Source organism: Sphaerodactylus townsendi, linkage group LG04, assembly GCF_021028975.2.
Source record: "Sphaerodactylus townsendi isolate TG3544 linkage group LG04, MPM_Stown_v2.3, whole genome shotgun sequence".
Lineage (NCBI taxonomy): Eukaryota > Metazoa > Chordata > Lepidosauria > Squamata > Sphaerodactylidae > Sphaerodactylus > Sphaerodactylus townsendi.
Window position 1 is genome coordinate 2,088,880 of NC_059428.1, and position 127,478 is coordinate 2,216,357.

General features: G+C 49.5%; 3 protein-coding genes and 1 long non-coding RNA gene across 4 annotated transcripts; 1 reads left to right on the forward strand and 3 right to left on the reverse strand.

Annotated features, from left to right (window-relative positions):
• Positions 1-7,827: 7,827 nt before the first annotated feature.
• On the reverse strand, positions 7,828-29,458 carry SPCS2 (signal peptidase complex subunit 2). The gene is made up of 5 exons (XM_048495316.1): positions 29,303-29,458; positions 17,996-18,079; positions 15,841-16,001; positions 14,460-14,594; positions 7,828-8,739 (listed from the first exon to the last, which is right to left on the reverse strand). Exons 1-5 carry the CDS (start codon positions 29,372-29,374, stop codon positions 8,553-8,555), a joined length of 639 nt encoding a protein of 212 aa, XP_048351273.1. The 5' UTR covers positions 29,375-29,458; the 3' UTR covers positions 7,828-8,552.
• Positions 29,459-29,515: 57 nt separating this feature from the next.
• On the forward strand, positions 29,516-79,652 carry XRRA1 (X-ray radiation resistance associated 1). The gene is made up of 18 exons (XM_048492966.1): positions 29,516-29,642; positions 33,353-33,456; positions 40,338-40,454; positions 43,954-44,025; positions 45,640-45,718; positions 48,901-49,040; positions 50,626-50,759; positions 51,555-51,659; positions 53,742-53,971; positions 60,480-60,649; positions 63,792-63,902; positions 66,009-66,102; positions 66,573-66,691; positions 66,892-68,523; positions 71,793-71,958; positions 75,266-75,381; positions 77,082-77,187; positions 79,360-79,652. The coding sequence occupies exons 1-18, from the start codon at positions 29,516-29,518 to the stop codon at positions 79,593-79,595; spliced, it is 3,858 nt and encodes a 1,285-aa protein (XP_048348923.1). The 3' UTR covers positions 79,596-79,652.
• An 8,367-nt stretch (positions 79,653-88,019) lies between these two features.
• LOC125430459 lies at positions 88,020-90,435 on the reverse strand. Its single transcript, XR_007244170.1, has 2 exons — positions 89,543-90,435; positions 88,020-89,394 (listed from the first exon to the last, which is right to left on the reverse strand). It is a non-coding gene; the product is annotated as an uncharacterized LOC125430459 (long non-coding RNA).
• A 2,694-nt stretch (positions 90,436-93,129) lies between these two features.
• Positions 93,130-120,143, reverse strand: RNF169 (ring finger protein 169). The gene is given in 7 exon segments (XM_048495472.1): positions 93,130-94,257; positions 94,260-94,905; positions 98,020-98,116; positions 101,174-101,286; positions 104,173-104,316; positions 109,865-109,941; positions 119,909-120,143. Coding segments are annotated over 7 exon segments (1,857 nt in total). The 5' UTR covers positions 120,123-120,143; the 3' UTR covers positions 93,130-93,691.
• Between the last annotated feature and the right edge of the window lie 7,335 nt (positions 120,144-127,478).

The window sequence follows — 127,478 nt, forward strand, 5'->3', positions numbered from 1 at the left end:
TGCTTATGCTTATGCAATTGGCCATGCTGACAGGGGCTGATGGGAATTGTAGTTCATGAACATCTGGAGAGCCGCAGGTTGCAGACCCCTGCTAGGATGCCTGCCCAGCTGGAAGGGATCCAGGTCTTCGTGAAGAATCCGAGCATTGATTCCGGTCGCTCGTGACAACGGGCCACAGAACAGCATTGATAGCTAAGAGCCGGGAGCTTCGTTTCAGCCCCGCAGGAACAACCTCGGGACGCTTGCAGCCACGCAGGCTTTCTGCCGCCACAGCGATGCTGTTTTGCATTCAGAGAGGCTCTTGGGGGACATTCAGGCATGCTCATAACACCTCCTTTGTAAGAAAAACAGGAGGAGGCTGGCCCATTCTGAGCCACCCTGGTAGAAAGGAGGACCAAGAAAGGGCAGACAGGGGCTGCCAGCTGCTGCCCCCGAGGGATGGGGGGATGCAGGGCTGCTGTTCTGGATTTCAGCAAGATAATGTGTGTGAGAAGCTCTGAACAACTGAAACACAAATGATACCAGTCAAGACTGACAGAATGAGAATGATCTGAAGATTTCTTTCGAAAACGGCTACAATAGCGCAATCCGTTCATTTCAAGCATTCGGATTGGATATTCACCAGGCCGCCTATCGTTCCGACGCAGAGTTGGGATCCAGCCAGTTCTCACCAGTTCCCGAGAGGGGGTTACTAATTATTTTTGTGTGCCGAGAGGGGGTTACTAATCGGGTCTGCTTTTCCGTTAGAAATCCCATTAGAAAGTCCAAAAATCATAAAGTCCTGTTGCATTTCCTATATGGTGGCTGGTTAGCGAGAAGGTAAGAAAGCAGGGATAATTCTCCCTGTCGGGCTGTTTTAAAAACATGTTTTAGAAATATGGTAAAGTTCCTTGTTTAAGGAAAGTCTCCTTTTGATTTATAGCAACAAAATTAAGTATTTGAAAGTATTAAGTATTTGACAGGCAGTCAATTAGAGAAGTCGTTGTTTCTGTTGGCAGTAGATGATAGGACTTGCTAGAATGAGTTTAAATTATGGACAGAATGATACCAGCTGGAAAATAGGAACTTTTGTTTACAGTAAGAGTTTTTTTACAGTAGCAGAGAAATGATTAATGCCCGCCCGGAGATGCCCGGTACGCGCCCGATCATGCCACGCGCCAGCCCCATTGGCGCTACGCCACTGTTTGAATCCCACCACCATGGGAACCTGTTACTAAAATTTTTGGATCCCACCACTGCTCAGACGTTAAGTATTTCAGCATCATTAAAGAATGAGTTGGATGAATCGCTGATGCAGCACGCTGCAGTCTGTGTGAAGTCTCTGAGAACACTACGTTTTGTCCCTTTGAGATATATGGATACGGAGTTTCGTTAAGATATAAGAGGACATTACTGAGACGTGCCAAAGACGTTACAAGCGAATGCTGCAATTGAAACCATCATAAGTTGTATTGTTGTAAGAACTGCACAGTTTGTTATGTTTTGCACTGAATTTCACTGTTTATGCACTTTATTGTTGTTTGTTATGCGCATATACAAAAGCGGTTGATGCAACACATTTGTGTATTGCAGTGAGGTGCTGTTCTGTTCCCCAAGCAAACTAATATCGGGTGCCTCGCACTCGGCCAGAACAGAGTGTGAGACCCATAGACAAATCAGCAACAGTTCAAAAAAGGGTTTAATAGTGTTGAAAGTTTAGGACTCTGACTCCTCCCAGGAAGTCTAACCAGAGGTGGGATCCAGCAGGTTCTCACAGGTTCCCGAGAGCAGGTTACTAATTATTGGTGTGTGCCGAGAGGGGGTTACTCATGGGTGATTTTGCCACGTGATTTTTGCCTTAGTTACGCCCCTCCTCTCAGCAGCAGCACGCAGAACTGGAAGCAGTCTAGCAGGAGGTGCACCGGCAGGCGATGCGTGGCAGCCTGCGCCTCGCGTTGCATTCGTTTCCGCCCCACGTACCGATGCAGCGGCTGCGTCCCTTTCCACAGCGCCCCAGCCCAGGAGATGCTCCCTTGTGACCGGAACGTCCGCGCCACGCCTGTCAGTGCCTGCCCAGCCCCATTGGCGCTACGCCACGGTTTGAATCCCACCACCATGGGAACCTGTTACTAAAATTTTTGGATCCCACCACTGAGTCTAACTAATAAAGAACACTTGCGATGCTGGAAACAGTTGGAGTGTACTTGAAGAGCTTGCAGGCACCAGTTCTTTCTTAAGGAGAGGCTGCAGCGTTTGGGACTCTTTAGTTTGGAGAGGAGACGTCTGAGGGGGGGATATGATCGAAGTCTATAAAATGATGCACGGGGTAGAAAATGTTGACAGAGAGACATTTTTCTCTCTTTCTCACAATACTAGAACCAGGGGGCACCCATTGAAAATGCTGGGGGGGAGAATCAGGACTAATCAAAGGAAACACTTCTTCACGCCACGTGGGATTGGTGTTTGGAATCTGCTGCCACAGGAGGGGGTGATGGCCACTCACCTGGATAGCTTTAAAAGGGGCTTGGACAGATTGATGGAGGAGAAGTCGATCTCTGGCTCCCAATCTTGATCCTCTTTGATCTGAGGTTGCAAATGCCTTAACAGTCCAGGTGATCGGGAGCAGCAGTAGCAGAAGGCCATTGCTTTCACCTCCTGCAGGTGAGCTCCCAAAGGCACCTGGTGGGCCACTGCAAGTAGCAGAGAGCTGGACCAGATGGACTCAGCTGGCTTGTTCTTATGTTCTTAAAACCCATCAAAGAGCGCTCTCGCACAGGGTACGGGAGTCTGAAATCCCGTTTGTCACGTGGCAATCCCGCACGCACAGACGTGCTCTGTTTTAGGTGGGAGTATTCAAATTGTGTGTAGCTTCTCTATGCGAGCGCCACAAAGACGTGCTGTTACGGGGTCCTGGGAAGCTACGCGGCCCCTCCGGGACGGCTTCGGCCTTACAGTATTCTTTGTTTTCCGCTGACAAGACAACCAATCTGCACCAGTCCCCTGGATTGATTTCATATTCTCAGTTCCAGACCCCGAAGCCGGACGGAGCATTTAGAATGGTTCTGCTCAGAGCCAAGCTATTCCAGACACCCGTCTCTCCATTTAACCCCGGACAGTAGGGTGACAGACTGGGGTGATAGCTTTGCAGCAACGTTCGACTTCCCTTGACTGTATCGCTTGTGGGAGCAAATTGGGGGGTGGGGGGGGGATGATCCCTATTGAACAGAGTTCATAGAATCGTAGAGTTGGAACTGACCTCCAAGGGCCATTCAGTCCCACCCCCTGCCATGCAGGAACACACAATCAAAGCACTCCTGACAAGTGGCCATCCAGCCTCTTGAAAAAACCGCCAAAGAGGGAGACTCCCCTACTCTCCGAGGCAGCATATTCTACTGTCGACAGTCAGGAAGTTCTTCCTAAAGTTGAGGTGGAATCTCTTTCACTGCACCTTTCACTCAAGAAGGATATCGAAGAGATAGAAAAAGTGCAGAGAAGGGCAACGAGGAGAGGCTGCAACCTTCCCTATGAGGAGAGGCTTCAGCGTTTGGGACTCTTTAGTTTGGAGAGGAGATGGCTGAGGGGGATAGGACTGAAGGCTATAAAATTACGCATGGGGTAGAAAATGTTGACAGAGAGAAATTTTTCCCTCTTTCTCACAATACGAGAACCAGGGGGAATTCATTGGAAATGCTGGGGGGAAGAGTTAGGACTAATAAAAGGAAACACTTCTTCACACAACAAGTGATTGGTGTTTGGAATATGCTGCCACAGGAGGTGGTGATGGCCACTCACCAGGATAGCTTTAAAAGGGGCTTGGATAGATTTATGGGGGAGAAGTCGTTCTATGGCTACCAATCTTGATCCTCTTTGATCTGAGATTGCAAATGCCTTAGCAGACCAGGTGCTCGGGAGCAGCAGCCGCGGAAGGCCATTGCTTTCACCTCCTGCATGTGAGCTCCCAAAGGCACCTGGGGGGCCACTGCGAGTAGCAGAGAGCTGGACTAGATGGACTCTGGTCTGATCCAGCAGGCTAGTTCTTACGTTCTTATTCCACAGTCATGTAAAGGTCCAACTGCTCCTGTGGTTTCCTGCTGTGCATATATTTAAAATAATCTATATTGTTTGGGCTGATGTTTTTAGCAGCCTGCTCTTCAAATTCTCTTTTCGCTTGCCTAATCACTAATTATTTATTTATTTATTATCATATTTATATACCACCCTATCCCCTAAGGGCTCTCAAATTCTCTTTTCGCTTGCCTAATCACTATCTATCTATCTATCTATCTATCTATCTATCTATCTATCTATCTATCTATCTATCTATCTATCTATCTATCTATCTATCTATCTATCTATCTATCTATCTATCTACCTACCTATCTATTTATTAATTACCTATCCTAAAGGAACCACCAGGTGAACAACAGGATGTTACATAACAACAGTAGCAATAATAAATAATACATCATTAAACATCATCAAAACATAAAACATAAAATTACAGCGTTCTACATAAACTACTTGGCATCCAGCATTAAAACTATCAATAAAACTCTGCGAAGGGCGGGGTTTGCCGCCAATGCCTGTGAGGTAGGTGGGGTGAGAGGGAAAATCAAGAACTGTATTAGCCCAAGGTCATCCAGCTGGCATATGTTGAATTACTGGCTGTCAGGGTTACTTGGACAGGCCTCCCCTGGCATGGCGTAGAGCAGGGACTCAAACCTGGTTCTCCAGGTTAGAGTGCACCTGCTGTTAACCATGACACCAAGAGGTTGGGACAGTGGGTTAGTTTCTCCTTTGGTTGCTTGCCAAGGAACATTCACGTGACCGTGGCTTTCTGTTGAAGTTCAAAAGGTTTCTCTGTAACTTCAACAAACTGAAGATGAAGGAAATGGGGTGTCCCGCGCACTACCTAAGGAGAGCTCCCAAAAGTCACCTGAGAGAATTTGGGCCACTGCGGTAGCGGCGGCTGGGCTAGATGGATACGGTCTCATCCATCATTTCTTAATCAAACATAGGTATAAACCATAGCTCTTCCAGTGCCAAGGTCAGGTGAATCATGGTCAGACAAAAGGCAAAATAAAATGGTGCGCAGGACGACGTGAAGGGCCGAAGATGTCCCCATTTTTGAAATCAGGACAGCCAACTGTTTTCCTTTTGAATGAAGGGGTGGAGTTTGGTTGTTTCTGCGAGAGCGAAGAAGGGTTTGGATTTATATCCCCTTTCTCTCCTGCAGGAGGCACCAAAGGGCTGACAATCTCCTTGCCCTTCCTCACAACAAACACCCTGTGAGGTGGAACAGAGCTGAAACTCGAGGCTGTGACTGGCACCCAGGTCACCCAGCTGGTATTGGAGGTGCTTTGGGCCAGCTGAATTCCCCAGATAGCCTCCACAGCTCAGGCTGGGAATCCCGGGCAGGGTTTCTCCGGTTGGTGCGCTCCTGCGCGCATGGCCTGCTCCACTTTGCAGCAGGCTGGTGGGATGGGGCTCAGAGCGTGACTGGCGTGTTGGTGCACCGAAGCGGCAGGGTTTGGGCCGGCGCCACCCAGCTCCAGAGTGGCAGGCGGGGGAATCAAACCTGGTTCCGGGCGGGGTGCCCCTGCTCTTTAACCCTAAGCACTGCTTCGAAGCTCGCGTGGTAGCCAGCTTTCCAGTTCCATTCCCCTGATAATCTCCGAGAACTTTCTTGTGGCTCCACAGCCCTCTAATTTTTTGGCTGATCTCTTCTGCCACCCACACCGGTGGATCCCGGTCATTATCCGTTGCTTCCGATCTATGGACCTGTTCTGTGAAGGAGGGATCATTATTTTGGGGTGTGGGGTTTCCCTCCCTCAAAATCCATTTTACGTACACATTGCCATTGATTCCGCGTCCAAAAAAAAGAGATTTCTAAGTATATTCCTTTTTGTGCTCTAACTTATAACAGAAGCATTTTGTGTCATTGTGCCACGCTGCTTGAGAGTTACAGCAGCATTCCTCGATGCACTGGTCCAGACTCATCCCCATCCTCACTTTCCTTCCTCCACCCGTCCTACACAGCCCAAACACATCAACCACGAAGCCGCCCAGAGTTCAGCATCATACGCTCTAAGTGAAGCTGTCTCTAAGCCTCTTTGTCTAGTTTTGTGGAGCCTGTATCGTCTGCGAGGATGGACACAGTTCAAAAAAGAAGAGTGTGCGGGATGAAGGCGGGTCTCTCAATATTTATTAATTCAGGCTTCGGGAATGATAGAGTTCTTCCAAGGAGGGGAGAGGGCAGCCGATAATCCTCTGTGCAGTAGCGACCATCCTTTGGAGCGCCTTCCTATCTGCCACTGTGCAACTGGAGAACCATACACAGATGCAGTTCGACTACTGTTCTGTGGACTCATTTCCGCCCTGGCCAGCTTTTTTGTTGGGGCTACACACCACAGGACAGAGCCCCAGCAAGACAACTGGAAGACCTCACCTGACTTTGACTACCTGAAGAAATTCTGTAGGATCCGTCTCTCTCCCTCCTCTCTTAATATTTCTCTTTAAACAAAACAGAATTGATTAGAATATTACTCCAAATTCCTAAAAAGAAAAGGAAGAGATTATTGGATTTCAGGGAGAAATTAGAAGAATGAGGGAAAAAATATCTTAACAGGGCTAGGTGGAAGCATTTTCATCCTATCATAGCCTTTGCTGAACACAAGAGGAGTATTTTTATCAGAGATTTTAAGTTTCCTCAGATTTGTCTGACTTTGCTCTTACAATATACAGAGGCCCAGTCTCTTCCATCTTTCAGGACTATATGAAGGAGGAGTCTGGATTTATATCCCCCCACCTTCTCTCCTATAAGGAGACTCAAGGTGGCTGACGAGCTCCTTTCCCTTCCTCTCCCCACAACAGACTCCTTGTGAGGTAGGTGGGGCTGAGAGAGTTCAGAGAGAACTGTGACTGGCCCACGGTCATCCAGAAGGAATGTAGGAGTGCAGAAACACATCTGGTTCACCAGAGAAGCCTCTGCCACTCAGGTGGAAGAGTGGGGAATCATACCCGGTTCTCCAGATTAGAATCCACCTGCTCTTAACCACCACACCACGCTGGCTCTCTATGAGCATTCATATATATCATAGTATTTCCCCATTAGCATGTATGGGTATGAAAGCCAGACAAAGACTCCATTTTCTTATTTTCTCAATAAAACCCTTAAGAAATTTATTTTCTCTGCTGGTTTCTTATGGTGAGCGGAAACTCACGCACACAGAAATATCTATCTATCTATCTATCTATCTATCTATCTATCTATCTATCTATCTATCTATCCATCCATCCATCCATCCATCCATCCTCCCTCATCATCCATCCATCCATCCATCCATCCATCCATCCATCCATCCATCCATCCATCCATCCATCCATCCATCCATCCATCCATCCATCCATCCATCCATCCATCCATCCATCCATCCATCCATCCATCCATCCATCCATCCATCCAGATATAGATAGATATAGAGATATAGATATATAATACACACACACACACACACATATATATATATGCGCATATATCGATCATGTTACCCAACACTCATTAAGCCACGCTATTATTATTATTATTATTATTGGGTTTATAAACCGCCCTCCCCCGAAGGGCTATGCGACCTTGTGCTCTACAGCTAATTTCCCCAACCAAGGAGGGTCATGGTGTCCCACCATTTGGGGTAACGCGGCGTCAATCAGAAGCGATCTGGCAGAACCCGACGCGCGCGCGCAACACGGAAGACACACGACCCATTCTTAGGCAGAGATGACGCTAGTAAAAAAACCCTCCCAAATGATGCATTGTGGGATGTCGCCCCCATTAACACATTGACGCTGTTTTCACAGTTTTTCCTTTTATTGGAAAAAAAATAATTTTAAGAAAATGGCAGTCGTAGAATGGATAGGAGGGAGAGATACTTCAGTGTGTGTGTTTGTGAGGGGGGGATTGCACCATATGAGAGCAACACAAAATGGAGTGAATTTTAAATCAGCCTCCTTCTTACCCATGAAGACACCCCCCCAACAGGCTTATCTTCCTTCATAGCCGGCTTCTACCTCCTTCCCAAGCCCCACTCCCAACCAATAAAATCCTTTCTATTTAAGAAAACAAAAACCCGCTCCCTTTCCTGATAAAAAATAAAGAACAAACAGAACCAGGCTGGGAACACCTTCTGCCAGGGATTCCTAATGTAAAAGGTAACTGACCTCCCGCATCAGCTATGCTTATGCGCTGAATCTGACGCAGCTCTTAGAAAACACATTGTTTTTAAAAAGGGTAGCTCATCCCTAGGATCAAGCCCACGTGGTCCCTCTCTGTCCCCAAAAGTCCTTGGCAATGCTACATTAACAAGTCAGGTAAAACGTTAAGACCCGTCACAAGGCAAAGCAGGCAAGATGTTTTTGCTCCTGTTGTTCTACAGGGAGGGGAAAGGGAAGAGAGAGAGAGAGAGAGATGACAGACAGGTTCAGGACAAAAACAGAGGCTAACATTTGTTGCTATTTTGTTTTATTGGCTTAATCTCGGCCCGCGTCCAGCAGGAAGGCAGAAACTCCAGCGCGGCCTACTTGGTCTTCCTTTCCGTGAGCAAGCTGTCGTGCAGCTTCGAAACCTCCGGCTCGTAGGTATCCATGACTAAGGTGCCGCTGCCGTCCAAGAATTTGGCGATGGACCGGGTGAACTCCGCCTCCCTCTGCTGCTTGGTCCGGCCACTGATGAACGTCATCTTCAGGGTGTATTTATCGTCAAACCTGACGGGGAAAGAGGTCAGAGTGAGAGAGCGCAGGAGGCAAATCGCGGATCACGGCCAAGCAGGCCGGCTGGGGAATCATTGTGAGGTTTGTTCCGACCTCCAGACGTTAATTATTTTAGCTGTTATGCCCGTGTGTGCTCTTTGCCCTTCCTTAAGAACATAAGAACAAGCCAGCTGGATCAGACCAGAGTCCATCTAGTCCAGCACTCTGCTACTCGCAGTGGCCCACCAGGTGCCTTTGGGAGCTCACGTGCAGGAGGTGAAAGCAATGGCCTTCACTTGCTGCCAAGCTGCCTGCCGGAGCACCTGGACTGTTAAGGCATTTGCAATCTCAGATCAAAGAGGATCAAGATTGGTAGCCAGAGATCGACTTCTCCTCCATCAATCTGTCCAAGCCCCTTTTAAAGCTATCCAGGTGAGTGGCCATCACCACCTCCTGTGGCAGCATATTCCAAACACCAATCACACGTTGCGTGAAGAAGTGTTTCCTTCTATTAGTCCTAATTCTTCCCCCCAGCATTTTCAATGGATGCCCCCTGGTTCTAGTATTGTGAGAAAGAGAGAAACATGTCTCTCTGTCAACATTTTCTACCCCATGCATAATTTTATAGACTTCAATCATATCCCCCCTCAGACGTCTCACCTGAAGATAGAAGTCTTTATTTAAAGCCATATTAGTTGTGCCGTCCAAATGGGGACTTGTGAAGAAAGTGTAATTTCTGCCCTTAAGTTTACTGGGAGGTAACTCACCAACATGACAACTATTTGGTCTTTTTCTTGACCGGGTCTGGCTAGGTCATAAACAACGAAACCCCTTGCCCCTTATTAAGGCTATAAAAAACTGTGTTTATGTTTCCACAGAGGAAATTAGATTTTCCAGGACAACGTTCTAAGAACCCGACCTGCCAGATCAGCAAGATTGAGTGGGACAAAAGGATAGAAAGGCCATGTAACTCAGGTCACAGGGATTGGAGACACATTCTGATTTCAGACTTCTGACCAGAAAGAGACTTAAAGTGCATAATATATATAAAGTGTCAGTGTCAATAAATCATATCAATGTACTACTAGTTCCATTTTGAAACCATACAAAATATGGACATATCAAGAAATTTTTGGAACTCATTAGTTTGAAGTCTCATATGGACCTTGTCATTATATCTTGAACGAAATTATGAAATTGTACATTGATATGATTTATTGACACTGGCACTTTAGATATATTATGCACTTTAATTTTTTCATTATAGTAGATTAGAATAGGGTTAGCATTAGTGTAAGGGGATTTGCATGTGTGCAATAACAATGAAAAAATAACTTGAGTAAATGTTGCTTTGAATTATTGTAAATGATGTCTACATACAAATCCAGGTCAGTCTGCCAATTTTGAATTTTTGAGTTGTTCGGTTCTATTGCATTGTGCTTGGCACACTGTTTTCTATCTTGTGGGCCAGAAAGAGACTTACCCAGTCTGATGCCTACCACTGCCTAGCTCTATTTAAACTGGAACTAGTTTTATTTTCTTTATTTTCACTGAAATCTTTTAAAAACTCAGCGGTTTCAGAGTATCTCGATTAAAGAACCCTGTTCTCTTGGCACGTTGCAGGAAAAAAACAGGCTCGACACACCCCTTTTTCCTTCACAGGGACGCAGTCTCCAATTGCTTCTTCCAACCAGGCTGACCTCAGTTTAAGATGTCCGGTCAGCAGGAAGGAAGAAAAGAAACCCCAACTCACCCAGAGGGCCCCCTCCATATCTGGATGCTAGGGCGTTTTTCTGCATTTTCGGTTTCCTTGTTTGAAAGTTCCTGTTCCTTTGGGGGTTTGAACCTGGGAACTTCTGCATGGTCCTCTGCCACTAAGCTGCAACCCCTTTCCTCCCAACCTCTTTGCTGATAAAAAATAAGAGTTTGGATTTATACCCCACCTTTCTCTCCTGCAAGGAGACTCAAGGTGGCTGACAAGCTCCTTTCCGGGGTGCTGTCTGGTTTCCGGGTTGTCTGGCCGTGTTCTAGCAGCATTCTCTCCTGAGGTTCCGCCTGCATCTGTGGCCCATCAGATCCTCTGAAGAGGCCAGCCACAGATGCAGGCGAAACGTCAGGAGAGAATGCTGCTAGGAAAACACGGAAACTGGATGAGCTAACTCCAGGAAAACACTCGCCCCAAACAGGAAAGTACAACAAACTGATTTATAGCTTGAATGACAAGTCTAAACGCAATAACAGTATCATAAATACATTCTTATACATGAATAGAATGGCACTGGAATCAAGTTCGTTCATAAATCCCACAGATAGGAGACCATTCGTGAGCAGAGGCAAGGTTTCAAAAGTCAGTTTGTGATGGTGTGGATCAGGGGTAGGGAACCTGTGGCTCGAGAGCCGCATGCGGCTCTTCTGCCCTTGCACTGTGGCTCCACGAGCCGAGCCGCTGGCCCCATCCTTGCCCGCCCTGCAGGCAGCAGGGCGGGCGCACCAACTGCCCACGGTCAGCTGGGCCACACCGCGGGCTTCCCCTCTCGCCCACCCCGCTGCTTTCCCAGCGGCCGGTGAGGCCGAGCCGCCGGCTTCATCCTTGCCTGCCCTGCAGGCAGCAGGGCAGGCGCATCCATGCGCTTCTCAGAATGAGCGGAGTAAAAGGTAAAAAAACCCCTATATATATAGTGTTATCTTTATTTTAAATGTCAAAAATTATTTGCGGCTCCAAGTGTTTTCTTTTCCCGTGGAAAATGGGTCCAAATGGCTCTTTGAGTGTTAAAGGTTCCCTACCCCTGGTGTGGATAAATCATGTAGGCATGTGGGAGCCGGTCGCTTACCAACCGCCAGAAGAAGATCGTAAATTAGACGTGTTGGAGAAGACAAGCCCTTTCCAAAACGCTGGAAGAATGTTGGATTCAATAGCAAGGCGCACCTCTCCCAGAACGCTGCTAGGCCATGGCCATATAGCCCGGAAACCACACAGCACCCCAGTGATTCCGGCCGTGAAAGCCTTCGACAATACAAGCTCCTTTCCCTTCCTCTCCCCACAACAGACACCTTCTGAGGCAGGTGGGGCCGGGAGAGTTCTGAGAGAACTGGGACTAGCCGAAGGTCACCCAGCAGGCATGCAGGAGTGAATCTGGTTCACCAGATAAGCCTCTGCCACTCAGGTGGAGGAGTGGGGAATCCAACCCGGTTCTCCAGATTAGAATCCACCTGCTCTTTAACCACTACGCCACGCTGGCACTCCCCTCGGACCACTCACAAAGGTGATTCTGGGAAGCATCAGACCTGTGTGGAAAAAGACACGCAAAACAGCGGCTCGCCCACAAAAGCGGACGCTTCACCTCCCTGCTTTGAGGGATTTGCTGTTATGTGTAGGATGAGTTCCTTCGCGTGGGTTCCCCTCCATGGCCTGATCAGCCACTGCCCCAGCAAGACTCTGTCTTCCACTGCAGGGCCCTACCCGAAAACTGTGCCCAAGATAAGAACATAAGAAACAAGCCAGCTGGATCAGACCAGAGTCCATCTAGTCCAGCTCTCTGCTACTCGCAGTGGCCCACCAGGTGCCTTTGGGAGCTCACCGGCAGGAGGTGAAAGCAATGGCCTTCTGCTGCTGCTGCTGCTGCTCCCGAGCACCTGGTCTGCTAAGGCATTTGCAATCTGAGATCAAGGAGGATCAAGATTGGTAGCCAGAGATCGACTTCTCCTCCATAAATGTGTCCAAGCCCTTTTTAAAGCTATCCAGGTTAGTGGCCATCACCACCGCCTGTGGCAGCATATTCCAAACACCAATCCCACGTTGCGTGGAGGAGGAGTAGTAGTTTGGATTTATATCCCCCCTTTCTCTCCTGCAGGAGACTCAAAGGGGCTGACAATCTCCTTGCCCTTCCCCCCTCACAGCAAACACCCTGTGAGGTAGGTGGGGCTGAGAGAGCGCTGAGAAGCTGTGACTAGCCCAAGGTCACCCAGCTGGCGTGTGTGGGAGTGCACAGGCTAATCTGGATTCCCCAGATAAGCCTCCACAGCTCAGGTGGCAGAGCTGGGAATCAAACCCGGTTCCTCCAGATTAGATACACGAGCTCTTAACCTCCTACGCCACTGCTGCTCCTTGGAAGTGTTTCCTTTGATTAGTCCTAATTCTTCCCCCCAGCATTTTCAATGGATGCCCCCTGGTTCTAGTATTGTGAGAAAGAGAGAAACATTTCTCTCTGTCGACATTTTCTACCCCATGCACAATTTTATAGCCTTCAATCCTATCCCCCCTCAGCCGTCTCCTCTCCAAACTAAAGAGTCCCAAACGCTGCAGCCTCTCCTCATAAGGAAGGTGCTGCAGTCCCTCAATCATCCTCGTTGCCCTTCTCTGCACTTTTTCTATCTCTTCGATATCCTTTTTGAGATGTGACGACCAGATGCATGACTCTCATGCCGCACCGCATGACTGTGCGCCGTTTCAGGACCCCTGCGCTCAGAGGCCCCATATCCGCTTCCTGAATTAGGAGCAATGCAATTTGAACTCTTGCAGTGCCGACATATGAGAAACCCACACACGTTGCAAGCTGGGGTGGGTGTATGTGAGAGATACTCCTGGGAGGGGCCATGGTTCAGCCGAAGAGTGTCTGCTTTGCGCGCAGAGAGTCCCAGGTTCGATCCCTGACATCTCTGGCTAAAGGGCTCAGATAGGAACCGATGCGAAAAACTTTGGCCAGAAGGATATTGACAGGCTGGGGCAAGTCCCGAGGAGGAGGGCAACCAAAATGGTCAAAGGTCTGGAGTCAATGCCCTAAGACCGTGGTGGCGAACCTTTGGCACTCCAGATGTTATGGACTACAATTCCTATCAGCCCCTGCCAGCATGGACAATTGGCAGGGGCTGATGGGAATTGTAGTCCATAACATCTGGAGCGCCAAAGGTTCGCCACCACTGCCCTAAGAGGAGAGACTTAGGGAGCTGGGGATGTTTAGTCTGGAGAAGCGAAGGTTACGAGGGGACGTGATAGCCGTGATGAGATATGTGAAGGGATGTCTTGTTGGTGAGGGAGCAAGCTTGTTTCCTGCGGCTCCAGAGACCAGGACCAGGAGTCATGGGTTCAAGGCGCAGGAAAAGAGATCCCACCTAAACATCAGGAAGAACTTCCTGACACTAAAGGGCTGTTGGACAGTGGGATGCACTGCCTCGGAGCGTGGTGGAGTCTCCTTCTTTGGAGGTTTTTAAAGAGAGGCTGGGTGGCCATCTTTCAGGAGTGCTTTGACTGTGCGTTCCTGCATGGCAGGGGGTTGGACTGGATGGCCCTTGGTCTCGTCACCAAATTAAACATCCCCAGCCCCCTAAGTCTCCCCTCGTAGGGCATGGATTCCAGACCTTTGACCATTTTGGTTGCCCTCCTCTGGACCCATTCCAGCTTGCCAATATCCTCCTTGAATTGCGGTGCCCAGAACTAAACACAATATTCCAGATGAGGTCTAGCCAACGCAGCATACAGAGGTACAATTACATCCCCCGATCTGGACACTATACTATTGATACAGCCCAAAATCGCAGTGGCTTTCTTGGCCGCTGCATCACACTGCTGACTCAATTCTGGTCCTTCTAGTGCAGTTCTGGTCCTTCTAGTGCAGTCAGAAAGAGGGATGGACGTTGCAAAGAAGGAATTTAGGATGCAGAGGTATAATGCCCATAGGAACCAGCTTGGTTAGAGCAGAAGGGAAATTCGCAGGGGCAGAAAACGGAGACAGCTGTACCTCTTCAAGCTGGAGGAGAGCTGCCAGATGTCATCGGGATCCATCCCCGCCGGATCTTTCCTGTGAGCTACCAGGAAGATGCTCTTCTCCTTATACGAGGTATAGACAGTCAGAATGCCCATCATCACAAAATAGGTGGGGCGGCGTTAAAGAAAGATACTGAGCAGCAGCAGACGGCAGAGAGTCGGGTCTAATACAGGGGTCTGAAACCTGCGGCTCTCCAGATGTTCATGGACTACAATACCCATCAGTCAATTGGCCACACTGGCAGGGGCTTATGGGTATTGTAGTCCATGAATATCTGGAGAGCCGCAGGTTGCAGACCCCTGGTATAATACCTGAATTTTTTGTCCCACCCCGGGGACGGCGACCTGGAGATGGCTGAAAGGACTAGGGGGCTTTAAGTTTTATTCCTGACTCAGCCCTGCAGAATCCATACGGGCGGAGGGTGTAGTTGGTTTGTTGTTTCCACAACAGACACCTTGTGAGGCAGGTGGGGCTGAGAGAATTCTGAACGAACTGTGACTAGCCCAAGATCACCCAGCAGGCATCATAAGAACATAAGAACTAGCCTGCTGGATCAGACCAGAGTCCATTTAGTCCAGCACTCTGCTCCTCGCAGTGGCCTACCAGGTGCCTTTGGAAGCTCACCTGCAGGAGGTGAAAGAAATGGCCTTAAGAACGTAAGAAAGAGCCTGCTGGGTCAGACCAGAGTCCATCTAGCCCAGCCCTCTGCTACTCGCAGTGGCCCACCAGGTGTCTTTGGGAGCTCACATGCAGGATGTGAAAGCAATGGCCTTCTCCTGCTGCTGCTGCTCCCGAGCACCTGGTCTGCTAAGGCATTTGCAATCTGAGATCAAGGAGGATCAAGATTGGTAGCCAGAGATCGACTTCTCCTCCATCAATCTGTCCAATCCCCTTTAATTAATTAATTAATTAATTAATTAATTAATTAATAACTAACTAACTAATTAATTAATTATTAAATTTGTAGGCCGCCTCATCCCCGAAGGGCTCGAGGCGGCTCCCAACATGGCTGTTCCCAACAGCAAATAATACAACATAAAAGTAAGCCATTAAAACTCAGCAGCAATTAATAAATAAATTAAAACAACCAGATTATGTAAACACATATATACACAGGCACCCAATCTAAGGCCACAGAAAGCTATCCCATCATATGGGGGAGTGGGGAATCGAACCTGGTCCTCCAGATTAGAGCCCACCGCTCTTAACATTCATGGCAACGTTGTGCAGCAAGAACTGGATGCTGAGAAGCAGAGCCATTCCGATGGCGTCCCCCCGAGCACTAGCCAGGCCTAGCTTGGACGGCAGAGCTGGCCAACGTACAGGCCAGGCAGACCCCAACGGCAAAGGATATGATATGACACAGACCGCAAGGACAGGCTTCGATTCGGGGAAAGGGTGAAGGTAGTCCCATATTAAAGCCACTATGGCAAACAGGCAAGAGATGGTGCAAATGATGAGGCGGCCGTCGATCAGGCAGAAGTTCTCCACGTACTTATACTTTTCTAGGAGGACCTGGAAGAGAGAGAGAAAACAACAAAACACAAACACACTCAGAGGAACAGGTGGGCCAGTGACACAACAGAGGCCGTGGCTTTGTTCTACGTCAGGCGCCTGCTGGGCTGCTGTCCTTGGCTGATGCCAAACTGGACAAGCTGGAATGGGCACAGAGGAGGGCAACCAAAATGGTAAAAGGTCTGGAATCCATGTCCTACGAGGAGAGACTTAGGGAGCTGGGGATGTTTAGTCTGGAGAAGCAAAGGTTAAGGGGGGACATGATAGCCATGTTTAGATATTGGAAGGGATGTCATGTCGAAGAGGGAGCAAGCTTGTTTTCTGCTGCTCTTGGGAGCTCACGTGCAGGATGTGAAAGCAATGGCCTTCTGCTGCTGCTGCTGCTCCTGAGCACCTGGTCTGCTAAGGCATTTGCAATCTCAGATCAAAGAGGATCAAGATTGATACCCATAGATCGACTTCTCCTCCATCAATCTGTCCAAGCCCTTTTTAAAGCTATCCAGATTAGTGGCCATCACCACCTCCTGTGGCAACATATTCCAAACACCAATCACACGTTGCGTGAAGTAGTGTTTCCTTTTATTAGTCCTAATTCTTCCACGCAGCATTTTCAATGGAGGCCCCCTGGTTCTAGTATTGTGAGAAAGAGAGAAACATGTCTCTCTGTCAACATTTTCTACCCCATGCATAATTTTATAGACTTCAATCATATCCCCCCTCAGACGTCTCCTCTCCAAACTAAAGAGCCCCAAACGCTGCAGCCTCTCCTCATAAGGAAGGTGCTCCAATCCTTCAATCATCCTCGCTGCCCTTCTCTGCACTTTTTCTATCTCTTCGATATCCTTTTTGAGATGCATTTGCCATTTCTTAGCCCACTCACCTAATTTATCAAGGTCCGCTTGGAGCTCTTCGCAATCCTTTGTGGTTCTCACCACCCTACATAATTTGGTAACATCTGCAAACTTGGCCACCATGCTACCCACCCCTACTTCCAGGTCATTTATGAATAGGTTAAAGAGCACTGGTCCCAAAACGGATCCTTGGGGGACACCACTCCCTACATCTCTCCATTGTGAGAACTTCCCATTTATACCCACCCTTTGTTTCCTGGTCCTCAACCAGTTTTTAATCCATAGGAGGACTTCCCCTCTTATTTCTTCATTGCTGAGTTTTCTCAACAGTCTCTGGTGAGGAACTTTGTGGATATTGTATTTTGTTCTTTAGATTAGCCACTAGGCTAGGCCTTTTGTACTACCGCTGTGGTAGATCGCTTTGAGGGTTAGTCTGAGGTCACTGGGTTTTCTGTAGTCTTAAGCTACAAAAGGGAAAAGTCACCATTCTTATTCATTTTTATCTATGTTGAATATCATGATGTTTATTGATGTTTTATGGTTTATGATTATCGAGGTTTTGCTGTTTATGATGCTATATTTATTGATGTTTTGTAGTTTTGTGTTATGATTATTGACGTTTGCTTTTATTGATCCAGTGGTGGGATCCAAAAATTTTAGTAACAGGTTCCCATGGTGGTGGGATTCAAACTGTGGCGTAGCACCAATGGGGCTGGGCAGGGCACGACGGGGGCGTGGCCGGGCATTCCTGGGCGGGGCTGTGGCAAGGACGCAGCCGCTGCGCCGGTCCTTGGGCGGGAAACAAATGCACGCAGGCGCAGGCTGCCACGCACGCCGGTGCACCTCTTGCTAGACTGCTTCAAGTTCTGCGCGCTACTGTTGAGAGGAGGGGCGTAACTAAGGCAGAAATCATGTGGCAAAATCACCAATTAGTAACCTCCTCTCGGCACACACAAAATAATTGGTAATCTACTCTCGGGAACCTGTGAGAACCTGCTGGATCCCACCTCTGCCCTGATCCCTTTGGGGGAGGGCCGCATACAAATTGAATAATACAACACAATACAACAAACTGGAGAAGCAGCCAGAACACACACAAACCAGAGATGGGTGGGTGTTAGCGGGGGGAGGGGGGGAAGGTACCTTTTTGGCAGAATCGTCCAAAGAATTCTTCACTGCCGACCCGTCCCACTTGTCTACTTTCACGGGTTTGTCGTCGATCTTCCACTGCAAGACACAGCAAGGAGAGGAGTTACTTCTAAGCACGCTGCTGCCGGCGCACCAACCATTTCAGCGGCAGAGTAACTGTACCTTGTACACCGAGATGTGGCTCCTCCTCTGACAAGGAGAGGTTTACATCCCAGGTGACACCTCCATCCCAGCTACCGCCTCCCCACGGTGTTTTTAAGCCGCTGCCAAGAACACACACAGCTAGGAATAGCATTTATAAAAATAAGACCTGGGTAGGTACCGAGCACCTTTGACACATCCACTTAGCATAAGCGGTGGAAACAGAAGCAGTCAAGAGAGTAGCGCTGAGAAGCAGACCTCTGCAATCGACCTCCAAGAGCACGCAAGGTTCAGAGGCCTGACAGGTAGCGAGGAAGAGAAAGTTTGCTTTCTGATGGCAGACGTGTATGCTGAGGTTACATTCAAAGTAGCGATATTCATGTTTTTAGCAGCGAAAATCATAAGAACATAAGAACAAGCCAGCTGGATCAGACCAGAGTCCATCTAGTCCAGCTCTCTGCTACTCGCAGTGGCCCACCAGGGGCCTTTGGGAGCTCACCTGCAGGAGGTGAAAGCAATGGCCTTCTGCGGCTGTTGCTCCCGAGCACCTGGTCTGCTAAGGCATTTGAAATCTCAGATCAAGGAGGATCAAGATTGGTAGCCATAAATCGACTTCTCCTCCATAAACCTGTCCAAGCCCTTTTTTAAAGCTATCCAGGTTAGTGGCCATCACCACCTCCTGTGGGAGCATATTCCAAACACCAATCCCACGTTGCGTGAAGAAGTGTTTCCTTTGATTAGTCCCAATTCTTCCCCCCAGCATTTTCAATGAATGCCCCCTGGTTCTGGTATTGTGAGAGAGAGAAAAAATTCTCTCTGTCAACATTTTCTACCCCATGCATAATTTTATAGACTTCAATCCTATCCCCCCCTCAGACGTCTCCTCTCCAAACTAAAGAGTCCCAAACGCTGCAGCCTCTCCTCATAGGGAAGGTGCTCCAGTCCCTCAATCATCCCTCGCCAGTGCCCTTCAGTAATCTGCCACTTTTTCTATCTCTTCGATATCCTTTTTTGAGATGTGTGACCAGAACTGGACACAGTACTCAAAGTGCGGATTTACAAAATTCACTGTTTTATATAAGGGCATGACAATCCTTGCAGTTTTATGATCAACTCCTTTCCTAATGATCCCCAGCATAGAGTTTGCCTTTTTCACAGCTGCCATGCATTGAGTTGACATTCCCATGGAACCATCAACGAAGACGCCCAAATCCCTTTCCTGGTCTGTGACTGACAGCACTGACCCCTGTAGCGTGTATGTGAAGTTTGGATTTTTTGCCCCTATGTGCATCACTTTACATTTTAGATTTTACACTTTACATTTTACATACAATCAGAGAACGTTTAACTGATGTTCAAAACGTACAAGCTAAGTTGTGATAAAGGTGGTTAGAAAACCTTTATAATTACAATCAGACCCTGATATGAGTAAATATATGATACCTGCTTCGGTAACTTAACACTATTCGAACTGTAATGCTTCCACACTCTAAAGCTTGGAAAAATCCTCACAATGTGTTTTATATTTTTGTAAACTGTGGGGAGTAGGGCTTTGGTTGAAGTATCTGTTTATATGTGTATGGCCTTTGGCTAATAAACATTGAATTGAGCACAAGGTTCAGATGCACAGGTGTCAAACTCGCGCCCCTCCAGATGTTATGGACTACAGTTCCCATCATCCCCTGCCAGCATGATGCTGGCAGGGGATGATGGGAACTGTAGTCCATAACATCTGGAGGGGCGCGAGTTTGATACCTACGGCAGAGAGTCTGGCTTCTCCAAGGCCTTGTCAGCTATTCTCTGCTCAACTACTGTTAGAAATTACCCCTTACTGTGAGGTTCAGTTCGCTTATGTAAGATCTCGTGTGTGACTCAGCCTTTGGAAACAACATCTTGACTGGTGCTTTTTTTACGTTTCCTACGATTAAATCGAGGCATGCGTGTGATCGCTGTCACCTGCTGAGGAAGCCTATTTGTGAAAACGTGTGAATTAATACTGAATGCGTTTTGGTCTGAATTATGAGAACCGCTGCTGGATTGATTCCAGACATTGCTACGGTCCAATGTGCTGTCGAAGGCTTTCACGGCCGGATTCAATGGTGGCCGTGGTCTGGTAGAAACGTAATAATAATAATAATAATAATAATAATAATAATAATAAGAAGAAGAAGAAGAAGAAGAAGAAGAAGAAGGAGGAGGAGGAGGAGGAGGAGGAGGAGGAGGAGGAGGAGGAGGAAGAGGAGTTTGGATTTATATCCCCCCTTTCTCTCCTGCAGGAGACTCAAAGGGGCTGACAATCTCCTTGCCCTTCCGCCCTCACAACAAACATCCTGTGAGGTGGGTGGGGCTGAGAGGGCTCCAAGAAGCTGTGACTAGCCCAAGGTCACCCAGCTGGCGTGTGTGGGAGAGCACAGGCTAATCTGAATTCCCCAGATAAGCCTCCACAGCTCAGGCGGCAGAGCTGGGAATCGAACCCGGTTCCTCCAGATTAGATATATGAGCGCTTAACCTCCACGCCACTGCTGCTTCTTAGGAACAAGATCTACCAGACCACAGCCACACAGCCCGGAAAACCCACCACAACCAATTGCTACGGTCCGTTTTTCTCCAGCTCTTATTGTGGGTCTTCGCTGGATTTCCTTGGGGACCTACAAGTTGCAATAATATCACCTTGAGCTACATTACACAGGTCTCTTTACTAGTTGAATTAGAGTCCAAAAGATCAGACAGAGGATGTAAAGCATTATATCTTGTATTGTCCCATGTATAAATGGAGATCAAGTAGAGCGGGTGGCTAGTTTTACATTTCTGGGCGTCATGATTAAAGAGGACTTGACCTGGGGCGTTCAGACTGCCGCAGCGGTTAAGAAGGCCCAGCAAAGACTGTACTTTGCCAGCCACAGATGCAGGCGAAACGTCAGGAGAGAATGCTGCTAGAACACGGCCATACAGCCCGGAAACCACACAGCACCCAAAGACTGTACTATCTGAGACTGTTAAGGAAACAACAACTGAATGGAAAACTCCTGGTGTCCTTTTACCGCTGTGCTATAGAGAGTGTCTTAACCTACTGCATCTTGTGTATGGTTTCCCTCCAGTTGCACCCACATGGCAGATAGTGGAAGGCGCCTCCAAAGAGGGTGACTCACCTCTGACCCAGAAGAGGATTATCGGCTGCCCTCTCCCCTCCTCGGAAGAACTCTATCATTCCCGAAGCCTAAAGAAAGCCCAAAATATTCTGAGAGACCCGTCTCATCCAGCACCCTCTCTTTTTGAACTGTCACCATCCAGCAGATGATACAGGTCGATCAAAACTAGGACAAAGAGGCTTAGAGACAGCTTCTACTCTAGAGCTGTGGCTATGCTGAACTCCGTGGCTTCGTGTTGATGTGTTTGGGGCTGTGTAGGGATGGGTGGAGGAAGGGGAAAGTGAGGATGGGGCATGAGTCTGAAATAGTGTGCATCGAGGAACGCTGCTGTAAATTTCGTTGTGCGTGCACAATGACAATAAAATGCTTATGCTTATGTATTCTCATATCTGCAATTTATACCTTAAAAATACTTTAGAAAAAATTATCAGGTACTGAGGGGAATAAAGTGTGTTTCATAATGGCTGGTGTCTTCGAGGATGCCACGCCCAAGGAAGCCACATTTATGTTTCTCTCATCTAAACTTAGATTGCAGAAAGGTTGTAGCATAAAGGCTAAGTTATCATCTGCAATAATTGTACACATTTCTTAAGCTTTTAAGGTTCTGTTCTCTCGTTTGTTTATAAGATTTGGCTTTAAAATGTTTGCGTTTTAATTTGTTGATTTATTATTGCCTTAACTGGAATGGCCTAGGGCCGTGGTGGCAGGGGCTGATGGGAATTGTAGTCCATAACATCTGGAGTGCCAAAGGTTCGCCAACACTGGCCTAGGGCTATCAAATAAAGATTGACTACCTGGTTGAATTAGAGACTTATTACACAGGGCTCGTTACCCCTTGAATTAGAGACGTATTAGCAGCCAACCGGGAACTTTGGGATATTGCTCACGGTTACAGACCCTGACTTGGCTTATGAGTGGTATTTTGATTTTTTTTTGGGTTCGTGGCACTTTTACATGCTTTATCAAACCACGCATGTTATTGTCTATGTGCCTCTATCAGCAGCCCAAGCAGTGGCAATTGTCCTATTTTCTGTTGTGCTTTTCGCACCACACTTCAATGTGGTTTTAATTTTTGTTTTCACTTAATAGTCTACGACCATCATACTTATGGGAACACCTCTCCCGTTACAACCCCCCCCCCCCCGCTCCTTTCAGCCTTCATCTAGGGCAGTGGTGGCGAACCTATGGCACGGGTGCCAGAGGTGGCACTCAGAGCCCTCTCTGTGGGCACACGCAAACAGAGTCCCACCCCCCCACATCTAGGCTGGCCTGGGCCGCTGGGCTCGATTATTAGCATTAAACCTAAGACCTAGTTTTGAGGAGGCAGTGTAGGTAACCCTGTTAAGCGCTGTTAAACCCCACTGATTTTCATGCGAAGAACTAAAGCGCGATCCTTTACCTGGGAGTAAGCTCGGTTGCTGGCAGTGGGGCTTGCTTCTGAGTAAACCCTCCTAGGGTCGTGATTTCCCCGTTGGAAGAGTTGCACGGTTGCTTCAAAGCAAAGCCACCGACGACCACCAAGCTTACTCCCGAGTAACGCACGCCTCGGAACCAACCGTTTTTTCTAAACTAAAATCTCAGCATTCTGGTTAAATTGCCGTGTTGGCACTTTGCGATAAATGAGTGGGTTTTGGGTTGCAATTTGGGCACTCGGCCTCGAAAAGGTTCACCACCACTGATCTAGGGGTCTCTCACAGGTGCCTTGATCCAGGATGGCTTGGTTAGCTGTCACCAGGGGGAGGGCATTCTCAGTTGTGGCCCCCACACTGTGGAATACACCCATGTCCTATTGGACTGGTTCAGTTTCCACAGCGCATGCAAGGCCAAACTGTTCAGGCCGGTCTCTGAAGTTGAATCCGCATGCTTGGGGTGTTTTATTAGTGGGATGCTGCTAGCCACATATTTAATAGTTTAAAGTTAATATTTATTTTGTTGTTTGTTTCAGACAAAAGAAGATTAGTTTGGATTTACATCCCACCTTTCTCTCTCGTCAGGAGTCTCAAAGCGGCTCACAAATTACTTCCCTTCTCCCCACAACAGACCCCTTGTGAGGTAGGTGGGGCTGAGAGAGTTCTGAGAGAACTGTGACTAGTCCAAGGTCACCCAGCAGGGATGCAGGAGCAGGAAAACACATCCCATTCACCAGATAAGCCTCTGCCGCTCAGGTGGAGGAGCGGGGAATCAAACCTGGTTCTCTAGATTAGAGTCCACCTGTTCGTAACCACTACACCGTTGTTTTAAACTTATTTATAGTCTTTTTAATGGTGTAAATCGCCGAGAGACCCTTTGGATGAGCGGAGACTACAAAATCTAGATCAGCGGTTCTCAACCTGTGGATTGCGACCCCTTTGGGGGTTGAACGACCCTTTCCCAGGGGTCGCCGAAGACTCTCTGCATCAGTGTTCTCCATCTGTAAAATGGATAAATGTTAGGGTTGGGGGTCACCACAACATGAGGAACTGTATTAAAGGGTCGTGGCATTAGGAAGGTTGAGAACCACTGATCTAGATAAATAAATAATCATCATCCAATAGATAAATAAACAAACATCAGGAGAAAATGCTACTGGAACACAGCCGCACAGCCTGGAAACCCCACAACACCCCAGTAATACCAGTTGTTGAAAGCCTTCGACAATACATTAAATAAATAATCTTTGCCCAAATTTTGGCAATTGTATTCCTCTCCTCTGGAGAGAAAAGAGGGGCATAAATGAAGTAAAACAAGAGACACACAGATGTCCCCAAAGCTGAGTGCCTGTTCAGCCACAGAGCGTCGAATGTGGAAACCACGATTCTTATCCTTGGGGATGGAGCCCGCGGCCTCCACCTCCTGCAGACGCTTCTCATCATCGGATGGTTCGGAACAGTGTTTTCTTTGTCGGCTTTTAGGCAACACTTACTCTTTACTTTGCTCACTGTGTTCCCAACAAGGGGGCTTCCACGGGATTCCTAGACAGGCCCCTCTACCTCACCCAGACATTGGCCAGGCTTAAATCAGCATTTTTTGCCTTCCAGCCATACTATAGAAGAAGAAGAGAAGAAGAAAAGTTTGGATTTATATCCCCCCTTTCTCTCCTGCAGGAGACTCAAAGGGGCTGACAATCTCCTTGCCCTTCCCCCCTCACAACAAACACCCTGTGAGGTAGGTGGGGCTGAGAGAGCTCCGAGAAGCTGTGACTAGCCCAAGGTCATCCAGCTGGCGTGTGTGGGAGAGCACAGGCTAATCTGAATTCCCCAGATAAGCCTCCACAGCTCAGGCGGCAGAGCTGAGAATCAAACCCGGTTCCTCCAGATTAGATACACAAGCTCTTAACCTCCTACGCCACTGCTGTTCTCCTATAGTACAGTGATATAGTACAGTGATAGCAAACCTTTTTGAGACCAAGTGCCCAAATTGCAACCCAAAACCCACTTATTTATCGCAAAGTGCCAACACGGCAATTTAACCTGAATACTGAGGTTTTCGTTTCGAAAAAACGGTTGGCTCAGAGGCGTGCGTTACTCGGGAGTAAGCTTGGTGGTAGTCAGTGGCTTTGCTTTGAAGCAACCGTGCAACTCTTCCAACGGGTGAATCACGACCCTAGGAGGGTTTACTCAGAAGCAAGCCCCATTGCCAAAAGCTTAACAACCGAGCTTACTCCCAGGGTAAAGGATTGATGCTTTTTAGTTTTTCGGATGAAAATCAAGTGGGGTTTAACAAGCGCTTAACAGGGTTACCTACACTGCTTCCCCACAGAAAACTAGGTCTTAGGGTTTAATGCTGTAATCAATCAAAGCCCAGCTGACCCAGGCCAGCCTATAGATGATGTTGGGGAGGCGAATTTCTATTTGGCTTGCTGATGCCCACAGAAGAGAGAAGGAGCTCTGAGTGCCACCTCTGGCAGCCGTGCCATAGGTTCGCCACCACTGCTAAAGTAGGACGTGGAAATCCCAGCTGACAATTCCACATCCTGGCTTCCCACAATCCTCCTCATTAATGCATTCCACTTCCCAGACTAAAAGCAAAGACACGGGAGCATAACTAAGACAGGAGGCGGAAAAGGCTGCCTCCGGGGCCGGTTTTTAGGCACCTCGCCTCGCTAGTCCTTAATTTATTTATGGTATTCCTAGCGAGGCAGGTTCCTGAGTTTCCAACGGTGTTTGATTTTTGCAAAGGCCCCAAAAACAATCTCAAACCTTGGGGGAAGGGAGGCAGAACTGGTGGCAAGCCCCACGAGAGTAGAAACCGCGTGGCGGAAACCTCGGTCGCAAAGCTGAAGTCGGAAAAGCACAACCAGTCGAGCAGGAAACTCTTGAGCTCAACTCTCGGGAAGCTGAACGGTCTCTTCAGTTTCAACTTCAGCTATGTGCATGGGTGAAAGGAACAGGATATCGTACCAAGGAGGGGTGTTGGATTCTCTAATAAGGTGTTTGTGTGTGGGACAGATCTGGAGAACGGAGAACGGAGAACAGATCTGGATTAAGTTATATTTTTGTATTTATTTGCTGTCACTGAGAACAGCCACCGTGTTTCCCCGAAAATAAGACAGTGTCTTATATTAATTTTTGCTCCCAAAGATGCGCTATGTCTTATTTTCAGGGGGTGTCTTATTCTTCTGTGTTCTGTTCGTCGGGCACGCTTCCAAACAAAAACTTGGCTATGTCTTGCTTTCGGGGGATGCCTTATATATTTCGCACTTCATCAAAACCTCTACTACGTCTTATTTTCAGGGGATGTCTTATATTCGGGGAAACAGGGTATATTGTGAGCCGCCTCGAGCCCTTCGGGGGTGAGGCGGCCTATAAATCTAACAAATAAATAAATAAATAAATAAATAAAAACAGATCTTTTTCAGAAAAGCAGGGGTGCAATGAATAGATGGGCAATCTTTTTCTGACCAAGTCTAGACCGATCTGAGGTGCCTGAAAGCTGGGAGCTAAAAGTTAGATGCAAACAATCACCGAACCTTGTCCTGCTTCATTATGGGGTGACGAGCGCCACTGGAAAAGACAATAATGCTAGGAAAGGTCAAAGGCAACGGGAAAATAGGAAGGGCCAATATGAAATGGACTGACTCTACAAAGGAAGCTGCAAGCCACGGTTTGCAAGAAGAGTTTGGATTTATACCCCACCTTCCTCTCCTGTAAGTAGGCTTACGAGCTCCTTTCCCTTCCTCTGCTCCTAACAGACACCCTGTGAGGTGGGTGGTGTTGAGAGAGTTCGGAGAGGACTGTGACTATCCCAAGGTCACCCGGCAGGAATGTAGGAGTGCGGAAACACATCTGGTTCAACAGATAAGCCTGTGCCACTCAGGTGGAAGGGTGAGGAATCAAACCCGGTTCTCCAGATTAGAATCCACCTGCTCTTAACCACACCACCACGCTGGCTCTCAAAAATTGAGCAAGGGAATGAATAAGAGAATGTTTTGGATTCATAGGGTCACCAAGCTGCACGATGATGTGCATTTTGTTAGCTCAGGTGGGCACAGGTATCCCAATGCAAACACTTGCAGTGCACATTCACGTTATACAACACAAACCCGCCCGACACACAAAACATCAGTTTAATCCACAGCTGGTCTTGACCAGTGAGGAGGGATCGCAAAATAACTTTGTTAAACAACTTCTGTTGTTTTCATCTATAATTGCCATGAGTAACTGCTGCTTCATGTTTTCATGAGTTTAAGTTTTATGTTGTTTTGATTTGCTGTCCTGGAGTACGGCCATATTGTGAGCCGCCTCGAGCCCTTCGGGGATGAGGCGCCCTATAAGTTTAATTAATTAGTAATTGATAATTAAATAGCACCGAATAAACAGGAACGTGCTGAAACCAAGGACAGCGGCTGCCCGTGGACAATACGCAATTGCCCACAGAGAATAACGGAAGGCATGACTGCCCATGGGAAATGGGGCAAGTTGTGCTTTCCATTATTCCCTAAGGGGTAAATGGGCCTTCAATTTTTTTTCCCGATGGGAAATCGTGCCGTCTTACTTTCCCACAGACCAGTGCGGTTTCCATTGCAGGTTGTGCGGCTTCCGGGCTGCATGGCCGTATTCCAGTAGCATTTTCTTCTGACGTTTCTCGATCCTCTGAACATGCCAGCCACAGATGCAGGCGAAACATCAGGAGAAAATGCTACTGGAACGCGGCCATGCAGCCCGGAAGCCCCACAGCACCCCAGTGATTCCAGCTGTAAAAGCCTTCGACAATACGTGGTTCCCATTATTTCCTACATTATTTCCATACATTAAGAACATAAGAACATGCCTGCTGGATCAGACCAGAGTCCATCTAGTCCAGCTCTCTGCTCCTCGCAGTGGCCCACCAGGTGCCTTTGGGAGCTCACCTGCAGGATGTGAAAGCAATGGCCTTCTGCGGCTGCTGCTGCTCCTGAGCACCTGGACTGTTAAGGCCTTTGCAATCTCAGATCAAGGAGGATCCAGATTGGTAGCCAGAGATCGACTTCTCCTCCATAAATCTGTCCAAGCCCCTTTTAAAGCGATCCAGGTGAGTGGCCATCACCACCTCCTGTGGCAGCATATTCCAAACACTAATCACACGTTGCGTGAAGAAGTGTTTCCTTTGATTAGTCCTAATTCTTCCCCCCAGCATTTTCAATGGATGCCCCCTGGTTCTGGTATTGTGAGAAAGAGAGAAAAATGTCTCTCTGTCAACATTTTCTACCCTGTGCATAATTTTATAGACTTCCATCATATCCCCCCTCAGACGTCTCCTCTCTGAACTAAAGAGTCCCATATTCTGTATGGGCAGCCATGCATTCTGTACGGCAGCTGCCGTCCTGAGGTTTAGCAAGACCCAGAAAAACAGGATGCCGCCAGTTTTCCTTCCCTGAAAAAGGCCAACAAGATCTCAGCCGGAGGGAAAGAAAGGGCAACCACACGCAGCTGGGAGTGGTGTCCAGCACCCTTTAGGATCAGGGCCCGGGTCCAACGGCAGCCCAACAGTTGCCCACTGAATCCCTCCCCCCCTTAGCAAGTTCACAATGAAAGTGTGACGCCAGCACCCTCTAACGTGGCTTGGTCCCAACAGCAGGGACTCTGGACCAGTTTGGTCCCTGCTATGCACCTTGAGTCCTGGTGTAAATGAGTCCCCAAGGGGAAGGGCAGCCTAGGAAGGTAGTATGCAAATTGTGCATGCATCTGTGCATGTCACTGCTTTCACACCCTGCAGGTGAGCTCCCAAAGGCACCTGGTGGGCCACTGCGAGTAGCAGAGAGCTGGACTAGATGGACTCTGGTCTGATCCAGCTGGCTTGTTCTTATGTCTTTTTATCTGTAATTTTTGGAATTGCTGCCATAATGTATTTTAATGTTTTATCGCTCTGTTGTATTTCTGAGATCTTCTATTGTAGTTGTTTTATGTCTCACTGTACGCCGCCCAGAGCCCTTCTATCAAGACTAATAAAATAAATAAACAAATAAATTGTATATACATGCAAATAAAGGGCCACGAATGGTTCTTTCTTCCACGTTCAACCCATCTGCTATTTGCTACTCAGGGAAAACAAAATGTGCGCCCCTCTCACCAGACAGCTGCTCGAATCAGAAGCAGAAACAATAAAACAAAAGCATTTTTAATGTTTTAAAAAAATCCAGAGCAGCCCTGCAGCCACACGTGCAATGATTTCCACCTTGTTCCGCATCGCGCCTCTCCGGGGAGCCCCCCTAAAAGGCCACCGAGACAGCCTCTGGCCGCTGCCCTGCGCAGGGGAGCCCCACGGATAGACTGCCCCTGGACATGGAGCCTCCATTTTGCAGCTCTGAGCCCTCCTGACCCCCCCTTTCGTTTTAGGCTCTCATAATTTCGGCTCTCCAAGACACAGAACGGCCTTCCACGAAGAACCTCGCCCTTGGGCAATTGCACACCCCGCATCTGGTGGCAGCGCGTTCCGCAGGCTCAGCCCGCGCCGGGCGCAGGGTCAGAGCCGGAGGAGACCCAGCCTTCCCCGCCCTCAGGCAGCGTCGTCCTCCCAGGGCCGCGCCGGCCTCCCCCGCCCGAAGCCGGACTACCTTGTCCAGGATCCCATTCCTATGAGCGCCGCCGCCGCCTCCTCCGCTGCCGCCACCACCTTTCGCCGCCATTTTGTCCCTTCCTTTCCCACTTGGCGACCTGTTCGCTCCTGATTGGCTGCGAGGAATTGGCCGCGCGAGGGACGACGGGACTTGTAGTCCCGAGGGATTCTGGGTGGGCAGCGTTCTATGGGCGTAGAATGGCATTGCGGGATGAACGGTGAGGGGGGAAAGGCCTCCGCGCCGCGGGGGCGTTCGGGAAATGTAGTTTCCATGGCACCCCTGGAGAGTCGCGTCCTCGTTGTCATGGCGACCGAGGGGGAGGCCGAGATGGCGGCGCGTGTGTAAGGTGGGAGAGATGGGGGAGGGGGGGAAGGGGGGGGGAAGGCGGGAGAATCTCCCCCAAAGTGGGGGGAAAGAGGGGTCCCTACCAATTGGGGCGGGGCGGCCCCTCTAGCCATTGGAGGACCTAGAACTCTATGGTTTGCCGTGACTTTCTCGATACCCTCCTTCCCCCCTTGCTCAGACCCCCATTCAATATATGCATTTCCCTAGACCTGGATTTAGACCCCCCAACCCCACCCCATCAATCTTACTTGGGCCACTCCGTCTCACCCTGGCCTACCTTACAGGGTTGTTGTAAATATAAAATTGGGCCACTCCGTCTCAGCCTAGCCTACCTTACAGGGTTGTTGTAAATATAAAATTGGGCCACTCCGTCTCAGCCTAGCCTACCTTGCAGGGTTGTTGTAAATATAAAATTGGGCCACTCCGTCTCAGCCTAGCCTACCTTGCAGCGTTGTTGTAAATATAAAATTGGGCCCACTCCGTCTCAGCCTAGCCCAGTAATCCTTACCAGGGGTTGTTGTAAATATAAAATTGGGCCACTCCGGTCTCAGCCCTAGCCTACCTTACAGGGTTGTTGTAAAATATAAAATTGGGCCACTCCGCTCTCAGCCTAGCCTACCCTTGCAGGGTTGTTTAGCCAAATATATAAAATTGGGCCACTCCGTCTCAGCCTCAGCCTACCTTACAGGGGTTGTTGTAAATATAAAAGTGGGCCACTCCGTCTCAGCCTAGCCTACCTTGCAGGGTTGTTGTAAATATAAGAAATTGGGCCACTCTGTCTCAGCCTAGCCCACCCTTGGCAGGGGTTGTTGTGAAAATATAAGAAGTAGGGCCACTCCGTCTCAGCCTAGCCTACCTTGCAGGGTTGTTGTAAATATAAAATTGGGCCACTCCGTCTCAGCCTAGCCTACCTTACAGGGTTGTTGTAAATATAAAATTGGGCCACTCCGTCTCAGCCTAGCCTACCTTACAGGGTTGTTGTAAATATAAAATTGGGCCACTCCGTCTCAGCCTAGCCTACCTTACAGGGTTGTTGTAAATATAAAATTGGAGCCCACTCCGTCTCAGCCTAGCCCAACCTACCTTGCAGGGTTGTTGTAGAAATATAAAATTGGGCCACCATTCCCAGTCTCAAGCCTAGCCTACCTTACAGGGTTGTTGTAAATATAAGAATTGGGCCACTCCGTCTCAGCCCAGCAGCCTGCCTTGCAGGGTTGTTGTAAAATATAAAATTGGCCCACTCCGCTCCAGCCTAGCCTACCTTACAGGGTTGTTGTAAATATAAAATTGGGCCACTCCGTCTCAGCCTAGCCTACCTTGCAGGGTTGTTGTAAATATAAAATTGGGCCACTCCGTCTCAGCCTAGCCTACCTTACAGGGTTGTTATAAATATAAAATTGGGCCACTCTGTCTCAGCCTAGCCTACCTTACAGGGTTGTTGTAAATATAAAATTGGGCCACTCCGTCTCAGCCTAGCCTACCTTGCAGGGTTGTTGTAAATATAAAATTGGGCCACTCCGTCTCAGCCTAGCCTACCTTGCAGGGTTGTTGTAAATATAAAATTGGGCCACTCCGTCTCAGCCTAGCCTACCTTACAGGGTTGTTGTAAATATAAAATTGGGCCACTCCGTCTCAGCCTAGCCTACCTTACAGGGTTGTTGTAAATATAAAATTGGGCCACTCCGTCTCAGCCTAGCCTACCTTGCAGGGTTGTTGTAAATATAAAATTTGGCCACTCCGTCTCAGCCCAGCCTACCTTACAGGGTTGTTGTAAATATAAAATTGGGCCACTCCGTCTCAGCCCAGCCTACCTTGCAGGGTTGTTGTAAATATAAAATTGGGCCACTCCGTCTCAGCTCAGCCTACCTTGCAGGGTTGTTGTAAATATAAAATTGGGCCACTCCGTCTCAGCCTAGCCTACCTTACAGGGTTGTTGTAAATACAAAATTGGGCCACTCCGTCTCAGCCTAGCCTACCTTACAGGGTTGTTGTAAATATAAAATTGGGCCACTCTGTCTCAGCCTAGCCTACCTTGCAGGGTTGTTGTAAATATAAAATTGGGCCACTCCGTCTCAGCCTAGCCTACCTTACAGGGTTGTTGTAAATATAAAATTGGGCCACTCCGTCTCAGCCCAGCCTACCTTACAGGGTTGTTGTAAATATAAAATTGGGCCACTCCGTCTCAGCCCAGCCTACCTTGCAGGGTTGTTGTAAATATAAAATTGGGCCACTCCGTCTCAGCCTAGCCTACCTTGCAGGGTTGTTGTAAATATAAAATTGGGCCACTCCGTCTCAGCCCAGCCTACCTTGCAGGGTTGTTGTAAATATAAAATTGGGCCACTCCGTCTCAGCCTAGCCTACCGTACAGGGTTGTTGTAAATATAAAATTGGGACATGCCGACTTATGGTGCCTTGGGTTCAGTGGTGGGATCCAAAAGTTTTAGTAACAAGTTCCCTCGCCAGCCCCCCCCCCTCAGCAAAGGGGGCAGAGGCGTACCTAGGCAAACCTGAGCCCTGGGCAAAACCCATGGGCAGCCACCCCACCACGACCCCCCAAATTTTTGCACCAGGTCATTTCTAAATCATCATCACATTATAGAAAATGCCATAACTCACAAATCTGAACACAGCAATGGTGAAACACGCAGGTTCTTTGATAGAGACAGGTGAGATAAAAGGTACGAAAGGCTGAGAATCAATGAATTGCAGGACCTGGAAGGGATTAACCCAGTTCAGGGAGTGACATTATTAGTCGCAATTGCTATATGGGATCTTCACGTTCAAAGGCAGGATGCCTCTCGGGGAGGCGAGGGCGTGGAGACGGAAAAGCGGACCCCATTAGTCACCCCCCCTCGGCACACACAAATAATGAGTAACCCCCTCTCGGGAACTGGTGAGAACCTGCTGGATCCCACCTCTGCTTGGGTTCCTTGAGGGGAAAAAAGCAGGACAAAATTGTAATTGGTACGAATAAAATGGGCAGAGGGAGCAAACTATCAACCTCCAGGTGAGGCGTGCAGTTCTGGAATGGTGGCTGATCTCCAGACCGTACCCTGGGGAAAATGGCAGCTGCAGAGAAACTCTCACGGTCCAGATTTGGCAACCATGGACCCAGGGGGGGGCTGGCGTAATTCACTGAATGGCCTCTCTGGTTCCCATTGCAGGAGGAATAGGTAGGTGAAATGGACCGGGCCACTTGAGACTGCAAAGGGGAAGCTACGTTTTGAAAAGGCTCCCTGCAAAGAGAAAGCCAGCAGCCTCAACCAAAGAGAAACAGGGAGACCCTTTCTCCCTGTAGAGCTAGATTTCTGCCTGCCTGGAGGTTTTTATATGAAGGGACATTCAAAACTGGAATCCATCCCTGCCAACATCTGTTTTGAAGGCACAATAACACCTAGTCTTGGGATTGTTTATCAATTTCTTCCCTTTATAGCCACCTTTCTCATTGCAATTGGAGCACGCGAAAGGGTGCAGAGATAGGCTGCGTCCCTCGTCCCTCACACGATTGTTGCTAGTAAGAACCTGGGAACTGAATGTTAGGTTCTTCTCTCATTGCAAATAAATCCTACAACTTTTTACCTCCTAGGAATCAATGGTACCAAACAGGGAAAATAAGAGACTGGGACGGGGGCAGATAAAACTGGTTTCTGTCTATCGTGATCAACTAATTTCTGGTTTGATTCTGCCATATCTCTTGGCCAGGAGGTGGGATCCTTTTTGCTGTTGTAGCTCTGTCAGTAGTGTGGAATGTAGACTGTTTTGACCCCAAGGGGGGAGTTTTCTTCGTCTCCGGACTGTGGAACAAGGTGTGGTGCCATCCCCCATTGCGAACTGGTAGTCAGGGGACGTGTTGTGTGACTTGGGGTATAATGGAGGGCGCTTTGCTGCTTATGGCAACAGAAATACCAATAGAAATGGTTCTGGCAATAGAAATATCAACACTTATTGCTGATGATGTTTCGTAATAAGGAAATAATCTGAACACCCTCTCATTATTGAACATTTTCTATCCCATGCATAATTTTATAGTCCTCAATCATATTCCCCGTCAGACGTCTTCTCTCCAAACTCTTTAGTTTGGAGAGGAGACGTCTGAGGGGGGATATGATTGAAGTCTATAAAATAATGCATGGGATAGAAAATGTTAACAGAGAGACATTTTTCTCTCTTTCTCACAATACTAGAACCAGGGGGCACCCATTGAAAATGCTGGGGGGAAGAATTAGGACTAATAAAAGGAAACATTTCTTCATGCGACGCATGATTGCTGTTGGGAATATGCTGCCACAGGAGGTGGTGATGGCCACTAACCTGGATAGCTTTAAAAAGGGCTTGGACAGATTTATGGAGGAGAAGTCGATTTATGGCTACCAATCTTGATGCTCCTTGATCTCAGATTGCAAATGCCTTAGCAGACCAGGTGCTCGGAAGCAACAGCTGCAGAAGGCCATTGCTTTCACCTCCTGCAGGTGAGCTCCCAAAGGCACCTGGTGGGCCACTGCGAGAAACAGAGAGCTGGACTAGATAGACTCTGGTCTGATCCAGCTGTCTTGTTCTGATGTTCTTATGAACAGTCCAGGGCCTGGTAATTCTGGTTAGGAATCATTTGTGCTTCTTCCTGCCACCTTGCCCTGTCCGTCCATCCATCTTTTAAAGATTTCAGCACCAATTCTCAGAGTACAAAATGGCTGCTTTGGACAGTGGACTCGGGCATGATATCCCACTGAAATCCCACCCCTCCCCAAGCCCCCACCCCCAAATTTCCCAACCTGGATCTGACCACCCTAGCCAAGCTCCTCTCCTTCCCGACCCCCAATTTCCCCAGGCTCCGTCCCCAAACCTACAGGAAATTTGCGACTGATCTGGAAGTTGAAGCTGGTCCAGAATGCGGCAGCCCGGCTTTTGACAGGTGGTGGTTACTCAGATCATATCACCCCTGTGCTGCGCTGCCTGCACTGGCTCCCAGTGGAGTTCCGGATCGTTTTCAAGGTGTTGGTGATGACCTTTAAGGCCTTACGCGGCATGGGGCCCTCATACCTACGGGACCGCATCACCCCTTATGTCCCAAATAGGCTGCTGCATTCAGCGGCGGCAGAGCTGCTGGAGATCCCTGGCCCTGCGATGGTGCGGCTGGCCTTGATCCGGGCCAGGACCTTTACGGCCCTGGCCCCTGCCTGGTGGAATGCTCTACCTCCAGCTGTCCGGGCCCTGCGGGACCTTGGTGAGTTCCGCAGGGCCTGTAAGACTGAGCTGTTCCACCGGGCCTTTGTGGGGCTGGCCGCGGTTTTATCACCCCCCACTGAAGCCGCTGCTCTCCATCTGGTCGGGCCCTGGTCTCCATCTTGGGTCCTACCTATCCCCTCCCTCCGCTGGCCTTTAGATCGGGCGCCTTGTTGTTTTAACTGGTATGTAACTGTAATTGCTATTTAAGTTTTTAAAGCTTTTAAGTTTTTAATGAATTAAGCTGCATTCTTGTATTGAAATGTTTTGCTGATTGTTGCTTAAAGTGCAGCCATTTTGTGAGCCGCCTCGAGCCCTTCGGGGGTGAGGCGGCTTATAAATCCCATAATAAAATAAATAAATAAATCCCCAGCCTCAGAGTTGGCCATCATCCGCTTTCAGAGGAAACTGAACCTCGGGTGGCCGACTGGAGCCCTGGTTATTTGCTGGGTGACCTTTTAGCCCACCCCTGCTGTCGCCTCTGCTTACTTTCATCCTGGTCGTGGGGCCCTTCGAGCCGTCTGAGGGTCTGGTTTGCCGTGGCTGGCTCTGCGGGGGGCTGCTGGAACATGGCCGGACCTGGACTTGAACCCTCACTTTGCCATGCGTTACTCTCATTGCTGATCTTCCCCCATAGTGCTTTGAGCTCTGCAAGGGCTGGTCGCGCTGGGAAAGCAGCCCTGTGTTATGTCACAAAAACCTGTGCTGCTTTGCTGAGCAAAGACATCACGGGGGCACATCAAGGCGCAGCAGCAGCAGCAGCAGCCGGAATTGAAATAGCTTTGCCTTTTTCTCCCCAAACATAAGGACCGTTCAAACCAGCAGCGTTGAAGGTGTTTAACGCTAAGGCTGCCCACTACCTTTTGTATGGTACCCCCATCTGGATCCAAGCATGGCACCGGAAATTGGAACGCTTTCAATCCAATTTCCTATATAACAGACCTGGGCATTATACGGCCTGCGGGCCACCTCCGGCCCGCCGGATGACCCTGACTGGCCCCCCTGCCGTGCTGGGGAGCGAGGCGCCTTTGAAAGCCCCACAGAAGCCGGTTGCCTTGGCTGCCGGCTTCTGCGGGGCTTTCAAAAGCGCCTCACCCCCCTGCCTTTTGGCCCGGCCCTCCGCAATATTTTCTGTTTCTTATGCGGCCCCATGGAAAAAATAATTGCCCACCCCTGCTATATAAGATCTTTGGCACCCCGCATTGTGTCCCCTATGGTGTTCTTTGTTTGGAATCAGGGCAGCATTTATTAGAAACAAGGGCATGGGTTGTAACTTTTAAGTTTTGGCTGCGTCTTTGTTTCTGCACTGACCCCAACAGTTTGTCCCAGTTAGAAATGAGAGAGCTTCAGCTTTCGAAATGGTGGCTACATATTGAAAAAAAGATCTTTTCCTTGGGCTTCTCTTGGGAGGCCCTACAAATGCTCACCGCTCCGGAGATTTACCATTTCTTAAAGACTAGATTATTTGGTCGAGAATATCAATTTCTCCTGAGCAAAGCGCAAAGCTCTTGCTCTCCAATATTCTTTGGGATTATCCCTCAGCAATCTAGCCCTGCTATATGCCTGGAACAACATGTTAATTACAATTGCAGATGGGTCATGACTAGAGCAAGGTGTAACTCTTTTCCGTCAGTACATCTTCAAGGTCGCTTCTCTAATATTCCACAAAATGAGCGTTGCTGTCAATTTTGTCCTGATAAAACTGATTCACTTTCTCATATTCTGCTTCACTGTTCAAAATACAACATTAGAACTGATTTGAGAACTGTATGACCAACAGGATTTATGCTCCTTTCTGATAAGGTAAAAATGGCTGAGCTCCTAAATAACTCTAATGTTGAAATCTCTGAAGCTGTTGCTATATTTTTACTCTGTGTACTGCAAGTTGTGCAATAATGACCTTCTTGTTGTATTTGGAATTCTTGACACACACCGGTTTTATGCCTAATAAAGGTTTTGGATTTGGCATAAGGACTGTTTCAATTTCAGCCACCGCCGCCACTTAAAGCAAAGCAGTAAAGGTTTCTGTGATACAACACAGGACTGCGGAAATAATAATAGCTAGATTTGAATCCAGTAGCGCTGTGCTGCCCAACATTTCTTTACCAAATATCAGGCCAGCAGAAGAGAGTTTTAAGTAGCTTTCTTTGCAAAGAAAGGCCCCCCCCCCCCCGTATGAACAGACTCCGCCGAAAAGTACATCTACTGCACATTTATTTCCTTCTCCCAAATTTGCCACGCCCTCTTTGTCCCCCCATTGGCTAAGGGTACTTAGAGCCACAGCTTTCCGGTCCACCTATTTACATATTCCTCCTTAATATGTTACATATACATGTTCTTCCTGTATGTTCATTATAATACAGTTTGTCGGCAGAGCAGGAGGAGAAGTTAATACGCATTAGCCTATTAAGCATGCTCAATACGTACAGTCTGATACAAACCTTGCCCTTCAGCCTAAACATTCAGCCTAAATATCCAGCAGGGGCAGCAGGGGGGTAATGGTTAAGAGCAGGTGCATTCTAATCTGGAGGAACCGGGTTTGATTCCCCGCTCTGCCACTTCAGCTGTGGAGGCTTATCTGGGTGACCTTGGACGAGTCACAGTTCTTCTGAGCTCTCTCAGCCTCACCCACCTCACAGGGTGTTTGTTGGGGGGGGGAAGGAGATTGTAAGCCCCTTTGAGTCTCCTACAGGAGAGAAAGGGGGGATATAAATCCAAATTCTTCTTCTTCTCCTCCTCCTCCTCCTCTTCCTCCTCCTCTTGTCCTGACATAAGCATCCTCCCTTATGACTCATCCCCTCATTCACAGTAGAAAACTCCCGGTTGTACCTGACAAAGGGAGATTTTGACTCTCGAAAGCTTCAGCCCCCCAAAATCCAGTTAATCTGTATGGCTGGGATGTCAAACTCATTTGTGATGGAAGTCTATAAAATGATGCACGGGGTAGAAAATGTTGGCAGAGGGAAATTTTTCTCTATTTCTCACCATACTAGAACCAGGGGGCATCCATTGAAAATGCTGGGGGGGAAGAATTAGGACTAATCAAAAGAAACGCTTCTTCACGCAACGTGGGATTGGTGTTTGGAATATGCTGCCCCAGGAGGTGGTGATGGCCACTCACCTGGATAGCTTTAAAAGGGGCTTGGACAGATTGATAGAGGAGAAGTCAGTGTATGGCTACCAATCTTGATCTTCCTGGATCTGAGATTGCAAATGCCTTAGCAGACCAGGTGCTCGGGAGCAGCAGCAGCAGCAGCAGAAGGCCATTGCTTTCACCTCCTGCAGGTGAGCTCCCAAAGGCACCTGGTGGGCCACTGGGAGTAGCAGAGAGCTGGACTAGATGGACTCTGGTCTGATCCAGCTGGCTTGTTCTTATGTTCTTATGTGACATAAATGTTACTTGGTCAGGGCAGACCTGGGGGTGGTACTGGTGGGAGTGGTGGCGAATGCCCAGATAGGCGAACCCTCAGCCGAGTGGGGTGTCTACCTTGAGGGGCCTTATCAGGCCAGAGAGCCCAGCTGAGTCGAAACAGTCCGCCCCCCCCCCTTGCTAGGCCATATCAGGAGCAATAGGTGGTTGTCATCTGGCTTGCGGGGCTGATAAGGGGCTGGATCTCGCCCCCAAGCCACACATTTGACACCCCTGTTCTAAGGCGCAGCTGAATTTGAACCTTGCTCTTGGCCTGTAGACAAGTACAGCTACTCTCCTGAAATAATCTTCACAGAAATACATAAGCAATAGGAGAGGTTTAGTGTTTTGGTGCGGAGTGTTAGGTTTGCTCCACAGTATAGCCCGATCTTGTCAGATCTCTGAAGCGAAGCCGCTTCAGTAAGCAACTGACTCGCGGCAACCCTAGCAAAGGGCTTTCGAGGCCTGCCAGGGCGGCGTAGGGGTGGACGTTAACCTGGAGAACCGGATTTGATTCCCTGCTCCTCCTTGTGAGTGGTGGACTCTAATCTGGTTCTCCAGATTAGATTCCCCACTCCTCCTGCTAGGTGACCTTGGGCCAGTCCCAGTACTCTCTGGACTCTCTCAGCCCCACCTTTATGGAGGAGAAGTCGATCTATGGCAGCGATGGCGAACCTTTTCGAGACCGAGTGCCCAAACTGCCACCCAAAAAACCCACTTATTTATCGCAAAGTGCCAACACGGCAATTTAACCTGAATACTGAGGTTTTAGTTTTTAAAAAAACGGTTGGATCAGAGGCATGCGTTACTCGGGAGCAAGCTTGGTGGTTGTCGGTGGCTTTGCTTTGAAGAAACCGTTCAACTCTCCCAACTGGTGAATCACGACCCTAGGAGGGTTTGCTCAGAAGCAAGCCCCATTGCCAGCAACTGAGCTTACTCCCAGGTAAAGGATCGAACTTTAGTTCTTCACATGAAAATCAGTGGGGTTTAACAGCGCTTAACAGGGTTACCTACACTGCTTCCCCAAAACTAGGTCTTACGTTTAATGCTAATAATCGAGCCCAGTGGCCCAGGCCAGCCTAGATGTGTATGTGGGGGATGGGGGTGACTCTGTTTGTGCGTGCCCACAGAGAGGGCTCTGAGTGCCACCTCTGGCACCTGTGCCATAGGTTTGCCACCACTGATCTATTGCTCCCAATCTTGATCCTCCTTGATCTGAGATTGCAAATGCCTTAGCAGACCAGGTGCTCAGGAGCAGCAGCAGCAGCAGAAGGCCATTGCTTTAAGCATAAGCATAAGCATTTTTATTGTCATTGTGCATGCACAACAAAATTTACAGCAGCATTCCTCGATGCACACAATTCCAGACTCATACCCCATCCTCACTTTCCCCTTCCTCCACCTATCCCTACACAGCCCCAAACACATCAACATGAAGCCGCAGAGTTCAGCATCGCCACAGCTCTAGAGTAGAAGCTGTCTCTAAGCCTCTTTGTCCTAGTTTTGATAGACCTGTATCATCTGCCGGATGGACACAGTTCAAAAAGAGAGTGTGCTGGATGAGACGGGTCTCTCAGAATATTTTGGGCTTTCTTCAGGCTTCGGGAATTATAGAGTTCTTCCCAGGAGGGGAGAGGGCAGACGATAATCCTCTGTGCAGTAGTGATCACTTTTTGGAGCGCCTTCCTATCTGCCACTGTGCAACGGGAGAACCATACACAGATACCGTAGGTTAAGACACTCTCTATAGCACAGCGGTAAAAGGACACCAGGAGTTTTCCATTCAGTTGTTGTTTCCTTAAAAGTCTCAGATAGTACAGTCTTTCACCTCCTGCAGGTGAGCTCCCAAAGGCCTGGTGGGCCACTGCGAGTAGCAGAGCGCTGGACGAGATGGACTCTGGTCTGTTCCAGCTGGCTTGTTCTTATGTTCTTGTGCCTCACAAAGTGTCTGTTGTGGGGTGAGGAAAGGAAGGAGTTTGCAAGCCACCTTGGGTCTCCTTTGTGGGAAAATACTGACAGGTGAATCACATGGCCTTGTTTCTCCATTTTGTCCCTTAGGGCTGGAACGACGCCATGGGCACCAGGGGAATCTATAAACTGGACGATGGGAACTGCCACCCCACCAACTGCTTCCCAGCCAGAAACCTTTTACGACCCCAGTATGAAGAAGGTGATGTATCCTCGTATCTGCTCAGGGTCGATTCTCCAGCCAAACTGCCCTAGTGACTTCTGGGAAGGACGGAAGAAAGAGGAGGAGGATACACAGTGGTGGGATCAAAGAGCCCACAGTAACGAGTTTCCCATGAGGTGGTGGCGATTTCAAACTGTGGCGTAGCGCATGTGGGGCTGGGTGAGGAGGGTACGGCGAGGCGTGGCTGGGCATGGCCGGGGCAGGGAGCATTCCTGGGCGGAGCAGTGGCAGGGCCGCAGCCGCTGCACCGGCCCTTGGGCGGGAAGCGAATGCCGCGCCCAGGCCCGAAAACGCCCGCATGCAGTGCACCTCCTGCTAGACTGCTTCAAGCTCTGCGCGCTACTGCTGAGAGGAGGGGCGTAACTAAGGCAAAAATCCCGTGGCCAAATCACCCATTAGTAGCTTCTCCGGCACACACAAATCATTAGTAACCTACTCTCGGGAACCTGTGAGAACCTGCCGGATCCCACCTCTGATGATACCCCAGGAGCTCAGCTTTCTCTCTCACATGTCAATAGAGCAGAGGCGTACCACCCATGGGGACATAGCGGGTCCTTATCTCGAGGCGGCCCACCATTTTCCAGTCCCGCGTGGGGCGGGGAAAATAACCCCATACCCTGAACTGGGCTCAGGAACAGCTGCTGCCTACCCGGTTGAGGGTCTGATATGAGGCCTCACGTGCCGAAGCCCTCCATCAGCAGCTGCTGCAGGCAAGGGGCACCCGACGGGCAGGACGGCTGGCCGGCTGAAAGGCGCACTCCGAAGATGAGCCTGTGCAATGCAGATGCCTTGTGAGCAGCAGTGGCATAGGAGGTTAAGAGCTCGTGTATCTAATCTGGAGGAACCGGGTTTGATTCCCAGCTCTGCCGCCTGAGCTGTGGAGGCTGATCTGGGGAATTCAGATGAGCCTGTACACTCCCACACCGCCAGCTGGGTGACCTTGGGCTGAGTCACAGCTTCTCGAGAGCTCTCTCAGGCCGCCACCTCACAGGAGTTGCTTGTTGTGAGGAGGAAGAGGCAAAGTTATCCCAGCCTTTTGAGTCTCCTGCGGGAAAGGGGGGATATGAATCAAGCTCCTCCTCCTCCTCCTCCTCCTCCTCCTCCTCCCCCCCCTTCTTCTTCTTCTTCTTCTTCTTCTTCTTCTTCTTCTTCTTCTTCTTCTTCTTCTTCTTCTTCTTCTTCTTCTTCTTCTTCTTCTTCTTCTTCACAAACAAGCTATTGTTTGTGGTGTCAGACACTAACCCAAGACTGTTTTGAACCAGTTTTGCTGATGCTGCCTCTGTTTTTTTTGCGGGTGCAATACCAGGGGGTGGCCATTGGGAAGTGGCCCGACAGGCGGCTGAACAAATGAAGATCGAATGGCTGTTTGGCTCCAAATCTACCCGGATCAAATGGAAGGGGCCAGAGAGAGATCCTGTGTGGGCCACACGGGCATCGAAACGAGAAAACCCTCACTGGGGCTCTTCTGGTGAGCGTTTCTATTACTATGCTGTTGATTATGTGTGAGAGCCAGCGTGGGGTAGTGGTTCAGAGCAGGTGCACTTGTAACCCCCCATGCTCAGAATGGGTTGACCCAAAAAGGGGTGGAGACTAAAAGCTTGTAAGGATTGCAGAGCTCATCTAATAGTTCCAGGAGGGAGACAAGGCACAGACTTCGGACCTTGGTTTGTATAAGCCCTTAACACCTTGTTAAGGGTTTCTTTTTGTGGTTGTAATGGGTGAGAGTTCTCCTGGAAACCTTCATCATCGGCGAAGATCCTGCAATGCACCAAGCCCTTGGAGTCTTCAGGAGCCAACCCACTTGCAAAGGAGAATTGGACTTGGCATTACAAGGCTGTAACTAGAAGGACTTGAAATGAAACCTGAACAGGACCTTGAAGTGTGATGTTAAATGTTGATGTTTGATGTTATATGTTAAGAAAGTAAACCCGTTTTGTTTTTTAAAATTTGTCGTTGCAAACTCATTCCAAGTTCTGCCCCACAGAACCCACAGATAGAGGTTACACACTCTAATCTGGAGGAACCAGGTTTGATTCCCTGCTCTGCCACTTGAGCCATGGAGGCTTATCTGGTAAACCAGATTACCTTGTGCACTCATGACCCCTCTTAACCTTCTCTTCGCCAAATTAAACATCCCCAGCTCCCTGAGTCCCTCCTCGTAGGGCATGGATCCCAGAATAGCGGCCCGTTTGAAATTAGCACTTGTTGGGAAATTAGTCAAATGTAAGGTTGACCAACCGAGGAATTTAAATGAAAGAGAGCGAATGGCAGAGTCCCATCTAGAGGGCTTGGACTTACGGAGCGGAAGGTGTGGGCTCTCAGGTGTCTACGTGCCAATAGTACCCAATGCTTGCCAATAAGAAGGAAGAGTTTGAGGCTTGAGCTCCTAATGCAGACAGAGGCAGTGGTGGGATCCAAAAATTTTAGTAACAGGTTCCCATGGTGGTGGGATTCAAACTGTGGCGTAGCGCCAATGGGACTGAATGGGAGACACGACGGGAGGCGTGGCAGGTCATTGCAGGCAGAGGCATTCCTGGGCAGGGCTGTGGCCAGGACGCAGCCGCTGTGCCAGTCCATGGGCGGGAAACGAATGCACGCAGGCGCAGGCTGCCATGCCCGCCGGGGCACCTCCTGCTAGACTGCTTCAAGTTCTGCGTGCTGCTGCTGAGAGGAGGGGCGTAACTAAGGCAGAAATCACGTGGCAAAATCACCCATTAGTAACCCCCTCTCGGCACACACAAATAATTAGTAACCTACTCTTGGGAACCTGTGAGAACCTGCTGGAGCCCACCTCTGGACAGGGGGATATGATTTTATAGGCATTACAGAGACCTGGTGGGATGATTAAGGCGTGACATGGTAGCCATCTTTAAATATTTAAATGGGTGTCATGTTGAAGAGGGAGCGAGTTTATTTTCTGCTGCTCCAGAGACTGGGACCAGGAATAATGGATACAAACTATGAGAAAAGAGATTCCACCACCATTCCCTTAACATTGGGAAGAACTTCCTGACAGTCAGGGCTGTTGGACAGGGGAAACTGCTCCCTTGGAGTGTGGTGGAGTCTCCTTCTTTGGAGGTTTTTCAACAAAGGCTGGATGGCCATCTGTCAATCAATATCAATCTCTATTTGATAGCCATAGGCCTTTCAAATTTGAGCAATAATCAACAGATTAGAACACGAACATCCGTCAGAAATGCTTGGATCGTGTGTGTTCCTTCAGGGCTGGGGGTTGGACTTGATGGCCCTTCTGGTCTCTTCCAACTCTATGATTCTAGGATTTTAGGATTTCCATAATGGTTGAGGTCTCCTGACCTGTCCAGTGGGAGGCCTGAATATCTGATGGGAAGGGGGGAGATGGTGAGCCCTTGATGCCGTGATTCGTATTGCTCCTCCAAAGGGTAAGCATGTCACCGTTGCCTCTCTAGTTCAGAAATGCTTCTTCGCACATGACCCATTCCTTGTCTTGTTTCAATTTCCCAGATGAAGCTGCACTGTGTGAAAAGCCCTTCGCATCTCTGCTCAGTGGATATAAGCAATCAAAATTTTGTCTCGGTAAGTAGGACTCTTTGGCCCCTTCTGCACATGCAAAATAATGCATTTTCAAGCCACTTTCACAACTGTTTGAAAGTGGATTTTATACCATTCGCTTGCAACTTTCAAAGAGCACTGAAAGCAGTTTGAAAGTGCGGCTATTCTGCATGTCGCGGAATGGCTAGCTAATGAAGATCGGTCATCAAAGGGGACTTCCATTTTGCTAAGCCGTGTGTCCCGAAGAGGCTGGGTCCAAAGCTCCCGTCCATTCGACCCAGGCCCCTTTAACTGCCTCGGGCGGGCTCATAGGTTGATCGTGAATGCACGTCCCTGCGGCTGTATGGCTGGGGTCAAGCTATACACGGAGGAACTGGGTCTTCATCCATGGCGAAGAATGGATGCGTAAGGATCCCTGTTTTCATTTTATCATTTTATCAAGCTCGACTCAAGTCCAGGAGCACCTCAGGGAGTCCCAGGGGTGGGATTCAAATAATTGAACAACCAGTTCTGCCAAAGTGGTGTGGATCTGCTGAATACCACCACTGTTGGGGAGCTGTGAGATTTTGGAGGTATAAACTTTCAAGAAAACCAAACCTGCCTTTGTCTAATACAACTAAAATAATATGGTAATTTTCGGCCCAAAACATTTCTGCTCTAATTAAGAAGAAGAGTTTGGATTTATACACCCCCTTTCTCTCCTGTCGGAGACTCAAGGGGGTGGTGATGGCCACTAACCTGGATAGCTTTAAAAGGGGCTTGGACAGATTTATGGAGGAGAGATCGATCCTATGGCTGCTACCAATCTTGATCCTCCTTGATCTCAGTTGCCAAATGCCTTAGCCCAGACCAGGTGCTCACGGAGGCAACAGCTGGCAGCAGAAGGCCGTGCTTTCACCTCCCTGCGTGAATCCCAAAAAGGCACCTGGTGAGGCCACTCTGCGAGTAGCAGAGTGCTGGACTAAGATGGACTCCTGAGTCTGATCCAGCAGGCTGCGTTCTGATGTTCTTAAGAAGGGGACCCCTGGCTCTTTTCCCCTCCCCCTGCAACAGCACCCGCTGTGAGGTGGGTGGGAGCTGAGGAAAACTCCAGGCAGGCTATTGACCCAAAGGTCACCCAGAGGGCGTGTGCTGGAGTGCACAGGCTAATCTGATTCCCCAGATAAACCTCCACAGCTCAGGTGGCAGAGCGGGGAATCCAACCCGGTTCTCCAGATTAGAGCGCACCCCCTCTTAACCACCACACCATGCTGGTGTCAGGAAGGGGGAGGTTTGGAGGGAGTGAGGGTGGGTGGGAGGGCACTCCAGCAGGGTATAATGCTATAGAGTCCACCCTTGGAAGCAGCCATTTCCTCCAGAACTGATCTCATCTGGACGATCTCTTGGGGATTGGCAACCATATTAGAGCGAGGAAGGCAAACTCCATTAATCGCAGTAGAATCCGGTGTTCCCATTGGTGCGGGGTCTGCAACCTGCGGCTCTCTAGATGTTCATGGTTCTACACAAATCCCATCAGCCCCTGCCAGCATGGCCAGTTGAACACCTGGAGAGCCGCAGGTCGCAGACCCCTGCATCAGTGATCTCATCGTGGAGCTCCTGAGAAATCTCTGCCCGAGTGGAAGGCTGTTTAAATACCAGGAAAGTTCGGAGAATACAAACGGCGAGAACAAGCCGGAGCTCTTGAGCTGCCCAGCTCAGATCTGCGAGCGAAGGCGACGTGAGGCAGGGTTGCCGGTGCATCTCCCTGCGCGCAGTGTGCGTAGCGGTCAGAAACGGAGATTGCACTCTGGTCTGGAGAACCGGTTTCGATTCCCCGGCTCTGCAGCAGGCGGTGGAGGCTTATCTGGGGAACCAGATTAGCTTGTGCCCTCCAACACACGCCAGCTGGGTGACCTTGGGCTAGTCACGGGTCTTCGGAGCTCTCTCAGCCCCACCTGACTCACAAGAGGTGGGGAGTGTTTGGGGGAGGGGGAAGGGCAAGGAGATTGTCAGCCCCTTTGAGTCTCCTTACAGGAGAGAAATGTGGGGTGTAAATTCAAACTATTCTCCTCCTCCTCCTTCTTTTGCCGCATGGATTTGGGCAATGACAGCATGAAGAAAAGCACTGGGCAGGTCTAGACCTGTTGTGGTTCCAGCTGGCTAGGTCTCTTGGACTGTCCAGTGACCCAATCTGCCTCTGAATCTTTGGCCGTCCCAAGGACCCAGGCTGAATGAAAGCCATGCCTCGTCCCTCAGGACTGCTCAGGGTCTGCACGGGATTGCAAGAAAACAAAACAAAAGCCCTCACAGCGACTAGCAGTAACTACCTCGGCACATACCAACATGACAGCAATATATCGCTTTTTTTTTACAGTAAAGGCAATCAATACATTCCCACTTAAACTGGCAGAAGGTTTTGGGGGAGGCTAGGATTGGCTCCTTGCTACTGTCTGGTTCCCCATTTGGATTTTGGCAAAAAATAAATCCATTTAATTGTATTACATTCCAAATTCAGCCGAGAACTAATGGGGCTCCTTAGAGTGTGTGCCAACTTATGCTGCGTTGTTGCATTGAAGATGGGCCTAGCGACTCTACGAAACCTTGGCATGGATAAGGGCTACATAAAATATTGGCTGCATATACATTTTCTAGTGGGATCAATAGCTATATATTCCCTCTCTGTTTATCAGATCACTTTTATTTCCAGAATGGCATACTTTGATCTTTTAGAAAGGTTAAGGCTATTGGTTTCCCCACTTGGAATCACTCCTTTTGCTCCACAAAGGGTGGAAGCCTTCAGACTAGTTAAGAATAGGCTCTTAGTTCTTGATTTTCATAATTTGATTTCCGTGCTGCCATAGAACCAACCTGTTCTCGACTACATTATTAATCCCATGCGAGGTTCGTCGGAGATTATGGCAAGCTTATCTTAGATCTGCTGATTAATCCCACCAGAGGAGAGCCTTAGCTCTGACAAAGATGTAATGTGCTGCCATCAGCTCTGCTGGAAGGAAGATTTAGAGAATATGGAGCGTTCTACAAAGACTTTTGCACCGTTATTGATATGACTACCGGTTGAAACACTTGACCATTCTCCATGTTTCTATGCCTTTCTAAATACAATAGAATGCGCATGAAATACATGAATTCCATTTTCTTGCAACGTGTTCTCGAGTGGCATAGAGTGTTATAAAGATACCCAATCTCCTGAACAGCTCTGATGTGCTCTTTTGTGAAACTGTTGCAGATTTTATACTGGCAATTAGTCGTTTTAATTGCATTTCTTAACCTTGTTTTGTTTTAAAAGAATTGTGTCCCTGTTTTATATGCCAATAAAGGAAGCTTGTGTTGTGTAAAACAAAGCCAAGCGTTGCCCTCGATCGCAGGCTGTTGTTGGAGAAGATGAATTTACCAGGAATTGAGAATTTACCTTTTCTTCCGATACGCGCCAGGAGGCCAAGGAAGAAGAGTTCGGAAAGGCTGTTAGATTCCATTAAGCCTACATCGAAAATGCCACAAGAAAATCTGTTGACTTTAGGTAAAGAAGCACATCCTACAAGATTTGGGCACAGCTGCTTGGAGAGGGGAGGCAGCTCCTGGGTTTTGCCCTGGAGTGCTGTTTGGGGAGTAGCTATGCTACCTGCTCTCCTGGGTCTGGGGTCTGATTCACTGGGGAAGGCCTCAGCTTCTAACCTAAGCCCTGCTGTTGGACCTCCAGAGGAACTGGCTGGCCACTGTGTGAGTCAGGATGCTGGACTAAATGGACCCTCACTGGTCTGATCCATCAGGGCTCTTTGGAGGTTCTTATCAGGAGAAGGCCTCAGCCACTAAGCCTGTTGCTGGACCTCCAGAGCATAAGCATAAGCATTTATTGTCATTGTGCACGCACAACGAAATGTACAGCAGCATTCCTCGATGCACACAATTTCAGACTCATACCCCATCCTCACTTTCCCCTTCCCTCCACCCATCCCTACCCACAGCCCCAAACACATCAACGACGAAGAGCCACGAGGAGTTCAGCATAGCCACAGCTCTAGAGTAGAAGCTGTCTCTAAGCCTCTTTGTCCCTAGTTTTGATGTAGACCTGCTTGTCGTCTGCGGGATGGTAACAGTTCAAAAAAAAGAGAGTGTGCTGGATGAGAGCGGGTCTCTCTCAAGAATATTTGGGCTTTTCTTTTGGCAGCCCGAGGAATTATAAGAGTTCTTCTTCAAGGAGGGGAGAGGGCAGCCGATAATCCTCTGTGCAGGAGTGATCACCCTTTGGAGCGCCTTCCTACCTGCCACTGTGCAACTGGAGAACCATACACAGATGCAGTAGGTTAAGACACTCTCTATAGCACAGCGGTAAAAGGACACCAGGAGTTTTCCATTCAGTTGTTGTTTCCTTAACGGTCTCAGATACTACTGTCTTTGCTGGAGCCTTCCTGAACCACCCTTGAGCAGTCACCAATGTCGCCCCAGGTCAGGTCCTCTTTAATCATAACGCCCAGAAATTTAAAACTAGCCACCCGCTCTACTTGATCTCCATTTATAGTCAAGGGCTGAATTTCTGAGCTATTCCTTCTATAGTCCACTACAAGCTCCTTTGTCTTGTTGGTATTAAGAACCAGGTTGGCCACTGTGTGAGGCAGGATGCTGGACTAGGTGGACCTTCAGTGGTCTCATCCAGCAGGGCTCTTTGGAGGTTCTTATCAGGAGAAGGCCTTGGCCTCTATGCCCTGTTGCTGGACCTCCAGAGGAACTGGTTGGCCACTGTGTGGGACAGGGTGCTGGACTAGGTGGACCTTCACTGATCTGATCCAGCAGGGTTCATAAGTGTGTATAGGTGCTAAGTGGTGGGGGGTACACTTTTTCAAAGGCTTAGTCAACCACTGCATTGACCTGCCCAATGAATGCTTTCTCTTTTAAAAAATCTAGGAGTTTTTCGTCAGTTTCCTGTCCTACGGGAATTGGACCTTTCCTTGAACGGCTTGAGAAACCTTGAGGTCAACGCTGGGGACTTTCCCCACTTGGAAGTAAGATCAAAAGGGACCTTGGGTGCTATCGGGCTTTCTCAGGTGTGGATATGAAGCTGCCTCCTCGTTAGGTCCCGGACCTTGAATCAAGTTTTCTTTGTGGCAGCGGGGTTTGAATCTGGATCTCTCCAGATCCTGGTGTGGCTCTCCAACCGCTACGACCCCCTGGCTCCCGGGGGAAGTTAACCAGTGGTTCCAGCAGCCCCGTAAAAGTGAGCGACGGCTCTTTCTGCACAGTTTCACTTAAAACGTTTTAAGTCAGGAAATAAACTGCTTTCCTTCATGGAGTTCTGCATTGTTTTCACCCCAAAAAGTTTTATTTCCAGCCTTGAAATGTTTTTAAACTATTCTTGAGGCTGAAAAGTTTTTCAAAACGTTTTCACTTGCTGTGCGTATGTAACCCCCATGCTCAGAATGGGTTGACCCAGAAAGGGGTGGAGACTCAAAGCAGCAGGAGGCTGCAGAGCTCATGTAGTTTGGAGGAGACGAGGCTACCAGACTCGGACCTTGGTGGTTTTTTTTTTTTGTGTTTGTAATGGGTGAGAGTTCTCCTGGAAACCTTCATCATGTTGAATCCTGTTCACCAAGCCCTTGGAGTCTTCAGGAGCCAACCCACTTGCAAAGAAGAATTGGTCTTGGCAGTATCAGTCGGCTGTAAATATAAGGACTTGAAAATGCAACCTGAACAGGACCTTGAAGTGTGATGTTAAATATTGATGTTATATGTTATATGTTAAGAAAGTAAACCATTTTGTTTTTAAAATTTGTTGTTGCAAACTCATTCCAAGTTCTGCCCTGCAGAACCCACAGACAGAGGTTACACCATAGGTGTCAAACTCGTGGCCCTCCAGATGTTATGGACTACAGTTCCCATCATCCCCTGCCAGCATGGCTAATTGCTCATGCTGGCAGGGATGATGGGAACTGTAGTCCATAACATCTGGAGAACCCTGAGATGACCTATGTAAATTCTGCATGTCATCTCTAAGCGTTTGCAAACCAGCCTCTGCTTTCCTCAAACTTTGTCCTGGGCACCACTTCGTCAGCTCACTTTACGAACGTTTTCAGAACATTTGGGGGGATTTTGCAGAAAGGGCCAATGTTTATTCCACCCTGAGCTTGACTTCGGTCGGCAGGATGGGATATGAATGTAGTAAATAAAAATAAATAAATTCCGGCATGAGCTTCTGTGAAGCCGAGCTCCCTTCTTCAGAGGTAGTTAAGGTAGACTGTGCTATCAAGTAGGTGCTTTATAATAGAGCCAGCGTGGTGTAGCAGTTAAGAGCAGGTGGATTCTAATCTGGAGAACCGGGTTTGATTCTCCATTCCTCCACATGAGTGGCAGAGGCTTATCTGGTGAACCGGGTTTGTTTCCGCACTCCTGCAATCCTGCTGGATGACCCTGGGCTAGTCACAGCTAGTCTCTGACCTCTCTCAGCCCCACCTGCCTCACCAGGTGTCTGTTGTGGGGAGAGGGAGGGAAAGGAGCTTGTAGGCCACCTGGAATCTCCTTACAATAGAGAAAGGACGGATATAAATCCAAACTCTTCTCCTTCTCTACTAATGCTCTTGACTTGGAGGCAGTTCTTTCTGGGCTTCAGAACTCTTTGCTGTGCCTCTCTTGCAGATCTTGGACCTTTCTTACAACAACCTGTCTCCCAAGGACATCCGGGCACTGGGTGTCCTGCCCCGCTTGAAAGCTCTCCACCTCACCGCCAACGGTCTCAGCTCTCTCCCTCTCGACCTGGCTGTTTCTGATAGGTAAGGTCAGAGGGAGACCCGAGAGGGCAAGCAGCAGACAGCAGGGGGGGCGGGGCGTTGAGGTGAGGCTCGGGGTGTGCCGAGAGGGGGCTACTAATTGGGTCTGCTTTTCCGTTAGAAATCCCATTAGGTCCAAAAATCATAAAGTCCTGTCGTCTCCTATGTGGCTGGTTAGCGAAGGTAGAAAACGGGATCATTCTCCCAGTTGGGCTGTTTTAAAAACATGTTTTAGAAATAGGGTCAAGTTCCTTGTTTAAGGAAAGCATCCTCCTTTTGATTTCTAGAAACAAAATTAAGTATTTGAAAGTATTAAGTATTTGACAGGCAGTCAGTTAGAGGAGAAGTAGTTGTTTCTGTTGGCAGTAGACGATAGGACTTGCTAGAATGAGTTTGAATGATGGACAGAAAGAGACCAGCTGGAAATTAGGAACTTTTTTTTTTAACAGGAAGAGTTTTTTACAGTAACAGAGAAATTATCAATGCCTCGCCCCAGAATGCCCGGCCACGCCCGTGCCCCGCCCAGCCCCATTGGCGCTACGCCACTGTTTGAATCCCACCACCGTGGGAACCTGTCACTAAAATTTTTGGATCCCACCACTGGGCAGATATACTAAGGGTGCGTACCTTTTCCTAGCTTTCAGGTTTTATTTGTGTGGGTGCAGCACTCGTGGTCCTGAACAGAATGGCCAAGCGCGTCCAATGATTGGTGGTGTATCGTCGAAGGCTTTCTGTTTGGCCGCACAATAAAGCTTTAAATACACGACACTTCCAACGAAAAGCGTTTTGTCTTTCCAGCGATGACTCCGGCTGCCCGAGCTTCCCTGCCCTGGAAGTGCTGCTCTTGGATGACAACCACCTTTCTCACCTAGACGTCTTTGTCAGCCTAGCTAACCTCCGCAGGTGAGTGGGCTTCTGGAACTAGCGGGCCACCCCTGTGCCCCCTGGCCCCTAGCCCAATGCAACTCAGTGTCAGGGGGATGCTACTGAACCAGAGGCATATTGGGGGGAAATAGCACTCATAAGAACATAAGAACAAGCCAGCTGGATCAGACCAGAGTCCATCTAGTCCAGCTCTCTGCTACTCCCAGTGGCCCCCCTGGTGCCTTTGGGAGCTCACGTGCAGGAGGTGAAAGCAAGGGCCTTCTGCTGCTGCTGCTAGCTCCTGAGCACCCTGGTCTGCTAAGGCATTTAGAACATAGAACAAGCCAGCTGGATCAGACCAGAGTCCATCTAGTCCAGCTCTCTGCTACTCACAGTGGCCCCCCCTGGTGCCTTTGGGAGCTCACGTGCAGGAGGTGAAAGCAATGGCCTTCTGCTGCTGCTGCTGCTCCTGAGCACCTGGTCTGCTAAGGCATTTAGAACATAAGAACAAGCCAGCTGGATCAGACCAGAGTCCATCTAGTCCAGCTCTCTGCTACTCACAGTGGCCCCCCTGGTGCCTTTGGGAGCTCACGTGCAGGAGGTGAAAGCAATGGCCTTCTGCTGCTGCTGCTGCTCCTGAGCACCTGGTCTGCTAAGGCATTTAGAACATAAGAACAAGCCAGCTGGATCAGACCAGAGTCCATCTAGTCCAGCTCTCTGCTACTCGCAGTGGCCCACCAGGTGCCTTTGGGAGCTCACGTGCAGGATGTGAAAGCAAGGGCCTTCTGCGGCTGTTGCTCCCGAGCACCTGGACTGTTAAGGCATTTGCAATCTCAGATCAAAGAGGATCAAGATTGGTAGCCATAAATTGACTTCTCCATAAATCTGTCCAAGCCCCTTTTAAAGCTATCCAGGTTAGTGGCCATCACCACCTCCTGTGGCAGCATATTCCAAACACCAATCACACGTTGCGTGAAGAAGTGTTTCCTTTTATTAGTCCTAATTCTTCCCCCCAGCATTTTCAATGAATGCCCCCTGGTTCTAGTATTGTGAGAAAGAGAGAAAAATTTCTCTCTGTCAACATTTTCTACCCCATGCACAATTTTATAGACTTCAGATTTATAGATTTGCAATCTCAGATCAAAGAGGATCAAGATTGGTAGCCATAGATCGACTTCTCCTCCATCAATCTGTCCAAGCCCCTTTTAAAGCTATCCAGGTGAGTGGCCATCACCCCCTCCTGTGGCAGCATATTCCAAACACCAATCCCATGTTGCGTGAAGAAGTGTTTCCTTTCATTAGTCCTAATTCTTCCCCCCAGCATTTTCAGTGAAAGCCCCCTGGTTCTAGTATTGTGAGAAAGAGAGAAACATTTCTCTCTGTCCACATTTTCTACCCCATGCATAATTTTATAGACTTCAATCATATCCCCCCTCAGCCGTCTCCTTTAGAGGTTATATGAGAATTTATTTAGAGGTTAGAGGTTTTATGATTTAGAGGTTATATGAGAATTTATTAACTGTAAATCAGACCTTGTATTGAGTGGACAAAATGTATTATTCTCTACCAAATAAAACGTATAAAGTTGTTTTTTTAAAGTATCTGGATAAAGAACCCTGGTTTCAATATGTTACTGGAAAGGTACCCGGCATAGGGTAAACCTTTTTTCACATACTGATAAAGGTTTTGATGGATAATGATGATGTTCTGGAAAGTAGTGGTATGTGTGAATGATTACATTTCTGTCCCACTTCTTTGCTCGCTGTATCTGCGAGAATTGCCCGCAGTGGCGTAGGAGGTTAAGAGCTTGTGTATCTAATCTGAGGAACCGTGTTTGATTCCCAGCTCTGCCGCCTGAGCTGTGGAGGCTTATCTGGGGAATTCAGATTAGCCTGGGCACTCCCACACATGCCAGCTGGGTGACCTTGGGCTAGTTACAGCTTCTGGGAGCTCTCTCAGCCCCACCCACCCCACAGGGTGTTTGTTGTGAGGGGGGAAGGGCAAGGAGATTGTCAGCCCCTTTGAGTCCCCTACAGGAGAGAAAGGGGGGATAGAAATCCAAACTCCTCCTCCTCCTTCTTCTTCTTCTTCATCATCATCATTTGGTCCTTGCCTCTGTAGCCTGAAACAGTTAAACCTGGACCAGAACGGCATCAAAGAGGTGCCATACCTCCACCAGGGTGCAAATGCGCGCTTCTCCATCCATCCTTTGTCTGCCAAGTCGGGAATCAGGGAAGGCCTGCGCAGTCGGAAAAGTGCAGAGATACAGCGCACGCAAGATGCGTTTTCTGGGATCGGCGAGCAAGCAGATTACGTCGCTATGCAAAACACCACGGATCCGGAGAGGACGGGTGAGCCCGACATTCTCTTGTTGTTACGGTTCAGGAAATTTATTTATATAGGGACATCAATTCCCTATTGGGCACCTGAGCCCTTAGGGGGAGGGCGGTCTATAAACCGAATAAATAAATAAATAAATAAATAAATAAATAAATAAATAAATAAATTGAGAAGGGCAAGGAGGAGGATTGAAGGGTTGGAGCACCTTCCTTACGAGGAGAGGCTGCAGCATTTGGGGCTCTTTCGTTTGGAGAGGAGACGTCTGAGGGGGGATATGATTGAAGTCTATAAAATTATGCATGGGGGAGAAAATGTTGATGGAGAGAAATTTTTCTCTCTTCCTCACAATACTAGAACCAGGGGGCATCCATTGAAAATGCTGGGGGGAAGAATTAGGACTAATAAAAGGAAACACTTCTTCACGCAATGTGTGATTGGCGTTTGGAATGTGCTGCCACAGGAGGTGGTTATGGCCACTCACCTGGATAGCTTTAAAAGGGGCTTGGAGAGATTGATGGAGGAGAAGTCGATCTATGACTACCAATCTTGATCCTCCTTGATCTGAGATTGCAAATGCCTGAGCAGACCAGGTGCTCAGGAGCAGCAGCAGCAGCAGGCCATTGCTTTCACCTCCTGCAGGTGAGCTCCCAAAGGCACCAGGTAGGCCACTGCGAGTAGCAGAGAGCTGGACTAGATGGACTCTGGTCTGATCCAGCAGGCTCGTTCTTATGTTCTTATCAATGCACCTGGCGCTTTCCACAGAAACATTAGCAGGCAACATAGGTCCCTGCTCCAAGGAGCTTCCAGTCTCAGTTTCAACAGAAGAGAAGAAGAACCAAAATGAAGCCAGCATGGTTTGGTGTGAGCAGCGATTCTCATCCACGGAATAGGGATGCATCAGCATTTATTTATTTATTTATAGCCCTCTTTTCTCCCCGCTGTTGGGAGTCAAAGTAGCTTAGTACATCATTCTCCTATCCTCCACTTCCTCACAACAGCCCTGTGAGGTAGGCCAGGCTGAGAAGTTGGGACAGGCCCAAGGTTACCCGGTTGAGCCTGCATGGCAGGTAGCGGGGATTCGAATCCAGGTCAACCCCAGGTCCTAGTCTTCCACTCTATCCTCTACACCACACTGGCAGTCTCAGGAACCGTAGGTGGCTGTTTGACATGGTCCATACGGCTCTTCTGGGCACAGAACCCCAGTGTGGGACCTGTCCTGGGCTCCAGGAAAGAGGGCAAGGCCATTATCTAGTACTAGCGGGCCCGGCCACGCGTTGCTGTGGCTGAGTCTGGTGAAGTGGAAAAGAAAGAAAAGGGGAAATGAACGGTTCAAACATGTATAATTGCACAATGATTGCAATGGAGGGGAGGACAAGGGGCCCCTCGCTCCCCTCCCTCCCGTTCCCTTGCATGGCAACCTGTCCCGTCCCTCCCTAACGTTCCCCTTCCTCCGCTAGGGTGGGTGGGCCATGTGCAGATGGCGGGCCCCATCCCTTTCACTCCAGATGGCAGAGGTTTTCAAGGAAGGCATGGTTGTTTCCCTTGTATCAGAGGGTGTTGCTTTGACGGCCAGCAGATGGCGATGTTGCAGAACAGAACTGTGGTTCCAACTGTCACGGGTGTGGCACGTACACAATAATGGGCACAGTTGTGACATGTACACAACAGGAGGTGTGGAAACAGTATGGAAACTTGGCTGCACGTGAATGCAACGTTGTGTGAAAATTTCAAAGCAATCGGTCCAGTAGTTTGGGAGATTACCTGTCAGCAGAAAAATGCACTGATAGATTTTTATATATATAGATAGGGCTTGCAGTTGCCAGGTGTTTTCCACCTTGTAACAGCCACTGCCAGGGAGACTGGAGGACGGGTACGCTGAGAGCCCCCCTGAGCCATTTTGTTACCACAGAGTAACGTGTTTACTAATAGTTAGCTAATAAGCTTGAGCCAACAAGAAATAATTAAATAAATAACTTTTATTCTAAACCCTCAGAGGGTCTGTTTTAGAATCAGAGGAGTCGCCCTGAGTATACAAAAGTCACAGTTCTTATAGGATAAAGACAGCTGATGCATCATAAATGTTGCAAAGCCAAACCCTGTCAATTCATGACGTTTCAGTATTCCCATCATTGTTAATCATGATGATACATTGTTAAATAGCATTCTTAAGAATATAGTTTCTCACATGGCTTGACTCTCTTTCTTTGCTTTAATTCTGCTTGGTCAGTTATTTTTCTACACACACACTTTCTTAGCTCATTGCTAAGTAAAAGTATCTCTTCTTTGGAATGTGGGAAGAGACAACAGGGGCTGTTTTGAAAAGCAAAGTACCTTTTGCTATTTCTGAGCCATAATTCTTAATACTAAAATGTCTTCAAGAAAACTGCTTACATATAAGTATACTTCAGTTGAAATAATCATTTAAATGCTTTATTTCTATTTTCTATTTTCTGGGTCTGTGCTTTAGATATGTTTTAGTTGAAGACATTATTTTCATGAGCTTTGTCTTTTCACACAAGCATAAGATGTATCTTTTTCTGGAATGTAGGAACATTAAATGCTTTTTCTTAACAAAGACACTTTTTCATGATTCTGTGAAATGACTTTAAGCTGTATTTCTGCCAGAATCTTTTTCTCTCCATTATTTTCCTAAATAATGGAGAGAAGGAAGAAATAACCTTCTGGTAAATCTAAAATCATTTCCTTTTTCTCTTTTTCTCTCTTTCTCTCACTTTCTCTCACTTTCTATTTCCTTCTTACTTTCACTCCTTTCCTTCTGTGCTTACAGATCCCCCCTTTTCAAATGCACCCTGAAAACTTGAAGGGTGCGTTTAAGCAAACTAGTGAGAACTGGAGGCGCAGAAGGACTTGAGCCTGAGGTGACTACACGTAGGGGAATACCTGGGGGTCGTCTTGTTCGTCTTCTCTATGAAGCAAGTGAAGACGTGCAAGAGAGAGAGAGAAAGGGATGCAGTGTATGCAACAACAAACAAAGAGCCCTAGGCCAGCAAGGAGAACACATATGCTAAGTATATTGCACATCCAACCCAGGCCAGGAAGCCATCCAAAAACATGGTCCCAAGGATTAGTCTGTGCAATATGGTCTAGGGGATGCACTGCATTCCTGAGTTGGGTAATGTCAGTAGTAATGTTCCCTGTCATGTCAACATACAAACAGCAGCACTTACCTAACGTAGCGCAAGTTTCCCTTTGTTATGCAGTCAGGAGAACTATATCAGTTATAGAATGTAATTCTGTTTGTATTCCTGACATGGCATGAGCAGTATACTGAAATCCATCCTCTACTATGGCAGATAAATTTTGACTGCCTTTTCAATTTCTGCAACACCATAGAAGGGAATTAATGCTCTGAGAAAAGTTCCCCACCAAGGATGAGTTTTTCCTATAAAAGGATTTAAAATAGTTGTTCAAGTAGGGGTTATGACAGCCCTAGGTAGTCGACCTCCCAAATTTAAAACCTGATTGTTTTTTTTTCATTTTTCCCAACCACAGTACCAAAAGAACATAGCCCTGTCCACTTTACATATATATATAACTTTTTGTCCAACATTTCCACAAATAAAATACAATCCTTTTTTCAGACAGTAGTATAGAACGTTCAGAAGCAGGTACAGCTTTTCCTAATATTCTACAAGATTCAGCAAAATTTCTAGGCATGGTTTTCTCATAAGTACAAACATACATAAAAGCCATCCAGGTCAGAGTAGAATTTTTTTGTTCCTTCCCAAGTTACATTAGCATTAGCATTCCTTCTGTGCTTACAATTTCCTCATGTTACGGATAGAAACAGAGATAATATCCTTATCCAGCGTGGCGTAGTGGTTAAGAGCAGGTGGATTCTAAATCTGGAGAACCGGGTTTGATTCTCCACTCCTCCACCTGAGTGGTGGAGGCTTATCTCCTTCTTCTCCTCCTCCTCCTTCTTCTCCTCCTCCTCCTTCTCCTCCTCCTCCTTCTCCTTCTCCTCCTCCTCTTCCTTCTTGTTCTCCTCCTCCTCCTCCTCCTCCTTCTCCTTCTCCTCCTCCTCCTTCTTGTTCTTCTTCTTCTCCTCCTCCTCCTTCTTCTCCTCCTCCTTCTCCCTCCTTCTTCTCCTCCTTCTCCCTCCTCCTTCTCCTCCTCCTCCTCCTTGTTCTTCTCCTCCTCCTCCTCCTCCTCCTTCTTCTCCTCCTCCTCCTTCTTGTTCTTCTTCTCCTCCTCCTCCTCCTTCTTCTCCTCCTCCTCCTTCTCCCTCCTTCTTCTCCTCCTCCTCCTCCTTCTTGTTCTTCTTCTCCTCCTCCTCCTCCTCCTCTTCCTCCTCCTCCTCCTTCTCCTTCTTCTCCTCCTCCTTCTCCTCTTCTTCATGTGGGCCCTTGATAATATGAAGAATGAGGCAAGGTAGGGGGTTCTTTGGCTTGGTCAGCAGATGCAGCTGAATAAGCTGGCGGAACGAGGCATACCCCTGGTTGCCTGCCAGCCCATAAAACAAAACCCCTTTCCAGGTAGAGAGCACCGAGAGAGGTGCTACTCCTTCTCCAACACTCAAGGTCAACTTGGACCTTTTCATACTTTGCTGTAATGGGATAGCTATTAAACTGCGGATGGGGGGAAAAGGCAAACCTCTCTGCAGCAGGGAGAGGAAATGGCTGTCTGGTAGAAATGGCTGCTGTGTGGTCGGGGCCAGGAAAATCCAAATGTCCCCACCCACTTCGCAGCCCCCCAGTTCTTTGCTGAGATCCTTCCCAAAGCTTCCTAGCGATGCAATTTTGAGAAAGAGCTGGGAAAAATGACAGGAAATCCCTGGGAAGTGCACGAATGTTCCACGTCAGTGCGAGGAAACGGGGAAAAACCCACTTCTGAGCTGCATCAAGCCCACAACAAATAACCTGTGCGGAAACACCCTCTGTCTACATGTGAGTTTTATCACCTTTGGCCTTCACCCTCTTGAATAGTTGTTTTGGCCCACTGCAATTTCAGTTAAGTGATAATATTTGGAAATCAGCATTTGTAATTGCCTTGGCTGGCAAAGAAGAGGTGGTCACCTGCAGATTTGTTCCTCCCCCCCCCCTTTTTTTTCATCTCTTTAAACAAAAATTTTTTTATTGATATTTCGGAATTATTACAGATTTATATTGTATGTCTTATATTTCATCCTCCATATCCTTCCCCCCCCTTTTCCCCTCCCCCCTCTTCTTCTCTTCTTTTGATGCGCAGCAGCAGGTCCATTCTGTTCAATCTTCTTGTCCATTTTTCTTCTGTGATTCCAATTTCGTTTAACCCGTCTTTGAATCCCATCCAGATCTACTTTGTATCTTTTTGTTTTTCTTGCCATATTTGGTTTCTTGACATGATGTCAAAATTTTCTAATTGTGTTTGCTCCCCATATATATTCCAACCATTTCTGAATTGTCCAGATTTTTTTTGTCTTTCCACCCCAATGCTACTGCTGCACGGGCCGCTCTGATCATGAGTTTGAAAAGCTTTCTCTTTCTTTGTTCTATTCTTGTATAATCCAATATGCCTATAAATAACAAATCTATGTTTATCTTTATTTTTACCTTCACAGATTTTTCTATATATATTATAACATTTTCCCACATATATTTTACTTCTGGACATTCTAGCCACATGTGGGTATATATTGCATTTTTATCCCCACAATGCCAACATTTCGGACTGAGTCCACTTATCATATAGGCCAACTGTTTCGGTGTTCTATCCCATTTTAATATTAGTTTCTTCTCCAGTTCTGCATATTTCTCTATTTTTATATTATTTATATTGTCTATAATAATCATCTTCAAGGTTTTGGTGATGACCTTTAAGGCCTTACGCGGCCCAGGGCCCTCGTATCTTCGAGACCGCATCACCCCATATGTCCCTGTACGGCCTCTTCGTTCAGCGGAGGCCAATTTACTGGTGGTCCCTAGCCCCTCAATGATACGGCTGGCCTCCACGCGGGCCAGGGCACTTCTCACGGCTCCTGGCCCCGGCCCCACTGAATGGGCAGCTCTTCCACCAGCTGTCGAACGGGCCCTCGCCCGGGACCTCACTGGGAAGTTCCACGCCCAGGAGGCCTTGTGAAACGGAGTTGTTCCGCCGGGCCTTTGGAGGGACCAGCCGTTGATGGTGCCCCCCCCCAGTCCTTTACATCTGGGCCTCTTGCCACCTTGGGACTTGCCGTTGGTCCCTCTTGAGAGAGGATTTTGGAAAAATGGGGCTGCTGGACGCCATTCTTATTTATTAGTCTTTATTTTTATCGCTGCTTTTAAAGGTTTTAGTCATTTTATCTTTATATGTGACTGTCTGTTGTACACCGCCCAGAGCCCTTCGCGGATGGGGCGGTATAAAAGTTGAGATAAATAAAATAAAATAAAATAATAAAATAATTTGTTTAATAAGATCTATGTCTGCAGATTTGTTCCTTTTCTTCTGGCCCCTGCCCCCCTGCCTTCGCCCGAAGCCAGCCTCCAAATATCTTCCGCCCAGATGTTAAGACCTTTTTTTTCTCCTTTGTTTCAGCAGAGGTTGTCCTTCAGACCCGTTCTCCGAGCCCATCAACGCCGGTAAGATTTTGGAACCAGGGCCAAAATAATGTCCCACATAAAGTCAAGGTGGCCCGATTAATGCCCGTTTCAGAGGGCAGTCGTGTTGGTGTGCTAGATTTGAGTCCAGTGACACCTCCGACACCAGTGAGACTTTGGGCGGTATGAGCTCTCCAAAGACCAAGTTCCCTTCGTCAGATACAAATAGGAATAGAGAGATTCCCGAGCCCTTATATCCCAGTTGGAAGGTGGGAGCAGGGGCCTACTGCCCACAGGGACCAGGTGGTGGTGGTGGTGGTGGTGTCAAATGACCCCGGGAGCAGTAGCCCGGGGGAGGCGCACCCCCCCGTGTCGACCTGGCTCGGAAGAACTGGGTTGGCGGGGGGGGAGGTGCCTAAATGCTGCCAGGAGCCAGCCTGCTTTCGTGGTACCCATCCAAGCCTCCTCCTTCCCTCCCCAGACCCTCAGGGGCAGCTCAGATGGGCACCACGGCAGCAGGCCACCTCCTGGGCCGCCCGCTGTGGCGCTCTGCCCCCCACAAGGGCAGGGCCTGGGGAGCACAGGTGGCGGCCTACAGGGAGGCGGATGGGCAGCTTGGGGGGGCCACGATCCTCCCACCCAGAGGCATATTGGAGGAAATGGCACCTGGGGACAACACCTCCTTCAGGTGCCCCCTGCCCCGAGCCCCTCCCCCAAGTGTGTGTGTGGGAGGGGTGCTGGGCACCCAGAGGACAAGGTGACCAGACGTCCCACTTTTGGCGGGACAGTCCCGCCTTAAACCAATTTGTCCCGCGTCCCGCGGGGTTTTTTCACTGTCCCAATTTTTGGAAGGCTGCCGCACTTGTGGGGCGCTCCCCTTTTCCTGCCCTGTCACAGGGCGGGAAACAGGGGAGCGCCCCAGAAGGCAGTGCAGCAGCCTCCCGTGCACGCGGCTGCAGGAGCGCACTGCCTTTTGGGGCGCTCCTGCGGCCATGCGTCCCCCCCCCCGGTCCCGGTTTAAAAAGGTGACAATGTGGTCACCTTACCAGAGGAGGTGTTGCCCCTGGGCGCCATTTCTCCTCGATACACCTCTGGGCGGGAGGGGTGTTGCAAAGAAGGGAGTCAAGATGCAAAGGATAATCCAGAACAATAAAAACAGTCAGTCAACATCTCACAGCACCACAACATCAACGAAGGGGGAAAACAGACATCAACGTTAACTATAGTCCCCCTTAACAGACCACTCATAAAATCGCCAATAGGAGAAAGTGCAGGAGGTAAGGGGAAAGGGAGGTCAGCTAGTTTGATGATGATGATGATGATGATGATGATGATGATGATGATGATGATGATGATGATGATGATGATGATGATGATGATGATGATGATGATGATGAATTAAATTTAGTATACCGCCCTATCCCCGAAGGGCTCAGGGCGGTGTACAGATAAAACATCAGCTAAAAACATACATATAATTAAAACAACAGTAATATCTTAGAACATCGCCCGTACCCTTACGAAACCCTCCTAATGCAAAATAATGGGTCCTGATGGTATTAGGGCCCATGGGGGTAAAGAGGAGGGGGCAGGGGCACCCTCAGCGGCCGGTCTCTCCAAAGGCCCGGTGGAACAACTCAGTCTTACAGGCCCTGCGGAAATCCCCAAGGTCCCACAGGGCCCGGACAGCTGGAGGGAGAGATCTTGCGGCTGCCTTCAACCATAGGCCTGTCAGAACAACTCAGGCCCCGTCCACACATACAGAATAATGCACTTCCAATCCACTTTCACAATTGTTTGTAAGTGGATTTGGCTATTCCACACAGTAAAATCCAGCTGCAAAGTGCATCGGAAGTGGATTGAAAGTGCATTATTCTGCAGGTGCAGAAGGGGCCTCTGTCTTACAAGCCACGTGGAATTGTACTAAGATACATCACTGGGCTATTAGGTATGCAAGGGGTCATGGCCAGAGGTGGGATCCAGCAGGTTCTCACAGGTTCCACCGCATTCACAGTCCCCTGTAGCTCCCCTCCCGTTTTTCCAATAGTTTGTGAAAAACAGTTTTTTGTTGGGGGTTTTTTGGGGGAGCTGTGGTGGCCCAAGGTCGGCAGCAGATAGCAAAAGAGAGAGCCACTTGGCTTCCCATTCCATGAGATAACGGATGTAATTCTTTTCTCATGGGGCAGAGGTACCAGGGGAAGCCTAGTTGTCTACCAAGTGTGTGAAGCCATAAAATAAAGATCAAGGAAAGAATGCACAGATGGCAGTGGATACATACATGTAGCAGGCTGGTTACATGTATCTTTCTAGCCGCACTGATTTGTTATTTTAAGCAGCTACATTGAATTAGGGACGCCTCTCACATAGATAACATCTCCCTGACAACGTTAGACTTTGTATGTCAATCCATGAAGGCACTGGATTACTGTGATTTCTTGAACTAGTATTGTCTGAAAGATGTGATGCAAGTTCAGTAATGGACTCAATTGTATGAGGACTTTACATGCTAATTCATGAAGTTAATGGTTAAGTATGTTTATCTGTGATATACAAACAGCAATTTGGATTTGTATAGTGCAGTGGTGGCAAACCTTTGGCACTCCAGATGTTATTTATTTATTATTTGATTTAATATACCGCCCTATCCCCGAAGGGCTCAGGGCGGTGAACAATAGAATATCATATATAAAAACATACATATAAGTTAAAACAGTTACATTCCATAAAACAGTTATGGACTACAATTCCCGTCAGCCCCTGCCAGCATGGCCAATTGACCATGCTGGCAGGGGCTGATGGGAATTGTAGTCCATGACATCTGGAGTGCCAAAGGTTCGCCACCACGGGTATAGTGGTATCCTGTTTGTTACTTTTATAGACTTTGGTACCACTGACTCCCCTCTATTTTATTTTTTTCCCTACATGGAGCATCAGCATATCGGAGAGGAAGGTGGTTGCTTTCTCTTCTTGAGATTGCCGCGAGTCTGTTTTGAAGCATGTGAGAGGGTGGGGCTTCAAGCGGGCTGCTCTTCCATCCTTTGCGCTCCAAAGTGGGACTATCTCGGGATGACTGTACCACCTGCTCACGAATGGATAGATCGTGAGGATGAATAGGACAAATCTTGAGTGTTCCAAATGACATCTGAAGAAGCGCGCCCAAAGCTTACACTGAGAACAAAACTTTGTTGGTCTTAACGGTGCTGCTGGACTCAAAAAATTTTCTGCTGCTTCAGACTAGAACCCCGCCTGAATCCAAATAACATCAGAAACACAAAATGGCTGACGTAGATGATTTGACTCTTTCTGGCAGGAAACATCGCCGTCACCCCGCGCTGCCTCCAAGATCTCCTCGGCCAGCTCCGGCCCAGAGTTTGCACTTCCCTTGACGGAGCTGCGGTACCTCAGTCTGGCCAACAACCAGGTGATCCGATAGTTTACAAGCCAGGTGTATCTTTCAGAACCCAGTGATGGCGACCACCTGGTGTCGCTGTCTTATAGAGCGCAGCTTCTCGTGTCCAGTTTGTTTATCCATCCATCCATCCATCCATCCATCCATCCATCCATCCATCCATCCATCCATCCATCCATCCATCCATCCATCCATCCATCCATCCATCCATCCATCCATCCATCCATCCATCCATCCATCCATCATCTATCTTCTATCTATCTTCTATCTATCTTCTATCATCTATCTATCATCTATCAATTTATTATTTAGATTTTTATACCGCCCCATCCGCAAGGGGCTCCGGTTGGGTGTCTCTTCGGGTTGACACATCTTTTTTGTGCCTGTGGGCATGTTTGGAATGTTGAGATCGCCAACCCAAAATGGCTGCCACAGCAGGAGGAGCTTCATCCAAAATGGCTGCCACAGGAGGCGGAGCCAAACACTCTCCTGCCACCTCCTGGAAAGTAGGAAATCCCGAAAGTGGAGCCCCTCGCTGACTAAAAATAGCCCAGATGCTTACCAGCCCTTCAGTGAAAAGCCTTTTCCTTTGTAAAAGAAGAGCCAGTAAGAATCCCTGCTTCACAGTGGCCCCTCCCAGTTTCTGAAAAGCTTGATGGTTGTCACGGAAGTACTGGTGTGAACATGGTGGTGCCCGTGAACACACATCAGGGCAGTGGTGGGATCCAAAAATTTTAGTAACAGGTTCCCATGGTGGTGGGATTCAAACTGTGGCGTAGCGCCAATGGGGCTGGGCGGGGCACAATGGGGGCGTGGCCGGGCATTCCGGGGGCGGGGCATTCCTGGGCGGGGCTGTGGCAAGGACGCAGCCACTCCGCCGGTCCTTGGGCGGGAAACGAACGCACGCAGGCGCAGGCTGCCACGCACGCCGGTGCACCTCCTGCTAGACTGCTTCCAGTTCTGCGCGCTACTGCTGAGAGGAGGGGTGTAACGAAGGCAAAAATCATGTGGCAAAATCACCCATGAGTAACCCCCTCTCGGCACACACAAATAAGTAGTAACCTACTCTCGGGAACCTGTGAGAACCTGCTGGATCCCACCTCTGTGCCAGGGGTCCCTCTGCTAGGTAGTCAAGGGAAACGGTGAACCCAGGGGCGGAGATTGGTCTAGATCAGGGTGGAGCCTGGGATATTCCCTCCCTGCCATCTCCCTTGAAATGTCCTAAGATCCTGTGAATTGTGTTGTCGAACGCTTCCACACTGGCTTACATTTATTTATTTATGTATGTATGTATGTATGTATGTATGTATGTATGTATGTATGTATGTATGTATGTATGTATGTATGTATGTATGTATGTATGTATGTATTAATTATATTTATATACCACCCTATCCCCTAAGGCAGTGGTGGCGAACCTATGGCACGCGTGCCAGAGGTGGCACTCAGAGCCCTCTCTGTGGGCACGCGTGCACAGAGTCCCCCCCCCCCACACATCTAGGCTGGTCTGGGCACAATCGTTTACCTGGGAGTAAGCTCAGTTGCTGGCAATGGGACTTGCTTCCGAGTAAACCCTCTTAGGGTCGTGATTCACCCATTCGACGTGTTGCACGGTTGCTTCACCAAGCTTACTCCCGAGTAACGCGTTTCTAAACGAAAACCTTAAAATTCAGATTAAATTGCCGTGTTGGCACTTTGCGATAAATATGTGGGTTTTGGGTTGCAATTTGGGCACTCGGTCTCAAAAAGGTTCGCCATCGCTGCCCTAAGGGCTCTGGGCGGTGAACAACAGGATAATGTTGCATAGCAACAATAGCAATAATAAATAATATCATTAAATAACATCGTCAAACATAAAATTACAGCGTTCTACATCAACTCCTTGGTAGGATGGTAAAAAAAAATAAGGCAAAAGCCGATGGTGCAAAATAGGTAAAATAACTGGGATTTTTATTAACTGGGATTCATCTGAAACGGCTCCTCCCAAATCCTGGCTCATCCCCTCTGGGAAAACGGTTGTTCTGGATCTCGGCAGCCACCCCTGCCTGTTTCCTTTCCCTGCTGCCGTTCAAAGGTCACGCTACGAAGTCTGAACCCTTGCTGCATTCCCGTTTGCAGATCGAACACGAGGAAGACTTGCTGGCCGTGGCCCTGTTCCCGTCTCTGGCCGAGCTAACTTTCTACGGCAACCCGTTCACCACCTCTCGGAGCGGTAGGATCCCCCCCCCCCATCCTGCTAGAAATGTTAGGGTTATTAACTAGGCAGCCATAGAGCAGGATTGTCCAGGCTGCAATGTTTTGTGCTCTGTTTCTGCAGAGACGGGAAGATCTTGGTAAGAAGAGTTAGGATTTCTATCCCCCCTTTCTCTCCTGCGGGAAACTCAAAGGGGCTGACAATCTCCTTGCCCTTCCCCCCTCACAACAAACACCCTGTGAGGTGGGTGGAGCTGAGAGAGCTCCGAGAAGCTGTGACTAGCCCAAGGTCACCCAGTTGGCGCGTGTGGGAGTGCCCAGGCTAATCTGAATTCCCCAGATAAGCCTCCACAGCTCAGGCCGCAGAGCGGGGAATCAAACCCGGTTCCTCCAGATTAGATATACGAGCTCTTAACCTCCTATGCCACTGCTGCTCCCTACATTTGTAGGCTCATGTTCCGGTCTGAATCTTTCCTTTCACCCGTACAGGAGACCCGCCGTTACTGACCAGTTTCCTTGAGGGCAGGCTTGGGATTAAACTCGTGAGGAAGAAAATATCCAAACTGGAGAAGCCGCGGATCTTCATTCCTGTCAAAGCAAACAGGAAGGTATGAACCCAGGGAGAGTCTGAAGGAGCCAGCGGCAGAAAGAGCCACCTGCTCTTAACAACTGCACCACGCTGGCTCTTAAGCGCGGCTGATAGAGAAAATGGGGGAAAGAAAAGGTTTCAAGGAGGTCCAGTGTTGCCGGTCGCTCCACAAGGGCCCCGATTGCAGGCTGCCTGACACCAGCTTCGCGTCTGTTTCAGGTGAAATCGCCGTTGCCTAAAGTCCAAAAGCACGCTCCAATGTTGGAAGCCCCTTCAGAGAGCGCCTTCTGGGAACTGTGGACCGAGACGGAGCCAGACCTTGGTGTGGAAGCAAACCTGAACAACTCTGAACCTCTCCCATCAATCGGCCAACGTTCAGCCGAGGAGTCGGACTCCGAGACCGAAGTGTACCTTTCGTCCATTTTCCCTTCTCAGGTCGAGACCTCATCCGATCACTTCAGCGAGTCACTGCACGAAGTCCCAACCCTGCTGGCCGACATCCTGATGGCATCCCTGCCACCTCGCCGATCATCTCTGAGCGGACAGAGTCAATCGGGTATCGCCGCACCTTCGGCTGAGCCCGGGTCTCTTACGCCAACGCAAGAAGGGACTTGGTCTGGAAAGAACGCTCCAACCAGGACGCCTTCGACAAAATGGGGATTGCCAGAACTTAATGTACTTCCCAGCTCTTCCGGACAAGAAGCAAACCTGCCCGGAGTTTTCCTGCCGTCTGAGCTTCCCGCAGCAGAGGAGCATCTACCTCAAGTTCTTCAGCTCGTCAGTTCCGCTCTGGGTCAAACCGCCTCGCCTCATTCGCCCTCGGAACAGCAAACTCTTTTGGCACCTGAACCACCAACTGGATCTCCGACAGGAGAACGGGATTTGGCCGAGTCTCTTCCACCAATCCGACGGACTTCGGTAGCACAGGATCGGCCCGAGACGTCTCCGCCAGCTGGATCGCTGGGCTCTCGCAGCTCTCGCGATCAAGGACTGAATTTGTCAGAAAACATCCTTCCGGGAAGATCGCCGGAGACGAATCTATCTAGACTTGGTTTGCCAGCTGGTCCTCCTTTAGAGAAACAGGATCTGTTATATCTAGCTTCTTTGTGCGCCTCACCTTCCCAGCAACAGGGTTTGTTACGGACTGTTTCACGGGGTATCTGGGGGGGCGTTCCTCCAACTAATTCTCCCCCCTTTGAGCCAGATCAGTTAGGACCTACTCTGGACAGGCTGCAGCCACAAACTCAGGATCTGTCAGAGCCCACGTCTCTCCCTAGATCACCCTCGGAGGACCAAGATCCGTCGCAGCCTCGCTGTTTGGTCGCGACGCCTTCCGCAATGCAAGATCCGCTGCGATCTTTGCCACCAGCCAGCTCTTCTTTCCAAGGCCAGGTTCTTCCAGAGCCCGTTCCACCAACCAGATCTCCTGCAAGGGAACCAGATTCGGCCGAGCCCCTTCTACCTGCAGGTGAACAGCTACGGCCAGAGCCCTCGCCCCCTCTGGCACAACGAGATCGGGCGTTCTCTGTCCCACCTGTGATTCTAATATCCCGAGAATCAAGTCGGTCAGAAGGCGAACCGTCGATCCAACCGTCTGCTATGCAACAGCAGCCTCCCAAGTCTGTCCGGGAGATCCACCCACTTCCTTCGGCTCGGAGCTTGGTGGGGGGTGTCTCCGGGGGCCAAACCCTTCCAGAAAAACAGGCCGGGTTGGAGTTTACCTCCCTGGCCTCGCTCTCTTCCAAAGACTTTCAGCTGTTGTATCAACGCGGGACGTCACTCTCCTCCTCGGACAAACAGAGTTTCAGTGATGATCTGATCGCAGAGCACATAACCTTCTTCATGACTCAGGTGGGGGAGCTGCGAGGGGGTCTGCCTCATACGTTTTGATCCTGCCCAGAGGCGGAACCGGGGGAAATGGCGCCTGGGGCAACCCCTGCTCCGGGTGCCTCCACACCCCCCCGTGTCCTACTTACCTTATCTGGCAGTGATGGCCCTGGGCAGCCTGGTAGTGCCGAGCCGAGGGGTGCCTGGCAGCGGCCCAGCCAACCTGCTCCTTCAGCCGACAGAGGCTCCACCAGTTGAAGGAGCAGCCGGGCTGGGCTGGGCTGGCTGGGGCCGCCCCCTACACGGGGGAAGAGGTGTGGGGAGCGATTTTATGCCCCTGTGATCAAATGGTGGCCACGCAAGAACCTATGACTTTATATGTCCCCGTGGGCCCTATGCCTGATCCCACCCTGCTTCCAAGAAGGTTGATTCCGCACTTGGGTTATCGACCTAAGTTCGAGCTGCGTTCGACCTAAGTGCTCCGCACAGCCACTGGGATCGACGTGGTTTTGTACCAGCTTCGCCCCGTGTAATGGTCAAATTTCCGACTCCAGTTGGGAACGACTACTTTTTCAGGGAACCACGCTCGAACTCAGCTCGATTCCAGTAAAATGCGGAATCTCTGGTGCCAGGAGTCCCCCATTCAGCCAATCACAGCTGAGTGTTTCGGGCATGCGTGCAGCTGGCCAATAAAAAACGCCACCTTCGTCCCTCCATTCCTGTGGCAGTTTTTTTTTAATAACATGTGTGGGGGTAGACGGAACATGGCCGTGGAACAGTAGCCAATCGGAACGGAGCGGCGAAGAGGCACAGGATGACTCCGCCCTCCAAGCTGGGATCAATCTGGTTGCAGTGGGGAACAACAATGGCTTCGACCTAGGTCAGTACCCTTCTCAGGGAACTGGGTCGAACCTATTTTACTCGTGTGCGGAATCGCCCGAAGTTCTGGGGGACCGGGATCATTCTCCTCTCCTCCAGTTTATCCTCACAAGAACCCTGTGATGTAGGTTAGGCAGACAGAGAGAGGGAGGGAGGGAGGGAAAAGTTCAGAGTCACACAGTGAACTTCATGTCTGAGCAGGGAGCTGGAACCAGCTCTCTCCAATTCCAGTCCAACGTACTAACCACCAGGCAACACTGTCTGTAATCACTGCACCACACCATTCTAGTAAGAAGATAGAGGTGCTCAAAGTCAGAGCTAGAGGCGCAACTGACTTTATAGGCCCTGCCAGCTAAGGATGAGTTTGGAAGGCGACGCGCTCCCCTCTGAGTCAGTTTGGTGCAGCGGGTACGAGCGCTGGGCCACAAAGATTCAGGTTCAAATCCCCGCAGTGAAGAAATTCACCCGGTGACCTTGAGCTTGCCCCTCTCCCAGCCTTTCAGGAATACCAGGGGTGTAACATGGGGGCAGACAATGGGGGTTGCTGCCAAATCATAGCTGACTTAGGGGGACGCTGTGGGGTTTTGCCCCGGGTGCCTTTTTCCGCCGCCACGCCTCTGTTCTTAACACCTAAACCACTAAACCACACAAGCTCTACTTCGTCCCTCTTTACAATTTGTTAAATAAATAAATAAATAAATAAATAAATAAATAAATAAATAAATAAATAAATTTATAGGCCGCCTCACCCCCGAAGGGCTCGAGGCGGCTCACAACACGGCTGTTTCAAACAGCAGATTAATACAACATAAAAGTTAACCCATTAAAACCCAGCAGCAATTAATAACAATCAATAAATTAAAACAACAAGAGTGTGTAAAACACATATGCGCAGGCGCCTGATCTAAAGGCCAAAAGGGGGGTGGAAGAAGAAGGAGGAAGGGGAGGAGATAGGTAGGGCCCAAGGTGGAATTAGGGCCCAACCAAGGTGGTCCCGACAGGCAGCTTTGATTTCAGTTTCAATGGGGGGCGGTGGAACCACGGCCGGCCCCTCCAAAAACCCGGTGGAATAGCTCTGTCTTACAGGCCCTGCAGAACTTGCCAAGGTTCTGCAGGGCCCGGACAGCGGATGGTAGAACATTCCACCATAATGAGAAAATTAAAGTGCATAATATATGTAAAGAGAGAGAGAGAGAGAGAGAGAGAGAGTGTATATATAAACTACACAAATTTTCACCAACTGTATTGACAAACAGTCATTCACAAGTCCATATGAGACCACACTGTTCAACAGTGTGGTCTCATATGGACTTGTGAATGACTGTTTGTCAATACAGCTGGTGAAAATTTGTGTAGTTCCATTTTGAAACCATATAAAATATGGACATACTAAGAAAATTTTGAAACTCATTAGTTTAAAGTCACATATGGACCTTGTCATTATATCTTGAACGAAATGATGAAATTGCATTTTGATATGATTTATTGACACTGGGATTTTATATATATTATGCACTTTAATTTTCTCATTATAGTAGATTAGAATAGGGTTAGCATTAGTGTAAGTGGATTTACATGTGTGCAATAATAATGAAAAAATAACTTTGAGTAAATGTTGCTTTGAATTATTGTAAATGATGTCTACATGCAAATCCAGGTCAGTGTGCCAATTTTGAATTTTTTAGTTGTTCGGTTCTATTGCATTGTGCTTGGCACACTGTTTCCTATCTTGTGGGCTATCCAGTGGCGTATCTACGTAGGGACAAGGGGTACCCCTTGTCCCCGGGCGCCACTCTTCTGGTCACGTGGGGGGTGCAAAATTGGCCCCCCACGTGACCAGGAAGTCCTACTGCCTCGTCGTTTTCACGTGCCTCAACCTATCCATGTCAGTCGAGGCACGCAAAAACGATGAGGCAGCAGGACTTCCTGCTGCCTCCAAACACCCTCAACCCTGGACTCCCCCCTCCCTTCCTTCCTCCCCTCCCCAGTCAGAAGACACTGCAGGCTGCCAGCTGGGAGCCCAGCCGGCAGGGGGAGGGGAGGTGGGCACCCTAGACATTGCCCATGTCTGTGGTGACATGGGCGGGGTCAAGGTCAGTGGGGGGTGGAGCCTGGGGGCATCAGGTGGCGGTGGGGCAGAGCCTGGGGGGCATCTTGGAGACAATTTGTCTCCGGGCACCATTTACCCATGGTGCGCCTCTGGGGCTATCAGAGCATTCCACCAGGCAGGGGCCAGAGCCGTAAAGTTGTGTAAGTATAAATGCCCCAGGGGAACCCAAGTGGGATGCATGAACAAAAACAAAACACCCTCCTCCTGTGGAATCTGCAGAGCCTCGTCTGGCTCTTGAAACGTCTGCCTTTTCCGCACGGAAGGACATAACGAAAACCTTCCCTTTTTCTGCTGGGGCCCAAAGGAGGAGGCGGCCCCGGATTCTCTCGAGATCCTTCAAGAGGAGGAGATGCCAAGCAAGGAGCCAAGCGCTGAGCTGAAGAAAAAACGCCCACCCGTGCCCAAGAGATACATAGGCTACGAAGAGCTGCTCGACGGCCCCACAGACATGGATTTCATTGACCCACGGGGTGAGTTGATCTTGCCTTGCTAGAGGGCTCGTGGGCAGCATACCGGCCCGCACAAGACTGGGGCCACTGCAAAGTGATTTGGAGGGTACGGGTATCAGGCATTTCGGGTTGGAGCTGGCAGCTATAGTGATGCTTCACAGAATCATAGAGTTGGACGAGACCCCAAGGGCCATCCAGTCCAACCCCCTGCCATGCACGAACGCACAATCAAAGCACTCCAGACAGATGGCCACCCAGCCTCTCTTTGAAAACCTTCAAAGGAGGAGACTCCACCACCCTCCGAGGCAGCACATTCCACTGTCTGGAAGTTCTTCCTGATGTTTAGGTGGAATCTCTTTTCCTGCACCTTGGACCCATGACTCCTGGTCCTGGTCTCTAGAGCAGCAGAAAACAAGCTTGCTCCCTCTTCAACATGACATCCCTTCCAATATCTAAATATGGCTAAATATGGAGCAGCAGTGGCATAGTGGCTAAGAGCAGTGGCTAAGAGCAGGTGCACTCTGATCTGGAGGAACCGGGTTTGATTCCCAGCTCTGCCGCTTGAGTTGTGGAGGCTTATTTGGGGAATTCAGATTAGCCTGGGCACTCCCACACACGCCAGCTGGGTGACCTTGGGCTAGTCACAGCTCTATGGAGCTCTCTCAGCCCCTCCCACCTCACAGGGCGTTTGTTGTGAGGGGGGAAGGGCAAGGAGATTGTAAGCCCCTTTGAGTCTCCTACAGGAGAGAAAGGGGGGATATAAATCCAAACTCTTCTTCTTCTCTTCTATCATGTGCCCCCTTAACCTTCTCTTCTCCAGACTAAACATCCCCAGCTCCCTAAGTCTCTCCTCATTAGGCATGGACACCACAACTCTGACCGTTTTGGTTGCCCTCCTCTGGACCCGTTCCAGCTTGTCAATATCCTTCTTGAATTGCAGTGCCCAGAACTGGACACAGTACTCTAGGTGAGGTCTAACCAATGCCAAATAGAGGGGTACAATTACATCCCTCGATCTAGACCAGTGGTTCTCAACCTTCCTAAGGCCGTGACCCTTTAATACAGTTCCTTATGTTGTGGTGACCCCCAGCCCTAACATTTATCCATTCTACAGATGGAGAACACTGATGCAGAAAGTCTTCGGCGACCCCTGGGAAAGGGTCGTTCGACCCCCAAAGGGGTCGCGACCCACAGGTTGAGAACCGCTGATCTAGACACTCCTATTGACACAGCGCCTGATTCCTGGTGCCAGAGAAGAGCGCCACTGTGAGTGGAACAGGCCCCCAAGACCCAACTTTAGACTTCTGTTACAGGACAAGATGATTCCGAGCCCTTCCGCTCTTTCAAAACATTCTCACTTCGCTGGCTTCCTTGCCTGTTCCTTCCTTTCAGGAGCGGAGAGAGGCACGCGCAGTTGTCCCTCCCTCCCTCTTCTCCTCTCAGCAACCCTGTGAGGTAGAAGACAAGAGTTGGTTTTTATACCCTGCGTTCCTCTACCTTTAAGGAGCCTGGAAACAGCTTGCAAATTAATGTATGTGTCGAAGGTTTTCACGGCCGGAATCACTGGGGTGCTGTGTGGTTTCCGGGCTGTCTGGCCGTGTTCTAGCAGCATTCTCCCCTGACGTTTCGCCTGCAACTGTGGCTGGCATCTTCAGAGGATCTGACGTTGGGAAAGCAAGTGGAGTATATATGCACCTGTTTGAGTGTCCAGGGTGGGTGGAGAAACCTTGTCTGTGAGTAACAAAGAAGACAACCAGGTCAATAGTTGAGGGCATCTGAATAGAAGTATGAGTAACAATGAATATTATTTGAAAACACAGAGGTTCTGGACCACTCTGACAACCACTCCGTCAGACTACACAGAGAAGCCATTGAAATCCACAAGCACATGGACAGTTTCAACAGAAAGGAAGAAACCATGAAAATGAACAGAACTTGGCTGCCAGTGTTGAAAAATACTAGAGTCAAGACAATCAGCTCCACACAAACACAGGACAACTATAGACTATAGCAATCAAAGGGAACAAAGACCAGGATACTTCTATTCAGATCCATTCACCTATTGACCTTGCTATCTTCATTGTTACTCCCAGGCTACAGACTTCTCTGTGACTCACATGCCAGGCTACTCTATTCAGATGGCCTCATCTTTTGACCTCACAGTATATATACTCCACTTGCTTTCCTACTATCAGATCCTCTGAAGATGCCAGCCACAGATGCAGGCGAAACGTCAGGAGAGAATGCTGCTAGAACACGGCCATACAGCCCGGAAACCACACAGCACCCCAGCTTGCCAATTCCTTCCCCACCCCTCCTGACAACAGGGACCTTATGAGGTAGCTGGAGCTGAGAGAGTTCGGAGAGAACTGGGAACTGGCCTAAGATCACCCCAGCAGGCTTCATGTGCAGGAACGGGAAAACAAATCCAGTCCCCCAGAGAAGAGTCTGCCGCACACGTGGAGGAGTGGGGAATCGAACCCGGTTCTCAGATTAGAGTTCATCTGCTCTTAACCACTAGGTTAGGCTGGAAGGGCGGCTGCCTTAACATCATCCAATGGGCTTTGTGGCCGATTGGGGCCTAGTGTCTCGGATTCTGACACTCTGTCTCAGAGGTCTTCAACAGGGTTCAGAGGAGCAATATTGATATAGCAGTAATTATACTGAAAGCCAGCGTGGTGTTGTGGTTAAGAGCAGGTGGATTCTAATCTGGAGAACTGGGTTTGATTCCCCACTCCTCCACCTGAGTGGCAGAGGCATATCTGGTGAACCAGATGTGTTTCCTCACTCCTACATTCCTGCTGGGTGACCTTGGGCTAGTCACAGTTCTCTTGGAACTCTCTCAGCCCCACCTGCCTCGCAAGGCGTCTGTTGTGGGGAGAGGCTTGTAAGCCCCTTTGAGTCTCCTTACAGGAGAGAAAAGTGAAGTATAAATCCTCCTCCTCCTCCTCTTCCTCTTCTTAAGGGCTTTAGCAGAGCCAGCAATCTTGCGCCTACTGGGAGTGATAAAATCTGTGACTTTAAGAATGAGTTGATGGGTGGAGTTAAGAGAACCAGGAAAAACAGCTAGAACTGAGACCCAGGAGAGTCCAGCAGGCAAGCTGTGCAGCGGTGGGGTGCCTCCTCACATGTAAACGGAGAAACGCGAGGAGACCCCACTACAACCCGCTGCGCAGCGAAGAGCCTGGGGGTGAGCATTCCGTGCATAATGGGCCTTACTTTGACTTCTGCTTTAGAACAATGTAGCTACCTGTAAATTCCTGAAATGGCACCGTGCTATTTGCATCGAGAAACCTCACGCAGGCTCACACTTTCTGCGTTTGTGTAGGAATGCGGCAGAACGTCACGGCTCTGGAGTGGGCCCTCCAGCATCCTCTGGTGTACCGTGAACCGAGAGCCAGGCTGGATAGTTTTCAGAAGCCGTACGTTCCCCTGGAGAAGAAGGTCAGTACTTTCGGGCGGGAGGCCGAATCTTCGGGCGATTGCCGTTCAAAGTTCGCGGGGTGCTTGGAGGGACCACACCCCCTCAGCCATAAGAACATAAGAACTAGCCTGCTGGATCAGACCAGAGTCCATCTAGTCCAGCTCTCTGCTACTCGCAGTGGCCCACCAGGTGCCTTTGGGAGCTCATGTGCAGGATGTGAAAGCAATGGCCTTCTGCGGCTGCTGCTCCTGAGCACCTGGTCTGCTAAGGCATTTGCAATCTCAGATCAAAGAGGATCAAGATTGGGAGCCATAGATCGACTTCTCCATAAATCTGTCCAAGCCCCTTTTAAAGCTATCCAGGTTAATGGCCATCACCACCTCCTGTGGCAGCATATTCCAAACACCAATCCTACGTTGCGGGAAGAAGTGTTTCCTTTTATTAGTCCTAATTCTTCCCCCCAGCATTTTCAATGAATGCCCCCGGGTTCTAGTATTGTGAGAAAGAGAAAAATTTCTCTCTGTCAACATTTTCTACCCCATGCATAATTTTATAGACTTCAATCCTATCCCCCCTCAGATGTCTCCTCTCCAAACTAAAGAGTCCCAAACGCTGCAGCCTCTCCTCATAAGGAAGGTGCTCCAGTCCCTCAATCATCCTCGTTGCCCTTCTCTGCACTTTTTCTATCTCTTCGATATCCTTTTTGAGATGTGGCGACCAGAACTGAACACAGCACTCCAAGTGCAGTCGCACCACGGCTTTATATAAGGGCATGACAATCTTTGCAGTTTTATTCTCAATTCCTTTCCTAATTATCCCCAGCATAGTTTGCCTTTTTCACAGCTGCCATGCATTGAGTTGACATTCCCATGGAACTATCAACTAAGACGCCCAAATCCCTTTCTTGGTCTGTGACTGATAGCACTGACCCCTGTAGCGTGTATGTGAAGCAACAGCCTTCTGCGGCTGTTGCTCCCGAGCAACGGGACTGTTAAGGCATTTGCAATCTGAGAACAAGGAGGATCAAGATTGGGAGCCAGAGATCGACTTCTCCTCCATAAATCTGTCCAAGCCCCAAGCTATCCAGGTTAGTGGCCAAGCTATCCAGGTTAGCCCTCACGTTCCCCACCTGTGAACAGAAACCCCGCTCTCTAGAGATGAAAAGCAAACCTCCTGGGATTGGCGCAAAGATGATACACCGTTTGGTGAAACGTAACTGCTAGATCGGAATGAAGTCATGTCAAGTGACTTGCATGTCAGATGTCAGGGTCTGCTCGGTTGTGGCACCAACGCTTGGGAACTCCCTCCCCAGGGAGATGTGTCTTTATCAGTATTTTATGCCAGCCGGTGAAGACTTCTTTGTTTCATTTGGCATACCCCCCAGTAAGCGATGGGTCTCCTGCTTGGGTTATGGTGCTGTATGTTTATGTGCTTGTATTAAATTATTTTATAATTTTAATTTTTAAAAAATTGTTCAGATGTTTGCAAGCTTTCACGCTTGCCGTCTGGGGACCCTGATTGGGTGGAGAGGTGGCATACAAACGTATTGCCCTCTTAAGCCCCTCCGTTCTTTGGAGGGGAATCGTCTGCTGATCCCTGGCCCCAAGGGTTATAAATGGAATGAATGAATGAATGAATGAATGAATGAATGAATGAATGAATAAAAGCCAACTGCAGTTTGCGCATGAGCCGATCCCTTTCGTTTGCTTATCTCGGGCAGGTCTTGAGGATCCCGGTTCCGCCCGTTCAGAAGACCAAAGCACAGAAACTGGAAGAACTTCTGCTGAGCATGCGGACTCCCACAAACATCGTCGAGGTCCCAGTAGGTATGTCCCCTCCAGGCCAAACCCGGCCTGTGGCTGGCCGAAGGTGGATTCTTGAGGCTGGAGCAGGGGGCTGCAACCTGCGGCTCTCCAGATGTTAATGAACTACAATTCCCACCAGCCTCTGCCAGCATGGCCAATTGGAGTGATCAGCAGAGTCGTTGGAGATGAAGAGCTTGGATTTTTACCCCCCCCCCCCATTTCTCTCCTGTAAAGAGACTCAAGGTGGCTGACAAGCTCCTTTCCCTTCCTCTCCCCAGAAGACACCTTGTAAGGCAGGTGGGGCTGAGAGAGTTCCCAAGAACTGTGACTAGCCCAAGGTCACCCAGCAGGCTTCACTTGGAGGAGTAGGGAGGGCATCCCTCCCTCTTATGGAATAAACTGAGGCAAAGGGGTACATGAGCTACAATTGACATACCAGTAGCTGGAATTATGGGACTATTATCCCAAGTTTGGGCAGTAGGGCAGTGAGTGATGGGGTGCCCATTTTTTGTCCATTTTATAAGCTCCGGCATTTGTGAAGTGTAGAGAGCCAACGTGGACTCTAATCCGGAGAACCGGGTTCAGTTCCCCACTTCTCCACCTGAGCAGCCGACTCTTATCTGGCGAACTGGATTTGTTTCCCCGCTCCTCTACATGAAGCCTGCTTGGCGACTTTGGGCCAGTCCCAGTTCTCTCCGGATTCTCTCAGCCCCACCTGCCTCCCAAGGTGTCTGTTGTGGGGAGGGGAAGGGAAAGGAGCTTGTAAGCCGCTTTGAGACTCCTTTCAAGAGAAAATGGCGGGGTATACATCCAAATTCCTCTTCTCCTTGTTGAACGGTTTATTTTTATCTTTTTACTACACTATATTGTATATCTTATTATGAATCACAGTATTGATGAGATTGATATGATCTGCACTAAGTGAGCCTGGCCTTTGACTGGGATAGGGCAGGTAGGAATCAAAATAAAGAATGCACTTTGGCCCAGTTTCTTCAAGCTGCCGTGGGTCAGCTAAAACTTCCCGTGGGGGAAGAGGGGGACCGCAGGTGTGCCCCTTACTGAGAAAGTCCACCAAGCTGATAATTGTGCTGCATTCAGAGAGAGCAAATCTTACAATTGCAAAACAGTCATGCCAGGAGGCCCCGAATTAAAACCAACAACAATAACACCTCCCTCCCTCTGAAAAGTTTTGGCTGGAGGAGTCTTGCCTTAAGCACCGAGAGAGGGTGATGGGTACTTTTAAAGAAGGGTTAACAACCGTCGATTACTCAACTCTTAAATTTGAGAGCGTGTGGATACAAATCAGCCGTTTGCATACGTCAGGGGTTTTCAAACAATGGTCCTCCAGATGTTCTTAGACTACAATTCCCATGAGTCCTACCACTTGGCCATGCTGGCAGGGGCTGATGGGAATGGTAGTCCATGAACATCTGGAGGGCCATAGTTTGAAGACCCCTGGCATACGTGGTAACGATGTGTCAGTCTTCCATCTTACCTGTGGGCCCACGGGGCCAGCGACGTGCTTTTAGAAAGTGGACGAATCCAGATCAGCCATTCTCAACCAGGGTTCCGTGGTACCCTGGGGTGCCGTGAGCATGTCCCAGGGGTACCGCGGCAACACTACCGGCCCCCCCATGTTTGCGGTGTCTCCCATTGGCGCCAGCAAGGACATGGAGCTGGCCCAGGGGGCAGGGCCTGCCACAAGGTCAGCAGCCACCCCCAGTGCTTCCCTTCACCCTGGAGGGGAAGGTGGGGGGTGTGACAAGCAGGGGCAGTGGGAGGGGAAGGTGGAGGGTAGCGGCAGGGGTACCGTGAGATATGAAGAGGGAGGTCAAGGGTACCCTGACCTTGAAGTTTGGGAAGCACTAGTCCAGATGAAGCTTTGCCCAGCATTTCTGATTGGACTTGACTGAGCAGATTTTTTAAAATGTTGTTTTGACAAAAACTGCCTCCTGACCGAAGCTGCAGCTGCCATTTTGTGACTGGCTCCGCCCCCTGCGACCGCCATTTTGAGGCTGCGCCCGTTACGCCGAGTCAGAACTGCAGAGGTGCCCAAGGGCTCGAAAAAAAGCTAGGCGCCCCGGCCCATTCGCTTAGGTCGTACCCCTTATCCAGACCACCGAGTGGTGGTCTGGCATTCACGCCGCCTCTGCGACGGCCAGCGTGGTCAGCCGACGATTCTGTTCTTTGCAGTGTGTGTCTTGCGGAGGAAGAAGGCCAACTGGCGGGAATATCGGGAGGCCTTAGCGCTGCTGAAGGATTTCCGAAAGAAGTATAAAGCGGCGGAGGTGGCCTCAGCCGAGGGCAGACCGGTACCACGAAAGCAAAGAATAGCCCAGAGGCCCAATAGCCTGACGGGGATCAAAGTGAGTGGGACGTGCGTAACAGTCCCGCCAGCTCCAGACACCAAAGCTGACAAAGGGCTGTGACCTCTCGTGTTGGATCTCTCCTTCCCACCTCTGCTTGGGGGGGGGGGGGGGGGGGGGGGGGACGGCTCGAAGAACCACCTTTTCAAAGAGGCAAAGCCCTACTTTCTGTGGACTCTGAGACCGTCCCCATCCTGAAAAGATGAAGCCGCACTGCGTGGCCTTGCCTTCCGCACCTCTCTGAAACGGCTCCAGATCTTACCACATTTGGCGCTTGCAGGAGTTGCCTGGTGGTGCAGGGGGAATGGCTTACTGGTTTGGGAAAGGCAGCAGAAGCCAGAAGCGTGCCCCAAAACCCCGTCTCAGAGCAGAAATTCCACCTCCGCCGTCATCCTTCAAGGTCAGGCAGTGACCACCCAACACCAAATAAACAGCTACAGGAGAGATCGGTTTCCGCTTTCATGCTGCAGCCCTGACCCATAGGAACCCTAAAGCATATTTGACAGAAGAATCGCCTCTCTGGGCTCCAGCAGAGGAAATCCCATGCAAAAGCACCCCAAGGGACTTCCGCCCAAAGACCTGTGGTTCGTAAGTGCCTTCTCCGACAACTGTGGGAACTTCCATTCTCAAGGCGTTTCTTAGAAATCGCCTCGTCCTGCCACAGACCAGGAGAGCTCGGGCAAACTCCGGCTCAGGAAACGATCCAATTTGAAAACACGATTATATTTCTTAACTTTGCAATTGCAGGGGTATAGCCTCCTCCCGCCCCGATAGCTTTAGAAAATTAAAGCAATTAAGTCATTTTAGCGGTAAGAGTCTTGTGCAATTAGTATTTGGATTCAGGCGGCCTCGGGGGCATGTCGCGGGGCGGGGTTTTCAGATCTCTTAACTAACACCCACCCGTTTGTGGAAAACATAACCAAGAATCTCATAGATCCTTTAAAGATTAAGCCGGCTTATTCTAGCCCAAACTGTTGTGTGCCAGAGCTCCAGTCACCCATACATTACGCACACGTACTGAAAAATGGTGAACAGCAGGATTAAAAGGCTAGGAGATGTTGTAATGCGGGCAGAAAAGTTTTTACAGTAGTTAAGTGTTTGGGCTTCTACTTTCTGCCGTAGCAGCAGTTTGCAAGTTTCGGAGCACTGTAGACAGAGGTCTCAAAAGAAGGACAAGCAGGAGGGGCCGGGGAGCGTAAAGGGTTTCGTCCAGAGGTGGGATCAAGCAGGTTCTTGCCAGTTCCCGAGAGTGGGTTACTAATTATTTGTGTGTGCCGAGAGGGGGTTACTAATTGGGTCCGCTTTTCCGTTAGAAATCCCATTAGGTCCAAAAATCACAAAGTCCTGTTGTTTCCTACGTGGCTGGTTAGCGAAGGTCGAAAACGGGATAATTCCCCCCGTTGGACTGTTTTAAAAACATGTTTTAGAAAGATGGTCAAGTTCCTTGTTTAAGGAAAGTCCCCTTCTTTTGATTTCTAGAAACAAAATTAAGTATTTGAAAGTATCGAGTATTTGACAGGCAGTCAATTAGAGAAGTAGTTGTTTCTGCTGGCAGTAGACGATAGGACTTGCTATAATGAGTTTAAATTATGGACAGAAAGACACCAGGTGGAAATTAGGACCTTTTTTTTTACAGTAAGAGTTTTTTACAGTAACAAAAGAACATAAGAACTAGCCTGCTGGATCAGACCAGAGTCCATCTACTCCAGCATTCTGCTACTCGCAGTGGCCCACCAGTTGCCTTTGGGAGCTCACCTGCAGGAGGTGAGAGCAATGGCCTTCTGCTGCTGCTGCTCCTGAGCACCTGGTCTACTAAGGCATTTGCAACCTCAGATCAAGGAGGATCAAGATTGGTAGCCATAGAGCAACTTCTCCTCCATAAATGTGTCCAAGCCCTTTTTAAAGCTATCCAGGTTAGTGGCCATCACCACCTCCTGTGGCAGCATATTCCAAACACCAATCCCACGTTGCAAGGAAGAAGTGTTTCCTTTTGTTAGTCCTAATTCTTCCCCCCAGCATTTTCAATGAATGCCCCCTGGTTCTAGTATTGTGAGAAAGAGAGAGAAATTTCTCTCTGTCCACATTTTCTACCCCATGCATAATTTTATAGACTTCAATCATATCCCCCCTCAGACGTCTCCTCTCCAAACTAAAGAGTCCCAAACGCTGCAGCCTCTCCTCATTAATGCCCCGCCCCCGTCGTGCCCCGCCCCGCCCCATTGGCGCTATACCTATTTGAATCCCACCACCATGGGAACCTGTTACTAAAATTTTTGGATCCCACCACTGGTTTCGTCCTCCAGATTAAGACAAGTTAAAGAGTTTTAGGCCCGCCAGTCTAGGCTCTCTTGGTTCTTATATCCCTATGCTGCTCAACTGGAAACATTTCTAGGTCACAGAAGGGGAGCAGAACGTTTTGCCACAAGTGGCGTGAGTGCTGTTGCAGTTTCTGACTTGGGCACGCTGAGAGCCAGTGCGGTGTGGTGAATAAGAGCAGGTGGACTCTAACCTGGAGAACCGGGTTTGATTCCCCACTCCTCCGCCTGACCAGTGGAGTCTCATCTAGTGAACCGGATGTGTTTCCCTGCTCCTTCATTCCTGCCGGGTGACCTTGGGCCAGTCCCAGTTCTCTCTGAACTCTCTCAGCCCCACCTGCCTCACAAGGTGTCTGTTGTGGGGAGAGGAAGGGAAAGGAGCTTGTAGGCCACCTTGAGTCTCCTTGCAGGAGAGAAAGGCGGGGTATAAATCCAAACTCTTGGCGATCACTTCTTTAGGTGGGAAGCCATGGTTACTGGGGCAGCTGGGGATGGTAATGGGAGAGAAAAGCAGATGTCACCCCACACCCTGCCTGACCCAGAACCCGGCCACGGGAAGAATCTTCTCCATTTTGACAAGCAGAGGAGGGGTTGGGCAAGCTCCAAGCCCCACAGACCCCACTAGCTCAGGCAGAACCCAAAAACGTCCTGTTCCCAGGTCTAGTGAAATACAGCCTCTGCCCCTCCTTCCTCTTTCACGCCCAGCTTCTAGGGCAGCGATGGCGAACCTTTTCGAGGCCGAGTGCCGAAACTGCAACCCAAAACCCACTTATTTATTGCAAGGTGCCAACACGGCAATTTAACCTGAATGCTGAGGTTTTAGTTCAGAAAAAAAGTTTGCTCTGAGGCACGCATTACTCGGGAGTAAGCTTGGTGAAGCAACCGTGCGACGCTTCGAATGGGTGTATCGTGACCCTAGGAGGGTTTACTCAGAAGCAAGGCCAGCCTAGATATGTATGTGTGTATGTGATTTTCTGCTCCCCCCACATGACAAACTCTGTGCACGCGTGCCCACAGAGAGGGCTCTGAGTGCCACCTCTGGCCCGCATGCCATAGGTTCGCCACCACTGTTCTAGGGCAGTGTTGGCGAACCTTTTCAAGACCGAGTGCCCAAATTGCAATCCAAAACCCCTTTTCAAGACCGAGTGCCCAAATTGCAACCCAAAACCCAACATGGCAATTTAACCTGAATACTGAGGTTTTAGTTTAGAAAAAAATGGTTGGCTCCGATGCATGCGTTACTCAGGAGTAAGCTTGGTGGTAGTCGGTGGCTTTGCTTAGAAGCAATCATGCAACTCTTCCAATGGGTGAATCACGACCCCAGGAGGGTTTACTCAGAAGCAAGCCCCATTGCTAGCAACCGAGCTTCCTCCCAGATAAAGGATCGCGCTTTAGTTCTTCGCATAAAAATCAGTGAGGTTTAACAGCGCTTAACAGGGTTACCTACACTGCTTCCCCAAAACTAGGTCTTAGCTTTAATGCTAATAATCGAGCCCAGCGGCCCAGGCCAGCCTAGATATGGGGGGGGGGGGCAACTCTGTTTGTGCGTGCCCACAGAGAGGGCTCTGAGTGCCACCTCCGGCACCCGTGCCATAGGTTCGCCACCACTGTTCTAGGGAGTAAAGCCTCTTAAATACGATGTGTGTTTGTGTCTCACCAAACCGTGGGCCGGTTGTTCCCAGCCGTCTCAAAATATATCAACCTCCTCTCTCACAAACCTGTGTGGCAGAACAAGGATTCGAACCCAGGTCTCCCGGACCTTGCCCCGTCATTCTAACTGCTGCACCACACGGGCTCTCCCATCGTGGTTCACTTCACACCGGTCCAGTTCTTTGGTCCGTACAAGGTATTGCTGTTTTCCTTCGAGTGAGTGTCAGTTTGAGCTAACACAACGTTGTGTCTCTTCCACTGGTGACAACCAAAAAAACCATGGGAGATTGACATACCCTGCAACTACAAAGACACACAGGTTGTTGGTTTTTTTTGCAGTAAACATATTTTGTTTTATAAAAATCTGATCAAGCCACAGTGATTCAGTTGCGATCTCAAAAACGATGCTTCGCCTCGTACTGCACACTGGTTTCCAAGTACCAAGGCGAGGATACACGTCAAAGCAGAAATGATTTAAAGCATACCGGGGGGGGGGGGGAGCACGGGGGGGGGGGTTTAGGAAGAATGCAGCAACATTTATCTTGCCGGAAACAGTCTGAAAACACACACCACAACCCCAGGCGCACGCACGCACACATACGGTGTCGGTAACGGTGACTGAGTCGGGGGTCGGATTGCATAGTGAGTAGCTGATTCTATAACTGTTTGCAGTGTTTTTGAATAGCTGGGAGAAGAAGAAGGAAAGGGTCTCTGGTCTCCTAGAATACGATGCTGCGAAAGCTGGTGGTGGCAGCCGGCGTGATCGGTTAGGTCTAGCGCAGGTTTCATCGCTCTGTGAAGGTCCGGTGCCGAAGATCTCACAAAGCCACGCAACCGTGTGGCGGTAGTCTGTTTTCAGGTCTTAGGCACGGAGCGTGGGTTCAAGAGACTGCCGCCGCTCCGCTCTGAGCCGTAACCGGTCCCGGGCGACGTCTTCCCGAAGGATAAAGTCCTTTGTGCGGCTGTCGGTTATAAACGAAAACGTGAACGGCGAGTCCAGGAACCCCAGCAGGAAATACTGTGAGGCCAAACTGAAGCAGATGCTCCAATGCCGGTTTCGCCAAAAAAAGGCGCAATATGTTGTTGTTGTCTTTAAGGCTTTGCTTCCATCCATAAAAATACAACCGAGCGCCCGTTCGACACTCAGAATGCAACTCAAGAGGGAACAGGGACCAAGAACGGAATGCAACACAATCATCTGCCCCTCGGCTCTTTACCAGCATCTGCGGCGACCTGACCCTGGAACTCCAGGGATTTTCAAAACCAGACTGGAGTTTTTGGCAGTGGTTGTCGCTCCGTTGCATCAAACGTGCCCAACCTGTTCCCTTTCCACCAGGCCATATGAAAGGGCTTTAGAGCAGCGCAACCCCATTTCGACGGGCAGATCCCTTGATTATATATATTTTAAATTTAAGAACGGGAACACTTCAAGGCAGAAGCGGACAGGGAGAAAATCAGACGCTCTTTCACTGCTACGGGTTCAAGCCCAGACTGCCGTTGGTTAGGAAGCAAGGATTTGGCTGGGCAGAGTGTAGGACTGATCTTATAACAAGGGGGGGGGGGGAGATAAAATGGTGTACACATTTGGAGGGTATTAGATTAGCAGCGGTCCTTGCATTGTTAGAGTCCGTCTTTCCTGGATCTGGAAACCTCTTAGTAGATTAAAGACAGCATGGGGTTTTGAAGGCCCCCACTGCTTTTGCACGGACCACAGAGGGCCTTTCCAATACATTCAATAAATAACCTAGACATACAGAAAAATTTGCATGAGTATCTGCAGGTCCAGGTATTTGGGCCAGGCCTTCGGAACTGTGAGTGAAGTTTCCCAGGTTGAACAGTCCCCATCTCCCCGAGGAGCCAAGTCATGTTCTTCTAAGAGGCACGGGCCCCCCATTTCCTCATGGTACCACTGCTGTAAGAAGAAGAGAGGAAGAGTTTTGGATTTATATCCCCCCTTTCTCTCCTGCAGGAGACTCAAAGGGGCTTAAAATCTCCTTGCCCTTCCCCCCTCACAACAAACACCCTGTGAGGTAGGTGGAGCTGAGAGAGCTCCGAGAAGCTGTGACTAGCCCAAGGTCACCCAGCTGGCGTGTGTGGGAGTGTACAGGCTAATCTGAATTCCCCAGATAAGCCTCCACAGCTCAGGCGGCAGAGCTGGGAATCAAACCCGGTTCCTCCAGATTAGATACACGAGCTCTTCATCTCCTACGCCACTGCTGCTCTCCCAGACCCTGGACAGCCAGTGATGTGAAGGGAAAGACCGTGCGCCACTGCCTGGCCAAGGCAATGCATAATATATCACTGCCTGGCCTGCATTAGAGAAGAGAAGGAGTTTGGATTGATATCCCCCCTTTCTCTCCTGTAGGGAGACTCAAAGGGGCTTACAATCTCCTTTCCCTCCTCCCCACCCCCACAATAAACACCCTGTGAGGTGGGTGGGTCTGAGAGAGCTCTGAAGAACTGTGACTAGCCCAAGGTCACCCAGCTGACATGTGCTCGAGTGCACCAGCTAATCTGGTTCCCCAGATAATCCTCCACAGCCCAAGCGGCAGAGCGGGGAATCGAACCCGGTTCTCCAGATTAGAATGCACCTGCTCTTAACCACTACGCCACGCTGGCTCCCGGTTAGGGGCTGAAAGAGAGCCAAATGGTAGGCCCAGAGAGGTGGCAGAGACTTGTCCAGGCCGCTTCCTTCCCTTCACATTCTTCATTCTGGTACGTTCGCATTTGCAGACGAACGCACACAGAACGCTGCAGCGGCCTGCGTTTTCACGGGCAGGCCAGCCGCGCTGGTTTCTAAAGAGAGCCACTTAAGCGAGGGGTTGGCTTCAAGCAGGAACTATTTGCAGGGCAGAGCGTCGCCTCTGGCCCCCCTCCAGATACTGGTCTGGATGCAAACAGCTGCACGAGCAACTCAGGGCACTGGAGGGCAGTTCAGACGTTTCCCTCTAAGAGTGGACCTTGCGGGGATATGAAAAGGAGATACACACCAAGTTTGCAAGGGGTCTGTTGGCCAGAAGGAAAAGCCCATAGAGGCCCATAGAGGCCATAGAGACAACACATCTGAAATGCTCTTTGGTTCCCTACCGTTCAGAGGAAGTTAGACGGGGTGCCTCCGACACTGTTTTAGGTACGGACCTTCCTAAATATGTGAGAATGAGCCAAACAAGAGTTATTCGAGCACCCTTCTTTAGGCTGGGAGGTCTGCTTGCGGACAGTCAGTCAGTCACAGACTCAGGTTTGCTGCCATATGGTCTTGCGTGGCACATGGGAGCAGCAGTGGCGCAGGAGGTTAAGAGCTCGTGTATCTAATCTGGAGGAACCGGGTTTGATTCTCCGCTCTGCCGCCTGAGCTGTGAAGGCTTATCTGGGGGATTCAGATCAGCCTGTGCACTCCCACACACGCCAGCTGGGTGACCTTGGGCTAGTCACAGCTTCTCGGAGCTCTCTCAGCCCCACCCACCTCACAGGGTGTTTGTTGTGAGGGGGGAAGGGCAAGGAGATTGTCAGCCCCTTTGAGTCTCCTGCAGGAGAGAAAGGGGGGATATAAATCCAAACTCTTCTTCTTCTTCTCACAACCAAAAAAAGGTAGTCACGGCTCACCCCAAGCGCAGCGTGGACTCTGCGCACGACCGCCTAGCGCTCAGATTAGTGACGATAACCCCTGGAGATCTGCTCAGGGGTAGGGCTGAGTTTCTGCCCCTTGGTGGCACATTGTAGGAGCTCCTACAAAATGCGTGGCCACGTTCGCCCAACATTAGTCCTGGCTTTGCCACCACACAGGACCACTAGAAGGCGCCACGGCATTTCTAGTGAGCACTGGTCCTGCGGAATACCTGCCTGCAAACAGGCAGCCACAGGGCCCAGATTTTACCAATTTGAAAACCCGTTCTGGGAAGAGATTTCACTCCACAGGTGCTCTCTGCTGCTCCACCCATAAAACGAGTCCCCCTCCAGCCACGGTTAAAATGGGAAACCAGTAGGGGTCCTAACGTGGCCGAGGGCCAGCATAAAATCTGGCGCCAGCAGAAAGCGATTCGCCCTTAAATGCATCTGCAGAAAACTGAACTCCTAATTGGGCATCTTGGTTTTTGGGCCCCGGGCCCCACCTGGCGGAATAAACTCCCCGGTGAGATCAGGGCCCTGCAGGACTTAAATTGTTTCCACGGGGCCTGCAAGACGGAGCTATTCCGCCGGGCTTTTACATCTGGCCAGCTGGGCTTGAACTGAGTTAATTTCACCACTAGTGGCCTCCCACGGGCACAGAAGGGGGCGGGATGTCGCCATCTTGGTATTTCGGCTTATGCCGCTGGATTTTATGATTGTTGATGTTTTATCCTGTTTTATCTTGTTGTTTTAAATCGCTGTTGTTCCCAGCCCTGAGCCCCGGCCCCTGAAGATGTTTGTATCAAAGGACATTCCCCTTAAAGCTACTGAGGCCCAAGAATAATGAATGAATCGAGTAAGTGTGCCCCCAACAGCATTCACCAAATACGGACCGAAAAGTCACGTGACACACGTGTGCTGCACAGTGGCTTGTGTATATTACAAATATTTTTTTCAGTGTATAAACATACATAAAATGCAATTGCTATTACTAAATCTTTACTCTCGTTACAAATATCTCCAATGGGAGAACTTCAGTAACACCGATGCAGTCAAACAACCTCCTCCAATGTTATCAACACAGTTTGCCTCAATAAAGGCTTATAACCTCATCTGTTGTCCCTTGTCATAGATGTTATACTTCAAATCGGTGATTTTGATTGTCATCCAGCATTATCCATGTGCCCAAAAAATTTATTGCCTTCTGATTTTGTTCTCCAGTAAATTTAATTGAGGCATGTAGACTTTTTAACCATGATAGAAAGGAACTAAAGTTGAAATTAGGTCGCATGATGAACAAAAGATCATCGGTGTACCTTCTGTAATATTAACATGCCCGATGTGGAAGCATGGCTCCTTTAACCAGCCTGCTTAACATTACTCCGGAGGGAGATGCGATCATAAGAATATTGCATCCATTCATGAAAGTGGTGATCGTGTTTCCACCTGAAAGAAAATAATTCATGAATTTAAAGACAATTATTCAGCCACCGATTTAAAGTATAACATCTATGACAAGAGACAACAGGTGAGGTTATAAGCCTTTATTGAGGCGAACTGTGCTGATAACATTGAAGGAGGTTGTTTGACTGCATCGGTGTTACTGAAGTTCTCCCATTGGAGATATTTGTAACGAGAGGAAAGATTTAGTAATAGCAATTGCATTTTATGTGTGTTTATACACTGAAAAAATATTTGTAATATACACAAGCCACTGTGCAGCACACGTGTGTCACGTGACTTTTCGGCCCGTATTTGGTGAATGCCCAAGAATAATTCTCGGGCCCTCCACTAGCTGGACACAGCCTTCTGTCACTGGCCCCAGCAGCTCCAGGGTCCTAGAAGAGACAACCTCAGTCGCTGGGGTGGGGGGGGTGGGAGAGAATCCTGAGGGTCACATTTCCTCACCCCCCCCTCCCAGCCTCGAGGTAAAATAATTTCTAGGTTGGAAAGAACCAAAAATTTGCTGCTGCCTCCAAACCAGCCAATTATGCTTTGTTCTTTCCCTACCAGCAAGGTTTGAACCGCTGTCAGGGAAAACACACATCATCCTTTGCCAGTCTGCACACCATGGGCAAGCTATGTCCACCTGTGTTTGCTGGCCATGCGCAGAGAGCATCGGGGAGGGGGGGAACACTACAACACAAGCCTTCCCACCCCCATTCCCGGAGCAGCACAATATAGCGGGCGGCTGCATGTGAACCAAGCCGAAATTTGGGTATTAATAACAGTTTTTTTAAAACTGTAAACTACGCATAGCAAATAACACTGTTAGAGCCGTGGTGGCGAACCTTTGGCACTCCAGATGTTAAGGACTACAATTCCCATCAGCCCCTGCCAGCATGGCCAATTGGCCGTGCTGGCAGGGGCTGATGGGAATTGTAGTCCTTAACATCTGGAGTGCCAAAGGTTCGCCACCACTGTGTTAGAGTGACATACAGAAAGGCCTCAGTTCCAAGCCTCAAATTCGACAGAATGCTTTCTGCTGGCATCCTTTGTGTCCTTACTAGCAAGTATTCCCCACAGATCAATGGGATTTACTTTCTAGTTAATACACGGAGGGTCAGTCTGCTTCGGTCCTTCCAACGCAAGAGAACCGCAGAAGTGAAGGCCGACACAATTCCACAGTCTGGAGAAGAGACAAGCAGCGCGGGCTTCTCTCAAAGCCTCCTGGCTACTCGTGAGAAGTACAGACACGCAATCGCTTGGACAAGCTGGCTGCGAGGGATTCCTGGAGGGCCGTCTCTGCTTGGCCCAAGCAAAGCTCTGGGTTCGTTCTCACCAACAGAGATGGCAATGCTTCCGCACTGTAACCGGCAAGCCATAGTGGGAAACCACCAGCCTTGCTGTGGAAACGTATTAAATGTCTCATAGCTGACGTGTTCAGCTACGAGAGCCTTCGGGACAGCAGCCAAGGAGATGCCGGGGTAAGAGTTGGGCAAAGGTCTTGTGAAACGGGCACCCTGTTTAGCGGCCCTCGACCCCACAAAAGGGAGAAGGTATGTGCACGCTCCAACCCCCCCCCCCCAAAAAAAAATTCGTGCCCACGAGCAAACTCTGGAGTGCTAGATCTTTTCTGAATTGCAGCCTTGTTTTAGAGAGGGCCAGATTTTTCTCCTGATAGCGGGCAAGTGCGCTGGGTGTAATTACCATTACGCACTGATTAAAAGTCCTTATTATCATCTCATGAGGCTTTTAACTTTGCTTTTTGCGTTGTCTATAAAATTATGCATGGGGTAGAAAATGTCGACGGAGAGAAATTTTTCTCTCTTTCTCACAATAGTAGAACCAGGGGGCATCCATCGAAAATGCTGGGGGGAAGAATTAGGACTAATCAAAGGAAACACTTCTTCATGCAACGTGTGATCGGTGTTTGGAATATGCTGCCACGGGAGGTGGTGATGGCCACTCACCTGGATAGCTTTAAAAGGGGCTTGGACAGATTTATGGAGGAGAAGTCGATCTCTGGCTACCAATCTTGATCCTCCTTGATCTCAGATTGCAAATGCCTTAGCAGACCAGGTGCTCGGGAGCAGCAGCCGCAGCAGAAGGCCATTGCTTTCACCTCCTGCAGGTGAGCTCCCAAAGGCACCTGGTGGGCCACTGCGAGTAGCAGAGAGCTGGACTAGATGGACTCTGGTCTGATCCAGCTGGTTTGTTCTTATGTTCTTAACAAGAGCAAACACAGAGCTTACAGACCTTCCTTGGTCTTGGACACTCAAAGGAGGTTGAACTATGCTCTGGGGCAGTGGCGTATCTGTCAGAGGGACACGGGTGGCAATTGACCCCGGACGTCCCCACTGGATCACGTAGGGGCTGCCTGATCCCGCCAGGTTGCTCCTTCAGCCGGTGGAGGCTCCACCAGCCGGAGCCGGGCCGAGGGGCAGCCCACAGCAGGCTCCCAGCCTGGCTATTTTGGCTTGCTGGGTGCCCCTTGGTCTGCCCACCATTGGCTAAGGTAAGTGGGGTGTGAGGGGGGGCGCGGGGACGGGAACCCGGAGCAGGTGTTGCCCCAGGTGCCATTTCACCCCCGGTACGCCTCTGCTCCGGGGGGCTTTATCTACTTGGCAACTTCCCCCAGCCCAAACGACGCAATGAAGCCAGCTGGTGAGATGCGTCCTGTTTCCCAGATTCTCAAACCCACTGAGACACGGTTAGTGGGCCGCCTTTCTACATGAAGAACCTTCAACGGCTCGCTGCTTGAGCAGCAGGGGGAATTCACTCTGTGCTGACTGCTCTTCCACAGAAATGGCCCTGTGACTCATCCCCTCTTCAATTCAAATCCTGCTTGGAATAGACCTCTGCAGCGCCCGGCTCGCTTTGGGGAGGGGCATCAGCTCGAAACCTGTGTTTTAAGAAGAGTATCGAGGTATCCGTGTGGCTTTCCAGTCACGCGTCTCCTCGCAGAACAACGAGGCACCAGCGAGATTTGGGGGGAGGGAGTGTATGAGCTTCCCAGAGTGAAAGAAGAGAAGAAGAGTTTTGAATTTATATCCCCCCTTTCTCTCCTGCAGGAGACTCAAAGGGGCTTACAATCTCCTTGCCCTTCCCCTCTCACAACAAATACCCTGTGAGGTAGGTGGGGCTGAGAGAGCTCCGAGAAGCTGTGACTAGCCCAAGGTCACCCAGCTGGCGTGTGTGGGAGTGTACAGGCTAATCTGAATTCCCCAGATAAGCCTCCACAGCTCAGGTGGCAGAGCTGGGAATCAAACCCGGTTCCTCCAGATTAGATACACGAGCTCTTAACCTCCTACGCCACTGCTGCTCCTCTTGAAAGCTCACACCCTGAAAACCATATTGGTCTCCCTAAAGAACCACTGAACACAGATCTCACTATCCCAGTACGGACCAACACAACCACCCACTGAAAACATCCGCTTGCGTAGCTTGTCGCCCAAATCAAAATCTGGAGATTGCTGTCTCTGAAGAAGTGTAACATTTGAACCTGCTCTCCTTGACGGTGACCAGGCAGGCGAAAGGGAGTTTCAGAGGGTAGTTGTGTGGGTACACAGACGGTTCCGTGCCTTAGAGACCAGCACGCTTTCAGTGGTAGAAGCTTTTGAGTCAAAGGTCCCTTCGTCAGATACAAGGTGGAATGAGGGCCCCTATCGACGAAGGGAGGTTTGACTCTTGCAAGCTCATTCCCCCAAAATCTCTAAGCAGAGTTATACTGGGAGAAAATGGGGCCAGGGGCAACCCCCCCCCCCCTCCCTAACTTACCCCTTCAGCTGGTTTGCTGGCTGGTAGCCGCAGATCTTCCCTTGGCCTCTGACTCTTCGTCTTTGGAATGTTGGAGTGCTAATCCCCCCTCCCTCGTGAAACCATAGAGCTGTGGGCTGGAGAGTCTGGAGGACTCAAGATAACTACCATGTTTCCCCGAAAATAAGACAGTGTCTTATATTAATTTTTGCTCCCAAAGATGTCTTATTTTCAGGGATGTTTTATTTTTCTGTGTTCTGTTCGTCAGGCATGCTTCCAAACAAAAACTTTGCTACGTCTTACTTTCGGGGGATGCCTTATATTTTGCACTTCAGCAAAACCTCCACTATGGCTTATTTTCAGGGGATGTCTTATATTCAGGGAAACAGGGTAAGGAGAGGAGACGCTTTTTCCCACTGCTATGGAGAGGCCGGAAGCAAGGGTGGAGGCGGGGGGCAATTTTGGGCTCCCCATGTGACGCCTGGCGATATGTGACCACCCATGTCCCTCTGGCAGATACGCCACTGTCTCTAAGGTACTCCAATCTGGTGACAGAAAGGGAAACTTCAAGATATCAGAGGTTGCCATGTGAGGAGGAAGAATTGCTACACTTCCCCCCTCCCCCCCCCGTCTCCGATTCTCTCTTGCCCAAGTTGGGCTGCCATGCATTATGGAACCGCTGGCCTAATAGAGCCCATGCCACCCGCTGCACAGCATTCTTTCTGGTGCAGACAAGCGGCATCCAGCAGAAGAGGTGGGCAACCGCAGATCTACAATCAAGTAACGATTAATTTGGGTTCAAAATAAGCCGCTGTCCACACGGCACATTCAGGTACAAGACACAGTATATTGAAATACACTTCTGTATATCCATAGCTCAACGGCTGACCTCCGTCTGGAGCCACAAAGCGGCTCTGGAGGCAACAAAATGTCACTCTCGGCAAAAAAAAAATATTGTTAGAAATGAGAACAGGAATTCTGAAAGAATGTCGACTCATACTCTTATCGATCATCCAAACCTGGCTAAATCAAGAGTTCTGGGGAAAGATCTGTGGACTGTGCGCAAAGAGGTGAAATGTCGAGCGTTTTAAGATGCTTGGTCCGGGCCCGGTTCTACAGTAGCTCTTTTCCCTGGAGAGCAAACTGCAAAGTGCTCTCGTGAGCGAAACTGAACAGGATCAGACACAGCTTCAGGAAGAGACACAAAGCATGGCTTGGACCTGTGCGGAGACTCAGGCTCCCTCGTGAACTGGACTGAACGCCTCTAATAATCCAAAAGAAATGCATACGTCGGTGGCAGGGGAAGCAAGCGGCACCTCTTCCTGCCCAGCTCCTTCGGCTCAACCTCACTTATCATTTAGAGAAGGCAACACTGTTTTGGCAAGTGCTCTATTTGGCACCCACGATGCTCTTCGAGCGCAAGAAATACTGATCCGTTCTCCCTTTCCGCCTGGCCACCCTCCTGTTCTCCCGGTCGAATTTCCACTGGAGCTGCAACGCCAGCCGCCAGTCTTCTTCTTCCTGCCGCCGCTTCTGCTGCGCCCGGCTTCTCCTGAGGGGCTGGGCTGCCCCCCGTGCCCCCCGCCTCAGTCTTTTGGCCGGGCAGCTCTGTTCCAAGTGCTTCGTTTTGCACTGCCTCTTCCGACCCCGCTGCAGAGAGGGAGGCTCCTCGCCACGGACTCTCTCCAGGCAGATGCCGTTCGGCAAGTTGCCCCGTTCGCTCTCGTTCAGGTATTTCAGCTGCTTCTTCCTGGCCACGTTGACAGAGGGCCCAAGCCGACTGTTCTCGAGAACAGCCGCACGGACTCCGACTGCCATCCGTGTTCCCATTTTTGCGCCGGCAGCGGGACCGGAGCCAACCAGACGCAAGGGCGTGAAGTCTTCTGGAGTCCAGAGGCCCACGGGCACTGCTGGCGCAGCAGGTGAAAGTCTCCACGGGTTTCTGCCTTGTAACGAGCTCAGGGGCCATCGCCTGCCACCTCCAGAGCACGCTCTTTGACGGGACTTTCGCCGGAGCTTTCAAGTTTCGCTCCACAGAGGGAAGGAAAACAATCCGACTCGGCGTGTGTGCGAACGATCCTCTCGGGGACCAAAAAGTCATTTGACGCACGCGAGGGTTCTTTGAGGGCGTTCAGCGAGTTCACGCTGGGAACGAGAAAATCCTCCCCCGTTTCTGGGGCCGAAGATGTAAGGGTGGCTTTGGAGAGGGTCTTTTTGATCTGACGCTCCTGGAAGATTTGTTCCCACTCTCTCAGAATCCGGGGACTGGCTTCGTAGGTGGTGGGCTTTTGGAGGCTCCGCGTCAGGTTCCGCGGAGTCGACTTGATGATGAGCGGGCTGAGGACCCGGCCGTCGGGAAGCCTCTTTGGGGGGGTGCAGGGCGAGCAGACGATGGGCTTAAAGTGATTGAGCTCTTCCGAAATGCTGTCGTTGCTCTCGGGGCTGATGGACCGTTCGGGCTTCGGGAGGATGGAGAGGGAAGCAGCAGGGCCGAGCGCGGCCCGCTTATCGGCTGTCAAGTCCGGGGCGGAGAGGCAGCGATTGTTCTGAGTAGACGACAGAACGCCAGCCACGGGGGTGGACACGTTCGTCAGCGGATTGACCTGCAAGACAAAGGACTGATCTCAGAACCAGTTGTGACCATGTTGGACAATGCCAGGGGTGGCCAACCTATGTCACTCCAGATGTTCATGGACTACAATTCCCATCAGCCTCTGCCAACATGGCTAATTGGCCATGTTGGCAGGGGCTGACGGGAATCGTAGTCCATGAACATCTGGCGTGCCATAGGGTGGCTACCACTGGACTATGTGAAAACGAAGAGCTGAGGTTAGCAAGAACACTGCTTTATTATTATTATTATTATTATTATTATTATTATTATTATTATTATTATTATTATTATTATTATTATTATTATTATTATTATTATTATTATTATTCAATTTGATAAACCTCCCTACCCCCGAAGGACTCAGGGCGGTGTACAACAAAACAGACAACAAACACAATAAAACAAATCGAATAGCCCCAGTTAAAAATAATACAAAACATTAAAACTATAGCAGCAGTAAGCTTCAGTAAATAGTTAATAACAAGAGACGTCTGGCAAGTGTGAATCAGCAGGCATAACACCTGGACTCCAGCCCAACAGCACCTTACAGAACAACAAAAATCATAGTGGTCTCCAATGTCTGACTGGATTTGAATCTAGCTGCTGTGCTGCAGAACGACACAGCTGCCCTCCGAAATCATCTTCCTAGTGGACATACTGCGGCTGCTCGGAGCAACTGCAGTTATCTCTCTATGGGAGGTTCAAAGGGAGAGTCTAACACAAACTTAACGAATTAGAATTCATTCGATTGAAGTCAATTCCTCCTCCTGCAGAGCTTTGTCTGTGTGTGTGTGTTATGTGTGTCTAAAGCACAGGTGTCAAAACTTGCGGCCCTCCAGATGTTATGGACGATAGCTCCCATCATCCCCTGCCAGCATGATGCTGGCAGGGGATGATGGGAACTGTAGTCCATAACATCTGGAGGGCCACGAGTTGGACATTATGGTCTAAAGTGCCAAGTCAAAGCCAACCCGTAGCAACACCTGGTGGGGGGTTCAAGGCAGGTGAATAAGAACAGGTGGCTTGTATCCGGTGGTCTGCCATCCAAGTATTAACTAGGGCCAACCCCACTTAGCTCCTGAGATCTGACTTGCTCAGTTTATTCCACATCTCCAAGGCTTAACAAGGGCCTGGAATTCTCACCAACACGCCACAGCAGAAGCGGCATCTTTTCCCAAGATGGCAAAGCAAATCCAGGTACTAACTTTATACAATGGTTCCATAATGACCAGCTGAAATAATGACAATAAGAAGAGTTTGGATTTATATCCCCCCACCCCCCCCCCTCTTTCTCTCCTGCAGGAGACTCAACGGGGCGGACAATCTCCTTGCCCTTCCCCCCTCACAACAAACACCCTGTGAGGTAGGTGGGGCTGAGAGAGCTCCGAGAAGCTGTGACTAGCCCAAAGTCACCCAGCTGGCGTATGTGGGAGTGCACAGGCTAATCTGAATTCCCCAGAGAAGCCTCCACAGCTCAGGTGGCAGAGCGGGGAATCAAACCCGGTTCCTCCAGATTAGATACACGAGCTCTCCACCTCCTATGCCACTGCTGCTCCTACGCCACTACAGGTGGCAATTCTGGGTAGGCTAAATGGGCAGCTGACCCAAGGCAGAACAATGGAGGGGCCCCCTCTGTCTCAACTCTCCCTCTGACACAGCCAGGTGAGAACGGCTAAGGGCGGACGCGGTTTGGCAGCGAGGAGCCAAATTGTTCCATTAGCAGATGCCAAATGTTCTCAACTTCTCATCCGCCGCAGGACTATCTGATGCTCCCGTGGCACAAGCCAGAGAATGCAAATCACTAAAAACCAGCCAGCATTCCACCTTCTCCTGTGAAGTTAGAAGACCAGCAAAGCCAGATGGAATCTGGCATCTCGATGAAGCAAAAAAATAAAAATAAACGTGGAGGTGAAACAGGGAGATGCCAAACTCCCCCCTCAGCAGTGGCGTAGGAGGTTAAGAGCTCGTGTATCTAATCTGGAGGAACCGGGTTTGATTCCCCGCTCTGCCGCCTGAGCTGTGGAGGCTTATCTGGGGAATTCAGATTAGCCTGTGCACTCCCACACATACAAGGGGCATACAATATCCTTTCCCTTTCCCCCTCACAACAAACACCCTGTGAGGTGGGTGGGGCTGAGAGAGCTCCGAGAAGCTGTGATTAGCCCAAGTTCACCCAGCTGGCATGTGTGGGAGTACACAGGCTAATCTGAGTTTAGGTGGAATCTCTTTTCATTCCCCTTGAACCCATGACTCCTGGTCCTGGTCTCTGTAGCTGCAGCAAACAAGCTTGCTCCCTCACCAACATGACATCCCTCCAAATATCTAAATATGGCCGTCATGTCACCTCTTAACCTTCTCTTCCCCAAACTAAACATCCCCAGCTCCCTAAGTCTCTCCTCGCAGGTCATGGAGTCCAGACCTTTTACCCTTTTGGTTGCCCTCCTCTGGACTAGTTCCAGCTTGTCAATAGCCTTCTTGAATTGCGGTGCCCAGAACTGGACACAGGATTCCAGGTGAGGTCTGACCAATGCAGAATAGAAGAAGAAGAAGAGTTTGGATTTATATCCCCCCTTTCTCTCCTGCAGGAGACTCAAAGGGGCTGACAATCTCCTTGCCCTTCACCCCTCACAACAAACACCCTGTGAGGTGGGTGGGGCTGAGAGAGCTCTGAGAAGCTGTGACTAGCCCAAGGTCACCCAGCTGGCGTGTGGGAGTGCCCAGGCTAATCTGAATTCCCCAGATAAGCCTCCACAGCTCAGGCGGCAGAGCTGGGAATCAAACCCGGTTCCTCCAGATTAGACACATGAGCTCTTAACCTCCTACGCCACTGCTGCTATTACTATTACTTCCCTTGAGCTAGACACGACCCTGCTATTGATGCAGCCCAGAATCGCATTGGCTTTCTTAGCTGCTGCATCACACTGTTGACTCTCACAGTCTTATAAATCACCCCCTGCAGCAGGAAAACAGTCTGTGAAGATCACATCACATCCCAAATCAACATGGGCAACACACAAGGAATGAGACAGACTCTGCAGGGAGTTTCCAGGCAACAGCGGCCCAAGATGGCTTCTGCAGCAGATTAAAACACAGGGCGAGTTACCTTTGTTCTGACGGGCACGGATCTTTGTCTGCTCTTAGATCTCTCACGAAGGGTGTCATTACAACTCTGGCTGCGTTCTACTTTGGAGCCCAAGTTTCTACAAATATTAAAAAAATAAAGATGTTATGTTTATTATGTTAAGACAAATTTATTCAAGCTGCCCAAAAGCCGGTATCACGCTGAAGAATAGGGGTCTTGTATTGTCGAAGGCTTTCACGGCCGAAATCACTAGAGTGTTGTGGGTTTTCCGGCTTGTATGGCTGTGTTCCAGTAGTGTTTTCTCCTGACGTTTCGCCTGCATCTGTTGCACCAAGCCGGAAAACCCACAGTATCCTAGTGATTCCGGCCATGAAAGCCTTTGACAAGACGTTTAACTCCCTGATGTTGTGGTCGGCTCTGTTTCTTGCAGTAGCCTTCTCGTGGTTGTGCCTGTTGTGAGAGAATTCATCATTTCAAGATATTCCCTTGCGTTAGCCTAGTCACGCAGCAGAGGCGTTCCTCCCATTGGGCAAAGTGGGCAGTTGCCCTGGGCGGCCCCTTGTGAGGGGCGCAAAAACTGCAGGTTCGTTCGTGGGATTTTTTGTATTTTCAGTGTTTTTCCATTTATGGCCTGCAGAGGGCGCAGTTTTTAGACTAGCAGCACCAAAATTTCAGGGATGTTTCAGGAGACTCTCCTGATGCTATCACCCAGGTTTGGAGAGGTTTGGTTCAGGGAGTCCAAAGTTATGGACTCCCAAAGGAGGTGCCCCATTCCCCATTGTTTCCAATGGGAGCTAATAGGAGATGGGGGCTACACCTTTGAGGGTCCATAACTTTGGACCCCCTAAACTAAACTTCACCAAACGTGGGAGGTATCATCAAGAGAGTCTCCTAAACATACCCTGAAAGTTTGGTGCTGCTAGCTTAACAATTGTACCCCTGACAGCAGGCACCCTCCAAATTTCCCCAGATTTTCCTTTTAAACCCCCCCCCCCCCTTTGGCATGGATTTAAAGGGAGAATCTGAGGTCGCCAGTTTAAATATTGAAAGTGATGCTGTTTCAGGATGGGGGGGAATCAACCCCAAAATAGCATCACTTTCAATGTTGTTTAAACTGAGAACCCCAGATTCTCCCTTTAAGGTGGATTTAAAAGGAGAATCTGGGCTCCCAAGTTTAAACACCACTGAAAATGATGCTGTTTGGGGGTGGATTCCAGGATCACTTGTTTAAACTTGGGAGCCCAGATTCTCCTTTTAAATCCACCTTAAAGGGAGAATCTGTGGTTCCCAGTTGGCAGGGGCTGATGTGAGTTGGAGTCCATGAACAACTGGAGAGCCGCAGGTTACAGACCCCTGGCCTAGTGTGTTAATTTAAAGAGCTTGCTTAGGGTCACTTGCTCAAGTAGGCAGTTCGGTTAAAACTGTGGTCCCCTCCTTTTTCTCACTCGTGTACCCCTAGGCAACCCATTTTCCTAAAATTGTCCCCCATATTAGCAAACACATTATGTATTTTTGCATGTACCCCCAAACACCCTGGCAAGTTCCCTTGGGGCATGAGTACCCTAGATTGGGAACCACTGAGTTACAGGGAAGAGACTGCATGAATCTACTGGAGATGCTCCTTAGAATAGAGTTGTCTGGATTGTCACTTATTCTCTTGGTCTCTGTTTTGACACCCAGAAAACAGCACAGTGCCCACCACTCTGTGTTAGGATTCCAAAGGTGCCCACAGACTCAAAGAGGCTGGGTATCCCTCAGATAGAAGACATAACAAGTAGAGGAGAAGAAGAAAGCAGACTCAGAAGACATAGCATGTATAGGAGGAGGAGGAAGAAGCAAGCAGAGACTCAGATAGTAGATATAACGTAGAGGAGAAGGAGAAGAAGAAAGCAAACTTAGATAGAAGACATAACATGTATATAAGAGGAGGAGGAGAAGAAAGCAGAGACTCAGATAGAAGACATAACATGTAGAGGAGGAAGAGGAGAAGAAGAAGAAGAAGAAGAAGAAGAAGAAGAAGAAGAAGAAGAAGAAGAAGAAGAAGAAGAAGAAGAAGAAGAAGAAGAAGAAGAAGAAGAAGAAGAAGAAAGCAGAGACTCAGATAGAAGACATAACATGTACAGGAGGAGGAGGAGGAGAAAGCAGAGACTCAGATAGTAGACATAACGTAGAGGAGAAGCAGAAGAAAGCAGACTCAGATAGAAGACATAACATGTATATAAGAAGAGGAGGAGGAGGAGAAGAAAGCAGAGACTCAGATAGAAGACATAACATGTAGAGGAGGAGGAGGAAGAGGAGGAGGAGAAGAGGAAGAAAGCAGAGACTCAGATAGAAGACATAACATGTAGAGGAGAAGGAGGAGGAGAAAGCAGACTCAGATAGAAGACATAACATGTATATAAGAAGAGGAGGAGGAGAAGAAGAAAGCAGAGACTCAGATAGAAGACATAACATGTAGAGGAGGAAGAAGAGGAAAAGAAGAAGAAGAAGAAGAAGAAGAAGAACAAGAAGAAGAAGAAGAAGAAGAAGAAGAAGAAAGCAGATACTCAGATAGAAGACATAACGTGTATATAAGAAGAGGAGGAGGAGAAGAAAGCAGAGACTCAGATAGAAGACATAACATGTAGAGGAGAAGCAGGAGAAGAAAGCAGACTCAGATAGAAGACATAACATGTAGAGGAGGAGGAGAAGAAAAAGGAGGAGGAGGAGAAGTTTATACAGGCTGAGGAACCAGGAACTGAGTTTGACCGCAGTCTGGCTCAATCATCTTTAACTTTTACACCTCCAGCTCAGAGCAGACCACCTTCTTACAGAGAGTGCCAGGCATTCTTGTCCCCCCATTCCCCTCTCCCGGGAATCATGAAGGAGCTGTGAGAGCGCCGGGTCCAGAGCATCTCCAGCCCCGGGCAGCTATCAAAAGCCACCTGCAAACAAGTGAACAAAATGCTGCTCAAAACTAAAGGGGCTTTATCAGACGTTCCTTCATGCAGCACCTGCCAGACTCTGAAAGACCTCCTTCCCCCGAACTGTGCCCCAAACTTCACAACACATCTGCAGAAACCTGCACACACCACATTGCTTGCGTACAAACTATATTTCAACAGGATCCGGGTCTCTTAGGAATTCACCCACCTGCACACCTCCATCCTTCCCACCTACTGAGCCCTGGACTCACCCAGCGAGCAGCGTCAGCGAGTAGAAATTCCCCTTGGAGACGAAGGCCGACCGGTGGCCAGATTTCGCCTGGAACGGTTCCTCGTTCTCAGAATCGGAGAGGCGCTCGGGAAACTGAAGATAAATCAAGGCACAATCAGAAGACGTTTTGTGAACAGTCTCGCTCTGACAATACTCTTCTTCCCACAGTGTTCTGGACCGGGGGTCTGCAACCTGCCATGCTGGCAGGGGCTGATGGGATTTGTAGTCCATGACCCTCTGGAGAGCCGCAGGTTGCAGACCCCTGTTCTGGACCCTCGAAAGACCGGAGCTGGATGTACGGACTTAACAGATTTCGTGAATTTGTCAGCAGTAGCCAAGTTGAAGACCCAGATTAAAGATCCTCCCATCTAGATCTTCATTTTGTTTGTCTCCCAACTTTCCCGGAGGCAGCTTCTGGAACAGAGACTGCCCCAAGGTTAGCAACAGACAGCGAAGGAGCCACCTGGTCTCCGGCCCACAACAAGAAAACAGTTGTAATATCAAAAAGGATATTGAAGAGATAGAAAAAGTGCAGAGAAGGGCAACGAGGATGATTGAGGGACTGGAGCACCTTCCTTATGAGGAAAGGCTGCAGCGTTTGGGACTCTTTAGTTTGGAGAGGAGACGTATGAGGGGGGATATGATTGAAGTCTATAAAATGATGCATGGGGTAGAAAATGTTGACAGAGAGACATTTTTCTCTCTTTCTCACAATACTAGAACCAGGGGGCATTCATTGAAAATGCTGGGGGGAAGAATTAGAACTAATCAAAGGAAACACTTCTTCACGCAACGTGTGATTAGTGTTTGGAATATGCTGCCACAGGAGGTGGTGATGGCCACTAACCTGGATAGCTTTAAAAGGGGCTTGGACAGATTTATGGAGGAGAAGTCAATTTATGGCTACCAATCTTGATCCTCTTTGATCTGAGATTGCAAATGCCTTAACAGTCCAGGTGCTCGGGAGCAACAGCCGCAGAAGGCCATTGCTTTCACATCCTACATGTGAACTCCCAAAGGCACCTGGTGGGCCACTGCGAGTAGCAGAGAGCTGGACTAGATGGACTCTGGTCTGATCCAGCTGGCTTGTTCTTATGTTCTTATGTTCTTATGTAATTCTTTTCTCACGGGACAGGAGATTTATTTTATTTATTTATTATTAAACTTATATACCACCCTCCCCCGAAGGGCTCAGGGCGGTTCACAACAAGTAAACAAAACAAATAAGCAAATAAATAAACAACACCGTACATTTAGTACTGGTCCACATTAAAATACAGCGCTCAATCATAATATACCATTTCAAGACTACAGATGGCGTCCAACAGCTAAAACTCCTCTAGAGGGGGGACAGCAGGGCCCCAGCTGTTGAAAGGGGGGGGGATCAGCGGCTGGCCTCCCCAAAAGCCCGGTGGAATAGCTCAGTCTTACAGGCCCTGCGGAACTCATTAAGGTCCCGCAGGGCCCGGACAGCTGGAGGGAGAGCGTTCCACCAGGCAGGGGCCAGGGTCATAAAAGCCCTGGCCCGAGTGGAAGCCAGCCACATCATGGAGGGGCCGGGGACCACCAGCAAATTGGCCTCTGTCGAACGCAGAGGCCGAGTTGGGACATATGGGGTCAGACGGTCCCGTAGGTACGAGGGTCCCAGACCGCGTAAGGTCTTAAAGGTTAAAGATGCAGGGGAAGCCTAGTTTACAACAAAGCATGCGAAGCCATAAAGCTTAGGCCAAGGAAATAATGCACAGATGGCAGTGGTAACATATAGCAGGCTGGTTACATATATCAAAGAGCCATTGCTTGGTTATATCTGGTGGTTACATGGCCTCCAGAATTCATCTCGTTTACTCAGATACACATCTCCCTGACAAATCCGCAGATAAGGGGCACAGATCTTTCTGCTGATTTAGGATTCCCAAGGTCTGAAGAAAAATTAAAACTTTAAAAAGTGGGGATTAAATCCCTGCCACAAACTTAAGAAAGTTCACCATTGGCAGAGGCGTGCCGGAGCTCGGGGGTGGCTTCGACAGGCACCGCAGCGGCAGGCTGGCTCCTGGACTGGCCTGTTGCCATAACGCCCATCAGAACTGCCCCCCCCCCTCCGCCTCCCTACAAGCTCAGATGTCTGAGGGCCTGAGGAGGGCAGGAGGCAGCATGCCGGGAGGCTGGGGTACGTGTGTGATTTTGAACTCCCCACCGTTGCACCTGGGGACATTTGGTCCCATCCCCATTGCAGATACGCCACTGACCATTGGTGGTTGCCAGCATCCCCTGCTGAGACTGGGGAGGTGGTTTCCTTGGACGGTGAGCCCGCTGTGGGCCTACCAGCCAAGATGGGGGAGCAGCAGTGGCGTCGGAGGTTAAGAGCTCGTGTATCTAATCTGGAGGAACCAGGTTTGATTCCCCGCTCTGCCGCCTGAGCTGTGGAGGCTTATCTGGGGGATTCAGATTAGCCTGTGCACTCCCACACACGCCAGCTGGGTGACCTTGGGCTAGTCACAGCTTCTCGGAGCTCTCTCAGCCCCACCCACCTCACAGGGTGTTTGTTGTGAGGGGGGGAGGGAAAGGAGATTGTCAGCCCCTTTGAGTCTCCTGCAGGAGAGAAAGGGGGGATATAAATCCAAACTCTTCTTCTTCTTCCTCAGTCGGCCAGCCCGCAGGCTGCCAGCAGAGATTGGGACGGGGGATTCCTAAACCTGCTGTGGGCCCACCGGCTGAGGCTGGGCTGGAAAAGTGTCTTCCTCAACTGGCAAGCCCACGGCAGGCTCTCCCACTGAGACCCTGGGACAGGAGATGGCCTATTCGTGGTTCAGGCGTGGGGGGAAGGATCTATCCTGTGAATCTCACGGACCCCCCCCCCCCCCCCACGTATCCTCCCAGTCCCATTTGGGCTGAGGCAAATATGCATTTTGGAGGAAGGAGAACACAGGCACACGCTCCCTTGGCGAGGAAGCCCGGCACAGCCACCGGTCGGCCACTCACGTGTTCCTGCGTCATCTTGACCGCCGAAGACTCCTCCTTCTTCTGGTCTTCTGTTTTTCGCCTCCCTGCTTCCGCCTCCTCGAAAATCAGCTTGTGAATAAAATCCTCCGGAGTTCTCTCGTCCTGCAACTTTTCATCTCTCAGCTGGAACAAGCAACGTCAGAAACAGTTTTACTTGCAAACAAATAAGGGTGTTGTTTTTTCCCCCCAACAAATAACCTTCTTGTGGATCTTGTAACAATTGGGGGTTTATCACCCGGCCGACTCGAAGGGGCCTGTAATTATTGGGTGTTGTATCGGTGGGACTGAATTCCTTCTAGATCATTACCAACGACTGAAGCCCCCTTGGCTGGTTGGTAACAGCTGACAGTCTACAGCACAGGTGTCAAACTCGCAGCCCTCCAGATGTTATGGACCACAGTTCCCATCATGCTGGCAGGGGATGATGGGAACCGTAGTCCATAACATCTGGAGAGCCGCGAGTTTGACACCTATGGTCTATAGAGCCCAGCTGGAGAAAAAGAACGTTCCCGCCCAGCAGCCCCGGTTGTAGGCTCAGTTCTGGTCGCCACATCTCAAAAAGGATAGCGAAGAGATAGAAAAAGTGCAGAGAAGGGCAATGAGGATGATTGAGGGACTGGAGCACCTTCCTTATGAGGAGAGGCTGCAGCGTTTGGGACTCTTTAGTTTGGAGAGGAGGCGGCTGAGGGGGGATATGATTGAGGTCTATAAAATTACGCATGGGGTAGAAAATGTGGACAAAGAGAAATTTTTCTCTCTTTCTCACAATACTAGAACCAGGGGGCATCCATTGAAAATGCTGGGGGGAAGAATTAGGACTAATAAAAAGAAACACTTCTTCACGCAACATGGGATTGGTGTTTGGAATATGCTGCCACAGGAGATGGTGATGGCCACTAACCTGGATAGCTTTAAAAAGGGCTTGGACAGATTTATGGAGGAGAAGTCGATTTATGGCTACCAATCTTGATCCTCCTTAATCTGAGGTTGCAAATGCCTTAGCAGACCAGGTGCTCGACAGCAGCAGCAGCAGAAGGCCATTGCTTTCACCTCCTGCAGGTGAGCTCCCAAAGGCACCTGGCAGGGCCAGGGCACTTGAAAAAAAGGAGAGCTACCCTGGATGGACACTCGTCCGGATCCAGCAGGCTCCTTCTTATGTTCTTAAGGCCATTGCTTTCACCTCCTACATGTGAACTCCCAAAGGCACCTGGTGGGCCACCGCGAAGTAGCTTGAGAGCTGGACTGGATGGACTCTGGTCTGATCCAGCTGGCTTGTTCTTATATGTTCTTAAGGCCCTTTGCTTTCACCTCCTCCTGCAGGTGAGGGCTCCCAAGAGCACCTGGTGTGGCCACTCTCATGCAGGAGCAGAAGCTGGACCAGATGGACTCTGGTCTGATCCAGCTGGCTTGTTCTTATGTTCTTAAGGCCATTGCTTTCACCTCCTGCAGGTGAGCTCCCAAAGGCACCTGGTGGGCCACTGCGAGTAGCAGAGGCTGGACTGGATGGACTCTGGTCTGATCCAGCAGGCTCTTTCTCATGTTCTTAAAAGCCATTGCTTTCACCTCCTCCTGCAGGTGCAGAGCTCCCAAAAGAAAGGCACCTTCCTGGTGGGCCACTCAACTTTGCAGTAGCAGAGAGAGCTGGACCTGGATGGACTCTGGTCTGGATCCAGCAGGAAAACAACTCTTTCTCATGTTCTGTAAAGCCATTGCTTTCTCACCTCCTGCACAGGTGGTGAGCTCCCAAAGCGCACCTGGTGGCCACTCTTGCGAAAGCAGCAAGGAGAGCTGAGACTAGATGGACTCTGGTCTGATCCAGCTGTAGCTTGTTCTTATGTTCTTAAGGCCATTGCTTTCACCTCCCTGCATGTGAGCTCCCAAAGAGCACCTGGTGAGGCCACACTGCGAGTAGCAGAGAGCTGGACTGGATGGACTCTGGTCTGATCCAGCAGGCTCTTTCTCATGTTCTTAAAGCCATTGCTTTCACCTCCTGCAGGTGAGCTCCCAAAGGCACCTGGTGGGCCACTGCGAGTAGCAGAGAGCTGGACTGGATGGACTCTGGTCTGATCCAGCAGGCTCTTTCTCATGTTCTTAAAGCCATTGCTTTCACCTCCTGCAGGTGAGCTCCCAAAGGCACCTGGTGGGCCACTCTGCTAGGTAGCAGAGAGCTGGACTAGATGGACTCCTGGTCTGAGAAGTCCAGCTGGCTTTGTTCTTCTTATGTTCTTAAAGGCCCTTGCTTTCACCTCTCCTGCAAGGTGAAGCTCCCAAAGGCACCCTGGTGGGCCACTGGGCGAGTAGCAGAAGAGAGCTGGGATCTCGGATGGGACTCTGGTCTGATCCAGCTGGCTGGATTCTTATGCCCTAAGGCCATTGCTTTCACCTCCTCCTGCAGGTGAGCTCCCAAAGGCACCTGGTGGGCCACTGCGAGGAGCAGAGAGCTGGACTGGATGGACTCTGGTCTGATCCAGCAGGCTCTTTCTCATGTTCTTAAAGCCATTGCTTTCACCTCCTGCAGGTGAGCTCCCAAAGGCACCTGGTGGGCCACTGCGAGTAGCAGAGAGCTGGACTGGATGGACTCTGGTCTGATCCAGCAGGCTCCTTCTTATGATGTTCTTAGGCGTCGGCACCCTTTGCTTGAGGGAAGGCAGCAAAATGCAACACGGTCCTCCAATGGACTGTCTGGTTTTCAGCAAAGAAAACTGAAGCCGGATCGGGAAGAACAGCCTGAAAGCCAAATTCCGTAGTGTAAAGATGCCCCAGCATACAAGGAAATACCGACCAGCCGTTAATCAGTGTACAGGTGGTGGTGGTGGTGGTGGGGGGGTGGTGGTGGTGGGGGTGTCAAACTAATTTGTTATGAGACCCAGATATGACATAGATCAGGGGTAGGGAACCTGCGGCTCGAGAGCCGCATGCGGCTCTTCTGGCTCCTTTGCACTCGCGGCACTCCCGCGACGAGGCCCGAGTCAGCCCGGCCTTCATCTCCTTAGTCTGCCCTGCAGGCAGCGAGGGCGAGCGCACCAACTGCACCCAGCGGGACGGCGGCGCCGCTGTCTTCCCCTCCTCGCCCACCCCATTGGAGCAGGGTGCCAGGCGCTTTCCTGGTGGGTCGGCAAGGCTGAGCCAACCGGCTTCATCCTTGCCCGCACTGCAGGCAGCAGGGCAGGCGCACCAATTGCCCGTGGCCGGCTGGGCAGTGCCGTGGGCTTCCCCTCTCGCCCACCCCGTTCGAGTGGGGCAGGCGCTGTCCCGGCAGCCGGCAGGGCCAGGCCACTGGCCCCATCCTTGCCCGCCCTGCAGGCAGCAGGGCAGGCGCATCCATGAGCTTCTCAGAATGAGTGGAGTAAAAGGTAAAAAAACCCAATATATACAGTGTTATCTTTATTTTAAATGTCAAAAATTATTTGCGGCTCCAAGTGTTTTCTTTTCCCATGGAAAACGGGTCCAAATGGCTCTTTGAGTGTTAAAGGTTCCCTACCCCTGACATAGATAGAACTTGGTTATATCGGGTGCAGGGTGGGCGTTTGGCTAGCCTCCCTGGAAACCCTTCCACTGCTGCTGGTTTGGGGGATCGGCTTAATTTCATGATGTTTTATTGTTTCTGTTGTATTAATGATGTTTTTATTGGTTTGCTTTATTATTTTGACTCTGCTGTCAGCCGCCCAGAGACCTCTGCACGAGGCGGGGTAAAAACATTCACAAATAAACAAACTACGGACTGGATCCTGAAAGTCGCAGAGTATGCAGAGATGGCAAGGCGGATGGCGGTTATGAGAGACGAGAATATGGACAATTTTCCAAAAGACTGGAAATCCTTGGCGGACTCCTTATTGAAAATGTATACGAACAGAGAAACGGCGGCAGGATTCGAGAATTAAATGAAAACAGCATATTGGATTAAGAAAACTTTACAAGAAGGACTAAAAGTGAAAAAAAATGCAGATTTAATTAATTAATTAATTAATTAAATTTATAGGCCGCCTCATCCCCGAAGGGCTCGAGGCGGCTCCCAACACGGCTGTTTCCAACAGCAAATAATATAACATAAAAGTTAAACCATTAAAACTCAGCAGCAATTAATAAATAAATTAAAACAACCAGATTGTGTAAAACACATATATGCACAGGCGCCCAATCTAAGGCCAAAGAAGAAAGAAAAAAAAGAAAAAGAAGAAGAAGCGCAGATTATAAGCACAGATTTAGAATTATGCTTGAATCCTTAGTAAGGTGGTTGGAAGTCATCATATATACGTGTAGTGTTTGTGTATGTTTTTTTTCCCTTTTCATTTAGTATTATTATTGGGGAGGGAGAGAAGGGGGACTAGATTGGGATCTGTTCTTTACTTTTGTATGAATGTGTTATTTGATGTGTAAAACAAATAAAAATTCTCTCGTAATAAATAAACTGCATCACGGAAAGTACTATTAGCAATGGAAGCAATGAACCATTCCGCTCAGGAACACCTACTCTGGGTGGCAAGAGCTCTCAGAAATAGAAAGATCTTTCCCGATGTTTGAGATCCTTTAACTGGAAATGCCAAAGAGTGAAGCTGCACGATAACAAGACAGCCTATTCCTAAGATACAGACCCAGCTGTTATTGGTAGCGAAGAAGCCGTACAATTTGTCTGCTATTCCAGGAATCTTTACATGAGTCAGCTGTAAGTAATTATTTTAGCAGAAGCCTTTTAACACTTAGCCGCGAGGCTTGGCGGTGGCCGAAAGAAGAATTTAGATCCTGGAAATTGCTTCTTTTCAGACTGAAATTCAGCATTCCCTAATCCTTGCTCCCTCCCAGCCAGAAGTGTTCAGAAAGGGTGTGTACGATTTGGAAAGGAGGGGCGGCATATTGAGGGTTTGCCAGTAAGTTTAAAGAGGAAGAGAGCAGGCCGGCAGGGGTAAATAGGAAGTGGACCCAAAAAAAGAAATCTGTCTCCAAACCGTACACGTGGCACAGTCAGAGTTCCAGGAACTGTAAACATTCACCCTCGTGTTTGATGCAACGGGACTAATCAGAAATTAGGAGGAAAAATACAGCATCATGAAAGTCCTATTGCCGTTTAAAAAGGAAAAACAGCGATTCAGTTTCTACATCCTCATTTTCAAAGGCTTAACTGCTTTACTCATGAAGTTACCCTACGCTGAATTAGGCCGTCGGTCCGTGAAACCTTTCATTCCTGTAACATTTTTCCCCAGAGAACTGCTGCTCTATCCTACAATCCTTTCCAACAAGTTTGGAAAACGCCACACGATGCTTTATGTAACCTCCGAGCCTTCTCTTACCAGTTCGGATCAAGTTCGCAAGAGAAGGGTACGGGGGCACTGCTAGCTTTTCCGTGGGGAGAGTTCTCCTCTCGCCCTAATCAGCCTCCTTAAGAGGAGGGAGGAAATTGCATGCTTTGTAACCCTCTGGGCAGGCAGTTTAAATTCTGGGATGCAATGCCATCCAACATTTATACAGGCCTTGACGTTTCAGTCGGAGATTCATGCTCCTTTCACATAGAAAACAAAAACGGGATTTGGAGAAGCCCTGGATGCTGAAGGCAGCAATCGGGGGCTTCGAAACGAAACGTGCGTGCCCCACCGGCTGACACACACCGGTTGCTACTGGCAACTGCCTTAAACATTAAGACGGCAGCAGATTTAGCACCCAACGCGACACAGCGTACCTTCCGCCGTTGGCTTTGGTATTCCTCGTGAAGCTCCCCGCACTTGTTCAGCGTGATGGGTGCCCGGAATATGAAGCCTGCAGAGACAGAGCGGTAGAAAGAGGTGAAACACAAAACGCGGTCCAGAAGTGTCGGGCGCTCGTGTGCCTGTTTTTATCACAAAAAACCACGTGCAAAACGTGAGAGCTGGCGGAATGGCATAACAACCACAGAAGCGCTTCAGCAGGGGTGTTGAACTCATCGGTTGCGAGGGCCGGATATGACATAAACGTGACTTTGTCGGACCAGGCCGGGGCTGGGGGGGGAACACTGCCTCGGCTGGCCCCAGAACAGCACTGGGGGGGGGGGTGCCTGAATTGGTGAGCCTGCAGGGGGGTGTTTTGCCAGGCCTGATCAGGAGAAAGGGGGGTTGCCACAGCTGGCTCGAGGGCCTCATAAGCCCTCTCCAGGGGTTGGATCTGGCCCCCAGGTGCATGTCTGCGATGAGGAAAATGTTGACAGAGAGAAATTTTTCTCTCTTTCTCACAATACTAGAACCAGGGGGCATCCATTGAAAATGCTGGGGGGAAGAATTAGGACTAATAAAAGGAAACACTTCTTCACGCAACGTGGGATTGGTGTTTGGAATATGCTGCCACAGGAGGTGGTGATGGCCACTAACCTGGATAGCTTTAAAAGGGGCTTGGACAGATTGATGGAGGAGAAGTCAATCTATGGCTCCCAATCTTGATCCTCCTTGATCTCAGATTGCAAATGCCTTAGCAGACCAGGTGCTCAGGAGCAGCAGCAGCAGCAGAAGGCCGTTGCTTTCACATTCTGCATTTGAGCTCCCAAAGGCACCTGGTGGGCCACTGCGAGTAGAAGTGCTGGACTAGATGGACTCTGGTCAGATCCAGATATGGTCAGATCCAGCAGGCTAGTTCTTATGTTCTTATGTCTGACACCTCTGCTTTACAGTCTCCAGAACTACCCTGTTTCCCCTAATATAAGACATCCCCGAAAAATAAGACGCAGTAGAGGTTTTGCTGAAGTGCGAAATATAAGGCCTCCCCCGAAAGTAAGACGTAGCAAAGTTTTTGTTTGGAAGCGTGCCCGACGAACAGAACACAGAAAAATAAGACATCCCCTGAAAATAAGACATAGTGCATCTTTGGGAGCAAACATTAATATAAGACGGGAAACACGGTAGGGAGGCATTTTGAATGCCCAGAAGTGATCAGCGCATACTAAATTTCCCTGCCACGGGGAAATGCGTCCCATTGCCTGCTGCGTGCCAGAAACGGCACTGCCCGCAAGGACCCCTGAGTCTCCAGAAAACCAAAGCGTCAGACGTACCCCGAGAATGGCAGACTTCTAAGTCCTGCGCGCGACTTAATGCATTTGGCAGAAAGCCCGGCTGCGGCTTCGGCACAGCATAATACACATCCTCCCAGGTTTCGTCACCTGCCGGGCATCCCTAGTAAAATGGCTTAACAGCGGCTTCGGAAAGTCACACCCGCTCCTGCCAGATACATGTCTGGGCAAGTTACCCTCTGGAATCAAAGAAGCCTTTCAGAGGGATTCGTGACACGGCCGTCGAAAGAACCACCCAACTTTAGCTATTTCCTCCCCTGTGTTAGTGATTAAACAACGTACAACTCGCCAGGGGGAAGGCGGCCCAAACTGGATTTGCTGACCCGTCCTTTTCAATCCCTCTGAATGGCTTTTAAAAACATTTCCACACAACCGATGGTTTCTTTACATTATGAAAGGCTGGGCCCGTGCCCGGATGACTCGGGCACCTTTTATTTTCAAACGCGGCACGCACGTGGATCCGACGCTGCCGAGGGGACGGGGTGCCGGTTCTACATGGGGAAAAATAAACCGCCCCAAACGACAGCCCTTTCCCAGCGTCACCCGGGCACGCCCTTGACCGACTCGCTTGGCCCTTCAACGCAAGGGTGACACAACAGCACAACCCTTCAGAGTTCGGCATGAGGCAGGTGTGACGGCAGGCCAGGACCCACAACACTTTCATGTGCCAAGAAGGGCAGTGCCCCGGAAGGGCCAGTGAACACTCACAAAGGACTATTTCAAGGAAAACACTCATGATGTGCGTCACACGCATCACATCCTGCCAATGAGGAAGCATCAGAGAGGGTGATTCTATGATTCTGTGGTCGATTCCGCACTTGCGTTATCGACCTAAGTTCGAAGGCGTTTCGACCTGGGTAAGTGCTCTGCACAACCACTGGGATCGACGTGGTTTTGTACCAGCTTCGCCCCATGTAACGGTCACATTTCTGACTCCAGTTGGGAACGACTACTTTTTCAGGGAACCACGCTCGAACTCAGCTCGATTCCAGTAAAGTGCGGACTCTCTGGTGCCAGGAGTCCCCCGTTCAGCCAATCACAGCTGAGTGTTTCGGGCATGCGTACAGCTGGCCAATCACAAAACGCCACCTTCGTCCCTCCATTCCTGTGGCAGTTTTTTTAATAACGTGTGTGGGGATAGACCGAACATGGCCGTAGAACAGTAGCCAATCGGAACGGAGCGGCGAAGAGGCACAGGATGATCCCGCCCTCCAGGGAACTGGATCGAACCTATTTTGCTTGTGTGCGGAATCGCCCTAATGTAGCAATTTGAACATTAGCCGTGCAACCTGTGGCTAAGTGGGAACAATTCAGGCTTATTTATTTTTTAAATTCACTTGCCCTCCGCCTTTCTCCCTGACGGAGGCACAGGGCAGCTCATGCTGTTCCCCGCTCCTCTATTTTATCCTCATAACAACCCTGTGCAGTAGGGTTAGGCTGAGAAAGTCTGACTGGCCCAGGGGTCACCCGGTGAGTTTCCATGGTGCAAAGTGGGGGTTCAAGTCCAGGTCTCAGAGATCCTAACCTGACCCTCTTAACCATTACATCACACTGATTAGTGGAGCTATGGTCACTGATAACCAACAGATATGGGAGGAAGTACTCTCACTGAGAGCCAGCATAGTATAGCGGTTAAGAGTAGGTGAATTCTAATCTGGAGAACCAGGTTGGATTCCCTACTCCTCCACCTGAGCTTACCTGGTGCACCAGATGTGTTTCCGCACTCCTACATTCCTGCGGGGTGACCATGGGCCAGTCACAGTTCTCTCAGAACTCTCTCAGCCCCACCTGCCTCACAAGGTGTCTGTTGTGGGGAGAGGAAGGGAAAGGAGCTTGTAAGCCATCTTGTACAGCACAGGTGTCAAACTTGTGGCCCTCCAGACGTTATGGACTACAGTTCCCACCATCCCCTGCCAGCATCAAGCTGGCAGGGGATGATGGGAACTGTAGTCCATAACATCTGGAGGGCCGCAAGTTTGACACCTGTGCCTTACAGGAAGGAAAGATGGGGTATAGATCCAAACTCCTCCTCTTCACCAGGCCTACAGCCAGTGCTCTGAACTCACGGTCATCTGCAGAAGAGAAGGCAAGATAAACTCGCCTGGGTGGCATAGCTTAAAAGAGGCCACGGCCACGTTCCAGTGAATCCACCCCCCCCAGACAAAGCATGTAGTTCAGATGGAAGATAATTATTTTCTCTGGAAAGGGAGCAGCAATAGAAACTTCAGATCGGCTTCCTCCTTCCAGAGGCACCTTATACGACAGCAACGGAAGACAGGCATGTAAGAAGCTGCATGCCGGGACACTTGGGGAAAGTGTGAATGAATCACCGCCAAGGGCTACGTCAGAAAACCTGATTCTTTGAGATGGCAGGTGACCGACACGGAATGTGAGTGGGGACACTCACAGGCTTGTCACAGGTAGACAACTGGCTTGTGAGACTTTTTTCAAGGCTGCCGTAAGGCAGGGCAGCACGTCACCGTGACAGATCTCACCCCAGAAGGATCCAGTGGTGTGACATTGAACGAACGTGCTCAAAACTGCTGCCAGATAAATGTCAGAGCCCAATTTCTCTTCCTTGAGGCGCAGGTCCCTTCCGCACAGGCAGAATAACGCATATTCATTCCACTTTCACAACTGTTTGAAATTGGATTTGGCTATTCCGCACAGTAAAATCCAGCTGCAAAGTGGATTGAAAGTGCATTATTCTGCATGCGCAGAAGGGGCCTTACTCTTCCAGCTTCCTCTTGGGTATTTTTCCTAAATATCATTGTGCCTAAATTATTTTGAAGGAGCAAGCCTTTATTGGCATAGACAACAGTACAACAATAATAAAAACGGATTTAAAAGCATATACAATACAGCGAATAAATGTTAGGTCGAAGGAACCTAAATTATATATTTTTTAAAAGAAAAAGGGGGGGGGGGGAAAGCCTATGTTTTATGGTCTACTGAAAACCCTATTTAGCTCTGTCCTCAAAGTCCTGTTTAGGGGTCGGCACGACAGCATGACAGGGGTCTGCAACCTGTGGCTCTCCAGACGTTCATGGACTACAAATCCCATCAGTCCCTGCCAGCATGGCCAATTGGCCATGCTGGCAGGGGCTGATGGGATTTGTAGTCCATGAACGTCTGGAGAGCCGCAGGTTGCAGACCCCTGTTCTAACCTACGGCATATTGCAAGTTGAAATTCAAGTCGGCCTCGCATATCCAAGAATCAGACTGACAATAAAGCATCATGGTTTTTATGTCCTCATCTTCCAACCACTGTCTTTTCATTCTGAGCTATTAACAGGTTACCAAATCTCATGCATCCTAGAATCAGCCAGGATTACTGCCCTCGGGGTGACTGAACTCACAAAGCTTGACACTCCAAAACAACCACCCACAAGCAGACAACTTCCAGAGAACGCCCGAGACAGACAGACAGACAGACAGACAGACAGACAGACACACACACACACACACACCCTGGAGGACCCAACGACTTGAACACGTGTGAATCGGTTCTCCTCTGGCAATCGCAAAGGAAGGAGCCCCCTCCCCAGAACAAGACTAGACTTTTTCAGACACCCGTATGACTCTTCAGACATTCAGCAACAGCGGAGCATCACCTGCTGCTCTGCTCCAGCTACCCTGGAGATTTACAGTCTGCTCTTCTCCCCAGTCGACTTTCCGAACCCTTTTATTTTCTCACAATGGCCCTGTGAGGTAGGCCAGGCCAAGAGTTTGCGATGGCTCCAAAGACACCCGGCGAGCATCCATGGTAGAAGCGGGGATTCGAACCCAGTTGCCAAAGTCTGCCGCGCCATCCACTACACGCCTTTAGGCAGATTCTCCCACCATGCCTGGACTCAGCTGCGCAACTTTTTAAAAAAGAGAACCTTTCTTTGCGTTCGATTTTTGACTCCTGAGAACGGTTGCAGGTGCCAAGTTGGGGCTGAAAAATGGCAAATAGGGTGATCTTTACTTAGAATCATAGAATCACAGAGTTGGAGGAGACCCCCCAAAGGCCATCCAGTCCAACCCTCTGCAATGCAGGAACACACAATCAAAGCCCTCCTGACAGACGGCCATCCAGCCTCTCTTTTAAAAAGCTCCAAAGAGGGAGACTCCACCACTCTCCGAGGTAGCGCATTCCATGGTCGAACAGCCCCTTAGTGTCAGGAAGTTCTTCCTAATATTCAGGTGGAATCTCTATTCCTGCTCCTTGAACCCATGACTCCTGGTCCTGGAGCTGCAGAAAACAAGCTTGCTCCCTCCCCAACATGACATCCCTTCAGATATCTAAACAGGGCTCTCATGTCCCCCCTTAACCTTCTCTTCACCAGACTAAACACCCCCAGCTCCCTAAGTCTCTCCTCGTAGGGCATATGGATTCCAGACCTTCGACCACTTTGATCGCCCTCCTCCGAGTGGCTCAGCTGAACAAAGACACTGATTTTACTCCTTTAAAGCAGGGGTGTCCAACTCTGGCCCTGCAGATGTTCATGGACTACGATTCCCATCAGGCCCTGCCAGCATGCTACCTACGGTCTCCAAGGCAGCCGATGTGCGTGCGTGTTCAGTGCCATCAAGCCGTTTCTGACTTAAGGGGACACTTGAATTAAAAAAGACCCCCCGCCACTGACAGACTTGCCCAGGTCTTGCAAACTGGGGTCGTGCCTTCCTTTATGGAGTCCACCTATCTCAGTGGTGGCGAACCTTTGGCACTCAAGATGTTATGGACTACAATTCCCATCAGCCCCTGCCAGTGTGGACTGGCAGGGGCTGACGGGAACTGTAGTCCATAACATCTGGAGTGCCAAAGGTTCGCCACCACGGACTATCTCATTCCTCTTTTCCTGCTGCTTTCCACTTTTCCCAGCATTATTGTCTTTTCCAGTGAGTCTTGTCTTCTCATTTGACCAAAGTGCGATGGCCTCAGTTTAGATATTTGAACTTCTAGGGCACAGGTGTCAAACTCGCGGCCCTCCAGACGTTATGGACTATAGTTCCCATCATCCCCTGCCAGCATCATGCTGGCAGGGGGATGATGGAAACTGTAGTCCATAACATCTGGAGGGCCGCGAGTTTGACACCTATGTTCTAGGGAGAGGTCAGGCTTGATTTGCTCTGGAACACACAAGTTTGGCTTTTCGGCAGTCCACACAGCATCTGTAAAATGTTCCTCTGACACCACGTTTCGAAGGAATCGACTTTCTTCCAGTCGGCTTACACAAAAGGGGGAAAGCCGAATATATGGCGGAGCACGTCGCTCAGTTCTGCGACAGACACACACGGCATTTTTCTTACAATCACAGCAAATGTGCACCTGTGTCACCCCCAGCTGGAGAAAGAAGAAGAGTTTTGGATTTATATTTCACCTTTCTCTCCTGTAAGGAGACTCAAGGTGTCTTACAAACTCCTTTCCCTTCCTCTCCCCACAACAGACACCTTGTGAGGCAGGTGGGGCTGGGAAAGTTCTGAGAGAACTGTGACTGGTCAAAGGAATGTAGCAAAAGAATGTAGGAGTGCAGAAACACATCTGGTTCACCTGATAAGCCTCTGCCACTCAGGTGGAGGAGTGGGGAATCAAACCTGGTTCTGCAGATTAGAATCCACCTGCTCTTAACCACTACACCAAGCTAGCCGGGGGTTGGGGGAGGCACCGGGGGGGGGGGGGGAAGAGAGGACCCAGCAGCCAGATTTTCCTTCCAAATCACACCTCTGCTTCTTTTTAGATGTCCCCAAGTCTTCCACACAACATTCAACTTGGTCCTAAGAGCCAAACCCTAAAGTCCACAAAGTTTAAGAATGCAGTGACCAACACAAACAATAAAGCTAACACATTTTAGAGACCATAGAAGTCCCCAGACCATTGGTTAGTAGCCTAAACTCTCCATTAGAGCAATATCTTCAGAGAGCCCATGCGGCATCAGAACACAGAAATGAAATAATTCCAGCCGTTACCTCTTTCTCCCTGCAGAGAAACGCTGCGTTTGGGAGAAAAGCCGCCGAAAAAACGATTTAAATCAACAACCACACACACTCTTTCACGCCCAACTAAAAACCATAACTTATAACGATGACTCAGCGGTGACTTCTTAAGAGAGAACAAACAAGCGGTTAGGAAAACGTGATTTCGAACACGCGGTATCACACACCTCTCTTATAAACACTGCTGTGGCCACCGGTGTGTGTGTGTGTGCGTGCTGCCAAGTCATCGATGACTTAAAGTGACCCCGTGGCCTTCAAAGCAAGAGACGGTCAGAGGTGGTTTGCCACGGTCTCCCCAGCATGGAATCAGAAAGTTTGGAGAGAGCAGGCTTCACGTGGAGGAGGAAGGAACTGAAGCAAGTTTTCCAGATTAGTCTGTTGTTCCTAACCACGGCACCATCACTGGTCACCTGCTGTATGACTAATTCGGCACATGAACACACCCTCAGTACAAAAGAAGTATTTGATTCATGCTATGTACAGTCTGCCTTCCTCGCAGGGACTGAAGGAGAAATACGTACAATGAGCCAATGAAACCAACCTAATTAGACAGCTATTATTATTATTATTATTATTATTATTATTATTATTATTATTATTATTATTATTATTAATTAAATTTAGTATACTGCCCTATCCCCAAAGGGCTTAGTACACCAGGGGTCCCCCGTTGGCATCCACCAAATGTTTCTAGAAACGGGTTACATGTTATATGACAGAGAGAAGTCAAAGAGTTTCAATTTATACCCCACCTTTCTCTCCTATAAGGAGACTCAAAGGGACTTACAAGCTCCTTTCCCTTCCTCTCGCCACAACAGACACCTGGTTGTAGGTTTGGTGAAGAGGAGGAGCTTGATGCTGGCAGGGGATGATGGGAACTGTAGTCCATAACATCTGGAGGGCTGCAAGTTTGACACCTATGTTGTACAAGATGGCTTACAAGCTCTTTTCCCTTCCTCTCCCCACAACAGACAACTCGTGAGGCAGGTGGGGCTGAGAGAGTTCTGAGAGAACTGTGACTGGCCCAAGGTCACCCAGCAGGCATGTAGGAGTGCGGAAACACATCTGGTTCACCAGGTCAGCTCAGGTGGAGGAGTAGGGAAGCCAACCTGGTTCTCCAGATTAGAATTCACCTGCTCTTAACCACTATACTGCGCTGGCTCTCAGTGAGAATACTTCCTCTGCCACAGGTGGAGGAGAGGGGAATCAAACCCGGTTCTCCAGATTAGAATCCACCTGCTTTTAACCACTACACCTCCCGGCACAGCGTGGTAAAATGCAGTACTGGCATCAAAGCTCTGCTCCCGACCCGAGTTCAATCCCGGCAGAAGTCGGTTTCAGGCGGACGGTTGACTCAGCCTTCCGCCCTTCCCGAATCAGTAAAATGAGTGCCCAGATTGCTGTGTGTGTGTGTGTGTCAAGCGTAGAGGACCGAGGAGGGCAACGGCAAACCACCCCGCAAACATAAGTCAACACTGCAATGTGACGCCAACCCATGAGTCTGTAATGACCCCATGCTTGACCTTGCATAGATGATACAAGCAATACAGAGGACTATGGCGGCTACGGTTAATGAAAGGTAATCCACCCAAGCCAAACGTGTGGTGCAGCAGGCGCACAACTTGGTGGCTGGCTTGGGTTCAAATCCCGACAACTGCCTACATTTTGTCGAAGGTTTTCACGGGCAGAATCACTAGGATGCTGCGGGTTTTCCGGGTTGTATGGGCGTGTTCTAGTAGCATTTTCTCCTGACGTTTCGCCTGCATCTGTGATGTGATCACAGATGCAGGCGAAACATCAGGAGAAAATGCTACCGGATCACGGCCATACAACCCGGAAAACTCACAACACCCTGCCGACACTTTGCTGGATTGCAGCGGCATCTTAACCGCGAGGACTACCAAATTTATCACGGCAAGGACCTATTCAGTGCACCGGCCTTCCTCGAAGGGTCTCGGACGGGTACACGCAACACAGTTCGTTTTGTCCTCACAACTGAGATTGTGCGACCAGGCCGGTGAGCTGTGAGACAACCCAAATCTTCCAGATGCCACTCCAACGCAGACCGTTTGGCCAGGGACGCAACAACCTGGCAAGGTTGTCCAAGGATAAACGGGAGGGGGACGACTCCTTGAGTCACCCGAAGGTACTGCAATAGGTGCATTCCCACGGGCAATTCCAACACGGGTTAGGACCTTTGGGGTTGCAATGACGTCTCACAGTAGCAGCCACATGTGGCGTTTTTTAAGGGGCTTAGCTAAGCCAGGGGTCTGCAACCGGCGGCTTTCCAGGTGTGCATGGACTCCAATTCCCATCAGCCCCTGCGAGTAAGGGCCAATGCTGGCGGAGGCTGATGGGAATTGTAGTCCATGGACACCCGGAGATCAGCAGGTTGCAGACCACTGAGCTAAGCGGACCACCCCCCCCCCCGACAGTCACGTGTATCATGCTCGCATTTTCAGGCGCAAACCCCAACACGTAACGTGTGAAGGCAGAACATGGGCGCAAACGGGTCACCTGCACCTCGCGACACACCACAACACCCCCGCCCGTAGCGAGCCAGCCACGAAACACGCGTCAGCCTCATTCCCACGCGCAGCACCCCTCCCCCCCCCGCGCTCACTGCCGCCATCCGCCCCGCCCGCCCGCGGGAGTCAAACGCGCAAGGTCCCGCGCGCGCATTCACACGTTACGCGCGTGCTTCCCACTCACGCTGCTCGGCGTGGGCGGGCGGCGGCTCCCCTTCCGGGCCCGGCAGGCAGGCGCAGCGGCTCCCGGTCCCGCCGGCCGCGTCCGGCTCCTCCCGCTTCCCCTCGCGGCCGCCCCGGAGCCGCCGCCGCCGCCCGCGGCCTCGTCGCAGCAGCGGCGACACCGACACGGCGGCCGCCCGCAGGCCCAGCGCTGAGGCCGTGGCCGCCGCCGCCATTTTCTCGCGGCCCGGAGCGGGGCCACGCCCACCCGCTGCATATTCATGAGGGGCCCGCCCCCTCCCAGCGCCCTGCCGCAGCCGCCCCGCCTCTTTCGCTCTCCCTGGCCCCGCCCCTTCTCGCTTTCCCCCTTCTCCAGTAGCCCCCTTGTTAATATTAATGAGCAGCCCGACGTCTCACGCGCTGTTTGTTTTTCCTTCCCAGGCGCATGCGCACAACGTAGGTCTATGGGAAAATATGTCTGAGGGGGAGAAAGAAGTGTATATTTCCCCCCCTTTAGTCCATTTAAAACGACATATTGCCCACATTGGGAGTTAGACTGAAATGCATTCTGTAATCACAGGTGTCAAACTCGCGGCCCTCTAGATGTTATGGACTACAGTTCCCATCATCCCCTGCCAACATCATGCTGGCAGGGGATGATGGGAACTGTAGTCCATAACATCTGGAGGGTCGCGAGTTTCACATTTATGCTGTAGATATATCCATAATTTATGTACCTCACCTTTCTCCCCAGTGGGGGTTCAAAGTGGCTTACATTAGTGGCGTCCAACTCTGGCCTGCCAGATGTTCATGGACTACAATTCCCATCGGCCCTTGCCAGCATGGACAATTGGTCATGCTGGCAGGGGCTGATGGGAATCGCAGTCTATAAACATCTGGAGGACCAGAGCAGGGCACCCCTAGCTTATATCATTCTCCTCCGCTCTATTTTTATCTTCACAACCACCCTGTGAGGTCGGTTGAGCTGAGAGCACACAGCTGGCCCAAAGACCCCCCCCCCAGAAGGTTTCCATGGCAATGTGGGAATTCGAACCTGTGTGGTGCCCAATATTTCTTTACCAAATATCAAGCCAACAGAAGAGAGTTTTATGTAGCTCCATTTGCGAAGAAGAAGAAGAAGAAGAAGAAGAAGAAGAAGAAGAAGAAGAAGAAGAAGAGTTTGGATTTATATCCCCCCTTTCTCTCCTGCAGGAGACTCAAAGGGGTTTACAATCTCCTCCCCGCCCCCACAACAAATACCCTGTGAGGTGGGTGGGGCTGAGAGAGCTCCTAAGAACTGTGACTAGCCCAAGATCAGGCTTCATGTGGAAGAGCTTCTAATCCTGCTGTAAGCACCGCAGGGACGGCTTGGTGCTCATTGGACTTCCACCTTGGTAGAACGGGGATTCGAATCTAGGTCTCCCAGACTGTCCTTGTTTGGATTTGCAAGTGTCACAACCAGTCATGAAAGTGTTAGCTATCTGTTTGTACGTCAACAAGATGCTGAGGTCAGATTGATTAGACATTGGCCACTGTAGTAGCCATGTGTGACATGTTTATGAGCACCTACTCCGGAGATCATAAAGTTAACTTGCTTTCTGTGCTCTGTGCCCAGCTGGGCTGCCCAGTTGGAACTTGTGCCCGTGTAACCCCCATGCTCAGAATGGGTTGACCCAGAAAGGGGTGGAGACTCAAAGTAGCCGAAGGCTGCAGAGCTCGTGTAGTTTGGAGGAGACGAGGCTACCAGACTCGGACCTTGGTTTGCATAAGCCCTTAACACCTTGTTAAGGCAACTGCAATGTTGTTGGGAACTAGTGGGAAGGTAGTTGTTTATTTTTGCTATGTTGTAAATGTTGGAGTTTATTGTTTCAGGGGGTTTCTTTTTGTGGTTGTAATGGGTGAGAGTTCTCCTGGAAACCTTCATCATGTTGAATCCTGTTCACCAAGCCCTTGGAGTCTTCAGGAGCCAACCCGCTTGCAAAGAAGAATTGGACTTGGCAGTATCAGTGGACTGTAAATATAAGGACTTGAAAATGCAACCTGAACAGGACCTTGAAGTGTGATGTTAAATGTTGATGTTTGATGTTATATGTTAAGAAAGTAAACCATTTTGTTTTTAAAATTTGTTGTTGCAAACTCATTCCAAGTTCTGCCCCACAGAACCCACAGATAGAGGTTGCACCAGCACATAGCACCATGCAGTATGTAACAGTATAGTATAGTGTTTATTTATTTTTCCTCTATGTTACCATATCCCTTAAACAGGTACATTTTTATATTAAGGAACTCACTAGGTCTCTATTGATATCTGCTAAACTCTGCTACTAATGTAAATCTACCAATGATTCTTAAAGTGGATTATTTCCTCCCTGCCTTCTCCACACGCATCATATCTTCGGTTAGGCCTACGCATTCTCTTAATGATCCAGTGGTGGCGAACCTACAGCACTCCTGATGTTCGTGGACTACAATTCCCATCAGCCCCTGCCAGCATGGCCAAGTGCTGACAGGAATTGTAGTCCATGGACATCTGGAGTGCCAGATGTCCATGGACTACAATTCCCATCAGCCCTCTGCCAGCATGGCCAAGTGCTGACAGGAATTGTAGTCCATGAACATCTGGAGTGCCACCACTTGGGTACAATTTCATGGCCCCCAATTTAACAGTCTGCCCCTCCCCAGCACCCACGGCTGCATCCTGGTTGGTTCCCCTCTTGAAAGCTGAAGATTTGAGCTTATCCCCTTAACACCTAATGGGAACTGATTCCCCAAAGAGGACAACCAAGGATTTAATTTTAGTCGCGCAGTGAAGCTGTTCGACGCCTGCATCTAACCACTTTTGTTCTCCAGCAGGTGTCTCTGTTGCACCAAGATAAACAAGGCCGGCTTGAGTCGTCAAGGCCGGCTTGAGTCGTCAGGAGGTAGAGATGGCTGGAGACCAGATATGGACGGAGTTTCCAGCTCTGGATGAGAAAATATCTGGAGGGGGTTTTTTTTTGGGGGGGGGGGGGGCTGGGGAAGGCAGAGTTGGGAGAAGGACTGCAGCAGGGTACGTAGCCCTAGAGTCCACACCCCAAAGCAGCCTAAGAACATAAGAACATAAGAACAAGCCAGCTGGATCAGACCAGAGTCCATCTAGTCCAGCTCTCTGCTACTCGCAGTGGCCCACCAGGTGCCTTTGGGAGCTCACATGCAGGAGGTGAAAGCAATGGCCTTCTGCGGCTTTTGCTCCCGAGGACCTGTACTGTTAAGGCATTTGCAATCTCAGATCAAGGAGGATCAAGATTGGTAGCCATAGATCGACTTCTCCTCCATAAATCTGTCCAAGCCCCTTTTAAAGCTATCCAGCCTTTTCCTCTAGGGGGGGCTGATCTTAGTCATCTGGAGATCACTATTTATTTGGGTGTTCTGGGTTTCCCAGGTTGTATGGCCGTGTTCCAGCAGCATTTTCTCCTGATGTTTTCCGGGTTGTACGGCCATGTTCCAGAAGCATTTTCTCGTGGCGTTTTGCCTGCGTCTGTGGCTGGCATCTTCAGAGGATCCAGCCAAAGATGCCAGCCACAGACTCAGGCGAAAACGCCACGAGAAAATGCTACTGGAACACGGCCATGCAGCCCAGAAAACGACAACACCCCAGTGATTCTGGCCGTGAAAGTCTTAGACAATATACTTTTTGTTTGTTTGTTTATTTGTTTGGGAAGAGTTCCAGGCCCTGCCTGGAGGTTGGCAACCTTACTTATCATTTATTGTGACCTCTCTACAGAGTTAACCCAGGACCTGGACTATTCTGTCTCAGGCAACAGCTGCGTCCTCCTAGGGGGGTAGGCTGCTCCAGTCAAATAAATAAACCCACTGGAGAAAAATAGCTTGTCATTAAGCCGTTATATGCCAAGTTCTGTGTCTGATGGCCAAACAACTTTCTGTACCTACCTTCCTTCCTTCCTTCCTTCCTTCCTTCCTTCCTTCCTTCCTTCCTTCCTTCCTTCCTTCCTTCCTTCCTTCCTTCCTTCCTGCCTGCCTGCCTGCCTGCCTGCCTGCCTGCCTGCCTGCCTGCCTGCCTGCCTGCCTGCCTGCCTGCCTGCCTGCCTGCCTGCCTGCCTGCCTGCCTGCCTGCCTTTCTTTCTTTCTTTCTTTCTTTCTTTCTTTCTTTCTTTCTTTCTTTCTTTCTTTCTTTCTTTCTTTCTTTCTTTCTTTCTTTCTTTCTTTCTTTCTTTCTTTCTTTCTTTCTTTCTTTCTTTCTTTCTTTCTTTCTTTCTTTCTTTCTTTCTTTCTTTCTTTCTTTCTTTCTGGAAGTCAGTCAGACCCTTTGTTTAATGAGAAAACCCAAAGAATATTACAAAGATGCGAAAGTAACGGCTGGGTTTACGGCTGAGTTTGATACAAGCTGTGGTTACACAACCAAGCATGGCAAATGGTGTGCACGAAAGCAGAGGGGCAGCAGAAGACAAAGGATGCCAACTTCCAGGAGCAGCCTGGAATTCTCCTGGACTCCAACTGATCTTCGGATGACACCGGTCAGTTCCAGTGGAGAAAATAGCTGCTTTACAGGAGGATTCTATGGCATTATATTCCACGTCAATCTTAGAATCACAGAGTCCTAGATTTGGAAGAGACCCCCAAGGGCCATCCAGCCCAACCCCCTGCCATGCAGGAACACACAATCAAGGCACTAACGACAGATAGCCATCCAGCCTCTCTTTAAAAACCTCCAAAGAAGGAGACTCCACCACACTCCAAGGCAGTGCATTCCACTGTCTAACAGCCCTGATGGTCAGGAAGTTCTTCCTAATGTTTTGGTGGAATCTCTTTTCCTGCCCCTTGAATCCATTACTCCGGGTCTTAGTCTCTAAGGCAGCAGAAAACAAGCTTGCTCCCTCTTCGACATGGCATCCCTTCAAATATCTAAACATAGCTATCATGTTCCCCCTTAACCTTCGCTTCTCCAGACTAACCAGCACCCTAAGCCTCTCTTCATAGGGCACGAACTGCAAACCTTTGACCATTTTGGTTGCCCTCCTCTGGACCCCGTTCCAGCTTGTCAATATCCTTCTTGAATTGCGGTGCCCAGAACTGTACACAATATTCCAGGTGAGGTCTAACCGATGCAGAACAGAGAGGTACAATTATATCCCTCAATCTCGACACTACGCTCCTATTGATACAGTCCAAAATCGCATTGGCTTTCTTGGCCGCCGCATCACACTGCTGACTCATCTTCTCTCCAAAGCTTTCCATCTATCTCTGGCTGTCCCCGCAAAACTCTAGGAATTCCCCAGCTTGGAGTCAGCAACAGTATGCACACCTGGCTACCTGTCCAAACATTTTTATTCCCCAATCTTCAAAGGAGTTCGGGGTTCTGTTGTTCTACCACGTTTCTCTCTTTTGGATTTTTTCGACTGAGCAAGTTCCCACGCTTTGGGCAAGGCTTGGTAGGTTACAAGAGCGTTGAGCAACTTGGGGCAAATCAAGAAATATTGAGAAGAAGAAGGTTTGTTTAGGAGAACATAATTTCCAGTCTGGCGAAAGAAAACCTGTAACAGCACTCTAACTAGCTGCGAGTGTAATTCTATAGCCGGCAGCAACATGCATGTGTAAGACAAATCACAATAGGTGGCTATATAAGTCTGTTTGTAGTAGTAGAGAAGAGTCCAGTGGCACCTTCGAAACTAACACAGTCTCTGGCAGGGGATGACCTTTTGTGCGTCGCAGCTCACTTCTTCAGGTGACTGAAGAATGGGCTTTGAAAGCAGTAGTGCCAGGAACAGCAGTGGCGTAGGACGTTAAAAGCTCGTGTATCTAATCTGGAGGAACCGGGTTTGATTTCCAACTCTGCCGCCTGAGCTGTGGAGGCTCATCTGGGGAATTCAGATTAGCCTGTGCACTCCCACACACGCCAGCTGGGTGACCTTGGGCTAGTCACAGCTTCTCGGAGCTCTCTCAGCCCCACCCACCTCACAGGGTGTTTGTTGTGAGGGGGGAAGGGCAAAGAGATTGTAAGCCCCTTTGAGTCTGCTGCAGGAGAGAAAGGGGGGATATAAATCCAAACCCTCCTCCTCCTTCTCCTCCTCCTCCTCCTCCTCCTCCTTCTTCTTCTGGCCTACAAGAAGGGCATTCAGACCAGACCACTCTGGCTGAATGCTGCTGCTGTCGCTGCTGCCGCTTCTTCTTCTTCTTCTTCTTCTTCTTCTTCTTCTTCTTCTTCTTCTTCTTCTTCTTCTTCTTCTTCTTCTTCTTCTTCTTCTTCTTCTTCTTCTTCTTCTTCTTCTTCTTCTTCTTCTTCTTCTTCTTCTTCTTCTTCTTCTTCTTCTTCTTCTTCTTCCTTCCTTCTTCCTTCTTCCTTCTTCCTTCTTCCTTCTTCCTTCATTCTTCTGCTTCTTCTGGCCTACAAGAAGGGCGTTGAGACCAGACCACTCTGGTTGGACATATAATCACCTCCGATAAGAGATCATTTTGAAATGAGCCACAAAACCTGAGCCGTCACACTGTCATTTTCAACGGCAACGTGATACGGAGGCAACCCTAAAAACGATCCCTCTGGAAGCTCTATTATCTCGCTGCAATTCTGTGATGATTGCAAAGAACGGAAAGAACCGGCCCCACGCAACACACTCTGTTTTCCTCCGGAAATGTGAAGACAGGCAAGCAAATGATGTTGGGGTCTCAATTTTCAGTAGTCTCATTAATGACAATTGCTTCTCATTCTGGGTTATGCCTGCTCTTGATTCATGCATTAAGGACCAGTCTTGGTGGCAAGGGCTGTGGCTCAGTGGAAGAGCATCCGCTTGGCATGCAGAAGGCTCCAGGTTCAATCCCCCGCATCTCCAGTTGAAAGGACCGGGCAGAAGGTGATTTACAGGTACACACACATGCACTGAGGCAGGGCAGGGTAAATGAATCTCGGTGCCATTATAAGCATCCTCTCCCCAAGACTGCTTTTCTTTTTCTTTCTTGCAATATTTTGTCCAGCCATTCCCCAAAGCCATTGCCCTGTGCCTCTGACCCCCGTCCCTTCCTGCCCTCCTGTGCATCATTGTGCATCTCCCTGTGCATCTCAAAAAGGATATTGAAGAGATAGAAAAAGTGCAGAGAAGGGTAACGAGGATGATTGAGGGACTGGAGCACCTTCCTTATGAGGAGAGGCTGCAACGTTTGGGACTCTTCAGTTTAGAGAGGAGATGTCCGAGGGGGGATATGATAGAAGTCTATAAAATTATGCATGGGGTAGAAGATGTGGACAGAGAGAAATTTTTCTCTCTCACCATACTAGAACCAGGGGGCATCCATTGAAAATGCTGGGGGGAAGAATTAGGACTAATAAAAGGAAACACTTCTTCACGCAACGGGTGATTGGTGTTTGGAATAGGCTGCCACAGGAGGTGGTGATGGCCACTAACCTGGATAGCTTTAAAAAGGGCTTGGGCAGATTTATGGAGGAGAAGTCGATGTATGGCTACCAATCTTGATCCTCCTTGATCTGAGATTGCAAATGCCTTAGCAGACCAGGTGCTCAGGAGCAGCAGCAGCCGCAGAAGGCCATTGCTTTCACCTCCTGCATGTGAGCTCCCAAAGGCACCTGGTGGGCCACTGCGAGT

What these genes read in the sequence shown, in the direction of transcription:
- SPCS2 (XM_048495316.1), bottom strand. Translation starts at nt 29,374, where the DNA reads ATGGCGGCGAAAGGTGGTGGCGGCAGCGGAGGAGGCGGCGGCGGCGCT. An exon ending in GGAATGGGATCCTGGACAAG is followed by an intron (nt 18,080 to 29,302) that starts GTAGTCCGGCTT and finishes TGTGTCTTGCAG; the next exon opens with TGGAAGATCGACGACAAACC. An exon ending in TGGACGATTCTGCCAAAAAG is followed by an intron (nt 16,002 to 17,995) that starts GTACCTTCCCCC and finishes TCTCTCTTCCAG; the next exon opens with GTCCTCCTAGAAAAGTATAA.
- XRRA1 (XM_048492966.1), top strand. Translation starts at nt 29,516, where the DNA reads ATGAACGGTGAGGGGGGAAAGGCCTCCGCGCCGCGGGGGCGTTCGGGA. An exon ending in GACCTGGCTGTTTCTGATAG is followed by an intron (nt 50,760 to 51,554) that starts GTAAGGTCAGAG and finishes TTGTCTTTCCAG; the next exon opens with CGATGACTCCGGCTGCCCGA. An exon ending in CATCGTCGAGGTCCCAGTAG is followed by an intron (nt 77,188 to 79,359) that starts GTATGTCCCCTC and finishes TGTTCTTTGCAG; the next exon opens with TGTGTGTCTTGCGGAGGAAG.